This window comes from Ranitomeya variabilis, chromosome 4 (assembly GCF_051348905.1).
Source record: "Ranitomeya variabilis isolate aRanVar5 chromosome 4, aRanVar5.hap1, whole genome shotgun sequence".
In the NCBI taxonomy this organism is placed as follows: domain Eukaryota; kingdom Metazoa; phylum Chordata; class Amphibia; order Anura; family Dendrobatidae; genus Ranitomeya; species Ranitomeya variabilis.
In genome coordinates this window covers 735,238,700-735,382,878 of record NC_135235.1, presented here as the reverse complement: position 1 = coordinate 735,382,878, position 144,179 = coordinate 735,238,700, and the positions used below count along the sequence as shown (strand labels likewise).

Here is a 144,179-nt window from a genome sequence, read left to right as displayed (position 1 = left end):
GATCCATACTGAATAGCTGGACTAAGAGAAAAACATAGAATGTGCTGAACAATCAAGTCCACAACAAGTGGACTGCAAAAGGACAAGCAAGGACTTATCTTTGCTGAACTGGTCAGAGTGCCAGGGAAATCCAAAAGAGCTGTGACTCCAAGCAGGAACAATTGACAACTGGCATTGACTGAGGGATAAGGCCAGACTAAAATAGCCGAGCCAGAAAGACGATCAGTGGAAGCAGCTGCTGATACTAAATCCAAGAAGCAGCCATACCACTCAAAACCACCGGAGGGAGCCCAAGAGCAGAACTCACAAAAGTGCCACTTACAACCACCGGAGGGAGCCCAAGAGCGGAATTCACAACAGGACCCCAGGGCCCTCACGGCTTTTAGGACCCGGCTTGTCCGGATGGCGACGATGAAGAAACCTGACCAGCCGATCCGCATGAATGTCCGAGGCTGGTACCCAGGACCTCTCCTCAGGCCCATAACCATGCCAGTGTACCAAGTATTGTAAAGTGCGGCGCACCACACGAGAGTCAACCACCCTGGGGACTTAAAATTCTAGGTTACCATCCACCAAGACTGGAGGTGGCATAGGCGCCGCGTCCACAGAACCCACCACCTTCTTCAGAAGAGACCTGTGGAACACATTGTGTATCTTATACACCGTAGGGAGCTCCAGTCGGTACGCTACTGGGTTAATGACGGCGGTGACCCTAAATGGACCAATAAACCGTGGACCCAATTTAAGAGATGGTATCTTGAGTCTTAGGTTTTTTGTGGATAACCACACCCAGTCATCCACATTCAGGTCCGGACCTGGCACACGCTGTTGTGTATCCGCTTTTTGGGCTCCCCTGGTGGTTGCTGGTGGTACTGGTGACTTGTTTGCCTTTGCTGCTTCTGTTCACCTGCTTCCATCAGTGTTTGGGAGTTTCCTATTTAGCCTTGCTCTCCAGTCATTTCCTTGCCGGTCATCATTGTAACCAGAGCCTTCGGTCGCATGTTCCTGCTACTAGTCTGCTGATCAGCTAAGTGGACTTTGTCCTTTTGTTTTGTATCTTTTGTCCAGTTTGCAGTTTTTGTAATTCTCTGTAGCTGGAAGCTCTTGCGGGCTGAAATTGCCACTCCTGTGTCATGAGTTGACACAGGAGTCTTAAAGTAATTTCAGGATGGTTTTTGAAAGGGTTTTCAGTTGACCGTGAAGTCCTCTTTTGTATCCTTCTGCTATCTAGTAAGTGGACCTCTCTTTGCTAAATCTACTTTCATACTGTGTATGTTTTTTCCTCTTGATTCACCGTTATTACATGTGGGGGGCTGCTATCATCTTTTGGGGTATTTCCCTAGAGGTAAGCCAGGTCTGTTTCTTCCTCTACCAGGCGTAGTTAGTCCTCCGGCTGGCGCGTGGCATTTAGGAAGCCGTAGGTATGCTCCCTGGCTACTGTTAGTTGTGTGGTAGATTTAGCTCACGGTCAACTCGAGTTTCCATCACCCGAGAGCTCGTTCGTTATTTATATGTTTCTTACGTTCCCTTGCCATTGGGAACCATGACAGTATGACCGGCCATTGTTAAACTTATTGGCAGAAGAAAGGAGAGAAAAAAAGAAGTCTGTAAATTTTTTTTTTTTTCCCCTATGCTTGCTCCATAGTTGGATCAGTTGTATTTCAGCTCTAATTACAGCCTTTGCCTTTCTCTCCTTATAATCCTTGAATGGCTCTGAGCTCACCTGTTTAAAGATGGATCCTCAGAGTTTGGCTGCAGGTTTAAATAATCTTGCTACGAAGGTTCAAAATTTACAAGATTTTGTTATACATGCTCCTATTTCTGAACCTAAAATCCCTACACCAGAGGTGTTTTCCGGAGATAGATCTCGGTTTTTGAATTTCAAATATAATTGTAAATTATTCCTTTCTCTCAGACCTCACTCCTCAGGAGATCCTGTCCAGCAGGTTAAGATTGTAATCTCTTTGCTGCGAGGTGACCCTCAAAATTGGGCATTTTCATTGGCACCAGGGGATCCTGCGTTGCTCAATGTGGATGCGTTTTTCCTGGCTTTAGGGTTGCTTTATGAGGAACCTAATTTGGAGATTCAAGCTGAAAAAGCTTTGATAGCCCTATCTCAAGGGCAAGATGAAGCTGAGATATACTGCCAAAAATTTCGTAAATGGTCTGTGCTTACTCAGTGGAATGAGTGCGCCTTAGCGGCAAATTTCAGAGAGGGTCTTTCTGATGCCGTTAAAGATGTTATGGTCGGTTTCCCTGCGCCTACAGGTCTGAATGAGTCCATGACAATGGCAATTCAGATTGATCGGCGTTTGCGGGAGCGCAAACCCATGCACCATTTGGCGGTATCTTCTGAAGAGACGCCAGAGAAAATGCAATGTGACAGAGTTATGTCCAGAAGCGAGCGGCAGAATTATAGGCGTAAAAATGGGTTATGCTTCTATTGTGGTGATTCTGCTCATGTTATATCGGCATGCTCTAAACGTACTAGGAAGGTTGACAAGTCCATTTCAATTGGCACTTTACAGTCCAAATTTATTTTGTCTGTAACCTTGATTTGTTCATTATCAGTTATTACCGTGGATGCCTATGTGGACTCTGGCGCCGCTCTGAGTCTTATGGACTGGTCCTTTGCCAGGCGCTGTGGGTTTGATTTAGAGCCTCTGGAAGTCCCTATACCTCTGAAGGGTATTGATTCTACACCTTTGGCTTGTAATAAACCACAGTTCTGGACGCAAGTGACTATGCGTATGACTCCAGACCATCAGGAGGTGATTCGCTTCCTTGTGTTGTACAATTTACATGATGTTTTGGTGCTTGGATTACCATGGTTACAGTCTCATAACCCAGTCCTTGACTGGAAAGCTATGTCTGTTAAGCTGGGGATGTCGGGGGGCTCATGGGGACACTCCTATGGTGTCCATTTCATCATCTATTCCATCTGAGATTCCGGCATTTTTGTCTGATTATCGTGATATTTTTGAAGAGCCTAAGATTGGTTCACTCCCTCCTCACAGGGATTGTGATTGCGCCATAGATCTGATTCCTGGCAGTAAATTTCCAAAGGGTCGTTTGTTTAACCTATCTGTACCTGAACATGCTGCTATGCGCGAGTATATTAAGGAGTCCCTGGAAAAGGGACATATTCGTCCTTCTTCATCACCTTTAGGAGCCGGTTTTTTCTTTGTCTCTAAAAAGGATGGCTCTCTGAGGCCTTGTATTGATTATCGACTCCTGAATAAAATTACAGTCAAATATCATTATCCGTTGCCTTTGCTGACTGATTTGTTTGCTCGCATAAGGGGGGCTAAGTGGTTCTCTAAGATTGATCTTCGTGGGGCGTATAATTTGGTGCGAATTAAGCAGGGGGATGAGTGGAAAACCGCATTTAATACGCCTGAGGGCCATTTTGAGTATTTGGTAATGCCTTTCGGCCTTTCTAATGCACCTTCGGTCTTTCAGTCCTTAATGCATGATATTTTCCGTGAATATTTGGATAAATTTATGATTGTGTACTTGGATGATATTTTGATTTTTTCTGATGACTGGGAGTCTCATGTTCAGCAGGTCAGGAGGGTTTTTCAGGTTTTGCGGGAGAATTCTTTGTGTGTAAAGGGTTCAAAATGTGTTTTTGGGGTTCAAAAAATTTCCTTTTTGGGGTACATTTTTTTCCCTTCTTCTATTGAGATGGACCCTGTCAAGGTTCGGGCTATTTACGACTGGATGCAGCCTACTTCTCTGAAGAGTCTCCAGAAATTCTTGGGCTTTGCTAATTTTTATCGTCAATTTATAGCTGGTTTTTCTGGCGTTGCTAAACCTCTGACGGATTTGACTAAAAAGGGTGCTGATGTTGCCAATTGGTCCCCTGCTGCCGTGGAGGCCTTTCGGGAGCTTAAGCGCCGCTTTTTGTCTGCCCCTGTGTTGCGCCAGCCTGATGTTTCTCTTCCCTTTCAGGTTGAGGTCGATGCTTCCGAGATCGGAGCGGGGGCGGTTTTGTCGCAGAAAAGTTCCGACTGCTCAGTGATGAGACCTTGTGCGTTCTTTTCGCGAAAATTTTCGGCCGCCGAGCGAAACTATGATGTTGGTAATCGGGAGCTTTTGGCCATGAAGTGGGCATTTGAGGAGTGGCGTCATTGGCTTGAGGGTGCCAGACATCAGGTGGTAGTTTTGACTGATCACAAGAATTTAATTTATTTGGAGTCTGCCAGGCGCCTGAATCCTAGACAGGCACGTTGGTCGTTGTTCTTTTCCCGGTTTAATTTTGTGGTCTCGTACTTACCGGGTTCTAGGAATGTGAAGGCAGATGCTCTTTCTAGGAGTTTTGAGCCTGACTCTCCTGGGAATTCTGAACCTGCTGGTGTCCTTAAGGATGGAGTGGTTTTGTCTGCTGTCTCTCCAGATTTGCGACGTGCTTTGCAAGAATTTCAGGCGGATAGACCTGATCGTTGTCCGTCTGGTAGACTGTTTGTTCCTGACGAGTGGACCACTAGAGTCATCTCGGAAGTTCATTCTTCTACTCTGGCAGGTCATCCGGGAATTTTTGGCACCAGAGATTTGGTGGCTAGATCCTTCTGGTGGCCTACCCTGTCTCGAGATGTGCGTGTTTTTGTGCAGTCTTGCGATGTGTGTGCTCGGGCCAAGCCTTGTTGTTCTAGGGCTAGTGGGTTGTTGTTGCCCTTGCCTATTCCGAAGAGGCCTTGGACGCACATCTCTATGGACTTTATCTCGGACCTCCCTGTTTCTCAGAAGATGTCTGTCATCTGGGTGGTGTGTGACCGTTTTTCTAAAATGGTTCATTTGGTGCCATTGCCTAAGTTGCCTTCCTCATCTGAGTTGGTCCCTCTGTTTTTTCAAAATGTGGTTCGCTTGCATGGTATTCCGGAAAACATCGTTTCTGACGGGTACCCAGTTCGTGTCTAGATTTTGGCGGGCAGTCTGTGCCAGGTTGGGCATTGATTTGTCTTTTTCATCTGCATTCCATCCTCAGACCAATGGCCAGACGGAACGAACTAATCAAACTTTGGAGACTTATTTGAGGTGTTTTGTGTCTGCGGATCAGGATGATTGGGTTGCCTTTCTGCCGTTGGCGGAGTTTGCTCTTAATAATCGGGCTAGTTCTGCCACTTTGGTTTCTCCTTTCTTTTGCAATTCAGGGTTTCATCCGCGTTTTTCATCTGGTCAGGTTGAATCTTCGGATTGTCCTGGAGTGGATGCGGTAGTGGATCGGTTGCATCAGATTTGGGGACAAGTGGTGGATAATTTGGAATTGTCCCAGGAGAGGACTCAGAAGTTTTCTAACCGCCGTCGTCGTGTTGGCCCCCACCTTCGTGTTGGGGACTTGGTGTGGTTGTCTTCCCGTTTTGTCCCTATAAGGGTTTCTTCTCCTAAATTTAAGCCTCGGTTCATCGGTCCTTATAGGATTTTGGAGATTCTTAACCTTGTTTCCTTTCGTTTGGACCTCCCGGCATCTTTCGCTATCCATAATGTGTTCCATCGGTCGTTGTTGCGGAGATATGAGGTACCGGTGGTTCCTTCTACTGAACCTCCTGCTCCTGTGCTGGTGGAGGGTGAATTGGAGTACGTCGTAGAGAAGATCTTGGACTCCCGTATTTCCAGACTGAGACTTCAATATCTGGTTAAATGGAAAGGCTATGGTCAGGAAGATAATTCTTGGGTAACTGCCTCTGATGTTCATGCCTCGGATTTGGTTCGTGCCTTTCATAGGGCTCATCCAGATCGCCCTGGCGGTTCTTGTGAGGGTTCGGTGCCCCCTCCTTAAGGGGAGGGTACTGTTGTGTATCCGCTTTTTGGGCTCCCCTGGTGGTTGCTGGTGGTACTGGTGACTTGTTTGCCTTTGCTGCTTCTGTTCACCTGCTTCCATCAGTGTTTGGGAGTTTCCTATTTAGCCTTGCTCTCCAGTCATTTCCTTGCCGGTCATCATTGTAACCAGAGCCTTCGGTCGCATGTTCCTGCTACTAGTCTGCTGATCAGCTAAGTGGACTTTGTCCTTTTGTTTTGTATCTTTTGTCCAGTTTGCAGTTTTTGTAATTCTCTGTAGCTGGAAGCTCTTGCGGGCTGAAATTGCCACTCCTGTGTCATGAGTTGACACAGGAGTCTTAAAGTAATTTCAGGATGGTTTTTGAAAGGGTTTTCAGTTGACCGTGAAGTCCTCTTTTGTATCCTTCTGCTATCTAGTAAGTGGACCTCTCTTTGCTAAATCTACTTTCATACTGTGTATGTTTTTTCCTCTTGATTCACCGTTATTACATGTGGGGGGCTGCTATCATCTTTTGGGGTATTTCCCTAGAGGTAAGCCAGGTCTGTTTCTTCCTCTACCAGGCGTAGTTAGTCCTCCGGCTGGCGCGTGGCATTTAGGAAGCCGTAGGTATGCTCCCTGGCTACTGTTAGTTGTGTGGTAGATTTAGCTCACGGTCAACTCGAGTTTCCATCACCCGAGAGCTCGTTCGTTATTTATATGTTTCTTACGTTCCCTTGCCATTGGGAACCATGACAGTATGACCGGCCATTGTTAAACTTATTGGCAGAAGAAAGGAGAGAAAAAAAGAAGTCTGTAAATTTTTTTTTTTTTCCCCTATGCTTGCTCCATAGTTGGATCAGTTGTATTTCAGCTCTAATTACAGCCTTTGCCTTTCTCTCCTTATAATCCTTGAATGGCTCTGAGCTCACCTGTTTAAAGATGGATCCTCAGAGTTTGGCTGCAGGTTTAAATAATCTTGCTACGAAGGTTCAAAATTTACAAGATTTTGTTATACATGCTCCTATTTCTGAACCTAAAATCCCTACACCAGAGGTGTTTTCCGGAGATAGATCTCGGTTTTTGAATTTCAAATATAATTGTAAATTATTCCTTTCTCTCAGACCTCACTCCTCAGGAGATCCTGTCCAGCAGGTTAAGATTGTAATCTCTTTGCTGCGAGGTGACCCTCAAAATTGGGCATTTTCATTGGCACCAGGGGATCCTGCGTTGCTCAATGTGGATGCGTTTTTCCTGGCTTTAGGGTTGCTTTATGAGGAACCTAATTTGGAGATTCAAGCTGAAAAAGCTTTGATAGCCCTATCTCAAGGGCAAGATGAAGCTGAGATATACTGCCAAAAATTTCGTAAATGGTCTGTGCTTACTCAGTGGAATGAGTGCGCCTTAGCGGCAAATTTCAGAGAGGGTCTTTCTGATGCCGTTAAAGATGTTATGGTCGGTTTCCCTGCGCCTACAGGTCTGAATGAGTCCATGACAATGGCAATTCAGATTGATCGGCGTTTGCGGGAGCGCAAACCCATGCACCATTTGGCGGTATCTTCTGAAGAGACGCCAGAGAAAATGCAATGTGACAGAGTTATGTCCAGAAGCGAGCGGCAGAATTATAGGCGTAAAAATGGGTTATGCTTCTATTGTGGTGATTCTGCTCATGTTATATCGGCATGCTCTAAACGTACTAGGAAGGTTGACAAGTCCATTTCAATTGGCACTTTACAGTCCAAATTTATTTTGTCTGTAACCTTGATTTGTTCATTATCAGTTATTACCGTGGATGCCTATGTGGACTCTGGCGCCGCTCTGAGTCTTATGGACTGGTCCTTTGCCAGGCGCTGTGGGTTTGATTTAGAGCCTCTGGAAGTCCCTATACCTCTGAAGGGTATTGATTCTACACCTTTGGCTTGTAATAAACCACAGTTCTGGACGCAAGTGACTATGCGTATGACTCCAGACCATCAGGAGGTGATTCGCTTCCTTGTGTTGTACAATTTACATGATGTTTTGGTGCTTGGATTACCATGGTTACAGTCTCATAACCCAGTCCTTGACTGGAAAGCTATGTCTGTGTTAAGCTGGGGATGTCGGGGGGCTCATGGGGACACTCCTATGGTGTCCATTTCATCATCTATTCCATCTGAGATTCCGGCATTTTTGTCTGATTATCGTGATATTTTTGAAGAGCCTAAGATTGGTTCACTCCCTCCTCACAGGGATTGTGATTGCGCCATAGATCTGATTCCTGGCAGTAAATTTCCAAAGGGTCGTTTGTTTAACCTATCTGTACCTGAACATGCTGCTATGCGCGAGTATATTAAGGAGTCCCTGGAAAAGGGACATATTCGTCCTTCTTCATCACCTTTAGGAGCCGGTTTTTTCTTTGTCTCTAAAAAGGATGGCTCTCTGAGGCCTTGTATTGATTATCGACTCCTGAATAAAATTACAGTCAAATATCATTATCCGTTGCCTTTGCTGACTGATTTGTTTGCTCGCATAAGGGGGGCTAAGTGGTTCTCTAAGATTGATCTTCGTGGGGCGTATAATTTGGTGCGAATTAAGCAGGGGGATGAGTGGAAAACCGCATTTAATACGCCTGAGGGCCATTTTGAGTATTTGGTAATGCCTTTCGGCCTTTCTAATGCACCTTCGGTCTTTCAGTCCTTAATGCATGATATTTTCCGTGAATATTTGGATAAATTTATGATTGTGTACTTGGATGATATTTTGATTTTTTCTGATGACTGGGAGTCTCATGTTCAGCAGGTCAGGAGGGTTTTTCAGGTTTTGCGGGAGAATTCTTTGTGTGTAAAGGGTTCAAAATGTGTTTTTGGGGTTCAAAAAATTTCCTTTTTGGGGTACATTTTTTTCCCTTCTTCTATTGAGATGGACCCTGTCAAGGTTCGGGCTATTTACGACTGGATGCAGCCTACTTCTCTGAAGAGTCTCCAGAAATTCTTGGGCTTTGCTAATTTTTATCGTCAATTTATAGCTGGTTTTTCTGGCGTTGCTAAACCTCTGACGGATTTGACTAAAAAGGGTGCTGATGTTGCCAATTGGTCCCCTGCTGCCGTGGAGGCCTTTCGGGAGCTTAAGCGCCGCTTTTTGTCTGCCCCTGTGTTGCGCCAGCCTGATGTTTCTCTTCCCTTTCAGGTTGAGGTCGATGCTTCCGAGATCGGAGCGGGGGCGGTTTTGTCGCAGAAAAGTTCCGACTGCTCAGTGATGAGACCTTGTGCGTTCTTTTCGCGAAAATTTTCGGCCGCCGAGCGAAACTATGATGTTGGTAATCGGGAGCTTTTGGCCATGAAGTGGGCATTTGAGGAGTGGCGTCATTGGCTTGAGGGTGCCAGACATCAGGTGGTAGTTTTGACTGATCACAAGAATTTAATTTATTTGGAGTCTGCCAGGCGCCTGAATCCTAGACAGGCACGTTGGTCGTTGTTCTTTTCCCGGTTTAATTTTGTGGTCTCGTACTTACCGGGTTCTAGGAATGTGAAGGCAGATGCTCTTTCTAGGAGTTTTGAGCCTGACTCTCCTGGGAATTCTGAACCTGCTGGTGTCCTTAAGGATGGAGTGGTTTTGTCTGCTGTCTCTCCAGATTTGCGACGTGCTTTGCAAGAATTTCAGGCGGATAGACCTGATCGTTGTCCGTCTGGTAGACTGTTTGTTCCTGACGAGTGGACCACTAGAGTCATCTCGGAAGTTCATTCTTCTACTCTGGCAGGTCATCCGGGAATTTTTGGCACCAGAGATTTGGTGGCTAGATCCTTCTGGTGGCCTACCCTGTCTCGAGATGTGCGTGTTTTTGTGCAGTCTTGCGATGTGTGTGCTCGGGCCAAGCCTTGTTGTTCTAGGGCTAGTGGGTTGTTGTTGCCCTTGCCTATTCCGAAGAGGCCTTGGACGCACATCTCTATGGACTTTATCTCGGACCTCCCTGTTTCTCAGAAGATGTCTGTCATCTGGGTGGTGTGTGACCGTTTTTCTAAAATGGTTCATTTGGTGCCATTGCCTAAGTTGCCTTCCTCATCTGAGTTGGTCCCTCTGTTTTTTCAAAATGTGGTTCGCTTGCATGGTATTCCGGAAAACATCGTTTCTGACGGGTACCCAGTTCGTGTCTAGATTTTGGCGGGCAGTCTGTGCCAGGTTGGGCATTGATTTGTCTTTTTCATCTGCATTCCATCCTCAGACCAATGGCCAGACGGAACGAACTAATCAAACTTTGGAGACTTATTTGAGGTGTTTTGTGTCTGCGGATCAGGATGATTGGGTTGCCTTTCTGCCGTTGGCGGAGTTTGCTCTTAATAATCGGGCTAGTTCTGCCACTTTGGTTTCTCCTTTCTTTTGCAATTCAGGGTTTCATCCGCGTTTTTCATCTGGTCAGGTTGAATCTTCGGATTGTCCTGGAGTGGATGCGGTAGTGGATCGGTTGCATCAGATTTGGGGACAAGTGGTGGATAATTTGGAATTGTCCCAGGAGAGGACTCAGAAGTTTTCTAACCGCCGTCGTCGTGTTGGCCCCCACCTTCGTGTTGGGGACTTGGTGTGGTTGTCTTCCCGTTTTGTCCCTATAAGGGTTTCTTCTCCTAAATTTAAGCCTCGGTTCATCGGTCCTTATAGGATTTTGGAGATTCTTAACCTTGTTTCCTTTCGTTTGGACCTCCCGGCATCTTTCGCTATCCATAATGTGTTCCATCGGTCGTTGTTGCGGAGATATGAGGTACCGGTGGTTCCTTCTACTGAACCTCCTGCTCCTGTGCTGGTGGAGGGTGAATTGGAGTACGTCGTAGAGAAGATCTTGGACTCCCGTATTTCCAGACTGAGACTTCAATATCTGGTTAAATGGAAAGGCTATGGTCAGGAAGATAATTCTTGGGTAACTGCCTCTGATGTTCATGCCTCGGATTTGGTTCGTGCCTTTCATAGGGCTCATCCAGATCGCCCTGGCGGTTCTTGTGAGGGTTCGGTGCCCCCTCCTTAAGGGGAGGGTACTGTTGTGTATCCGCTTTTTGGGCTCCCCTGGTGGTTGCTGGTGGTACTGGTGACTTGTTTGCCTTTGCTGCTTCTGTTCACCTGCTTCCATCAGTGTTTGGGAGTTTCCTATTTAGCCTTGCTCTCCAGTCATTTCCTTGCCGGTCATCATTGTAACCAGAGCCTTCGGTCGCATGTTCCTGCTACTAGTCTGCTGATCAGCTAAGTGGACTTTGTCCTTTTGTTTTGTATCTTTTGTCCAGTTTGCAGTTTTTGTAATTCTCTGTAGCTGGAAGCTCTTGCGGGCTGAAATTGCCACTCCTGTGTCATGAGTTGACACAGGAGTCTTAAAGTAATTTCAGGATGGTTTTTGAAAGGGTTTTCAGTTGACCGTGAAGTCCTCTTTTGTATCCTTCTGCTATCTAGTAAGTGGACCTCTCTTTGCTAAATCTACTTTCATACTGTGTATGTTTTTTCCTCTTGATTCACCGTTATTACATGTGGGGGGCTGCTATCATCTTTTGGGGTATTTCCCTAGAGGTAAGCCAGGTCTGTTTCTTCCTCTACCAGGCGTAGTTAGTCCTCCGGCTGGCGCGTGGCATTTAGGAAGCCGTAGGTATGCTCCCTGGCTACTGTTAGTTGTGTGGTAGATTTAGCTCACGGTCAACTCGAGTTTCCATCACCCGAGAGCTCGTTTGTTATTTATATGTTTCTTACGTTCCCTTGCCATTGGGAACCATGACAACACGCCTACTGTCAGCCACACGTTTGTACCTAGCACCCACACTCAACAGGCGCTGTTTCACTCTCCTCCAGACTGATGACAATTGTGTTCCTAACTGGTCTTCCTCTGGAACGCCGGAAGAGCCCCTCTGACTCAAAGTACAAAACTGAGGATGTAGCCCATAAACACAAAAAAACGGAGACTCCCCAGATGACTCCTGGCGGTGATTATTGATGGCAAACTCAGCCAAAGGAAGGAATGTAGACCACTCCTCCTGGTTATCAGAGACAAAGCAGCGTAAGTACTGCTCCAAATTTTGGTTCATACGCTCGGTCTGACCATTTGACTGGGGATGAAACGCAGACGAATGAGACAACTTGATCCCCAGCCGTGAGCAAAATGCTTTCCAAAATTTTGCTACAAACTGAGTACCCCTATCTGACACGATGTCAGATGGAACTCCATGAAGCCTGACCACCTCCTGCACAAACACCTGAGCAAGAGTCTTAGCGTTATGTAATGAAGGCAAAGACACAAAGTGCGACATTTTTGAAAACCGATCCACAATCACCAAAATGACCGTGTTCCCAGCTGAGGGAGGCAAATCAGTGATGAAATCCATGGAGATTTCCGTCCATGGCTTACTAGGTACCTCCAGAGGGAGTAGTGTGCCAACAGGACGGGAGCGGGGCGTCTTCGCCCTAGCTCACATGGTGCAAGCTGACACATATGAGACCACGTCCTGTCGGATTTTGGGCCACCAAAACCGACGTGACACCAACTCCAAAGTACCTCTAACCCCTGGGTGGCCAGCCAAGACAGTATCATGATGCTCCGCCAACATCTTTAGGCGGAGATGAAGCGGTACAAAAGATTTGTTGATGGGAAGCTCAGATGGTACCTCCTCCTGAGCCTCAGCAATCTCAGCCTCAACCTCGGTAGTGAGAGCTGAAACCACAACACCCTTTTGGAGAATGGGTACTGGGTCTTCCCGAGGTTCTCCCCCCGGAAAACACCTGGACAGAGCATCCGCCTTAGTGTTTTTAGACCCTGGTCTGTAAGTGACAACAAAGTTGAACCGCGTGAAAAACAATGCCCAGCGAGCCTGCCTGGGAGACAGACGCTTGGCAGACTCCAAATATAGCAGATTCTTATGATCGGTAATAACAGTGACCTGATGTACCGACCCTTCCAAGAAGTGTCGCCATTCCTCAAAGGCCAACTTAATAGCCAACAACTCCCTGTTGCTGATATCGTAGTTACGTTCGGCGGACGACAGTTTTTTGGAGAAATAGGCACACGGAAGCAAACCACTCAAAGATGAGCCTTGAGATAGTACTGCCCCCACACCAACCTCAGACGCATCGACTTCCAAGACAAAGGGTTTAGATATGTCTGGCTGCACCAGAATGGGGGCTGAAACAAAACTGTTCTTGAGAAATTCAAATGCGCGCACAGCAGCCTCAGGCCAAACAGAGAAATTGGTACCCTTTTTAGTCATGTCAGCGGTTTAGCAATGATGGAAAAATCCTTGATAAATTTCCTGTAGTAGTTAGAAAACCCAAGGAACCGCTGAAGTGCTTTCAGGTTATCAGGACGTTCCCAATGCAGCACCGCTTGCACCTTAGCGGCGTCCATTTTAAAACCAGAAGCAGACACAATATAACCCAAGAACAGCAACTCTTGAACAAAAAATACACATTTCTCAAGTTTAGCATACAGCTTATTCTCTCTGAGAAGCTGTAACACCTGCCTGACATGATCTAAATGAGCATCACGGTGGCAAGAATATATGAGAATGTCATCTAGGTACACGATAGCGAATTTCCCCAAAACATGCGAGAACACATCATTGATGAAATTTTAGAACACTGCAGGTGCGTTAGTCAACCCAAAAGGCATCACCAAATTTTCAAAATGACCCTCAGGGGTATTAAAAGCCATCTTCCACTCATCACCTTGACGGACTCTTATGAGGTTGTACGCCCCCCTGAGGTCAAGATGGTAAACCACTTAGCACCTGCCACCTGGTTGAACAAGTCAGGTATCAGTGTCATAGGGTATGGATCATGAACCGTAATCTGGTTCAACTCCCTGAAATCCAAACACGGGCGTAATCTGCCATCTTTCTTCTTCACGAAGAAGAACCCTGCTGCCACCGGCGAGGATGACGACTTGATGTGCCCTTTGCTCAAACTTTCAGAAATGTAATCCTTGAGCGCTTGTCTCTCTGGACCAGAGATGTTGAACATCCTACCTTTAGGCAACTTGGCCCCTGGTTTAAACCTGATAGAACAGTCATAGGGGCGGTGTGGTGGCAACTCTGAACAACCCTTCTCAGAGAACACATCCGCATAATCCTGAAGTGACTCAGGAACACTTGAAGTCACAGCGGACACACATGTGGCCAGGCAATTCTCCTGACAGAAATCACTCCACTGGATTATGTCTTTTTCCAGTCAATAACCGGGTTGTGTGTAGACAACCATGGAAAACCCCGAACCAATTGTGCCGGAAGACTCTTGAGCACCTTATATGTGACCTGCTCGAAATGAAGAACCCCAATGTGGAGTTTAACCTCAGCCACGAACTCAGTAATCTCCCCCTGTGGGAGAGGAGCAGAATTGATGGTGACCATGCAGATAGGATGAGGCAGTTTTTCAATCCTAAAACCAGCAGTGCGCGCAAACTCCTCATCAATGAAATTTGTGGCAGAACCACTATCCACAAAAACAGTGATTGGTATCTCTCTGCCAGCGACAACAACTTTGGCAGGGAGCATGCGCTGAGAAACCATCATGGAGGATATACATAAGCTCAGATTGGACTCCTCCACACCCTCTGAGCTTAGAAGTTTTCCGCCGTTGCTTTTTTCTTTAACAGCAGAGGACAGATATTAATAAAATGACCAGTTTTACCGCAGAAAAAACAGGCTCCCTGCTTCCTGAGTACAGGGGTACGATTCTTAACGTGACACCACTGCGATTTGCATAGATTCCTTGTGCTCACCTGCAGCAACCTCACGTGAACCTAAACCTTCACCCACAGGTGGTGTCTCATGATTCCCCTGATGCAAACGGCGATCAATGCGGACAACAAGACTCATAGCGGAATCTAGTGAAGCAGGAGTCTCGTACATCAGGAGGGCTTTTTTAACCCTATTAGAAACTCCATGAATAAAGTGACTCCGCAATGCTGGCTCATCCCACTGAGTGTCAACTGCCCAGCGGCGAAATTCAGACCAGTAATCCTCTGCAACACGCTCCCCTTGGCAAATAGTGCGTAACTTAGATTCTGCTAGAGCCATTCTGTCTGGATCGTCGTAAATGTGTCCTAGAGCAGAAAAGAAACTCTCCACTGAGTTAAATGCAGCAGAATCAGACGGCAACGAAAATGCCCATGCTTGGGGATCCCCGCTTAACAATGACAACACAAGGCCCACACGCCGAACCTCACCACCAGAGGAGATCGGGCGCATACGGAAATACAGTTACATAGTTACATAGTTACATAATTACATAGTTATTAAGGTTGAAGGAAGACTGTAAGTCCATCTAGTTCAACCCATAGCCTAACCTAACATGCCCTAACATGTTGATCCAGGGGAAGGCAAAAAAACCCCATGTGGCAAAGAGTAACTCCACCATGGGGAAAAAAATTCCTTCCCGACTCCACATACGGCAATCAGACTAGTTCCCTGGATCAACGCCTTATCAAGGAATCTAGTGTATATACCCTGTAACATTATACTTTTCCAGAAAGGTATCCAGTCCCCTCTTAAATTTAATTAATGAATCACTCATTACAACATCATACGGCAGAGAGTTCCATAGTCTCACTGCTCTTACAGTAAAGAATCCGCGTCTGTTATTATGCTTAAACCTTCTTTCCTCCAGACGTAGAGGATGCCCCCTTGTCCCTGTCTCAGGTCTATGATTAAAAAGATCATCAGAAAGGTCTTTGTACTGTCCCCTCATATATTTATACATTAACATAAGATCACCCCTTAGTCTTCGTTTTTCCAAACTAAATAGCCCCAAGTGTAATAACCTATCTTGGTATTGCAGACCCCTCAGTCCTCTAATAACCTTGGTCGCTCTTCTCTGCACCCGCTCCAGTTCAGCTATGTCTTTCTTATACACCGGAGACCAGAACTGTGCACAGTATTCTAAGTGTGGTCGAACTAGTGACTTGTATAGAGGTAAAATTATGTTCTCCTCATGAGCATCTATGCCTCTTTTAATACATCCCATTATTTTATTTGCCTTTGTAGCAGCTGCCTGACACTGGCCACTGAATATGAGTTTGTCATCCACCCATACACCCAGGTCTTTTTCATTGACGGTTTTGCCCAGAGTTTTAGAATTAAGCACATAGTTATACATCTTATTACTTCTACCCAAGTGCATGACCTTACATTTATCCCCATTAAAGCTCATTTGCCATTTATCAGCCCAAGCTTCTAGTTTACATAAATCATCCTGTAATATAAAACTGTCCTCCCCTGTATTGATTACCCTGCAGAGTTTAGTGTCATCTGCAAATATTGAAATTCTACTCTGAATGCCCCCTACAAGGTCATTAATAAATATGTTAAAAAGAAGAGGGCCCAATACTGACCCCTGTGGTACCCCACTGCTAACCGTGACCCAGTCCGAGTGTGCTCCATTAATAACCACCCTTTGTTTCCTATCCCTGAGCCAGCTCTCAACCCACTTACACATATTTTCCCCTATCCCCATTACTCTCATTTTATGTAATAACCTTTTGTGTGGCACCGTATCAAAAGCTTTGGAAAAGTCCATATATACTACGTCCACTGGGTTCCCTTGGTCCAGTCCGAAACTTACCTCTTCATAGAAGCTGATCAAATTAGTCTGACATGAACGGTCCCTAGTAAACCCGTGCTGATACTGGGTCATGAGGTTATTCCTCTTCAGATACTCCAGCATAGCATCCCTTAGAATGCCCTCCAGGATTTTACCCACAGTAGAGGTTAAACTTACTGGCCTATAATTACCGAGTTCAGTTTTTGCCCCTTTTTTGAATATTGGCACCACATTTGCTATACGCCAGTCCTGTGGTACAGACCCTGTTATTATGGAGTCTTTAAAGATTAAAAATAATGGTCTATCAATGACTGTACTTAGTTCCTGCAGTACTCGGGGGTGTATCCCATCCGGGCCCGGAGATTTGTCAATTTTAGTTATTTTTAGACGCCGCTGTACTTCCTGCTGGGTTAAGCAGGTGACATTTAATGGGGAATTTTTATCACTAGTCATTTTGTCTGCCATGGGATTTTCTTTTGTAAATACTGATGAAAAAAAGTCATTTAGCATATTGGCTTTTTCCTCATCCTCATCCACCATTTCACCCAGACTATTTTTAAGGGGGCCAACACTGTCATTTTTTAGTTTCTTACTATTTATATAGTTAAAGAATATTTTGGGATTATTTTTACTCTCTCTGGCAATGAGTCTCTCTGTCTCAGTCTTTGCTGTCTTGATTTGCTTTTTACAGAATGTATTTAATTTTCTGTATTTATTTAATGCCTCCTCACTACCTACTTCCTTTAATTCTCTAAATGCTTTCTTTTTGTCCCTTATTGCGCCCCTTACAGCTCTATTTAGCCATATTGGTTTCCTCCTATTTCTAGTATGTTTATTCCCATACGGTATATACTGTGCACAGGTCCTATCCAGGATGCTAATAAATGTCTCCCATTTTCTTTGTGTATTTTTGTGTCTCAGGATATCGTCCCAGTTAATTGCACCAAGATCCTCTCTCATCCGTTGGAAATTTGCCCTCCTGAAGTTTAGTGTCCTTGTCACCCCCCTACTACCCATCTTATTAAAGTTTACATGAAAACTTATTATTTTGTGATCACTATTCCCCAAGTGACCCCCAACCCTTATATTTGATATGCGGTCTGGCCTGTTGGTTAATATTAGGTCTAGCAGTGCCCCCCTCCTTGTTGGGTCCTGAACCAGTTGTGAAAGGTAATTGTCTCTCATAGTTGTCAAAAACCGATTACCTTTGCTGGAACTGCAGGTTTCTGTTCCCCAATCTATTTCAGGGTAGTTGAAGTCCCCCATAATAATGACTTCTCCTTGAGTCGCAGCTTCATCTATTTGCTTTACGAGGATATTCTCCATTGCTTCCATTAGTTTTGGAGATTTATAACAAACCCCTATCAGTAATTTATTATTTTTTCCCCCTCCCCTTATCTCCACCCACAGAGACTCTACATTTTCATTAGATTCACCCATATTATCAAGCAGGATGGGTTTTAAGGTCGATTTTACATACAGACACACCCCACCCCCTCGCTTATCTGTACGGTCATTTCTGAAAAGGCTATAGCCCTGCAAGTTAACAGCCCAGTCATGGCTCTCATCCAGCCACGTCTCAGATATCCCCACCATGTCATAATTATGCTCCAACAACATTAGTTCTAATTCATCCATTTTGTTGGCGAGGCTTCTGGCATTAGTATACATGCACTTGATGTTACTCTCTGTACCTCTATTCTTTCTTAAATTACTAACTGTTCTAACCCCACCCCCCATGCCACCGCCACCCCCAACTTCCTTATTTGTGCCCAGGTCTCTATCTGCACTATCTTCCCCTCCTATAAAATGAATACCCTCCCCCCCAATCCCTAGTTTAAACACTCCTCCAACCTTCTAACCATTTTCTCCCCCAGCACAGCTGCACCTTCCCCATTGAGGTGCAGCCCGTCCCTAGCGTAGAGCCTGTAGCCAACTGAGAAGTCGGCCCAGTTCTGCAGGAACCCAAACCCCTCCTTCCTACACCAATTCTTGAGCCACTTATTAACCTCCCTAATCTCCCGTTGCCTCTCTGGCGTGGCACGTGGTACATGCAGTATTTCGGAAAATACCACGTTGGAGGTCCTTGCTTTCAGCTTGCAGCCTAATTCCCTGAAATCATCTTTAAGGACCTTCCACCTACCTCTAACTTTGTCATTTGTGCCAATGTGCACCATGACCGCTGGGTCCTCACCAGCCCCTCCCAGTAATCTGTCCACCCGATCAGCGATGTGTCGGACTCGAGCGCCAGGTAGGCAGCACACTGTCCGACGATCCCTGTCTTTGTGACAGATTGCCCTATCTGTTCCCCTAATAATTGAGTCCCCCACTACCAGCACCTGTCTGGCCTGCCCTGCTCTCCTATTTCCCTCCTTACTGGAGCAGTCACTCCTCCGGCTTTCAGAGGACATGCCTGGCTGCAGCAGTGCTACCCCTGTACTGGCACCCCCCTCATCCGCCAACTTAGCAAACTTATTGGGGTGTGCCAGATCAGGACTAGCCTCCCTGGCACTCTTCCCTCTACCCCGCCTTCTATCTGTCACCCAGCTAACTGCCACAGTGTCCTGCAGCTCCATCCTACCATCCCCCTCCTCATCTATCCCATTGAGCGTCTGCTCTGTGAGCAGAAGACTCCTCTCCATATTGTCTATGGATCTCAGTGTTGCCAGCTGCACATTTAGATCCAGTATCTGGGTTTCCAAATGCACAATGTGCTCACATCTCGCACAGCAGTATGCACCCTCGACCGGCTGGTCAAGGACTGCATACATGTGGCAAGATGTACACTGGATGGCATTAACAGTTGGCAAGCTTCACGAAAAGAAACAAATTTACTGCGTTCCCCAGCAAATCTTTCAGGTATAGGAAACTTGGGCTCATTAACTCCTCCTGTCGCTCCAGCTTGTATATTAGATACTGCTAGTCCCTGTTGCTGCACTGCTCCCCTCAACTCAGTGACCTGTAGGGACAGCGAGTCCAACTGGCGGGTTATGGAAGTCATGGGATCCATGACAAAACACAAAAAAAAACCTTTTTTTTTTTTTTTTTTGTTGGGCCGATTATAATGTCACGGGAGACAAGGAGGGCGAGAGCTAATAATCCTGGCCCCTGCAATTTCCCTCAGACTAGGGAAACCCTGACTGACCCTCTACCTGAAGTTTACACTGAAGGTGTGCATGTCCAGGCCTCCACCCTCACCCTGTCTCCTGATTCAGCCCTAGACTGAACACCTCCGCCCACCACCCTGTGAATGCAATAAACCAATACCCACAGTTATAACAGACGAGGATAAAGGAAAATATACACCACGCCGCAGTCAATCAGGAATACACTATAAATGTGCAGGGCAAAATAAATACAAATATAGGAAGGAGTAAATAAGACAAAGGAAAATACACCACCAGCAACGATTCTCCAACAACCAGCTCTCCACTGCAGACCGAGATAACAACGGATAAGACAGAAGCTATAATCGGCGACGCCCAAAGATCAGGAGAACTATTTAAAGGAAATGGGCATGGCCCAGCTTCCAATCCGAGGATCAGATAAATTAACCCCGGAACAGCTAGATAAAAACTAGCCGACGCCAATGAGCAAATAGTGGTCAAAAGCGGAATTACCGCTGTCTGCCGGACGACCTGGTCTGAACAGTGTCCGACATGACACCAGGATGGATGAACACAGAACTTAAACACATGCTAAAAAGGAAGAAAGAAATGTTTATCAAATGGAAAGTGGGAAGCATATCTAAAGAAGAATATAATGCTGTTTGCAGAACCTGCAGGTCACGAATCAGATTATCTAAAGCTGACAATGAATTAAGGCTTGCAAGAGATGTCAAAAGCAATAAAAAAGGATTTTGGAGATATGTCAAAAGTAAAAGAAAAGTCAAAGCTGCTATAGGATTTTTACAGGATGGAAATGATAAAATGGTAAGAAAGGATGAGGAGAAGGCCAAACTTTTAAATTCCTATTTTTCATCTGTTTTCTCTCAGAAAGGAAATGTAACATCAACTAATTTTCACTGTCCTAATAAGGGAATAGAAGAATCCAGGATATCTATAAACAGAACGATAGTTAGGAAACACTTAGCTAACATAAATGAATTCAAGTCTCCAGGTCCAGATGAATTACACCCCAGAGTACTGAAGGAGATAACAATTTTATTGAGAACCATTAAAAGAGTACAGAAAAACACAAATCAATATCAGAGTAAAAGACGATGCAATGGACAAACGAAAGGCAACACTAGTGCCACGTACGTATATATCAAGCTGAGGAGCAAAAAGGTTGGTGTATACTAATACCACAAAGATATAAGAATATATGATAAATACACAGGGTGAATAATAGTATTTAAATATAAGTGGTGACATACACCCAACCAAACATACAATAGCAAATAGAAAAATTGCTCACTGATGATAAGCAGGTGCAGGGGAATAACAAGTGTGCACATGAATCAGAATATGGATAAAGTGCCTAATGCAAGAAACAGTACGGAGATAAAGTCCTATATATTCATATTATTCTCAGCACCTAAGTGCACATATATCCAATACCAATAGAAAAGTTACTCACTGATAATAAGCAAGTGCAAGGGGATAAACAGGTGCAAGGGGATAACAGAGTGCACATGGGTCAGAGTATGGATAAAGTGCCTAATGCAAGATACAGTACGATGATAAAGTTCTATGTATGCGTATTACTCTCAGCACATGTGTGCACACATACCAGAAAAAAATCCCTTAGGCGTCCATAAGTGAAACCATACCATACTCACTAAATAATGATGGTGTATACACACTCGGAATCCCACCCTGCGGCCGTACGTGGAAGGAGGAGCCCCGACGCGCGTTTCGCAAATGCTGCTTCCTCGGGGAGCGCCCCCCGAGGAAGCAGCATTTGCAAAACGCGCGTCGGGGCTCCTCCTTCCACGTACGGCCGCAGGGTGGGATTCCGAGTGTGTATACACCATCATTATTTAGTGAGTATGGTATGGTTTCACTTATGGACGCCTAAGGGATTTTTTCCTGGTATGTGTGCACACATGTGCTGAGAGTAATGCGCATACATAGAACTTTATCATCGTACTGTATCTTGCATTAGGCACTTTATCCATACTCTGACCCATGTGCACTCTGTTATCCCCTTGCACCTGTTTATCCCCTTGCACTTGCTTATTATCAGTGAGTAACTTTTCTATTGGTATTGGATATATGTGCACTTAGGTGCTGAGAATAATATGAATATATAGGACTTTATCTCCGTACTGTTTCTTGCATTAGGCACTTTATCCATATTCTGATTCATGTGCACACTTGTTATTCCCCTGCACCTGCTTATCATCAGTGAGCAATTTTTCTATTTGCTATTGTATGTTTGGTTGGGTGTATGTCACCACTTATATTTAAATACTATTATTCACCCTGTGTATTTATCATATATTCTTATATCTTTGTGGTATTAGTATACACCAACCTTTTTTCTCCTCAGCTTGATATATACGTACGTGGCACTAGTGTTGCCTTTCGTTTGTCCATTGCATCGTCTTTTACTCTGATATTGATTTGTGTTTTTCTGTACTCTTTTAATGGTTCTCAATAAAATTGTTATTTTTTAGCTTTGGTGTCCATTTTTTTTTTTTGTTTATATGATATCTGAGATGGCGGAGCATTTACATTTAGTGCCCTCTTTATAGGTTTACTGAAGGAGATAGCAGAAGAAATTTTTGAACCACTCTCCATAATCTTTGAAAATTCTTGGAGAACAGAAGTCCCACAAGACTGGAGAAGAGCAAATGTTGTTCCTATCTTCAAAAAGGGGAAGAAGGTGGACCCAGGGAACTATAGGCCAGTGAGTCTGACTGATATACCAGGAAAGATATTTGAACAACATGTATGTAAGTATCTGGATAAGAATGAAGTGATTAAACAGTCAGCATGGTTTGTAACTAACAAGTCATGTCAGACTAACTTAATTTTCTTCTAAGAGTCACTGACTGGGTGGATATCTTGACTTCAGCAAAGCATTTGACAAAGTATCTAACACAATCCTTATTGAAAAAATGACTAAGTATGGAATGGACAAGGCAACTGTTAGGTGGATTTATAACTGGCATCGTGATCGGACACCAAAGAGTGGTCGTAAATGGCTGCACATCCAGTTGGAAGAATGTCTCAAGTGGGGTATCACAGGGCTCTGTCCTGGGCCCTGTATTGTTCAACATCTTTATCAATGATTTAGATGAAGGAATTTAGGGTAAACTGATTAAATTTGCCGATGACACAAAGCTAGGAGGGATAGCTAATACTAGAAAAGAGAGAGTGAGGATTTTAAAAGATATAAATAAACTGGAGCAGTGGGCAGCAACTGGAGCAGTGGGCAGCAACTAAGAGAATGGTTTTTAACAAGGAAAAATGCAAAGTACTACATCTGGGCAATAAAAATGAAAAAAAAGCATATACAGAATGGGAGGAATAGGGCTAAGCAACAGCACATGTGAAAAAGACTTTGGTATACTAATTGATCACAGACTGAACATGAGTCAACAGTGTGATGTAGCAGCAAAAAAAGGCAAATTCAATTCTGGGATGTATTAACAGAAGCATACAGTCTAGATCACCCGAAGTCATTATTGCCCTCTACTCCTCTTTGGTCAGACCTCACCTGGAATACTGTGTCTAGTTTTGGGCACCACATTTTAAAAAAGACATCAACAAACTGGAGCAAGTTCAGAGAAGAGTGACCAGAATGGTGACCAGTCTGCAAACCATGTCCTATGAGTAGTGTTGAGCATTCCGATACCGCAAGTATCGGGTATCGGCCGATATTTGCTGTATCGGAATTCCGATACCGAGTTCCGATATTTTTGTGATATCGGGAATCGGAAGTTCCTATAAGTTCCCAGGCGTGTGCGGTGCATATGGTTCCCAGGTTCTGGAGGAGAGGAGACACTCCTTCAGGCCCTGGGATCCATATTTATGTAAAAAATAAAGAATAAAAATAAAAAATATGGATATACTCACCTCTCAGACTGACCTGGCTCTCACCGGTGTAAGAGGCGGCCTCCGTTCCTAAGAATGCAGCGAGTGAAGGACCTGCGATGACGTCGCGGCTTGTGATTGGTCGCCTGAGCGGTCACGCGACCAATCACAAGCCGCGATGTCATCGCAGGTCTTTCACTCGCTGCATTTTTAGGAACGGAGGCTGCCGCTTGCATCGGTGAGAGCTAGGTCAGTCTGAGAGGTGAGTATATCCATATTTTTTATTTTTATTCTTTATTTTTTACATGAATATGGATCCCAGGGCCTGAAGGAGAGTTTCCTCTCCTTCAGACCCTGGGAACCATCCAGGATACCTTCCGATATTTGTGTCCCATTGACTTGTATTGGTATCGGGTATCGGCAAGATCCTATATTTTGCCGGTATCGGCCGATCCAATCCGATACCGATACTTTCAAATATCGGAAGGTATCGCTCATCACTACCTATGAGGAACGTTTACAGGATTTGGCATTGTTTAGCTTGCAAAAAAGAAGACTGAGAGGAGACTTAATAGCTGTCTACAAATATCTCAAGGCCTATCACATTGTAGAAGGATTGTCACGATTCCCACCGTGTTGCCACCAATATGTCACAGATCGGGGGTGACCTTTGGCCAGCACACGGCTATCACATGTGCAGGGGGGCTTATCTTAGTTATCCCTCCACGGCTACAATGTGATGAAAATACAAACAAGGCTATTGACCTATTAATTTACCACAGGGGCTTATTTTAGTTATCCCACTGCTGCTATAATATCACGAACTGCAGGGATTTATGTATATCCCGCTTTCCAGTTCCGCTTCTGAACTTGCAGCTCTCCGGTGCCCCCTTACCCTCAGGTCACTCAGGAAACTACACCTGGGCTAATTAGACGCCGGACGGGCCGTTTCACTGTGGACTGGCTAGCAGGCACACTGCAGCAAGGGAATTATAAATGCTCAGGCCGCAGCCAGACAATAGCTTATAAAAACCTGTTCCTTCGCTGCCAGCGGTACCCACCTAGCCCAGAACACAATTCGCTGCCACCAGCTCAGATTTCTCACAGAGAGGGGTTCAGAGCCAACCCAATTTAGTAGCGTAATTAACTTCGGAGGACTTAGGGTTTTAGAGCAAGGAAAACAAAGCTAGTAGATTTTTTTTATATTTTACTCAATAAAAGACTAGGCAGTGTTTAAAATAGGTATAGAAAGAATTTACAATATGAGACAATTTAAAGTATGTACAGCAATTATAATAAAAAACATGGATTTAAAAAAGAAAACACATTTGCTTAGATCATTTCAGCTAACTATGCTGGTAGTTGGAGCCAAATATCCCAGTGCATCAAGGGGTCTTTCTGTAGTGAAATCCCATTCAAGAAAAAGGCTGGGGTGAGTGCAGTAACTTATACCTGCAGGCTTGTGACAGGCTGGTTTGCCTGTTCCCTCCCCTAGCTGCCAGGGTGAACATTTTGGTACAAAAACTTATAAAACTCCTAGATGTGGTTGCAAACCTAGCAGAATCACGGCACACACATCCCTCATCTTATTTCGAAATTAGCTTTCTATTGAATCCAAACGTGATCTAACTATCCCACAAGGTTCAGGAGAAATCCAATTCTCTGTTTCTCTTGGGGCCAGACTCACGCAAGAGGTCCGTTGTGAAGCTCTATTAAATCACATTTCGAATATGTATCCAGAATATTCCTGTCATACACTGGCGGCGGCGTAAGGCTCATTGAATATCTCTCCAATACACGGCAACCACATGGAGTTAGACAAAGAAATTCCTATGGGAGGGGGGAAGGAGCAGATAGGAGTTTCAAGGTCTCATGCTCCTTGTGGACAGAGCCAGCTCTGGATTAATTGACAATCAGAAGGAGGGGGAAAGAGCATGGAAGAGTTTCAAGGCTCCCCGCTGGGTTTCAGTTACACAGCCATTGTTCCTAGGCAAAGCAAAGGCAGTGGGAAAAGGAAGGGGGGGTTGGAACCCACAGCGTGTGTGCTAACTGGGGAAGATGAAAAATCATATGCCATGTTATACATTAACATGACAAGGATCATTTTTATTTTTATTTGCACAAGGAAAGACTAGATGCAATGGGATGAAACTGAATGGGAGGAGACACAGATTAGATATTAGAAAAAACTTTTTGACAGTTAAGGTGATCAATGAATGGAACAGGTTGCCACAAGAGGTGGTGAGTTCTCCTGCAATGGAAGTCTTCAAACAGAGGCTGGACAGACATCTGTCTGGGATGATTTAGTGAATCCTGCATTGAGCAGGGGGTTGGACCAGATGACCCAGGAGGTCCCTTCCAACTCTACCATTCTATGATTCTAGTTTTGTGCCATGTCTGTGATCTGCTCTTTTCTACAAAATTAAGCAACTGAATGAACATCCTCCAAGACCGGTGATTCCATAATTTTTGCCAGGAGTTTTATACACTGCTCAAAAAAATAAAGGGAACATTAAAATCCTACATCCTAGATATCACTGAATGAAATATTCCAGTTGTAAATCTGTATTTATTATATAGTGGAATGCGTTGAGAACAGTAAAATCTAAAAATTATTATTGTAAATCACAACTAATAGGCCATGGAGGTCTGGAGTTGAAATGATGCTCAAAATCAAAGTGGAAATGCCTCAAGACAAGGGAATGATGCTCAGTAGTGTGTGTGGCCTCCACGTGCATGTATGACCTCCCTACAATGCCTAGGCATGCTCCTAATGAGGCAGTGGATGGTCTCCTGAGGGTCTCCTCCCAGACCTGGACCAAAGCATCTGCCAACTCCTGGACAATCTGTGGTGCAACGTGACGTTGGTGGATGGAGTGAGACATGATGTCCCAGATGTGCTCAATCGGATTCAGGTCTGGGAAATGAATGGGCCAGTCTATAGCTTCAATGCATTCATCTTGTAGGAACTGCTGACACTCCATCCACATGAGGTCTGGCATTGTCCTGCATTAGGAGGAACCCAGGGCCAACCGCATCAGCATATGGTCTCACAATGGGTCTGAGGATCTCATCTCGGTACCTAATGGCAGTCCGGCTACCTCTGGCGAGCACATGGAGGGCTGTGTGGCCCTCCAAAGAAATGCTACCCCACACCATTACTGACCCACTGCCAAACCGGTCATGCTGAAGGATGTTGCAGACAGCAGATCGCTCTCCACAGCATCTCCAAACTTTGTCCCATCTGTCACATGTGCTCAGTGTGAACCTGCTTCCATCTGTGAAGAGCACAGGGCACCAGTGGCGAATTTGCCAATCCTGGTGTTCTGTGGCAAATGCCAAGAGTCCTGCACAGTGTTGGGCTGTAAGCACAACCCCCATCTGTGGATGTGGGGCACTTAGCCCATCCTCATGATATTGGTTTCTATTTGTGCAGACACATGCACATTTGTGGCCTGGTGGAGGTCATTTTGCAGGGCTCTGGCAGTGCTCCTCCTGTTCCTCCTTGCACAAAAGCTGAGGTAGCGTCCTGCTGCTGGCTTGTTGCCCTCCTATGTCCCCCTCTATGTCTCCTGGTGTACTGGCCTGTCTCCTGGTAGCGCCTCCAGCCTCTGTACACTACGCTTACAGACACAGCAAACCTTGCCACAGCGCATTGATGTGCCATCCTGGATGAGCTGCTCTACCTGAGCCACTTGTGTGGGTTGTAGAGTCTGTCTCATGCTACCATGAGTGTGAAAGCACAACCAACATTCAAAAGTGACTAAAACATCAGCCAGAAAGCATTGGTACTGAGATGTGGTCTGTGGTCCCTACCTACAGATCCACTCTTTTGAGTGTCTTGATAATTGCCAATAATTTCCATCTGTTGTCTATTCCATTTGCACAACAGCATGTGAAATTGATAGTTAATCAGTGTTGCTTCCTAAGTGGACAGTTTGATTTCACATAAGTTTGATTCACTTGGAGCTTTAATCTCTTGTTTAAGTGTTCCCCTTATTTTTTGAGCAGTGTGTATATATACTGTATATAATGCAATTGTAGATGCAAAAATTAACAGCGAGGGTCGCATCATGACTCTGAAGATATGGTGGGGGAGTAGGACACAAAAGAAAAAGAACCGTATACCGTTATTTGGGTGGGAAGGGGTGCATGGGAATAGATCAGTAAATAATGAATATTAGAATTGGATTTGATGGGGAAATCAGGGACCACCTTGATATATTCTTATATCTCATGCACATATGAGTAATGTCTGTCTAGTAGAATATGCCCGGACATGCCTAGATTTGCTAAGTCATTAACTATTGATTATCAATTAGAATTGCTGACTAGGGTGAGGTTAATCAGATGAACTTTAGGACTGTACGTGTCTGTCTGCAGGTTACCTCTTATGTAAGAAATACCTGATGAATTAATGATGGTCTCATATGTAATAAACTGCTGATTCGCGCATGAACATAATGTATACGCCTACTCAAAAGTGTATATAACTGACTGTACGGAACCAGTAAAATATGGCATCTGAAACAGATTACGTCTGTCTCTGTCCATCATTGCTCTGGAGCATCCTCATATCTGGCAGCCATCCAATATCCCTAAGGGTCTGACTTGCAGATCACCCTAACATTCTGGCATCCCTTGGGTGGGGGGCCAAAACGGAAGATCACCAATATCTGAAGCCCGGCAAGCCATAGACCTGAGACCAAGGACACACAGACAACCCGCGGGAAGGTAAGAACCATTAGTTTCTTACAAACTCTCTCTGTCTCCATCTGTCTCATAATCTGCAGCCGAGCTCTAGGTATGTTATAGACAGGTCTTTCTAAAAGGCCGCCCATATTGTTTGGCAAAGAACCAAAGAATTGTCCCTGTGGGTGGAGATAAGAGGAGGGGGGAAAAATAATAAATTACTGATAGGGGTTTGTTATAAATCTCCAAAACTAATGGAAGCAATGGAGAATATCCTCATAAAGCAAATAGATGAAGCTGCGACTCAAGGAGAAGTCATTATTATGGGGGACTTCAACTACCCTGAAATAGATTGGGGAACAGAAACCTGCAGTTCCAGCAAAGGTAATCGGTTTTTGACAACTATGAGAGACAATTACCTTTCACAACTGGTTCAGGACCCAACAAGAAGGGGGGCACTGCTAGACCTAATATTAACAAACAGGCCAGACCGCATATCAAATATAAGGGTTGGGGGTCACTTGGGGAATAGTGATCACAAAATAATAAGTTTTCATGTAACCTTTAATAAGATGGGTAGTAGGGGGGTGACAAGGACACTAAACTTCAGGAGGGCAAATTTCCAACGGATGAGAGAGGATCTTGGTGCAATTAACTGGGACGATATCCTGAGACACAAAAATACACAAAGAAAATGGGAGACGTTTATTAGCATCCTGGATAGGACCTGTGCACAGTATATACCGTATGGGAATAAACATACTAGAAATAGGAGGAAACCAATATGGCTAAATAGAGCTGTAAGGGGCGCAATAAGGGACAAAAAGAAAGCATTTAGAGAATTAAAGGAAGTAGGTAGTGAGGAGGCATTAAATAAATACAGAAAATTAAATAAATTCTGTAAAAAGCAAATCAAGGCAGCAAAGATTGAGACAGAGAGACTCATTGCCAGAGAGAGTAAAAATAATCCCAAAATATTCTTTAACTATATAAATAGTAAGAAACTAAAAAATGACAGTGTTGGTCCCCTTAAAAATAGTCTGGGGGAAATGGTGGATGAGGATGAGGATGAGGAAAAAGCCAATATGTTAAATGACTTTTTTTCATCAGTATTTGCAAAAGAAAATCCCATGGCAGACAAAATGACTAGTGATAAAATTTCCCCATCAAATGTCACCTGCTTAACCCAGCAGGAAGTACAGTGGCGTCTAAAAATAACTAAAATTGACAAATCTCCGGGCCCGGATGGGATACACCCCCGAGTACTGCAGGAACTAAGTACAGTCATTGATAGACCATTATTTTTAATCTTTAAAGACTCCATAATAACAGGGTCTGTACCACAGGACTGACGTATAGCAAATGTGGTGCCAATATTCAAAAAAGGGGCAAAAACTGAACTCGGTAATTATAGGCCAGTAAGCTTAACCTCTACTGTGGGTAAAATCCTGGAGGGCATTCTAAGGGATACTATACTGGAGTATCTGAAGAGGAATAACCTCATGACCCAGTATCAGCACGGGTTTTGATCAGCTTCTATGAAGAGGTAAGTTCCGGACTGGACCAAGGGAACCCAGTGGACATAGTGTATATGGACTTTTCCAAAGCTTTTGATACAGTGCCACACAAAAGGTTGTTACATAAAATGAGAGTAATGGGGATAGGGGAAAGTATGTGTAAGTGGGTTGAGAGCTGGCTCAGGGATAGGAAACAAAGGGTGGTTATTAATGGAGCACACTCGGACTGGGTTGCGGTTAGCAGTGGGGTACCACAGGGGTCAGTATTGGGCCCTCTTCTTTTTAACATATTTATTAATGACCTTGTAGGGGGCATTCAGAGTAGAATTTCAATATTTGCAGATGACACTAAACTCTGCAGGGTAATCAATACAGGGGAGGACAATTTTATATTACAGGATGATTTATGTAAACTAGAAGCTTGGGCTGATAAATGGCAAATGAGCTTTAATGGGGATAAATGTAAGGTCATGCACTTGGGTAGAAGTAATAAGATGTATAACTATGTGCTTAATTCTAAAACTCTGGGCAAAACCGTCAATGAAAAAGACCTGGGTGTATGGGTGGATGACAAACTCATATTCAGTGGCCAGTGTAAGGCAGCTGCTACAAAGGCAAATAAAATAATGGGATGTATTAAAAGAGGCATAGATGCTCATGAGGAGAACATAATTTTACCTCTATACAAGTCACTAGTTCGACCACACTTAGAATACTGTGTACAGTTCTGGTCTCCGGTGTATAAGAAAGACATAGCTGAACTGGAGCGGGTGCAGAGAAGAGCGACCAAGGTTATTAGAGGACTGGAGGGTCTGCAATACCAAGATAGGTTATTACACTTGGGGCTATTTAGTTTGGAAAAACGAAGACTAAGGGGTGATCTTATTTTAATGTATAAATACATGAGGGGACAGTACAAAGACCTTTCTGATGATCTTTTTAATCATAGACCTGAGACAGGGACAAGGGGGCATCCTCTACGTCTGGAGGAAAGAAGGTTTAAGCATAATAACAGATGCGGATTCTTTACTGTAAGAGCAGTGAGACTATGGAACTCTCTGCCGTATGATGTTGTAATGAGTGATTCATTAATTAAATTTAAGAGGGGACTGGATACCTTTCTGGAAAAGTATAATGTTACAGGGTATATATATTAGATTCCTTGATAAGGCGTTGATCCAGGGAACTAGTCTGATTGCCGTATGTGGAGTCGGGAAGGAATTTTTTTCCCCAATGTGGAGTTACTCTTTTCCACATGGGTTTTTTTTGCCTTCCTCTGGATCAACATGTTAGGGCATGTTAGGTTAGGCTATGGGTTGAACTAGATGGACTTACAGTCTTCCTTCAACCTTAATAACTATGTAACTATGTAATATCCTAAGTGATACTTGAAAGGCATATTGGATTGATCAATTTTATGTTCTGCTATCCCTGTTATATGTCCTGTTATATGTTTAGCATATGACTGAAGAGTGAGTGAGTGTGTGATTCACACTTAAGGAGACGTCCTCCTGGGGAGTGATAGAGATACGGTGTAAAAAGCCGATCGAATCGGGATAGGGCCTCTGCAGTTCTCTCCGGTGACCCTCCGGGGCACCCTGAGTCAGAGGTCACTGTTACGTCTGTCTGTCTGTCTTGTGTACGTATAAAACTGCCCCCATATGGTGCTAATAGATCGGGAGAGAATTTTTATCACTAATCTGCCTGCTGTTAGTTATGTTCTCTGGTTAATGTATAGGGTTTCTGTGTATGCAATATTAAGTCTGAAGGAGATGCCCTTGAATAGACCAGGAGGCCTAAATGGGATTAGTGAATGATGCTGCGGCGGTCACAAGGGCCAAATCACTAATCATTATCCCCACAGTCTGTACACCTATTTCCTGAGTATTTAGCATAGGTTACTAAAGCAAGCAGAAAGGGGACTTACGGGATAGCACACCAGCACTATGACGTAAGTGTGGGTTACTAAGTTGCTACGAGTTAGAGGCCGTGAGAAGTGGGCACAATAGAGGCTACCCATTAGGAGAACAGTGAGTTGTTAGCCAGAATAACCAGAAAACACAGAGGAGAATACAGATAACAGAGAGCACTAGAGAATGCAGATGTGATATTAGACAGCAAGGAGGGGCAGGTAATAGTACACAGATAAGGACAGACAGTGAGAGTCAGGTAGCTGCAAAAGGAATTAGTATTATCTGAGTGAATAAATGTGTATGAGAGAAGGTGATTGATATATGAGACTCCTTGCTCGGACTTTGCATGCCATGTGTATGATATGAGGATTTAAGAATAAAAAATCCTGCTTGTATAAGGGAGTCCAATTAGGTGTGATCCTTGGTCAACTGGCACCAGGATAAAACAGAGGAACGCTAATGAGTAAAACACACGTGTATGAATGAGAGCTGAAACCAAATATTTGTTACCTTTTTTTTAACTGATATTTGGGGAAGCTGTAATTGAACCAACTGTGCTAAATGCTCTGCAGGTTTTGTGTGGGTTCTGCATGTTTTAGGAAGAGAACAGACGAGAATCGTGTTCTTTATGGCACATGTTACTACACAAAGTATATTAGAGAACCACGCGGCCGCATATAAAGTACACCAAACGAAGAAATCCTCAGTGGGCATTCATTTATCTGAATACCCATGTTCTTGTTAGTGACTCATATCTGCACTGTCCCATAGCAGAACTGAGAGAAGACGCCACATATATACGTCAGAGTCCAGACGGTCAGGTCCTTCATGCCAAGCGTATATGTATTAGAAACAGAGCTCCTAACTAAATACGTATATAGGTTATGATGTTTTAGTTATATGGACTACAGCACTAAATATTGTGAACACCCATTGAAATACATTAATCTATACTGTACTGAAGGGTTTGCTTTTGCTCTTCTGGGACTTTTTGTATTTGCATGGTGTATAGGAATTAGGATTACTTGGAATATTATAAAAAGCCGACCCCAGCACATATTTTGTAAATGTCGTGCCCCGACTGTAAAGTGGGACTGATGCTGGCAATATCACCAGAAGGGTGGTGGATTGTGAAAGCTGTACATCTTGGCTATAGCCAAGAGAACACTGGGTTTGGACCCCTATCAGAAAGATTTCCTGAGTTAAAAGCGTTCCGACTTAACGTTCACGTAACCATTCTGTGGACCCCTTGAATCTTGTTGAGTCAGATAGAGGACAATAATCTCTGGTATCCCAGTGACATACCATTCAGGTGCCCCCTGAACAACGGGAAACCAGAAGATTATATCCAGATTGCAAAACACTTTGCTCTCCTGTGTGGGTTTAGAATGTAGAACTGTTTGTTTCTGTCACATAAACAGAGCAATAGAGGGTAATGTCATGTTGATTTAGAATGTATAAAGTATGTTGATAAGTGAAATCAAACGTATGGTTGTAAAAGAAATGTTCACTGTAAACTGGTGAAAGATATGGTTGAAAGAAACTGAGAGTGCTATTGAAAGCAAGAACTCCGAGAGTAATAAAATGTATCTAAGACAAGACAGCCCAGTAATGTACGAAAACTTGGCACTCTGCCAACTGTCAAAAATTTGCACATAAGTTCTATGCACCAAGTACACGCGACGTTACCCTATAAACAAAATTTCTGGTTTTGCTTGGTTAATAAGTTGTTCGAGTTTTAAAATCTGGCTACGTGCCAGAAAAAACTTTTTTTTTCCTTTTCTTGGTTTTTGAATCCAGCTACTCTCCTACACTGAGGTAGTGGATGATTTAAAAGGGGGGAGGAGTACTGGTAAACCACTGTTTTTGCAAATTGTATAGCCCTTATGGCTCAAGAAACTGCAGATTTCTCACATGTCTCTCGTGTACCTCTCATTAATCCAGATGTTGAGCTTTTTGTAGATGGTGGAAGGAGCATCAGAAAGGACAGACGGCTCTACGCTGGGTATACAGTGGTCACACAACATGAGGTAATAAAAGCAGAACCACTCCCTTCTCACATGTCCACGAAAGAGGTGGACTTGATGGCACTCATTGAGGTGCTTAGAGAGGCTAAAGGGAAACGATACAACATTAATGTAACGTCAGGATATCTTTTGGGAGTGACCCACGACTTTGACTCCATAGGGAGGGCAAGAGGTTTTCTTACAGCAGCAGGCATTCCTGTCAAACACTGGCACCTCATTAAACAGGTGATGGATGCACTACTTCGCCCGAAAGAGGTTGCCATAGTCGAGGTAAGGACACACAGAAAGCTATCTACCAACGAGTCACAAGGCACGAGCAAGGAGGACCAAGCAGCCAAGGGAGCTGCAAGAATGCCTAGGCGACACAAGACCCCTGGGGCACCTCTACGGACCATGGTAAGCGCGGAGTATAACCAGCAGACCCTAAGTATCTTGCAGGCTCTGACTCGGGGATACACCGGGAAGGAGTCAAAGGTCTGGTCGAGAGTGGTACCTGGGACCATGCAGGTTTGTGGAGGGTGGGACAGCGGATGTGTCTGCCAAGATCTTTGTGCTCTGTGACGACCCAAGTGGCTCACAATCCAATGCACCACTCCAAGGATATATGTGCCATGGTAGATGAGAGGGTCACTCCTGGTTACACAATAATCCCTTTTGGATTTTACTCAGGTATGTTCCCCATTGCACAACACAGGTAGTATAGGCAATGCACCATAGACACCTGCCCAAGCCTCTCTACCCATGTCAATGACTGCAAACTGACTTCATACAACTACCTCCAGGGAGGAATGTATGTGCTCGTGTGTGTTGATCTCTTCCCAGGGTGACCGGAAGCCTTCCAGATGCCAAAAAGCTGCGACAGCGGGGAGGTAACACAAAATGTTATACAACTGAGGTCACACAGGAAAAATGTCCCCTTTCAGGCAACCTCATAGCTGTGTACAGAACCCTGGGAGAGACTGTTGCTTTTGCATGAATGAGTTTTTTGATTCTGTTCCAGGAGGTTGGGTAGTAATCCAAAGACACGCAAGGAGACCACTGGAGCTGGAATCTCACGGTCCTCTCACTACAGCTACACCTGTACCACTTGAAGGAGACCCTGCTTGGAATCATGCAAGCCAGTGTATGGTCCGGGAGTGGAAGAATGTTAATCCTGCTCCTGATAATGTTGACAGCCTCACCTCAAGAAGGACAGATACCTATGCTAACTATACAGTAGATGTCTCAGAGACACCAACACTGTGGTTTGATGTGTCTAAGAAATCTGTTAACTTTAGATTTGATTTTTGTAGAATAGTGAAATGTCAATGGAATCTTAAATTTGGGAGAAAGAGCAGTAACCCCAATTATAAATTTTTAACGACAATTGAAGGGGCTGTGGTATATATCTGTGTAACCAGGCCAGGGAATGAGAATTGTGCCTCATGGTCTGATGCAGCTTGAAATACGGTAAACCCATGGGGATATGAGCCAGAGTAAGCTAAGACCCGCCTTAGTTCATCAGGAAAGCCTCTTCCCCAGAGGATGTACATTAAAACAATGGGAGGCAGATGGGACCGTAAGATAGAGGATCTTTACTATGGATCATCCTGCAACCCTCTCCTTGTAACTATCAATGAACCCTCTCCTGGAGACTAGGGTCTTTATGTACTGGGACTACATTCTCTGGGTAAAAGGGCTCAGTTGGGACAATTTTGGCTAAGGGCTTTCCCCCAAGTGGGAATGAGGAAGAGAAGCCCCAAGAAATATCAGAAGGAAGGCCAAAATTCAACAGGTTTGGGGAAGTGAGCTATGAGGAGAAGGTAGCCATAGAAACAGGCTATACTGAAAGAAATGAGTGGCTCATGTGGATGAGATATACTGCAGGGCAGCATAATAAGTCCAATTGTATTGCATGTGCTACTGCCAGACCCCATTTAGGGACAATTCCTCTCAGATTCTCAGAACAAGACCAAACAGACTTGCAATGCATTTTAGCCTTATATGATGCCGCATATGACCCCTCTGATAATGCTCTGTGTTATGCTCTCTCAGCTATGTACCCACATGTAAAATCTGATCAGGTACCCCCTAGAGTTTTTGCATATCCAGGAAACTACACTTGTTTTCAAAGGCAGGGGACGGGAACAGGTAAATCAGTAGGAAACCTAACTTTAGAGTTCTGTGACACTGCCATCCCCATAGACAAAGATACGGGGGGCTTCAAAGCTAAGTGGTTTCAGGGACAGACTGCAGCAAGAGGTGATATATGGTGATTATGTGGAGATATGCAACTTAGAGCCAGATTGCCAGCAGATTGGGTTGACATCTGTGCCCTAACACAGATACTCATGCCATTTCAGATAATTTATTCAGAAGAGATACAAAGGGGTAAACTGAATGCTGATACTCTACGTAGAAATAAGAGGTCGTCACCTGCTGGATCCTTTGATCCAAGGATTTACATAGATACATAGCTCCCAACCGTCCCTCATTCTGCGGGACTGTCCTGATTTTCAGGCTTTGCCCCGCAGTCCCGCACGGGACTCTGCTTCTCCCGCAGACAGCAAAAGAAGCAGCCGACACACCCAGGAGGCCTGTGTGATGTGGAGCTGCAGGTACATGATGCCATTATCTGAGTATCCGGTCATGTGACCTCACTCGCCTGTGTACAGCCCAGCAGATAATGCGCACGTCAGGGGCAGCACGTCACTGCTCTTACATCCTATGTCTTCCCCCGCCCATACACAGCCATGGGGCGGGGCTCACACTGACTCCGCCCATGTATGGGGGGTCACATGGTCGTGACATCATGTAAGGTCCTGCAGCTCCCTATCCCCTACAATGCATGGTTACTGCTGAATGCCTTGCATGAGGACACACCCCTTCCCCTGCTGTCTGTTTATCTTCCAGTGTGCGCGGTACAGCTCAGAGGGAGAGAGAGGGGACATTTTTGAGGTACGTGTCACGGAGGGAGGTGTGTGTGTGTAGGTGCTGAAATCTTTGCCTGCATTGTAAGCAGAGCTGCTGGGAGTGTGACACATCTACAGTCGGGAGCCCCACCTGTACACTGGCATCTAACACCAGGGCTCTTACCCGCCGGACACAGCCTGGGTGTCAATGTAACCAGCAGTGGCACTAATGCCTGGCTTATCCTGCGTGGAATGAGTGGGGCTGAGCATGGTGGGATGGACACTGATGGCCTCCTCTGTTACTGGCCTCTGCTGCTGTGATTGCAGATCGACGTATCAGGTATGGAGAAGTCTGTGCAGTTTATGGAGCATCATGTGTGGCCATTATACAGTATGGAGCATCATGTGCGGTCATTATACAGTATGGAGCATCATGTGTGGTCATTATACAGTATGGAGCATCATGTGCGGTCATTATACAGTATGGAGCATCATGTGTAACCATTATACAGTATGGAGCATCATGTGTGGCCATTATACAATATGGAGCATCATGTGCAGTCATTATACAGTATGGAGCATCGTGTGTTCATTGTACAGTATGGAGCATCATGTGCAGTCAATATACAGTATGGAGCATCATGTGCAATCATTATACAGTATTGGGCATCATGTGTGGTCTTTATACAGTATGGAGCATCATGTGCCATCATTATACAGTATTGGGCATCATGTGCGGTCTTTATACAGTATGGAGCATCATGTGCGGCCATTATACAGCATGGAGCACTTTGTGGCCATTATACAGTATGGAGCATCATGTGCGGCCATTATACAGCATGGAGCACTTTGTGGCCATTATACAGTATGGAGCATCATGTGTGGCCATTATACAGTACGGAGCACTGTGTGGCCATATTTTTTTGTTTATAATTATTCTTTATGAAACAGTGTGATCAGCAGTGCTAAATGGGTGTGGTTAGGACGTGGATATGGGTGTGACTAGTTATGAATGGGTGTGGTCAGAGGCGTGGCCTAAAATTTGCCACAGCGCATTGCGCACCGCAAACTTTGTCCCTCTTTCCCATCTTAACCCCTTCCCGACCCATGACGCCTATGCGGCGTCATGGAATGATCGCATCCCTGCAGATCGGGTGAAAGGGTTAATTCCTATTTTACCCGATCTGCAGGGAGAGGGGGAGTTGTACTTCAGCCTAGGGGGGGTGGCTTTGCCCCCACGTGGCTACGATCGCTCTGATTGGCTGTTGAAAGTGCAACAGCCAATCAGAGCAATTTGCAATATTTCACCTATGAAAATGGTGAAATATTGCAATCCAGCCATGGCCGATGCTGCAATAGCATCTGCCATGGCTGGAAATCATGTACTGGCCCCCCCCACCGCCCCCGATCTCCTCCCCAGTCCTCCGTTCTGTCAGGTACCCCCCTCCATCCCCCTGTTCGCTCCCCCGTGCTCCTGTCCGCTCCCCCGTGCTCCTGTCCGCTCCCCCCGTCCTCCGATCCCCCCCCCGTGCTCCGATCCACCCCCCCACCACCCCCTTATACTTACCGATCCTCCCGAAGTCGGTCCGTCTTCTCCCTGGGCGCCGTCATCTTCCAAGATGGCGGGCGCATGCTCAGTACGCCCGCCGAATCTGCAGGCTGGCAGATTCATTACAGGTACATTTTGATCGCTGTGGTAGGTTCTACCACAGCGATCAAAATAAAAAAATAATAAATAAACCCCCCCCTTTATCACCCCCATAGGTAGGGACAATAATAAAATAAAGAAAATATTTTTTTTTCTTTTTCCACTAGGGTTAGGGTTAGAACTAGGGGTAGGGTTAGGGGTAGGGTTAGGGTTACGGGTAGGGTTGGGGTTAGGGGTAGGGTTATGGCATGTGCACACAGAGCGGATCGGGCGCGGATCCGCAGCGGATCGGCAGCGGATCGGCAGCGGATCCGCAGCGGATCGGCAGCGGATCGGCAGCGGATCGGCCGCGGATCCGCAGCGGATCGGCCGCGGATCCGCAGCGGATCGGCCGCGGATCCGCAGCGGATGGGCCGCGGATCTGCAGCGGATCGGCAGCGGATCCGCAGCGGATCGGCCGCGGATCTGCAGCGGATCGGCCGCGGATCCGCAGCGGATCGGCCGCGGATCCGCAGCGGATCGGCAGCGGATACGCAGCGGATCGGCCGCGGATCCGCAGCGGATCGGCAGCGGATTGGCCGCGGATCTGCAGCGGATTGGCAGCGGATTGGCCGCGGATCCGCAGCGGATTGGCAGCGGATTGGCCGCGGATCCGCAGCGGATTGGCCGCTGCGAATTCGAAGCAGTTTTCCATCAGGTTTACAGTACCATGTACACCTAAGGAAAACCAAATCTGCTGTGCCCATGGTGCGGAAAATTCCGTGCAGAAACGCTGCATTGTATTTTCCGCAGCATGTCAATTCTTTGTGCGGATTCCGCAGCGTTTTACACCTGTTCCTCAATAGGAATCCGCAGGTGAAATCCGCACAAAAAAAACACTGAAAATCTGCTGTAAATCCGCAGGCAAAACGCAGTGCCTTTTACCTGCAGATTTTTCAAAAATCGTGCGGAAAAATCTCACACGAATCCGCAACGTGGGCACATACCCTTAGGGTTAGGGTTGGAATTAGGGCTAGGGTTGGAAATAGGGTTAAGAATAGGCTTGTGGTTAGGGTTACGGATAGGGTTAGGGGTGTGTTGGGGTTACAGTTGTGGTTAGGGTTGGGATTAGGGTTACGGTTGGGATTAGGGTTAGGATTAGGGTTGGAATTAGGGTTACGGTTGTGTTGCGGTTAGGGTTGTGGTCAGGGCCGGACTGGGACTAAAATTCAGCCCTGGCATTTGAAGTTACACAGGCCCACTTGTCGCATGGTGAATATATATTTGTGTGCTGCCAATCGCAGTATGCTGCCATTGTTCTCTCATGCCGATTCAGCATGAGAAAATAATCGCTGAACTGCTCTGCCCCATAGAATAACACTGGGCCAAGTGCTATACGATAAAATATCACATAGCACTACACCCCAAACAAACTGCACTTTATTCACACTCCGCAGATCCAGTGTTTACAGTTCTGATGTCACATCAATAGTGCTGCAGCCAATCAGGGAGCTCAGCAGCTAATCCTTTGTAGCACTACTGACGTGATGTCAGAGATGCAGACAATAATAGACGCCAGCGCAGCAGAAGTTTGTATTCTTTTACAATAAACTGTAGAGGGGTAAGACTTCAATTGTATATATGTATGTGCAATATAATATATATGCATTATATATATATATATATATATATATATATATATATATATATATATATATATATTTGTTTTTTAAGCTGACTGTGAAGTGTAAATGACAAGTTAACTTAATTCTGGTGTTTCATACGATTACAAAGATATCAAAATAAATTTTATAGTTTTCTTTACATTTTTCATTTCTACAAAAAAGAAATGAAAAAAAAAATCATTGACCACTAACTGTAATTTTTCTGTTTAGAGTTGCTATTGTTATACAGTTGGGTTAAAGGGTTTCTCCAGCTCTGTTTATTTCCACATTGGGAACTGATTGGTGCTGATATCCTGTGTGAAACCATACCCACAAGACACAGCCATGATAGCTGCCATTCATGCATCTGTCCTGTCAGGTATCTGTAGAATGTCTTCAATGCTGCTCACCTCCCAATGCAGAAGTAAGCAGCGCTGAACAAACACTTCAGGGTATGTTCCCATCGTCAGTAAACGCTGTGGGTTGGACGCTGCGTATACCTGCAGTGTCCAACCCACAACGTCCAGATGTTACAGCATAGTGGATGGGATTTCAATAAATCCCATGTCCACTATGTGTGCACCGGCGCCTGCGCCTTCCCTGCGGAGATGGACATGTGGCGCGTCTCTCCAGACCGCAGCATGTTAATTTCTCTTGCCAAGACGTGAGTCTCCACAAGATAAATATCACCCATACCATGTATTGGACGTGGTGATTCCGCACAGTTCAGTGAACAGATGCGGATTCACCTGCGTTCAGAAGCCGGCAGCGTTTTGGACACAGCGGACATGCACTGCGTCCAAAGCGCTGCCTAATACTGAATGTTTACACGTACACTTAAAGTGAACCTGACCGTTGATATCTGCTGTGTGACCCATGGGCAGCATGTGTCCGGCACTGACTGTACGATCTAAGTCAGGTATGTTTGTCTCTGAAATGCTGCGGCATCACAGAGAAAAACATGTCTGACTTCTTCCCTCCGGCTGCCAATGACTGGTGTGTCTCTGTACTCGCACGCAGGAACAAACTTGTCCCTCAGTGGGAGCGGATGGGGAGAAGCCACCAGGGACCCGCCTGTCTGACTAGTCACCCGTGTGGCCTTGGTCCTTGGTGGCTTTTACAGTATGTTTTTCCCTGTAACGCAGCAGCATTTCAGAGTCAGCCATACCTTTCTGGACTCATACAGCCAATGTATTATACATGCGCCCTGTGGAACCAGCAGCATGCATCAGCCATCAGATTCCCTTTAAGATTCCATAGGTGCTATGGCATTGGGAATGCGGTGAAATTAACATCTGTAGATGCTTAGTGGTGCTGACAGGAGCAGCGGGCATGTCACACACCGTTTGCGCTTTCCAACATATCTGTTTTATATCATCCCTCTGCATTTTTGTGCAGGCACAGTTTGTGGCCTTGCGGCCATGAACTGCACCTGCGCAAGTGACCTACACGTCACCGCTATTCCCGAGCATGCGTAGTAACGACACAGTGGGAATAGCGGAGATGTATATGTCACTTGCACAGGCGGCAGCACAGCACAGAGACAGTCTCTTCAGCACAGCATCCTCTCGTGGGATCTCGCTGGGCCCTCGTCCACCATATTTTGCCCTGCTAGTATTTTGGTTTTGTCTCCTGCCCGGAAGCAGAGGAGTCATAGACAGAACTGCAGCTAAAGGAGGGACTGTTACGTACCGGGACCTGTGACATCAGAGGAGCTTGGTTCCGCTGGCGGAGCGCGGGACATTCTGGACTGATTTTGAGGACTTTGCAGTGTGACTGAGGGGGAGAGGTGGCGGTGAGATTGCCGGGTCGGGGCAGCAGAGGCGATGCTTGTACCCCTCCCCCCGCTAGGCCGAGGTGGCTTCACTAGGAGGCTGACGAGAGGTGTCGCAGGCTCCGTATCCGAGCTGGCGGCGGAGAAGGCTATGAGGTGAGTGGGGACTGCAGTGTAGGGTGTTGGGCCCAGGCCAGAGTGACACTGCCGTGCTGCCTTATGAGATTTGGGGACAGCGGCCAGAAGTCCTAACTGGCGATTATTATATTGGATGGTTGACTATTATCCTTATCCTTTTGAGGAGAACTATAACTCCCAGCATGTACAGAAGCTCCTATGGCATGCTGGAAGTTATAGTTCACCACAGGAGTGGTGATTTCCTTTTGAGTTTAGGTACGTTTCTACGGTCAGTAAACGCTGTGTACAGCCGCAGTGTCCAATCTGCAGCGTCCAGATGTTACACCATAGTGGAGGGGATTTTATGAAATCCCGTCTCCACTATGTGTACAAAGACGCCTCCAGCTTCCCTGTGTAAACGGACATGCGGGGCTTCTTTCCAGACCGCAGCATGTCTATTTATCTTGTGGAGACGCTCAGTCTCTGCAAGATAAATAGCACAGTCCAATGTATAGGATGCGGTGATTCCGCACGGTTCTATGAACACATGCGGAATCACCGCACGTACAGAAGCTGGCAGCGCTTAAGATGGAGCTGCGTCCAAAGCGCTGCTAATACCGACTGTGGAAACATAGCCTTAGGGTATGTGCACACGATGCGGAATCTGCTGTGGATTTTTCCGCTGTGGAATTGGAAAATCCGCAGTGCTAAACCGCTGTGGTTTTCACTGCTGATTTTCCTGCGGTTTCTTCTGCGGATTCCTCTGCGGGTTTTCAACAGCACTTTCCTATTGGTGCATGTTGAAAACCGCTGCGGAATCTGCAGAAAGAAGTGACATGCTCCTTCTTTTTTTCCGCAGCGATTCCGCACGGCTTTTTCCACAGCATGGGCACTGCGGTTTTGGTTTTCCATACGGTAACATTGTACTGTACACCGCATGGAAAACTGCTGCGGATCCGCAGCATCCAATCCGCTGCGGATCCGCAGCAAAAACCGCAGCGTGTGCACGAAGCCGTAGTGGTGTGGGAGCAGAGTGGACACAGCTTTTTTTTCTTCTTAATTCTATTAATGCTTGCCTTTCAAACAGCTTCTTTTCTCCTTGGTAAAACTCCGGGGCTTTCTGTGCTTCTGCTCAGGACACTCGTTTATCAGGCAGCAGCTCCTAAATCTTTTCTGTCCCAGGTCCCTGCCACCGCGCTGGACAGGAGGAAGTGGGCGGTCTGATGTCCTGATAGCAAACAGCAGTAAGTGCAAGTGGCAGAGTCCGAGCAGCAGAGAAGAGCAGAGCGCGCACCCCCACCCCCACCCGTCTCAGTTACCTCACTGCACACCACAGCTGGGGATCAGGACATCAGAGGGCAGCCGCCAACTTCATCCTGCGTGGCGGCAGTGATTTTAATAGAGCAGCTCGATCGCTTCTCACTGCAGGAGCTGACAGTATGAAGGGGGACAAAAGATCGAGCGGCCCACTACAGGGACCGGCCGTTCTGGCATTTGCCAGAACTGCCCGATGGCCAGTCCGGCCCTGGTTGTGGTTAGGGGTGTGTTGGGGTTAGGGTTGTGATTAGGGTTATGGCTACAGTTGGGATTAGGATTAGGGGTGTGTTGGGGTTAGTGTTGAAGTTAGAATTGAGGGGTTTCCACTGTTTAGGCACATCAGGGGTCTCCAAACGCAACATGGCGCCACCATTGATTCCAGCCAATCTTGCGTTCAAAAAGTCAAATGGTGCTCCCGCCCTTCCAAGCCCCGACGTGCGCCCAAACAGTGGTTTACCCCCACATTTGGGGTACCAGCGTACTCAGGACAAACTGGGCAACAACTGTTGGGGTCCAATTTCTCCTGTTACCCTTGCAAAAATAAAAAATTACTTGCTAAAACATAATTTTTGAGGAAAGAACAATTATTTTTTATTTTCACGGCTCTGCGTTATAAACTTCTGTGAAGCACTTGGGGGTTGAAAGTGCTCACCACACATCTAGATAAGTTCCTTCGGGGGTCTAGTTTCCAAAATGGGGTCACTTGTGGGGTGTTTCTACTGTTTAGGCACATCAGGGGCTCTGCAAATGCAATGTGACGCCCGCAGACCATTCCATCAAAGTCTGCATTTCAAATGTCACTACTTCCCTTCCGAGCCCTGACGTGTGCCCAAACAGTGGTTTACCCCCACATATGGGGTATCAGCATACTCACAACAAACTGGGCAACAAATATTGGGGTCCAAATTCTCCTGTTACCCTTGTGAAAATAAAAAATTGCTTGCTAAAACATCTTTTTTGAGGAAAGAAAAATGATTTTTTATTTTCACGGCTCTGCGTTGTAAACTTCTGTGAAGCACTTGGGGGTTCAAAGTGCTCACTACACATCTAGATAAGTTCCCTTGGGGGTCTAGTTTCCAAAATGGAGTCAATTGTGGGGAGTTCCTACTGTTTAGGCACATCAGGGGCTCTGCAAACGCAACCTGATGCCCGCAGAGCATTCCATCAAAGTCTGCATTTCAAAACGTCACTACTTCCCTTCCGAACCCCGACGTGTGCCAAAACAGTGGTTTACCCCCACATATGGGGTATCATCGTACTCAGGAGAAACTGGAAAACAACTTTTGGGGTCCAATTTCTCCTATTACCCTTGGGAAAATAAAAAATTGTGGGCTAAAAAATCATTTTTGAGAAAAGAAAAATTATTTTTTATTTTCATGGCTCTGCGTTATAAACTTCTGTGAAGCACTTGGGGGTTCAAAGTGCTCACCACACATCTAGATTAGTTCCTTGGGAGGTCTAGTTTCCAAAATGGGGTCACTTGTGCGGGAGCTCCAATGTTTAGGCACACAGGGGCTCTCCAAACGCGACATGGTGTCCGCTAATGATTGGAGCTAATTTTCCATTCAAAAAGCCAAATGGCGTGCCTTCCCTTCCGAGCCCTGCTGTGCGCCCAAACAGTGGTTTACCCCCACATATGGGGTATCATCGTACTCAGGACAAACTGGACAACAACATTTGGGGTCCAATTTCTCCTATTACCCTTGGGAAAATAAAAAATTCTGGGCTAAAAATCATTTTTGAGGAAAGAAAAATTATTTTTTATTTTCACGGCTCTGCGTTATAAACTTCTGTGAAGCACCTGGGGGTTATAAGTGCTCACTATGCATCTAGATAAGTTCCTTGGGGGGTCTAGTTTCCAAAATGGGGTCACTTGTAGGGGAGCTCCAATGTTTAGGCACACAGGGGCTCTCCAAACGCGACATGGTGTCCGCTAACGATTGGAGCTAATTTTCCATTCAAAAAGTCAAATGGCACGCCTCCCCTTCCGAGCCTTGCCGTGCACCCAAACAGTGGTTTACCCCCACATATGAGGTATCGGCATACTCAGGAGAAATTGCCCAACAAATTTTAGGATCCATTTTATCCTGTTGCCCATGTGAAAATGAAAGAATTGAGGCTAAAAGAAATTTTGTGTGAAAAAAAAGTACTTTTTCATTTTTGCGGATCAATTTGTGAAGCACCTGGGGGTTTAAAGTGCTCACTATGCCTCTAGATGAGTTCCTTGGGGGGTCTAGTTTCCAAAATGGGGTCACTTGTGGAGGAGCTCCAATGTTTAGGCACACAGGGGCTTTCCAAACGCGACATGGTGTCCGCTAACGATGGAGATAATTTTTCATTCAAAAAGTCAAATGGCGCTCCTTCCCTTCCGAGCCTTACCATGTGCCCAAACAGTGGTTTACCCCCACATGTAAGGTATCAGTGTACTCAGGAGAAATTGCCCAACAAAATTTAGGATCCATTTTATCCTGTTGCCCATGTGAAAATGAAAAAATTGAGGCTAAAATAATTTTTTTGTGAAAAAAAAGTACTTTTTCATTTTTACGGATCAATTTGTGAAGCAGCTGGGGGTTTAAAGTGCTCACTATGCTTCTAGATAAGTTCCTTGGGGGGTCTAGTTTCCAAAATGGGGTCACTTGTGGGGGAGCTCCAATGTTTAGGCACACGGGGGCTCTCCAAACGCGACATGGTGTCCGCTAAAGATTGGAGCCAATTTTTCATTGAAAAAGTCAAATGGCGCTCCTTCCCTTCCGAGCCCTGCCGTGCGCCCAAACAGTGGTTTACCCCCACATATGAGGTATCAGCGTACTCAGGACAAATTGGACAACAACGTCCGTGGTCCAGTTTCTCCTTTTACCCTTGGGAAAATAAAAAAATTTTCGCTAAAATATCATTTTTGTGACTAAAAAGTTAAATGTTCATTTTTTACTTCCATGTTGCTTCTGCTGCTGTGAAACACCTGAAGGGTTAATAAACTTCTTGAATGTGGTTTTGAGCACCTTGAGGGGTGCAGTTTTTAGAATGGTGTCACTTTTGGGTATTTTCAGCCATATAGAACCCTCAAACTGACTTCAAATGTGAGGTGGTCCCTAAAAAAAATGGTTTTGTAAATTTTGTTGTAAAAATGAGAAATCACTGGTCAAATTTTAACCCTTATAACTTCCTAGCAAAAAAAAAATTTGTTTCCAAAATTGTGCTGATGTAAAGTAGACATGTGGGAAATGTTATTTATTAACTATTTTGTGTCACATAACTCTCTGGTTTAACAGAATAAAAATTCAAAATGTGAAAATTGCGAAATTTTCAAAATTTTTGCCAAATTTCCGTTTTTTTCACAAATAAACTCAGAAATTATCGACCTAAATTTACCACTAACATGAAGCCCAATATGTCACGAAAAAACAATCTCAGAATCGCTAGGATCCGTTGAAGCGTTCCTGAGTTATTACCTCATAAAGGGACACTGGTCAGAATTGCAAAAAACGGCAAGGTCATGAAGGGGTTAAAAAGTTGGGAGGTATGTAGATAGCATAAGCGTTCCTAAAGGGGTACTAGATGAATATAAAGCTAGGAACCAGATCGCAGCAGGGTTTGAATCAGTTTTCTTTTGGTGGGTTACACTTAACAAGAATGTGGATTGGATAAATTATATATATTATAATCAACAAAGGTTTATAAATTATACAAGAGATGCAATAAAAGGATTAGCAGAACAATTAGGCCCTACTTCCTTGATAACGTGGCAAAATAGAATGGCCTTAGATATGCTGCTAGCAGAAAAAGGAGGTGTTTGTAAAATGAATTACTTCTGTACTTTCATCCCAAACAACACAGCACCAGGTGGGAGCATCACCAAGGCACTGGAGGGTCTTGCATCACTGTCTGAGGAGCTGGCAGAGAATTCTCGTATCGACAACCCCTTCACAGAGTGGCTCAAGTCATAGTTCGGAAAATGGAGTCACCTGGTGTCCAGTCTCCTCATCTCTCTCGCCGTCTTGGCTGCAATAATTGTGGTCGGCGGATGCTGCTGCATACCTTGCATTAGAGGACTCCTCCAGAGACTGATTGATGCATCCATTACTAAGACTATGTGATGTTCATCCTTCGTTTCCTAAGCTGACCATGACTTCAGGGTTAGAAGAGAATTAGTAGTTATGGGTCCGGAGGTGGCTGATGAGTCCAATCCGGGCCCTGAAGGTTCGCCCACATACTTGACATAAGGAAGCAGATGTGTTCAGTACACCAGATTCTACTTGTGCCTTGCGTACAGCACGCTTTCTTTTTGCGTCAAAGATTTTCCTATCTTCAGCTGAATGTGCTCCTGAGGTTGACTTCCAGGTTTTTGAGAGACACTTTAAGGCAGTCTTTATAGCGCTTCTTCTGCCCCCCAACTGTTCGCTTTCCTTGGCACAGTTCTCCATACAGCAGTTGTTTCGGTAGTCGGCTGTCAGGCATTCTGACCACATGTCCAGCCCACCTGGCTTGGACTTTCAGCAGGAGAGTGTAAATGTTGCAGAGCCCAGTTTGTTCCAGAATTGCCGTGTCCAGGACATTGTCTTGCCACCTGATCTGCAGGAGTCTGCGGAGGCAACTCATGCGGAAATGATTAAGCTGTTTAGCATGCCGGCTGTACACTGTCCAAGTCTCGCTAGCATAGATAAGTGTGGTGAGGACCACCGCACAGTAGACCTTCAGCTTGGTGGTAAGGCTGAGTCCCCTTTGTTCCCAAATGTTCTGACACAGTCTCCCGAAGGTGGCACTGGCTTTGGCGATTGTTATGAACCTCAGCTGGTTACTTCATGGGAAAGTGTGCTGCCTAAGTAGGTGAAGTTATCGACTGCTTTGAGGTTTTGCTCCTTCACCGTGATACGTGGCTCCTTGTACAGTTTTCCTGGAACTGGTTGATACATGACTTCCATTTTTCTAATGTTGATCTCGAGACCAAAACTGTCGCAAGCTTGCGAAAAACAGTCCATTTCATGCTGCATCTGCTGTTCCGTGCTAGCGTTAAGTGCACAGTCTTCAGCAAATAATAATTCACGGATAACAGTCTCATGCACTTTCGTAACCGCCTTCAGGCGTTTTGGGTTGAATAGCTTGCCATCAGTCCTGTACCTAACCTGGATTCCATCTTCACAGTTGTTAAAGGCATCACTTAACATTGCAGAGAACAGGGTTGGAGCAAGCATACAGCCTTGTTTTACGCCACCTCCGGCGGCGGGCCAAACCAGGTGAGGGTAGCTTTTGGGTTTCTTTGAGACCTGCAGTGATTTTCAAGGGTTTGCATACCCTTGCATGTGAAGACTGGATATGGCAGACTGTGCGGAAGAAACCAAGATTCAACGGACAGACAAGCGATTTCCAGCACAGCGTTGTGGAGTGCTGAGAGGGCACAGCGAGGCACATATAGGACACTGCTGGCCATCCACTGCACCCTGACCTATCTCCAGTTGTCTCGCCTAGTTCTTGCCACTGGGGCTCGATAGGTACAGGCGAGAGGGTGAGGTTGACGACTGCACAACACTTCCTCACTTTAATCTAAGTCAAGTGCAAGTCATGACTTCAACCACTGCGTATCAAAAGTCCTGTGGCGATAGGAGAGTGGCAATGCAGCAGGTGTGAAGTCACTGGAAGCTGTAGTCACGAACCTGCATGCAGGTGGCCCAGGCCATATGGTCGCTCTCCACTGGACCGAAGCAGCAGTGGAGTTTGGCAGCCTCCTGGGTGTCTGAGCAGTCCTGTTCAGGGTCACTCTGCTCACCTTAATCGAGGACGGGGCTAGAAAAGGTGCCTCAAACATAGTCTGCTTCATTTCACCTGGTCAGCCTACCGCAGCTGGCGGGTTTCCCATGCAGCGGTCGACACACAATAAAGAAAAAGAAAATGATGGTACTCAACCTTGGCACATGGAATGTGAGAACTCTGCTGGATAATACCAAGGCAGACAGACCAGAGAGAAGAACGGCATTGGTTGCTCGGGAGCTAGCTCGTTACAAGGTTGATATAGCAGCTCTCAGCGAAACACGCCTGTCAGACAAGGGTCAATTGACAGAGCATAGTGGTGGATATACATTCTTCTGGAGTAGTCGAGACAGCACTGAAAAACGAGAAGCAGGCGTGAGATTTGCTATCAAAACTCATCTTGCTCGTAAACTTACCAGGCTTCCGAAAGGCATCAATGATTACATCATTGCCAGGAAAAGGGATGAGATGGACTTTAGAGTGACAAGGGCCATGTGCAGTGCAGACTGCTGGACTGACCATCGCCTCATTGTGTCTAAGTGCAGGCTCCGCATCCTGCCTGCGAGGAGACCCCAAGGGCAGAAAACGACAAAGAGGCTAAATATCTATAAGCTGCAAAATAAAAGAATTGCAAGGGAATTTGCCAATGACCTTGATTGCAGACTGTTAAATATAATACGGGCAGAGGAGATTGGCGTTAAGGAACAGTGGACAATTCTGAGAGATGCTGTTTATAATACTGCTCTGGAGCATCTCGGATCAGCAGCCAGAAATAATCAAGACTGGTTCGATGAAAACGACGAGGAAATAAAGACACTCCTAGAAGAGAAACATCAGCGGTGTATCAAAATGACCCCACGTCATTAGCTAAGAAAGGTGCCTTTACCAACATAAAAAGAAAGGTACAAATCAAGCTACGCGAGATGCAGGATATCTGGTTTAGCAAGAAGGCCGACGAAATTCAGGGCTATGCAGATACCCATGACCAGAAACGCTTCTACGGTGCTCTCAAAGCTGTATATGGACCCCAGTCATCAAGCTCTTCATCTCTGCTTAACGCAGATGGAACTAAGCTGCTGACAGAAAAGAAACAAATTCTGGAACGGTGGGCTGAGCACTTTAATAATATTCTTAATCGCAGTGCCAATATCAATGATGAGGCTATTGCTCGCCTGCCCCAGGTAGAAATCAACAAGGAGCTTGATGTTCTTCCAAGTGAAGATGAAGTCAGGAAAGCAGTAAAACAACTTTCTTGTGGAAAAGCACCAGGAAATGATGCTATACCTGCTGAGGTATATAAAGCTGGCGGCTCTGTTCTGATGCAAACGGTGACCAAACTATTCCAATATATGTGGGCAAAGGAACAGGTTCCACAACAGATGAAAGATGCCAGCATAATTCACATATACAAGAGGAAAGGTAATCGCCAATCTTGTGACAACCATCGAGGCATCTCCTTTCTGTCCATTGCAGGCAAGATATTGGCTCGTCTCTTGCTCAACCGCCTTTTACATCACCTTGAGCAAGGACTATTACCCGAAAGCCAGTGTGGTTTCCATGCTAAACGTGGAACAGTAGATATGGTCTTTTCAGCACGTCAACTTCAGGAAAAGTGCCAGGAGCAACACCGTGACCTTTATGTAACTTTTGTTGATTTGACCAAGGCTTTTAACACAGTCAGTAGAGACGGCCTATGGAAGATCATGGCAAAATTCGGCTGCCCGAGCAAGTTCATCTCAGTTATCCGGCAGTTCCATGATGGCATGATGGTGAAGTTTCTGAACCTAAGACTATGGATATGCAAATGAAATCCCTCAAAGATGACTATGAACAAATGCTATGATTGAGAATAGGATATGATCTCCCCATCCTATGGGGGATTCGGCAGAAGAATTGACAAGAAAGTCCGACACTGGTGCTAGGCCTTTGAGAGCACCTGTAAGTTAGGGGTAGAGTCATATCTAATCTCAAAAGGGGGGACTGATGGGGAAATCAGGGACCACCTTGATATATTCTTATATCTCATGCACATATGAATAATGTCAGTCTAGTAGAATATGCCCAGACATGCCTAGATTTGCTAAGTCATTAACTATTGATTATCAATTAGAATTGCTGACTAGGGTGAGGTTAATCAGATGAACTTTAGGACTGTACGTGTCTGTCCGCAGGTTACCTCTTATGTAAGAAATACCTGATGAATTAATGATGAATTAATGATGGTCTCATATGTAATAAATAGCTGATTTGCGCATGAACATAATGTATACGCCTACTCAAAAGTGTATATACCTGACTGTACGGAACCAGTAAAATATGGCAGCTGAAACAAATTACGTCTGTCTCTGTCCATCATTGCTCTGGAGCATCCTCATATCTGGCAGCCATCCAATATCCCTAAGGGTCTGACTTGCAGACCGCCCTAACATATTTATGTTCCGCTGCTGTCATTTGGTGAGGCTGAGAAGTCTGAGCCAATCCAGGCCTTCTTCATTTTGATAAGAGTCAGCTTGTAAGCATTTTCAGTTGACAGGCAGCAACTTATCAGTTAATATGCCCCTGGCAACACTAAAAACCCACTCTGACAAAATACTAGAGGCAGGGTAGGCCAACTCCTCTAAGACATAGCGGGAAACAGTTCATGCCACTTGTCCTGCTTGGATACCCAATAGTTGTACTGCACAGTTGAATCACTGAGGGAGATGAAATGGTCAGCTAGGTACTCTTTCACCATCTTCAAAAAACTTTTCCTTCCTTGTTAGAGTACCCCGCGCTTCAGGGCCTGGGCACTGTGAGGGTCTAATGAAACAGTTCCAGACCTTTGATGATCTTCACCTGTCTCTGTTGGCCTTGGTGTCTGTCTCCCTCATTTCTACTCCTTTTCCATGGAACTATGACCTTTGCCGTCAGTGTTGTCAGATGGGAATTTTTTACTAATTGTTCAACTAGGGGCTTCTGGTATTGCATGATTTTACTAGCCGATCTCCGCTGCAGGAAGGAAAGATGGAAAGTTCTCCTCGAAGCATGGATCAAGAAGGGTGCAACAACCAGTAATCAGTGTTAGCCAAAATGCGTATAACTTGAGGGTCATGGGAAAGGCAGTGGGACGTAAAGTCAGCCATGTGTGACAGACTCCCAACAGGCAAGACTTCCCTATCCACACCATGGGGACGAAAATCCATCTTCTCTTCCTTTTCCCTTTCCTCCTTTTCCCTCTCCTCCTTCTCCTCCTCTTCAGCCCATCCACGCTGAACAGATGAGATGAAGCTGAAGTGGCTTGTACCCTCTGTAGCACAGGCAACCATCTCCTGTTCCACTTCAGCCTCCTTCTCCTTAGTATCACTCAGTCTGCACTGAGATGAGATGAGGCTGGACTGAGTAGTATCATCCTATTTAATTTATTATTCTATCTCCACATGGTCAGCGTGCAAAGCTTCCTCTTTAATTGTGAGCAGCGAGCGTTTCAGTAGAAAATGAAGAGGGATGGTTAGTGCTCATACTCATTTACGAGAAAACCTGACAAGGGCAATCTGATAAAAAAAAATCATATTGCATTCTTGCTAATTTTAGTCTATGAGTCTCTGCTCATCTGCAATTTTTTTTCTCCGTATATCGGATGAGACTCGCCAATGCAAATGAACGGGTGGAGAAAAAAATCTCACAGTACTCAGACCATTTTGAGTGCTGTCCGATTTTTACGTACCCATCTTGAAAACCTAATATTTTCCCCACTGTATATTTGCTGTGATGAAACAAGTATTTGATACACTACCAATATTGCAAGTTTTTGACCTACATACAATTGAGAGGGCTGTAATTTTTATCGTAGGTACAGTTCAACTGTGAGAGACAGAATCTGGCAGATCATCTCCAAATTTTTCAGGTTTTGAGGCTATCGCTGGGAACCATTGAATTTCATCTCCCTCCAAAGATTTTCTATTAGGTTCTGTTCTGGAGACTGGCTAAGTCATTACAAGACCTTGAAATGCTTCTTACGAAGCCACTGCTTAGGTGCCCTAGCTGTGTGTTTTGGGTCATTGTCATGCTTGAAGACCCAGCCATGACCCATCTTCAATGCTCTTACTGAGGGAAGGAGGTTGTTTTCCAAAATCTCGCAATACATGACCTCGTCCATCCTCTCTACAATAGGGTATAATCATCCTGTCCTCTTTGCAGAAAAGCACCCCCAAAAGTATGATGTTTCCCCCTCCATGGTGCAAGGTTGGGATAGTGTTCTTAAAGTTGTCCTCATCCTTCTTCTTCCTCCAAACCCAGTGAATGAAGTTGATACCAAAAAGTTCTATTCTGGTCTCATCTGACCATATGACCTCCTATGCCTCCTCTGGATCATCAAGACTGTCATTGGTTAACTTCAAAGGGTCCTGGACATGTGCTGGCGTGAGCAGGAGGACCTTGCGTGCCCTGCAGGATTTTATTCCATGACGGCGTAATGTGTTACTAACGGTACAGTTTGAGACTGTGGTCCCAGCTCTCTTCAGGTCATTTACCAGGTCGTCCCATGCAGTTCTGGGATGATTACTGATCTTTCTCAGATTCTCAGAATCATCCTTACTGGTGATAAGCAGCAATAAAATGCTCGTGTACTCGTTACTTGAGTTGAGTGAATTATAATACTGGCTCATCAGGAGGCTCGATATAGTGATGTTGACCCATGATATATGATGTACATATGTCCTCTGTCAGAGGATGCTTTTCAATAGGCCGCTTGGCCAGACCACTCCTCAAATAGTCCCTCACTTCCTGTTAAATAAACACAAAGATACAATAATATTGCACATTCTTCGCACTGCAAGATCGCTAATGACTGGATATGCGCAGGTCCATCTCTCGAATGTGATCCACGCTGGGACTCATAGATAGAAGCATACTGCAGGGTGCGCCAAGCCCCAGAACACATGCTCGGAAATTACATGCATTTAACCCCTTCACCCCCAAGGGTGGTTTGCACGTTAATGACCGGGCCAATTTTTACAATTCTGACCACTGTCCCTTTATGAGGCTATAACTCTGGAACGCTTTGACGGATCTTGGCGATTCTGACATTGTTTTCTCGTGACATATTGTACTTCATGTTAGTGGTAAAATTTATTCGATATAACTTGCGTTTATTTGTGAAAAAAAATGGAAATTTGGCGAAAATTATGAAAATTTTGCAATTTTCCAACTTTGAATTTTTATGCCCTTAAATCACAGACATATGTCACGCAAAATACTTAATAAGTAACATTTCCCACATGTCTACTTTACATCAGTACAATTTTGGAACCAAAATTTTTTTTTGTGACGGAGTTATAAGGGTTAAAAGTTGACCAGCAATTTCTCATTTTTACAACACCATTTTTTTTTAGGGACCACATCTCATTTGAAGTCATTTTGAGGGGTCTATATGATAGAAAATACTCAAGTGTGACACCATTCTAAAAACTGCACCCCTCAAGGTGCTCAAAACCACATTCAAGAAGTTTATTAACCCTTCAGGTGTTTCACAGGAATTTTTGGAATGTTTAAATAAAAATGAACATTTAACTTTTTTTCACACAAAATTTATTTCAGCTCCAATTTGTTTTATTTTACCAAGGGTAACAGGAGAAAATGGACCCCCAAAGTTGTTGTATAATTTGTCCTGAGTACGCTGATACCCCATATGTGGGGGTAAACCATTGTTTGGGCGCATGGCAGAGCTTGGAAGGGAAGGAGCGCCATTTGACTTTTCAATGCAAAATTGACTGGAATTGAGATGGGACGCCATGTTGCGTTTGGAGAGCCCCTGATGTGCCTAAACATTGAAACTCCCTACAAGTGACACCATTTTGGAAAGTAGACCCCCTAAGGAACTTATCTAGATGTGTGGTGAGCACTTTGACCCACCAAGTGCTTCACAGAAGTTTATAATGCAGAGCCGTAAAAATAAAAAATCATATTTTTTCACAAAAATGATCTTTTCGCCCCCAATTTTTTATTTTCCCAAGGGTAAGAGAAGAAATTGGACCCCAAAAAATGTTGTGCAATTTGTCCTGAGTACGCTGATACCCCATATGTGGGTGTAAACCATTGTTTGGGCGCATGGCAGAGCTTGGAAGGGAAGGAGCGCCATTTGACTTTTCAATGCAAAATTGACTGGAATTGAGATGGGACGCCATGTTGCGTTTGGAGAGCCCCTGATGTGCCTAAACATTGAAACTCCCTACAAGTGACACCATTTTGGAAAGTAGACCCCCTAAGGAACTTATCTAGATGTGTGGTGAGCACTTTGACCCACCAAGTGCTTCACAGAAGTTTATAATGCAGAGCCGTAAAAATAAAAAATCATATTTTTTCACAAAAATGATCTTTTCGCCCCCAATTTTTTATTTTCCCAAGGGTAAGAGAAGAAATTGGACCGCAAAAAATGTTGTGCAATTTGTCCTGAGTACGCTGATACCCCATATGTGGGTGTAAACCATTGTTTGGGCGCATGGCAGAGCTTGGAAGGGAAGGAGCGCCATTTGACTTTTCAATGCAAAATTGACTGGAATTGAGATGGGACGCCATGTTGCGTTTGGAGAGCCCCTGATGTGCCTAAACATTGAAACTCCCTACAAGTGACACCATTTTGGAAAGTAGACCCCCTAAGGAACTTATCTAGATGTGTTTTGAGAGCTTTGAACCCCCAAGTGTTTCACTACAGATTATAACGCAGAGCCGTGAAAATATATATTTTTTTTTTTCTCAAAAATGATTTTTTAGCCCCCAGCTTTGTATTTTTACAAGGGTAACAGAATAAATTGGACCCCAAAATTTGTTTTCCAATTTGTCCTGAGTACGCTGATACCCCATATGTGGGGGGGAACCACTGTTTGGGCGCATGACAGAGCTCGGAAGGGAAGGAGCGCCATTTGGAATGCAGACTTAAATGGATTGGTCAGCAGCCGTCACGTTGCATTTGCAGAGCCCCTGATGTACCCAAACAGTACAAACCCCCCACAAGTGACCCCATATTGGAAACTAGACCTCCCAAGGAACTTATCTAGATGTGTTTTGAGAACTTTGAACCCCCAAGTGTTTCACTAAAGTTTATAGCGCAAATCCGTGAAAATAAAAATTCTTTTTTTTTTTCACAAAAATGATTTTTTAGCCCCCAGTTTTGTATTTTCACAAGGGTAACAGGATAAATTGGACCCCAAAAGTTGTTGTCCAATTTGTCCTGAGTACGCTGATACCCCAAATGTGGGGGGGAACCACTGTTTGGGTGCATGACAGAGCTCGGAAGGGAAGGAGCACCATTTGGAATGCAGCCTTAAATGGATTGGTCTGCAGGCGTCACGTTGCATTTGCAGAGCCCCTGATGTACCCAAACAGTACAAACCCCCCACAAGTGACCCCATATTGGAAACTAGACCTCCCAAGGAACTTATCTAGATGTGTTGTGAGAACTTTGAACCCCCAAGTGTTTCACTACAGTTTATAACGCAGAGCCGTGAAAATAAAACATCTTTTTTTTCCCACAAAAATGATTTTTAGCCCCCCAAATTTTTATTTTCCTAAGGATAACAAGAGAGCTTGGACCCCAGAAGTTGTTGTTCAATTTGTCCCGAGTACGCTGATAACACATATGTTGGGGTAAACCCCTTTTTGGGCGCACGGGAGAGCTCGGAAGGGAAGGAGCACTGTTTTACTTTTTCAACGCAGAATTGGCTGGAATTGAGATTGGACGCCATGTCGCGCTTGGAGAGCCCCTGATGTGCCTGGACAGTGGAAACTCCCCAATTCTACCTGAAACCCTAACCCAAACACACCCCTAACCCTAATCCCAACGGTAACCCTAACCACACCCCTAGCCCTGACACACCCATAATTCTAATCCCAACCCTAATCCAAACGTAAATGTAATCCAAACCCTAACCCTAACTTTAGCCCCAACCTTAACTTTAGCCCCAACCCTAACTTTAGCCCCAACCCTAACTTTACCCCCAACCCTAGCCCTAACCCTAACCCTACCCCTACCCCTAACCCTAAACGTGACTGAAATACGTGGCACTGAAATACGTGGCACTGAAATACGTGGCACTGAAATACGTAGCACTGAAATACGTGGCACTGAAATACGTGGCACTTAAATTCGTGGCACTTAAATTCGTGGCACTGAAATACGTGGCACTGAAATACGTGGCACTGAAATACGTGGCACTTAAATACGTGGCACTTAAATACGTGGCACTGAAATATGTGATACGTGGCACTTAAATACGTGGCACTGAAACACGTGGCACTGAAACACGTGGCACTGAAATACGTGATACGTGGCACTGAAATACGTGGCACTGAAATACGTGGCACTGAAATATGTGATACGTGGCACTTAAATACGTGGCACTGAAATACGTGGCACTGAAATACGTGGCACTGAAATACGTGGCACTGAAATACGTGGCACTGAAATACGTGGCACTTAAATTCGTGGCACTGAAATACGTGGCACTGAAATACGTGGCACTTAAATACGTGGCACTTAAATACGTGGCACTGAAATATGTGATACGTGGCACTTAAATACGTGGCACTGAAACACGTGGCACTGAAACACGTGGCACTGAAATACGTGATACGTGGCACTGAAATACGTGGCACTGAAATACGTGGCACTGAAATACGTGGCACTGAAATATGTGATACGTGGCACTTAAATACGTGGCACTGAAATACGTGGCACTGAAATACGTGGCACTGAAATACGTGGCACTGAAATACGTGGCACTGAAATATGTGATACGTGGCACTTAAATACGTGGCACTGAAACACGTGGCACTGAAATACGTGATACGTGGCACTGAAATACGTGGCACTGAAATACGTGGCACTGAAATACGTGGCACTGAAATACGTGGCACTGAAACACGTGCAACTGAAATACGTGGTACTAAAATATGTGGCACTGAAATACGTGATACGTGGCACTGAAATACGTGGCACTGAAACACGTGGCACTGAAATATGTGATACGTTGCCCTGAAATACGTGGCACTGAAATACGTGGCACTGAAATACGTGGCACTGAAATACGTGGCACTGAAATACGTGGCACTGAAATACGTGGCACTGAAATACGTGGCACTGAAATACGTGGCACTATGACTGTCAGAAAATGTTCATTAAACGGTTAGGGGTGAGGTTAGGGGTAGAGTTAGGGTTAGGGTTTGGATCCCTTTATCACAATGATGGTGGTGGGTGGCTTTTCAGTGTGTTTTCTGTTTTTTTTTCGATAAAAATGCATGCGTTTTTAACGCAAACAAACGCATGTGCTTAAAAACGCAAGAAAATACTGCAGGTTGTATTTCTGAAAATTAACGCATGCAGAAAAAAACCGCATGCGTTTGAAAACGCGACCAAACGTGTACAAAAAAACCGCATGCGTTTTCAATGTTAAATATAGGGAAAAAACGCATGCGTTTTTTTGTGCAAAAAACGCTGCAGACAAAAACGCAAGTGTGAAACCAGCGACGCTTTTTATAGCAAAAAAGTTTTTGCGTCTCCACATTTTGAGAGCTATAATTTTTCCACATTTTGCTCCACAGAGTCATGTGAGGTCTTGTTTTTTGCGGGACGAGTTGACGTTTTTATTGGTAACATTTTCGGACACGTGACCGTTTTTGATCGCTTTTTATTCCGATTTTTGTGAGGCAGAATGACCAAAAACCAGCAATTCCTGAATTTCTTTTGGGAGAGGCGTTTATACCGTTCCGCGTTTGGTAAAATTGATAAAGCAGTTTTATTCTTCGGGTCAGTACGATTACAGCGATATCTCATTTATATCATTTTTTTATGTTTTGGCGCTTTTATACGATAAAAACTATTTTATAGAAAAAATAATTATTTTGGTATCGCTTTATTCTCAGGACTATAACTTTTTTATTTTTTTGCTGATGATGCTGTGTGGCGGCTTGTTTTTTGCAGGACAAGATGACGTTTTCAGTGGTACCATGGTTATTTATATATGTCTTTTTGATCGCGTGTTATTCCACTTTTTGTTCGGCGGTATGGTAATAAAGCGTTGTTTTTTGCCTCGTTTTTTTTTTTTTTTTCTTACGGTGTTTACTGAAGGGGTTAACTAGTGGGGCAGTTTTATAGGTTGGGTCGTTACGGACGCGGCGATACTAAACATGTGTACTTTTATTGTTTTTTTTTTTATTTAGATAAAGAAATGTATTTATGGGAATAATATTTTTTTTTTTTTTTCATTATTTTGGAATATTTTTTTTAATTTTTTTTTACACATTTGGAAATTTTTTTTTTTACTTTTTTACTTTGCCCCAGGGGGGGACAATACAGATCGGTGATCTGTCAGTTTGCATAGCACTCTGACAGATCACCGATCTGCGAGAGGTGCAGGCTGCTTCACAGTGCCTGCTCTGAGCAGGCGTCTGTGAAGCCACCTCCCTCCCTGCAGGACCCGGATCCGCGGCCATCTTGGATCCGGGTCTGGAGCAGGCAGGGAGGGAGGTAAGACCCTCGCAGCAACGCGATCACATCGCGTTGCTGCGGGGGGCTCAGGGAAGCCCGCAGGGAGCCCCCTCCCTGCGCGATGCTTCCCTGCACCGCCGGCACATCGCGATCATGTTTGATCGCGGTGTGCCGGGGGTTAATGTGCCGGGAGCGGTCCGTGACCGCTCCTGGCACATAGTGCCGGATGTCAGCTGCGATATGCAGCCGACACCCGGCCGCGATCGGCCGCGCTCCCCCCGTGAGCGCGGCCGATCGGCTATGACGTACTATCCCGTCGGCGGTCATGGGGGCCCACCCCACCTCAACGGGATAGTACGTCGGATGTCAGGAAGGGGTTAACAGTGCGCCTGGACTTGCAGTGATGCGTGTCACACTCCAGTGCTCGAACACATGAACCGGAAGATCACTTGCTGTAAAATATTAATAACAATAATAATAAAATATTATTATTGATTACTTATCGTATATACAGAGTTCAATTCAGAAGCTCTAGGTAGTGTGTGAGTGAGTTATTCTGGGGATCTTACAAAATATATTTAGGTAATATGGAATGAGGTAATGTACAGAACCAATATGTATACTCTGCAAGCTACTAGGTTCTGCTAATATGGTACGAGCTATGAACATAGCGGTAGATCACCTTATGTGGTTAGGAGGTAGAAAAATAGTAACCAATGTAAGTCTATGGGTCAAAATAGTATATAAGGAAGACCCAGCTCCACTATGGGCCAGATCTCTCATTTCTTGAGACTCTCCACATGGATGACCACATCATACCACAAGACCATATGTAAGATCAATGCTTGCTTTCTCCTTTATAATCTAATACTTAATTTTGTGTGCTATGAACTTATGAATTTACTTTTTCTTCATTTTTGTAACCACTTTTTGAATGGACATTAAACGAGATTTGTTTTATCCACACAATTCAATATTGCTTTCCTTTTCTATCACTGTATTATTACTTGAAAAAGTAAGGAAGAGTTATTTTTCCTAACATTATGGCGAGCCTCAGCCAGATCTGATTTTTGTACTTTTTTGTGTGGAATCCGACCCCTTGTACACGGGGAATGGGAGCTTTGCTAAACACCTGTTGTTCAAGGCGCAGGAATTCCACTATATCACGTTACAAGAGTCAGACAGAGCCTACAGATAAGTGAGGATTCATGCTGCATGTCATATCCAGACGGAGGTCTGAGGAATCAGTGAAAAGACACACAGGACCATCCATTCACGGTTGGATCAATCCAGGAGAGGAAAAGATATTCCATAAGGTGAGAAAATGGATTTTATACATGATTAGATGGTGGCCCGATTCTAACGCATTGGGTATTCTAGAATATGCATGTCCACGTAGTATATTGCACAGCCATGTAGTATATTGCACAGCCACGTAGTAAATTGCACAACCCACATAGTATACTGCCCAGCCACGTAGTATATTGCCCAGCCACGTTGTATATTGCACAGCCATGTAGTATATTGCCCAGCCACGAGTATACAGCACAGCCCACGTAGTATATTGCCCCGCCACATAGTATACAGCACAGCCCACGTAGTATATTGCCCAGCCACGTAGTATATTGCACAGCCATGTAGTATATTGCACAGCCCATGTAGTATATTGCCGAGTGACGTAGTATATTGCCCAGTCACGTAGTATATTGCTCAGCGACGTAGTATATTGCCCAGCCACATAGTATATTGCCCAGCCACGTAGTATATTGCCCAGCCACGTAGTATATTGCCCAGCTACGTAGTATATTGCCTAGCCACATAGTATATTGCCCAGACACGTAGTATATTGCACAGCCCACGTAGTATATTGCCTAGTGATGTAATGTATTGGCCAGTGACGTAGTATATTGCCCAACCACGTAGTATATTGCACAGGCCACGTAGTATATTGCCCAGCCATGTAGTATATTGCCCAGCCACGTAGTATATTGCCCAACCACGTAGTATACAGCACAGCCCATGTAGTATATTGCCCAGCCACGTAGTATATTGCCCAGTCACGTAGTATATTGCCCAGCCATGTAGTATATTGCCCAGCCACGTAGTATATTGCCCAGCCACGTAGTATATTGCCCAGCCACGTACATAGTATATTGCCCAGCCATGTAGTATATTGCCCAGGAATGGAGTATACAGCACAGAGCCACATAGTATACAGAGTTAAACTAAAAAATAACCATATACTCACCCTCCGAAGGCCCGTTGAAGTGCTGGCTGTAATATGCATTAATTAAATCTTGTACCTTGTCTCTTTAAGAAAGATGAGATGTAGAGAATTGTGGGTAGTTACAGAGAGGAGGGGGAGAAGTTACTTTCACTTTGTCATGCATGCAGAGACAAGCTTATGCAACGTGCTAAAGAGAAATAAAGATAATGAAGATTTACTAGTGTGGATTACTTACAAAGTGTGGACACTACAACTGGCGACGAGGATGGGATGAAAATCTTCTGCTGCAGTGAGTACTAATCCCTATTTTACTGATCCACACGGCTGCACCACTGAAAAACTTCATCATGGCTGAATACTTACACAGTTTCCCACAGTTTGATATGACTGATGTCACTAATCTCTCCCATAACTGGAGAAAATGGTTGAGCAGATTTGAGAACTTTCTAGAAGCCATAGATATAAAAGAGGAGAAAAGAAAGAAAGCATTACTTTTACATTGTGCAGGCACAGGAGTCTATGATATCTACTGCACATTACCTGCATCTGAGACAGATACATACAGCGATTGCAGCAAAGCTCTCACTGATTACTTCAATCCCAAACAAAACATCAGATATGAGAGATACAAATTCAGAATTGCTAAGCAGCTTCCCGAAGAATCCATAGACACCTATGTCACACGACTGAGGGAGCTAGCACATGGATGTGCATTCACAGATATAGATGATGAAATCCTAACTCAGGTAATCGTCACCTGCTCATCTAACAAAATAAGGCGCAAAGCTCTGCAGCAAGATCTCTCTTTACATGAATTACTCAAAATAGCCCGTGCTACGGAAATAGCAGATCATCAGGCTACTACAATGGAGAATGGGGAAAAGTCACAAGTACATAATCTCGTGCATAAAAATACACAAGACAAGCAAACCCCGAAACAAAAAAAATGCTATAGATGTGGACAGGAGTTCCCTCACCGCCTGGACAGATGTCCAGCTATAGGACAGACATGCACTAAGTGTGGAAAAGGGAACCATTTGGCAGCTGTCTGCAGATCAGCACAATACAAGCCTTCTCTGCCTATGACACGGCCTGCAGATGTAAAAATGGTAAATCAGGATACAGAAGAAGCATCTGGAGCAGAAAACTACGTGTTCACCACCTCTGCCACTGGCTCTGTACAGTCCCCCTGTATCACACTCCCAATCTGCGACACCAATATCACGTTTACAATAGATACGGGAGCGTCAGTGGACATCATAGACAGCACTACCTATGAGCAATTGAAGACAAAGCCAGTTTTGCAGCAAGTACATACTAAAATCTTCCCATATGGATCTAAAATACCTCTAACTACCAGAGGGCAGTTTGATGTTGAACTGAGCTATAAAGACAATAAGCAGAAAACTACCTTTCATGCGTTACAAGGATCAGGAGGCTGTCTTCTCAGCTATCACACTGCCTTGAAGCTAGGTCTCATCCAAATTATCCATACCATAACTGATCCTGCGGACATGGATATACAAACCATGGTGAATAATTTTCCCTCCCTATTTAGTGGCTTGGGGAAACTAAAAGACTCTCAAGTACATCTTCATGTGGACGATAGTGTTCGCCCAGTGGCCCAGTCACATAGGCGCATTCCATTTCACCTGAGAAGGAAAGTAGAAAAAGAACTCCAATTCCTCATGGACGAGGACGTTATCGAAACCGTTACTGGGCCCACTCCCTGGGTCTCACCACTGGTGGTAGTTCCTAAACCAAAGGCTCCTGACCAGGTGAGATTGTGTGTTGACATGCGCCTACCCAACACTGCCATTCAGAGAGAAAGACACATCTCACCTACAATTGATGACATCATTCATGTGTTAAATGGAGCGACCGTCTTTTCAAAACTCGATCTCAATAAGGGCTATCACCAGTTAGAGCTGAGTCCAGAATCCAGATATTTGACAACATTTTCCACACATGTGGGCCTCAGAAGATATAAAAGATTGACTTTTGGGGTCTGCTCTGCAGCGGAAATTTTTCAGGATGCAATAAGGGGCGTTATTCAGAACATTCCAAATGCCTTTAATTACAGTGATGACATACTGGTGTTTGGCAAAACTCAAGCTGAACACAATCGTGCTCTATATGCCGTCTTTGAATGCCTCCTCTCTGCTGGACTCACCTTAAACAAGGAAAAATGTGAATTTGATAAAAATTCATTAGAGTTTTACGGTCATATTTTTTCGGCAAAAGGGGTACAACCTGATCCCAAGAAAGTGGAATCCATTAAATCAGCCTCAATTCCACAAGATGCCAGTGAAGTACGCTCGTTTCTTGGAATGGCCAGTTATTGTGCTAGATACATTCCAAACTTCTCAACAATTAACAGTCCATTAAGGGAACTTACAAAACAGAGTTGTGTTTTTCAATGGTCTCCAGACTGTCAAAATGCATTTGAAACAATTAAAACTGAACTTTGCTCAACAACCACCATGGCCTATTTTGATCCAGCTCTCCAAACTGAGCTAATTGTGGACGCCAGTCCCGTGGGGCTGGGTGCCATCTTAGCACAATATAAAGATAACAATCAAAATCCTCAGATTATTTCTTATGCAAGTAAAAGCTTAACAAGCACGGAACGGAAATATTCACAACCTGAAAAAGAAAGCTTGGCAGTTGTCTGGGGATGCGAACATTTTCACTTATTTCTGTATGGAGCTCCCTTCACTGTTGTCACAGATCATCAAGCACTCCTTACGATCTTTGGAAATCCCAGAGCTAAAATGCCTGCACGCATAGAACGGTGGGGTCTACGTCTACAGGACTACAACTACAAAATTGTCCACAAGCCTGGAAAATTCAGCAATCCCGCTGACTATCTGTCAAGACATCCGATGACTGATAATCTACCTGAGCATTCCGCCATTGAAGAATACATATGCTTCATTACAGCCCATGCAGTACCAAAAGCTCTTTCCATTGATCACTTTGTGAACGCCACAACAAGTGACAAGACACTACGTGCTTTAATACAAATCATCCGAAATCGAAGGTGGCATGAAATTCAAAGAGAAAAATTTCCCGATCCTGAGATTGATCTGACAGAATTAAAACTATTCTCAAGTGTACGGTATGAACTATCTGTCACTGAGGAATGCCTCATCCTTCGAGGTACCAAATTGGTTGTACCTAAGACTCTGCGCAGCTTAGTAATACAGATAGCGCATGAAGGTCATCTGGGAATTGTTGGCACAAAGAAATTACTCAGAGAAAAAGTGTGGTTCCCAAACATGGATCAATTAGTGGAAGAGAAGGTTAAACACTGTTCCACCTGCCAAGTTATCACTCCATCATCACAGCTGGAGCCTTTACAAATGTCACCTCTACCCACTGCTGTCTGGGAGGAGGTGGCAGTCGATATATATGGACCGTTACCAAATGGCCAATACATTCTAGTAACAATTGACAAATATTCCAGATACCCTGTCATTTCTTTTATCTCTTCAACATCTGCTACTAGTGTGATACCAGAACTGGATAACATATTTTCAGCATATGGCATTCCAAGAGTGGTCAAAACGGACAATGGACCTCCATTCAATGGACACGTGTTCACACAATTTGCTGAATACTTGGGGTTCAGTCACAGAAAAATCACACCGTGCTGGCCGCAAGCAAATGGAATAGTCGAACGCTTCATGCGCACCATGGGGAAACGAATCAAGGCAGCTAGCCTGGAGCACACCCCACTAAAACAGTCATTGTACAAATTCATGCGCAATTACCGCAATACGCCACATTCTACTACCAATGCTGCTCCAGCGCATCTAATGTTTGGCAGAACTCTGCATATACGAATCCCTGACATAGTCAGTCGTCCTGTACCAAGTGACTCCTCTGTGCGCTTAGCAGACTCTTCCAACAAACAAACCATGAAACACTATGCAGACAGAAGGCGAAGGGCACAGCCAAATGCTATCAAAAGAGGTGACGTCGTTGTGGTGCGTCAGAGACCAACCAACAAGACTTCAGCTACATATTGTCCCGCAAAATATAACGTTATTGACAAGAAAGGCAGCATGGTCACGGCTGAGAGGGATGGACACTCCATAACTCGAAACTCTTCACATTTCAAAATTATTCCTCAAAATAATGACAATGGACATTCTCTGGGGGAAGATTCGGTACTCAACAGTGGAGAGAATCACCAGGAGGCAACAAGTTCTTCATTAATGGACACCATCACTGAGCCCAGACGTTATCCATCAAGAGAGAGAAGGGCTCCATCCAGACTTATTGAAGAAGCGTGACTTTTTTTTCTTTAACAGGGCAAAATGGACATACGTTTTCTTGGACATTTTTCTTGTTGCATCATTAGTTCATGTTATTTTATTTTAGTTTTATTCGTTTTAAAAAAAAAAAAAAAGGGGGATGTTGTAATATGCATTAATTAATGCTTGTACCTTGTCTCTTTAAGAAAGATGAGATGTAGAGAATTGTGGGTAGTTACAGAGAGGAGGGGGAGAAGTTACTTTCACTTTGTCATGCATGCAGAGACAAGCTTATGCAACGTGCTAAAGAGAAATAAAGATAATGAAGATTTACTAGTGTGGATTACTTACAAAGTGTGGACACTACACTGGCCTTGTGCGTGGTGCAGGCGTCAGATTCCAGTCCCAGGGTGTGATGACGTCGCGGTCACATGACTGTGACGTCATGGCAGGTCTTTCTCGCGCAGGACCTGTGATGATGTCGCGGTCACATGACCGTGACGACCGCAGGCGGCAGCTTTCGGTCCCAGGATGGTATGCCAGAAGGACCTTCCATGACGTCACGGTCATGTGACAGCGATGTCATGGAAGGTCCTTCTCGCAGGGCCTGTGATCACGTCGCGGTCTCATGACCGTGACGTCATGGAAGGTCCTTCTGGCAGACCATCCTTGGGCCTGGATCATTCCGCTTACATGGACCGGCCGTACACCTTCGTACACATAGTTCCGCTCCGTACACCTCGTACACACATGACTCCGCTCCGCACACCTCGTACACATGTGGCTCTGCTACATCTACACTGTAAACCCCTCCTGACCCCGGCCACACATAAACTTCCCCTCATCCAGCACCATGAGAACCAGTACAGACTCAAACTAAAATAGGCTTTATTGGCAGGAACAAAATACATTTAGTGTTGCCAAAGCAAGGAAAATAGATGTAACAGGGGAGGGAATTGGGGATTATGGGAATGGGGTGTTGGGGGCACAATTTGGGAAATAATAGTCCATGTGGGGGTTTTAAGTGCAGAGTCCCCTTATCCAGGTGGAGAATAGAAGCCTTCCTTTGCGCTGTAGTAGTGTAGTCCCTTACTGCTAAGCTTCACATAGGGTCCTCACAGATGTTATCTCTCTCTCTCTGTCCCCCGGATAGGATAGGACAAAACCCGTATGACTGGTGACTTGAGCCTGTTTATAGGATCTCTTAGATGACCCGGCTCGGTGGGGTGTCACCGTGCCTCCTGGGTGTGGGTGCGGACAGTTAACGTGCAGTTAGCTGTCCTGCCGGTCTCTGATGCAAGGCGTGGAGGTCCTCACAACCTCAGTGTTCCAACTACCGGTGTTTCTGTACCTCAGAAGGAGGCAGCCTGCTCGGGGCTGGTCCCCTTCTGGTATCTCCTCCTGTACTTCCTCTCCTGCATGCTCACTGCAATCAGTTCTGCCTTCAAAATGTCTCTTTCTGGGAGCTGCAGCTCTGCGGCATGCACAGCACCGTGGACCCTCTGCCTTCCTCAGACTGATGTCTGGAGCTCACTCTGGAGCTCTGTCAGGAACTAACTAACTTTCCCTCCAAAACTACCTTATATATGGGGAGTCACCTAGTAAATAGGATCAAAAGCTCCCCCTGGAGGCCTGGAGTATGAATGTGTTGCATGTTTGTGGTACCTGGTTACAGTTAAACCTTCTTGCCTCCAAACGTAATACCACTCTCCCCGTGAGGAAAGTGACATTACTGTGATGACCAGGACCCTGGGGCACCACACTGGCAGCTGGGGTTCGTGGCTTGCTCTGGGCTTTGGCTCAGTAGGGCTTTATGATGGTAGGAGCTGGGGTTGCTGCTCTGTATGTGCACCTGGTGTGATAGCGCCCTCTAGTTTATAGTTAGCCATAAGGGGAACTCTGCCCGACAGGCTCTGTTTGAGATGCTGCGATGTAGTTGGAGGAGATATTTGCAGAACTCCAGGTGGAAGACTTCGGTTGGGCTGGAATCCCACTTTATGTGGCCTGGGTAAGTCGCTGGGCCTCAAGCCTCACCCCGACGCAGCAGTATAGGAGTGATGATGCTATCGAATATCTTAAGCCAAACTCTCTGTTAGGGCTGGCGGAACGCACCTGTAGCGCCCCCACTGCCGCAGGGCCGAGGGGTACCCGGTACCAGGCCTCCGTGTCTCTGCTCTGGGGTTGTCACGGTGGCTAGACCCGGTCCGTGACCCTGCTGAGAGGCGTACAGTAATAGATGTGGATAGATGATGGTGGTGGTGACGCTGTAGTGGTGCGGTGCAGTAAATAACGAGGACACCAGGTTGCAGTCTCTTTACCTCTTTACTGAAGATCTCTGGGTCCTCAGTCCGGAATCCGGATAACCAGGCTGCGCAAGTCCGGCCGGTCCAATGGCACCTCCAGAGTTCTCTTAACAGGTGGAAATCGGTGCCTTCCTGCTAGCGCTATGTGTTGTGGTCCTTCCCTGCTGTGCTTACGGAAAGTCCCCACAACTGTTGTGTCCATTTCTTAAGTTCCCTCACAACTCGATTAGATGATGTTCTGCTAATCCTCCGTCCCTCCCTGATGTTACGGTTAGGACGGCACCCGTATGACGGGTAGGCTCGGAGCTCTTCCGGGACCCTAGAGTCGCCCCTCTCCACAAGTTGCCCCCCAAGACTGCATAGGTGATTTAGGTGAGACAGCCCGCCTTAGACTGACTGTCCTGCCATTGGTTCAGAGTATTGCTTGAAGCTGAATATTGTAATACTCCCTCGGCGTTCCGGCCGCCGGTTGTGCGCCTCAGTAGGATGTTGCCTCGGTCTTACAGCACGACTCCTACTGGTATTCTCCTTGTTGCTTTGATCTCGTTTCTCACTCAGCACAATCTATCTCGCTTCCAATCCCTCCTTGGGTACCGCCGCTATACTGTGCAGGCACGGTCCCGTTACGTTCGCTCAAGTTGCCAAGCCTCTGTCAGGATCCCACCCCTGACAGGGACCCTACCAAATCTTCTCCCACAACACCCTCTGCCACAAGGTGTTGCCTGGTTCCAACCCAGTCAGCTTTCTTATCTAACTTCCTGCCTGACCCCCAGTTTACCCACAATGGTGGGGAGTGGCCTAATGAATAGAACCCTTAGCTCCCCCTGGAGGCCCGGCTGTGAAATGTATTGGTGTCTGTGATACCTGGTCAGATGAACTCCTTCAGTGCCATCAGACGTACCATAGCTCCCCTTAGTGGCGGAGCCACAGTACTGCAACGACCAGGACTCTGGGGCGCTGCACACCTGTCACGGCGTCCTTCTCCGGTACCACACAATCAACAGAGCAAGAGAAGTTTGAACAAGACCTTTATTTAGGCAAAAATACGAAAGGTCCATATACGATCCACCACACAAAGGATAAGATAGTCCTGAACATGAATGCAGTTCAGTAACAGGATAAAAGTCCAACAATCCAGCAGACAGAGGATAGCATAGTCCATATACTCTTCCTTCTCTCTGACATGCTGTCTTCACATCATGGTTCCACACAGGATCTGATCTGTGTCTCACTTCACTGATATTTACAAGTCCCTCTCCTCATTCACAGGTTAAGGGGGTGGGTCACAGGGGCTCATTGTTTCAACAAGCTAGTTCAATATGTCATTAGCATATTGGCAAACAACATTATTCACTGACCCTGTGGAGAGATAACAGTACAGGACTGTGGGGGCTGATATCAGATGGCAAATAACAGCAATTCATCAATTGGCAAATAACTCCTATTACAAGAGAACATCATGAATAAGTAAAATAGAAATATACACAAAAATGATACCCACATAGCATATCACACCATCACAGCTCCGAATAATTATAAAGATAGTAATAAGGTGCTTTCGCAGCCCGGGGTCCACCGTGCAGAGATGGAATCTACTGCTAGGTAATGATGGCACTATATGGCGGTACAACGCCAGAACAAACGCGGGTTCCCACACCCGGTATGAACTGACGCAAACTCTGTTGCTTCATAGAGACGGAGAGAAACAAAGGAAACGTTTGTCCCTGTTAGCAGTCACAGGATGCAGCAGATGGACGCTAGTGGGATCCCTGAAATTCACCCCCACTGGTGATTGATCTCGCTCTGAGCCTGAGGCTTTTGAGCCTGCGCCTGAGGACGCCCTGAGTCAGATGCTAAGATCAAGAAAGAATTCCCACCCTACACTGACCAGTAGTGTTAATGTAGCTGAGAAGCCATTATTAGGCGCTGACTGCTTGCTCCACTCACCCTAATACCCAGACAACAACCAAAGGGATGGGGATCATTTAGGAACATTCACCAGTATCAATATCTCAGTACACACATACATAGTCAAGTCTATACTAGCGCATGGCCTCACTTGGGCCTCACCACGCTCGAAAGCTGCAATGAGCTGAGAAGCCCGAATGTTTCCTCGGGACCATAACCCTTCCTGTCCACCAGATAGTACTTTTAGCCTCATAACCACCTTGCACCCAACGATAGCATTCACCTCATAATCGTCTGTGGATGAACCCGATGTCCCAGCAGGTGACTCAGAAAACCGGGACATGTTGACGGGCTTTAGGAGGGACACATGAAAGGTATTGGTGATACCAAGGCATGAAGGAAGGGCCAGGTGATAAACTACAGGGTTGACCTGTTCCAGGACCTTGAAGGGACCTGTGTAATGAGGTGCAAACTTAGTGGACTCAACTCGCAGCCTGATGTTATGGGCGGATAGCCACACTAAGTCACCAGGAGCAAAAGTCGGAGTGGGGTGCCGGTGTGCATCGGCGGAAACCCTCATTCTCTCCTTGGTGGCCCGGATGGCATCCTGTGTGCGGTCCCAAATGTCACGTGCCTCCACCGCCCAGTCTGCCACCCTAAAATCAGTGAATCAGGGCATGGGCACAGGGACACGCGGATGCTGGCCGTAGTTAAGGAGGAATGGGGTTTGTCCAGTAGAGTCAGCTACGGTGTTGTTCAGTGCAAACTCCGCCAATGGTAGCAAGGATGCCCAGTCATCCTGCCTGGCCGAAACAAAATGTTGCAGTTATGTGACCAGGGTCTGGCTGGCCCATTCTACCAACCCATTCGTCTCGGGATGGTAAGCTGAAGAGAGATTCAGCTCAATGCTGAGTAGACGACAGAGCTCTCTCCAGAACTGAGATGCAAACTGGAGACCCCGGTCACTGCCAATTTTGTCAGGCGTATCGTGTAGGCGAAAAACATGCTTAATGAAATACACCGCCATGACCAATGCAGAAGGTAGCCGAGGAAGAGGCACCAAGTGCACCATTTTGGAAAAACCGTCTGTGACTACCCAGATAACTGTGCAGCTACGAGACTTGGGTAAGCCCACCACAAAGTCCATCCCGACCATTTCCCAGGGCCTGTCCCCCACTGGCAGGGAATAAAGTAGCCCAGCAGGCCGTTGCTGAGGAGACTGATTCTTGGCGCAGGAGACACAGGCCCGAATATAGTCTCCGACGTCACGGGCCATATGCGGCCACCAGTACGTCCTCGCCTGGAGCTCAGATGCCCTCTTGGTCCCAAAATGTCCAGCCACCCTGGATGAGTGAGCCCAAGAGAGAACATCCAGTCGCAAATTAGGTGGATCAAAAGTCTTGCCTGGAGGCACAGACTCTAAGGAGACCTGGGCCACAGTTCTCAGGCTCTCTGAGGGGACAATTAGCCGAGGCTCTTCCTCCTCCACTGATGACACTACGGAATGGGAGAGAGCATCGGCACGGATGTTCTTCTCCCCGGAAAGATAATGGAGGGTGAAGTGGAAGCGGGAAAAGAACAAGGACCATCTAGCCTGGCGAGATTTTAGCAACTCCCTGTCCCCGATGGAATAATTCCTCTCTAAGGTCTTAGAGAAAAAGAAGCAAGCATGCTTCCAACCTTGAGCATCCTTTTGAAATAGGACTGCTCCAGCACCGACGGATGAGGCATCCACCTCCATTATAAAAGCAATACCACCTAAATCAATGGCACTTCCAAACTTAAATAGTATCCAACTAGAACAAGAAGTCTAAGCCATGAAGTAAAATCAAAAAATTTAATTAATACAAATACATAAAATCCATACAAGTAAAAAGGAGCACATGTCCAATATTACTGTCTGACAGCGCCAAATCCCTTGTATAATTATCCAGTATAACCTATCAACAGCCTACAATGCATGTAATGCTGTAGCCATAGAGTCTATGCAGGTACAAAACAGATATCTGGTGGGTTCCCCTAAGATATTCAAAGGTCTGGTTCGGTACATATATACAATAGTATATTGAGGGCCATCACAGCTCCAAAATGCATAGACCAAAAGTCCTATATATATAAATGACGTATTCCCTCAAATGGGACACACAGACATATGACAACTATAGCAAATATAAAGGTAGTAGATAGGTAAATGGTATATGACGTTATCCAGGCAGTCTTGGTCCCCCAAGGATAAGGTCAGAACAAAGTACTGCAGTGCGCAGGCGCCGGGCCTCTCTGACCTTTCCCGCTGTAACAGGCCAGATTAACCCCCCCCCCGCCCAGAATATACCCGGGGTTAAAGTGGCCTAGGCCAGATTATACCCTGGGTATATTCTGGCCTAGCCCAAACTATACCCCGGGTTATAAATTGGACTAGTCCAGTTTATACCCCTCTGGGCCAGAATATACCCCGGGGTGCAAATTGGGCTAGTCCAGATTATACCCCTCCAGGTCGGAATATACCCCAGCTGCTGTAGATCAGATTTTTTAGCCTTTTGAGAACCATTGAGTGATATAATCAATAACAGAGCCGCAGGCAGCAAACGGGGCCCCAGGCAGTGCACAGGGCCCCAGGCAGCACAGGGGCCCCAGGAAGCGCACAGGCGCCCCAGGAAGAGTACAGAGCCCCCGGCAGCACACAGGGGCTCCAGGGAGCGCATAAGGCCCCAGGCAGTGCACAGAGCCCCAGGCAGCGCACAGGGCCCCAGGCAGCCCACAGGGGCCCCAGGCCACCCACAGGGCCCCAGACAGCCCACAGGGCTCCAGGCAGTACACCGGGGCCTCAGGTAGCCCACAGGGGCCTCAGGCAGCCCACAGGGGCCCCAGGCAGTGCACAGGGCCTCAGGCAGCACACGAGGTCCCAAGCAGCACACGAGGCCCCAGTCAGCACATGGAGCTCCAGGCAGCACATGGGGCCCAAGTCAGAGCACAGGGCTCCATACAGCGCACAGGGCCCCAGGCAGTGCACAGGACCCCAGGCAGCCCACAAGGGCCCCAGGCAGCCCGCAGTGCCCCAGGTAGCGCACAGGGGCCCCAGGTAGCACACAGAGCCCCAGGCAGAACACAGGGCCCCAGGCAGTGCTCAGGGCCCCAGGCAGGGCACAGGGCGCCAGGCAGCGAAGCGCTCGGGGTCCCAGGCAGCGCACAGGACCCCAGGCAGCCCACAGGGACCCCAGGCAGCCCATAGGACCCCAGGCAGCACATAGGACCCCAGGCAGCCCACAGGGGGGTCCCAAATAGCGCACAGGGGGGCAGAGACAGTGAGCAAGGGGGTAAGAGATAGCGCGCAAGGGGGGGAAATAGACAGAGTGCATGTCCCCTGTGGGCTGTCTGGGACCCCCTATGCGCTATCTGGGACCCACTGTATGCTGTCTGGGACCCCCTTTGCGATGTCTGGGGCCCTGCTCTTGAGTATATCACTCAATCCTGTAAGGCTAGTTTCACATTTGCGTACAGCCATGCGCATACGTACGCTCTCAGTGAAGCCTTGACCACTGCTGCGCCCTGCCGGTTAAGCTCCGCCCACGTTCTTTTGACAGTGCTGCAACCCGCGGCAAAGGCAACAAGTTGGATTTTCTTGCATTCACCGAATCGTCAAAACAACGCATGCGGGCGCAAATGCAAACATCCGCAGGGCCTGCGTACCCAATGACAAAGATAGGGTGCGCAGGCCGCATGCAGCTGCATGCGTACCTGGGCGGAGCTTAACTGGAGGGCGCGGCAGTGGGTGGGGCTTCATTAAGAGCGTACACAGCCGTGCGCAAATGTGAAACTAGCCTAAGATGTCTAGGGCCCCTGTGCGATGTCTGGGGCCCCTGTGCGATGTCTGGGGCCCCGTTCTTGAGTACATCACTCAATGGTTCTCATAAGCGTGAAAAATCTGATCTACAGCAGCAGGGGTATATTGTGGCCCGGAGGAGTATAATCTGGCCTAGGTATAATATACCCATGGTCTATATTCCTGTAGGGCAGAATATTAGGGTTTTTTTTGCTGCTGTAGTGCTACAGTATATATAGATGCACATACACAAACCATATACCATTTCATGCGGCTTTTGTCAGATTTTCATGCAGTCTGCAGCAGATTTCCCTCTTCCACGTGACACGGAGAAATCTGCTGTGCTTCTGCACAAAAAAATCCACATCGTTGGGATGCGGATTTTGATGCAGATTGACTGCTGATTTTTTCCCTGTTGAAAATCAACAGCAAATCTAACGGGTGGACTCGACTTCTAGCATGTGTTGGAGGCATCACATTGAACGGACAGTAGATGGTGCAGTTCCATCAGTGCATAGTTAATGTTACGTGTTGTAACTTGTTATGTATGTTTCTCCCTGCTCTCTATGATATGCACCTTACGTTCTCCAGTGTGAGTTCCTATTCTATCCTGATAAGGTATATAAAGTGAACTTGGAACGCCTCCAACAACAAAAAAAGGTTTCCAATTTTGACAACAATGGAAGACCAACTATATGATTAGCTTTTGAGATTCTACACTGCAACAGAACAAAAGTACCCCCCAGTGGATCTACGATCTACCTCCAGAGAAACGTTGAAATGCCAAGTCCCAGTTTAGACAAACATCTAAGCCATATCGAGCAGAGAAAGGGATAATTTACTATGGAAAAAAGGAGGTTCTCACTAAAGGCCGACTGCCAAATATCCTGAAGGCCTTTCACGACAACCCAACTTCTGGTGGCCATTTTGGCAGAGATAAAACATTTGCCAAAATTTCTGACCATTATTACTGGAAGGGAATGAAGAATGATGTTTACCAACATGTCAAAGCCTGTCAAAAATGTTTTGTCACATGTCCCAAAATCAGCAAAGAAGCTCCACCACTCAACAGTATACCAGTGCCTGGAAAAGTATGGAGCTTAGTTAGGATTGATATGATTGGTCCTCTTCAGGAAACATCAATCGGGAACAAATATATAGTTGCTGTCACTGATCATTACTCGAAGTGGACTGAAGCAACAGCTGTTCCAGACAAGAGTGCCATGTCAGTAGCAAAATGTTTGTACACCATTATTTGCCGCTTAGGCTGTATGGACACTCTGATTAGCGACCAGGGAAGAGAGTTTGTGAACTCGATCATCGACAACCTGATGGATCATTTAAAAAACAGATCACCGCATTTCATCTGCCTACCACCCACAAACAAATGGCCAGAGGGAACGTGACAATCGAACACTCAAAGAATCTCTTTGCAAGCTTGTCAATGACCAAGGAACCAACTGGGACCGGTTCATCCCTGGTGTTTTGTTTGCCTATCACACATCTGTGCATGCCTCAACCAAGTGCACTCCATTTGAGGTCATGTATGGACGAAAGGCTAAGCTTCCTATTGACCTCAATCCCTCAGCAAATGACACTGTGGATGTCATGTCTCTTTCAGATGATGCCAACCCTGATGTGCTAAATACACTCACAACCATTCATAACAGGATCCTCTCAACTGTAAGTACTAACATCCATTCTGCTCAGGAACATCAAAAGTGTGCCTTTGATCGCCGACACAAGAGCAACAAAGAAATCACTGCTGGCACCATTGTTTATATCAAGAATCAATGTCGTATTCATCGCATGGGTTCAAAGATGGCACCACGCTGGGTTGGACCCTACTTAGTTGTGGAATCCTTAACCAAGGGACGAGTAAAACTTAAGAAGAATAAGACTGGCAAGATACTAAGCAACACCTACCATGCCAGCAACCTTAAGATTTACCAGGATGAAGAGACTTCTCTACCACCCCAGTCCCCTGATGACTGTTCCAGTGACTCTGCCACACAGAAACACCAGCAAACCAAGACTTTCAACCCACTACCATGTTCAGGAAGGAAGTATCTTACCACCACTCTTGACCTTACATTTAATAGGGTTGTGTACTTTGGAGGCACAAGAGATCTTGGACAACCACGGCTTACATATAAAACCAAAGGTGATGGGAACTGCTATTTTCGGGCCATCAGCTATTTCCTGACAGGAACAGAGGACAACTACTCCCTTTTCAGAGCTAAAGTCGTCCACCACATGAAAACTGACTTGTCCAATAAACTACAGGGCTACTGTAATCAAGATGTGAATGAATATGTGAGCACCTCTGGCATCTCTCGTGATGGAGTCTGGGCAACTGATGCTGAAATCATGGCCACAGCAAATCTGTTGAGTTGTGACATCGTCATCCACACCAAAGTTGGTGACCCCATGGATTGGTTGACCTATCCCGCAAGCTTCAATCTGCAGTCAACAGAACATGCACTTTATCTTGAAAACAATCATGATCAATTTAATGTTGTTATCAGTGATTACCTTTGAACATTTATATGGTAGTGTCCTGTCACCAGCCATGTGTACGATTATCAGCCGAAAGCCTCTCTGGAACCAATAATCGCCCCATGTAAAAGTACCTTTATAAGTTGAAGTTTCAGAATGTTATAACTTTTATTATATCCTGAACAGTTTTTTTATGAACAGTCAAGGTTTTCAGGTTGAAGTAAAAAAAAAGTCTGTGTGTTTAGAGTTTTAAACACTAAAATGTTGAAAAATTATGTTATTCTTGAGTATATCACTCAATGGTGCTCATAAACGTGAAAAATCTGATCTTTAATATGCTTTAATCTTTAATATACTCAAGAACGGGGCCACAGACATCACTCAGGGGGTCTCAAACAGCGCACAGGGGCAGAGACAGCGCACAGGGGTGCTGCGCGCTGTCTCTTCTCCCCTTGCACACTCACTTCCCCCTCCCTTGTGCACTGTCTCTGCCTCCCTGTGCGCTGCCTGTTGCCCCATGTGCTGCCTGGGGCCTCGTGTGCCACCAGGGACCCATGTGTGCTGCTTGGGGCCCTGTGCGCTGCCTGGGGCCCCTATGCTCTGCCTGGGGCCTCGTGTGCTGCCAGGGACGCCTGTGTGCTGCCTGGGGTCCTGTGCGCTGCCTGGAGCCCCATGTGCTGCCTGGGGCCCCGTGTGCTGCCTGGGGCCCTGTGCGCTGCCTGGGGCCCCTGTGTGCTGCCTGGGACCTCGTGTGCTGCATGGGGTCCTGTGCGCTGCCTGGGGCCCCTGTGCACTGCTGGGGCCCCGTGCACTGCCTGTGGCCCCTGTGCGCTGCCTGGGGCCCCTGTGTGCTTCCTGGGGCCCCTGTGTGCTGCCTGGGGCTTCTGGGTGCTGCCTGGGTTCCCGTTATTAAGAATGTCACCCAATGGTTCTCAAAAGCCTGAAAAATCTGATCTACAGTAGCTGGGGTATATTATGACCTGGAGGGGTATAAACCGGACTAGTCCAATTTATACCCCGGGTATATTCTGGGTGGGGGGTTAATCTGGCCTGTTACATCGGCGCCTGCGTACTGCAGTACTTTGCTCTGACCTCAACAGAGAAGACAAAGTACAGCGGAGCCGGAGCGTGAAGACAAGAAGAGGACGTCATCGTAAGAAGATGGGAGACACCGGACCCGAACCACAGCGGGACCGCCCCTGGGTGAGTAATAGTCTGCACTCCGCATATCATACACTGAGGCCCCTGATCATGTGACCCCTGACTCCTCCCCTCCTGTGACCTCATCACAGGTCCTGTGCGCACAGAACAGCCGTATATGTGGAGTGCGGCTCTGCGGGTGGAGGTCGGTGCTGGAGGCTCCATTATTCTCTATGTGGAATGCGGCTCTGCGGGTGGAGGTCGGTGCTGGAGGCTCCATTATTCTCTATGTGGAGTGCGGCTCTGCGGGTGGAGGTCGGTGCTGGAGGCTCCATTATTCTCTATGTGGAGTGCGGCTCTGTGGGTGGAGGTCGGTGCTGGAGGCTCCATTATTCTCTATGTGGAGTGCGGCTCTGTGGGTGGAGGTCGGTGCTGGAGGCTCCATTATTCTCTATGTGGAGTGCGGCTCTGCGGGTGGAGGTCGGTGCTGGAGGCTCCATTATTCTCTATGTGCAGTGCGGCTCTGCGGGTGGAGGTCGGTGCTGGAGGCTCCATTATTCTCTATGTGGAGTGCGGCTCTGCGGGTGGAGGTCGGTGCTGGAGGCTCCATTATTCTCTATGTGGAGTGTGGCTCTGCGGGTGGAGGTCGGTGCTGGAGGCTCCATTATTCTCTATGTGGAGTGCGGCTCTGCGGGTGGAGGTCGGTGCTGGAGGCTCCATTATTCTCTATGTGGAGTGAGGCTCTGCGGATGGAGGTCGGTGCTGGAGGCTCCATTATTCTCTATGTGGAGTGCGGCTCTGCGGGTGGAGGTCGGTGCTGGAGGCTCCATTATTCTCTATGTGGAGTGCGGCTCTGCGGATGGAGGTCGGTGCTGGAGGCTCCATTATTCTCTATGTGGAGTGCGGCTCTGCGGGTGGAGGTCGGTGCTGGAGGCCCCATTATTCTCTATGTGGAGTGCGGCTCTGCGGGTGGAGGTCGGTGCTGGAGGCTCCATTATTCTCTATGTGAAGTGCGGCTCTGCGGGTGGAGGTCGGTGCTGGAGGCTCCATTATTCTCTATGTGGAGTGCGGCTCTGCGGGTGGAGGTCGGTGCTGGAGGCTCCATTATTCTCTATGTGGAGTGCGGCTCTGCGGGTGGAGGTCGGTGCTGGAGGCTCCATTATTCTCTGTGAAGTGCGGCTCTGCGGGTGGAGGTCGGTGCTGGAGGCTCCATTATTCTCTATGTGGAGTGCGGCTCTGCGGGTGGAGGTCGGTGCTGGAGGCTCCATTATTCTCTATGTGAAGTGCGGCTCTGCGGGTGGAGGTCGGTGCTGGAGGCTCCATTATTCTCTATGTGGAGTGCGGCTCTGCGGGTGGAGGTCGGTGCTGGAGGCTCCATTATTCTCTATGTGGAGTGCGGCTCTGCGGGTGGAGGTCGGTGCTGGAGGCTCCATTATTCTCTATGTGGAGTGCGGCTCTGCGGGTGGAGGTCGGTGCTGGAGGCTCCATTATTCTCTATGTGAAGTGCGGCTCTGCGGGTGGAGGTCGGTGCTGGAGGCTCCATTATTCTCTATGTGGAGTGCGGCTCTGCGGGTGGAGGTCGGTGCTGGAGGCTCCATTATTCTCTATGTGGAGTGCGGCTCTGCGGGTGGAGGTCGGTGCTGGAGGCTCCATTATTCTCTATGTGAAGTGCGGCTCTGCGGGTGGAGGTCGGTGCTGGAGGCTCCATTATTCTCTATGTGGAGTGCGGCTCTGCGGGTGGAGGTCGGTGCTGGAGGCTCCATTATTCTATATGTGGAGTGCGGCTCTGCGGGTGGAGGTCGGTGCTGGAGGCTCCATTATTCTCTATGTGGAGTGCTGCTCTGCGGGTGGAGGTCGGTGCTGGAGGCTCCATTATTCTCTATGTGGAGTGCGGCTCTGCGGGTGGAGGTCGGTGCTGGAGGCTCCATTATTCTCTATGTGGAGTGCGGCTCTGCGGGTGGAGGTCGGTGCTGGAGATTCCCCATTACTGAGCGTGGGGGACATTAACCCCTTCAGCACTGAGACTCTTTTGAGGTTTTTGTTGCCACTTTATAAGAATCATAACGGTTTTGTTCTATTTCCTGTAATTAATACATACGTCCCAACTATGGAGGACAGGAAGTGAGGTAGCGGATTGTTCCCATAGTACAGGGCCCCTTTCTTGGCCCCCACACAGTGTAATGCCCCCAATATGCCCCTTATGCAGTATATATGATGCCCCCACACAGTATAATGCCCCCATTATGCCCCTGTAAGCAGGTGACCATATACAACACACCGACAAACACAAGGCGGAAGTAACCAATATAATTATTTATTTCCTGATAATGGGAATTGTGGTCACTATGGCAACAGTGAATAATGCAGAACAGGGTGATTACGAGGTGAAATATCCAATATCAGATACACAATGAATTCTCCGCCTCACTCTCACTAATAGCAGCCTCTAACCACATGTTACTTTAGCTACTGACAAGGGGGATTTTCCTGACACATATGGTCGACAACACTCTACTCTGCGAACACCGGCCATAGCGGGGTCTCCGCCTCTTCCCTTTAGGCCATAAGTCCTCCTAATAAAGTCTATCAAGGCTCGCTGGGCCGCCTTCACTTCTACCAGCTTTCACATTGTCTCTTGTACACCCTGAACCAACACCTGTACTGACATCAGTGCTGAAAGCAATGGCCGGCTCACTCGCGCCTCCTGCTCTTTAATGCAGGCGTATACTACTGAGCAGACTCTCCTCACAGATCATTGGCACATCTGTCTCTTGTACCAGAAGTAACAAGAGCTGGGACTCTGCTCTTGCCTGGCGTAATCTGGACTCTGATTCTTGGCTGGCATAGTCTGGACTGCAGGTCTTCACCAGCGCAGGTCTGGTTCTCGGGCCTTTGCTGGCATAGTCTGGAATCTGGGACTCATCTGGTGCTGCCTGGGTACTGCCACCACAACCAGCTGCCTTGGGCACTTTACCATGACCTGGTACCTCAGATTCTTCCCCGCACTCCTTTTTTTTGCTTAGCGCCAAACATGTTCTGGCTTTGGGGCTATGGCCTTTATAATAACAGGAAACTGTGTCATCAAGGTCACCTGACCTGGTGTACCCTCTACACTGTTTCTTCCTGAAACTCTTTCTCTTCCCATTGATTCCGTAGGGTCCTGTCTGGATGGCAGATGGCAGTCTTTTTGTGCCGAGCAGCCCTGAGGATTTGTTCTTCTTATGACACATGTTTTTACACCCCTTATGCAGTATATATGATTCCCCTCACACCGTATAAAGTTTCCACAGTACTGGCATGTCTCACACAAAAGATATTTCCACAGTTTCACCATACCTCCAAACATAGTATAATCTCACAGTCCCACCATTCTCTCCACACAGTATGTTTCCATAGTACCATCATCCCACCACACACAGTGTAATGTTCCCACAGTACCACCATCCTCCTACATAGTGTAATGTTCCCACAGTACCACCATCCTCCTACATAGTGTAATGTTCCCACAGTACCACCATCCTCCTACATAGTGTAATGTTCCCACAGTACCACCATCCTCCTACATAGTATAATGTTCCCACAGTACCACCATCCTCCTACATAGTATAATGTTCCCACAGTACCACCATCCTCCTACATAGTATAATGTTCCCACAGTACCGCCATCCTCCTACATAGTGTAATGTTCCCACAGTACCACCATCCTCCTACATAGTGTAATGTTCCCACAGTACCACCATCCTCCTACATAGTATAATGTTCCCACAGTACCACCATCCTCCTACATAGTATAATGTTCCCACAGTACCACCATCCTCCTACATAGTGTAATGTTCCCACAGTACCACCATCCTCCTACATAGTGTAATGTTCCCACAGTACCACCATCCTCCTACATAGTATAATGTTCCCACAGTACCACCATCCTCCTACATAGTATAATGTTCCCACAGTACCACCAACCTCCTACATAGTATAATGTTCCCACAGTACCACCATCCTCCTACATAGTATAATGTTCCCACAGTACCACCATCCTCCTACATAGTATAATGTTCCCACAGTACCACCGTCCTCCTACATAGTATAATGTTTTCACAAAAGCAGGTTCCTACACACACAGTATAATGTTCCCACGTTACCGCCATCCCCCTTACATAGTATAATTTTCCAACAATAGCAGCTTGCCATTCACACAGGATAATGTTTCCACGGGACTGGCATCCCCCTCACACACAGTATAATATTCCCACAAAACTGCCTTCCCCCATTTTCTAATGTTCCCACAGTACTGCCCTCTACATGCACAATATGGTACCATCCACCCCACCGACAACCTCAGCTACACAGTGTTCCAAATTATTATGCAAATTGGATTTAAGTGTCATAAAGATTTAATTGTTTTGTTTTTCAAATAAACTCGTGGATGGTATTGTGTCTCAGGGCTCAATGGATCACTGGAATCAATCTTAAACACGTGATAATTAGTTTTCCAGGTGATTCTAATTAAATCCCAGCTCCCCGAGAAAGCCATTGCGAAACGTGCGTCGGGGCGCATGGCTACAGATGTACATCTATATGGGTGAGACTACTTACAATATATATGGCCCCTTAGTGTTTTAGGTGGTGAGTTTTCTATGATAGGTCACTGATCGAAGAACAGTGAGAAATCTCTATGTTACTATTGTTTACTTACCTCTAGGACACTTAGGATTTGGCCATCCTTATATCTCTGGAGTATATGCACTGGCACTTTGGTTTGGATTGATATTTTGATTGGGGATATTGCTGATGATTATGTATTACTTTAGCCCATGAGTATGTCTTGTCTGTAGCATTTATACATCTTGGCATCTGTGGCCATATTCGAATAGCTCTGTTTATACATATTTATAACTTAATGACTTCTGTTTTTACTAAATTTTTGCAATAAAAGAATACAATTTTATTCTAATCAAGAAAACTTTCTCTGACGCCCATGACGGCACCACGGAGAGAGGGGATCCGCCCACCAAGGACAGGAAACCTACAGATAAAAAGGCGGTACCTCTCTCCTGCATCAGTTGGTTTCCTGTCCTTGATGGGAGACCTACAGATTCACCTCCGTGGTGTCGTCAAGAGAGATTCTTCGTGGTCAATGCCGGGGCCAATCAGCTCGATTCAGGCAGCGGGGGCCCCCCTGCCTCGGCTGGTGTGGTGACCCGAAGCGCCACCGCTGGGGCTGGCAGGCCTTTAGGGTGCGCGAAGAGAGGTGGCTGGACCATGGCCACCTCTCTAGGTAAGACTCACCGGCAGCAGCATGATCCAAGGGGAGTCCCTCTGTGGATAAGGAGCCTACATCCTGCTCCTCCGGTGTAAGACTGCGGGCTGTAGCTCCCGGGGGTTCCGGGAAGCCAGCAACAGGGTACGGTGATGCGCGGCGCCATCTTGGATTCCGCTGCGCACGCGCGAGATTCCCCGGGATTATGACAGAGGGGTCTCTGCGCACGCGCGGCTGGCTGTGGCACCGCTCGTGCCGGGATTCCCGTCGGCGCGCGGGCAGAAGGGCCGCGCAGGCGCGCGGAATACAGCGCTGTGCTGCCGCGCTGGCGGTGGCACGCTACACGCGGCGATCGGCGCAGGCGCGAGATTCTGCGGATCTCGGCGGAACTGCGCATGCGCGGGGAGAAAAGGAAGAATAAAAAAAAAAAAAATGGCGCCTTCCACTACTACTTAATGAGCACACACATGGGGGCAAGCGCTTCCTATGGAATCCGACCAGCGTTCACCAGCAATGAGCGACGTCGAGCAGGCATCTCCCCTGTCCAGGGCTTCTCCACCGGCGCCGCCACAGCAGCAGCAGCAGAGGCAGCGTCCCCAGAAAGGGCACCAGGATACCGGTAAAGGACGTTCTGGATCACTGCGCAGCAAGGACTCCAGCACAGCATCCGGCCCTAAGGATAGACCGACATTGGATCACTCCCAACCGGTATTTATGGGTCCATAAGGTGGTAAGTGATCTACGTGAATGTTAGTGATAGTGAGGGCCTATTTTTTGTGCTTTCTTACTATAGGGGAAGAAATGCACAGGCAAGTCTAAGCATAAGATTTGTGCTCTGTGTAGGGAAGATCTTCCATCTTCGTGGGAAAAGAGGCTTTGCAGTGTATGTATCCAACAGACAGTGTCAGAGGGCCTCCCCGGGTTCGCAGCGGACCTTAAAAACCTGATCAAAGTTCAGGTAGAAGAGACCTTCAAGTCCCTTAAAGGAGGGAAAAAGCGGAGGAAGACCAAGCACAGATCCCCGTCTCCTGAGTCCGGTGATTCAGAGGAGGATATGGATTCAGACTCCTCCACCTCTTCTTCCTCCTCGGCATCATCATCATCATCCTCGACCTCCTCTGGGAGGCGTAGTTGCTTTCCCTTAGAGGAAACAGACAGTCTGGTTAAGGCTGTCAGAAGCACTATGGGGTTGGCAGACTCTCACCCCAAAAAATCTGTCCAGGACATAATGTTTGGGGGGCTCGACCAAAAAAAGAGAAGGGCCTTCCCCCTTAATGAAAAAATCCAGGCTTTAATTAAGAAAGAATGGAAAAAACCCGTAAGAAAGACACTACTCACACCAAAAAGGACATACCCATTCGATGATCAATCTTGCTCCTTTTGGGATAAAGCACCTAAGCTAGATGTGGCCATCGCTAAGGCATCCAAGAAATATGCCCTCCCATTCGAAGACATGGGGGTCTTGAAAGACCCTATGGACAAAAAGGCAGATGCCTTCCTCCGAGGCTCATGGGAGGCAGCTGGTGGAGGCCTTAAACCAGCAGTCGCGGCAGCATGTACATCCCGCTCCCTGATGATATGGTTAGACCAGTTAGAAAGCCAACTCAAAAACAAATCATCTCGTGACTCTATTCTAAATACCTTACCAGTTATGCGTGGAGCGGCTGCCTTCTTAGCGGATGCTTCAGCCGACTCAATCAAATTGTCAGCAAGGGCGGCGGTTTTTTCTAATGCCGCTAGACGAGCCCTTTGGCTTAAATGTTGGCCGGGAGATCTCCAAACAAAGTCTAGATTATGCACCATCCCCTGTGAAGGGGAATTCCTATTCGGGCCCACTCTAGATGATATCTTGGAGAAAGCTGGGGATAAAAAGAAATCCTTTCCCGCCCTGAGTTTCCCTTCATACAGGAGGCCCTTTCGGAGCAAGAGGTTCTTCCGAAGGAAACCGGGGAAAAATCAAGATAAATGGGAAGATAAGCGAAACAAGACCAAGGGGTTCATATTCAATAGGAACCCCAACGACAACAAAAAGCCTGCCCAATGAAAGCTTGCCCCAGGTGGGGGGAAGGTTGTCCCTCTTCCTCTCGGCCTGGGAGAAAATTACCAGCAGTCCTTGGGTGTTGAGTATAATAAAGTCAGGACTGAAGCTGAGGTTCCAAAAAACCCCTCGCCCCTTCTTTATGACAACATCGCTAAGGTCTTCGGAGGAAGAACAGCTAGCGTTGGAAAGAGAAGTCATGGGACTAGTAAACAAAGGGGTTCTTACGGAAGTTCCCCTTCAAGAAAGAGGACAAGGATTTTACTCTCCTCTGTTCTTGAGAAAGAAACCGGACGGTTCTTTCAGGACAATTATAAATCTGAGAAATCTGAACAAATTTCTGGAGATTCAGTCCTTCAAAATGGAAACAATAAAAACCTCAATAAAAATGTTGTTCCCATCGTGTTTCATGGTAGTCCTGGATCTAAAGGACGCCTATTATCACGTCCCCATCCACAAAGATCACCAAAAATACCTCAGGATAGGCATCTACATTGGGGGGGTGTTATGCCACTTTCAGTTTCTAGCCCTTCCCTTCGGGCTGGCTATAGCACCACGAATCTTTACAAAATTAGTGGCAGAGGTAATGGCTCACCTGAGGGAGCAAGATACCCTGATAGTGCCATACCTCGACGATTTTTTGATAATCGGTTCCTCTCCGCAACATTGCGAGGAACCGCTAAAGACAATCAGACATTCACTAGAAAATCTGGGCTGGTTAGTGAACTTAAAAAAATCCAGGTTATCACCATGTCAAATCCAGGAGTACCTGGGTCTTACGCTGGACTCTTTAAAACAAGAATGCCGTCTCCCAGAGGGGAAAATTCGGAACATCATAAATCTAGTATCCAAAAGGCGAGACACCCCCTACATAACTCTCCGTCAAGCTATGTCCCTCCTGGGGTCCATGACGGCCTGCATCCCGGCAGTCCAATGGGCTCAGCTACACTCAAGGGAGCTTCAATGGCAAATCTTGTCAGAAGAAGTCTCTCTAAAAGGAAATTTAGAAGGTCGGCTCAACTTGTCTCCAAGCACAATTCAGTGTCTGAATTGGTGGACATCGCTAGACAATCTTTCTCAAGGAATCCCATGGGTAACCCCAGTCTCACAGATAGTGACAACGGATGCGAGTCCCAGCGGGTGGGGTGCACACCTGAACGACCTGTTAGCCCAGGGAGCCTGGCCACCTCATCTGATGAGGGTGTCCTCCAATATGAAGGAACTGCTAGCGGTCAAGTATGCACTATTAGAGTTCCTGGGTCCCCTTCGGTCTCACCATGTCAGAGTAATGTCGGACAACAAGGTGGTGATAGCGTACCTAAATCACCAGGGAGGTACCCACTCTCGGAGTCTGATGGAGATAACCAAATCGATCTTCCACATAGCCGAAACCAACCTCCAATCACTATCAGGCCTTCATATAAAAGGGGTGGACAACTTCAGGGCAGATTATCTAAGTCGCTCTCGCTTGAAACAGGGAGAATGGGAACTGTATCGGTCAGTGTTCTCTCAGATCTCAGGAAAATGGGGCAAACCGAATATAGACCTTTTCGCAAACCATCTAAACAAAAAAGTGAACTCCTTTTGCTCAATAACACCTTGGGGGAACCCGGTATCTCTGGATGCGTTCCTGATCCCCTGGAACCAGCCACTAGCGTATGCCTTTCCCCCTGTTGCTCTGATTCCAGCAGTGCTGAGGAAGATTCGGGAGGACGGGGCCCACATAATCTTAATAGCCCCGTTCTGGCCGAAGAGGCCTTGGTTTTCCTGGATGATGAGAATGTCCATCTCCGATCCATGGGTACTGCCGGATCTCCCGAACCTCCTCTCCCAAGGCCCAGTTCATCATCCACGGGTGGAGAATTTGCACTTGACAGCTTGGCATTTGAAAGGGAGTTACTAGAAAACAGGGGGTTTTCTCCGGGGCTGGTATCTACACTGCTCAAAAGTAGGAAGCCTGTTACAACCAAGCAGTACGGGAAAGTATGGAAAAAATTTCTTTCATCTTCTGGTGTCAAAATGGGGGAGGGTGTCCCCCTTAAAGCCATACTTGAGTTTCTGCAGAAAGGGTTAGAACTGGGTCTGGCCACAAATACCCTAAAAGTACATGTAGCGGCTCTAGGAGCCTTATTCAACTATGATTTAGCAGGGAATCGGTGGGTTGCCAGATTCATCAGAGCAGGGGGTAGATCAAGACCTCTACCTGTGAAGGTTACCCCTAAGTGGGATCTAAATTTAGTGCTTAAAGCATTATCTAAACCTCCCTTTGAACCCTTAGCGGAAGCTCCTATCAAAATCTTATCCCTTAAAACTTCCTTGCTCGTGGCGCTCACTTCCGCACGTAGAGTCAGTGATATCCAGGCCCTATCCGCTAACCCCCCTTTAACACAAATCCTTGATGATGGGGTCATCCTAAAAATTGACCCAGCATATCTTCCAAAGGTGGCATCCCGTTTCCATAGGACGCAAGAAATATCTCTGCCCTCCTTCTGTCCTAATCCCAAAAACAAAGAGGAAGAAGCATTACATACATTAGATGTGAGGAGATGCCTGATGCATTACATAGAAGCCACTAGGGAGAGTAGGGAGGATACCTCTCTCTTTGTGTGTTTCCAGGGTCCCCGGAAGGGGAAGAAAGCATCTAAGGGCACCCTGGCAAGATGGATTACAGAAGCCATCAGCCTGTCATACTCAGCGAGTGGCGTACCCGTTCCGGGAAATATCAAGGCACACTCAACAAGAGCAGTGGCAACCTCTTGGGCGGAGAAGGCCGGAGCTTCTATCGAGCAGATATGTAAAGCTGCTACCTGGTCTTCACCGTCCACTTTCTATAGGCACTATAGATTGGACCTTTCCTCTTCTTCGGACCTTACTTTTGGTAAAAGGGTTCTAGAAGCGGTGGTCCCTCCCTAATGTACAAATCTCTGCAATTCTCTCCGTGGTGCCGTCATGGGCGTCAGAGAAAATAGTAGTTACTCACCAATAACGTTGTTTCTCTGAGCCCATGACGGCACCCATACATTCCCTCCCTTTCACTTCTTGGGTGTGCACAGAAATATAGTGCCTTATGTTAAAGGGAACCCGTCACCTGAATTTGGCGGGACAGGTTTGCGGTCATATGGGTGGGGTTTTTGGGTGTTTGATTCACCCTTTCCTTACCCGCTGGCTGCATGCTGGCCGCAATATTGGATTGAAGTTCATTCTCTGTCCTCCATAGTACACACCTGCGTAAGGCAATCTTGCCTTGAGCAGGCATGTACTACGGAGGACACAGCATGAACTTCAATCCAATATTGCAGCCAGCATGCAGCCAGCGGGTAAGGAAAGGGTGAATCAAACACCCAAAAACCCCGCCCATATGACCGCAAACCTGTCCCGCCAAATTCAGGTGACGGGTTCCCTTTAATAGTGTAAATAATCACGCGGTATCTCAACTAAGTAATGTTAAAATAATAATAATAATAAAGTCTCCGTTCATAGTCTCCCATCGTTCTCTAGTAAACAACTGATGCAGGAGAGAGGTACCGCCTTTTTATCTGTAGGTTTCCTGTCCTTGGTGGGCGGATCCCCTCTCTCCGTGGTGCCGTCATGGGCTCAGAGAAACACCGTTATCGGTGAGTAACTACTATTTTTTCTTTGATTTTTTTTGGTGGTGTTTTTGCTCCATGTTTTGGTGGTTGAATGTTTGGGTTCTCCTCAGGGTTGTACCCATTTGTATACGGGTTGCTTTAATCCCGAATTATTATTATTATGGTATCTGTATTTGAGATTCTGTTGTTTGACCATTATTAGGCATGTAAGTATCGTAGTATCTAGGCCGCCCCATACTGTCGAGTACTCGGGGGCGGAGGCCATTCAGCCGAACTCTGTCCCACCTTCTGAGATGCCATGTTTGCTTTTGACAAGAGCAAGTGATTAAACTGCCAGGGTTCTTGTTGCAGCCTCACCTGTTCTGTCCCTGCGGTGTACATCTATGTTCTGGGGCCCAAAAGAGTTAATTTAAAAAAAAAAAAATGTTTAACATGTTAAAAAATAATAGAATATGTCTTCTGCTTTTTTATGTTTTCTTTTCTTCTTCCAAGAATTGTTGGTGTCTATTTTCTTTTTTAAACATTTTAATATTTGCTTTTTTTTGTGTTGTCTTTCTTGTAATGTAGGAAAGCCTAAGGCCAGAAATAAACCCCATAAAACACTGTATATGGAGACTTTGGTGTCAAGTACCATTTCTTGGACAATAAGACGCACTTTTTTCCTCCAAAATTTTAGAGAAAGGGGTGCGTCTTATAGTCCAGATATACCTTTATAGTGGCTATGGGCTGGGGGGAAGTGGCAGAGACGGAGGAGCAGGTTACAGGAGGCAGGAGCCAGCAGCTGCAGCTAACACGTCTGCCCGCTGTTAAAGATCATGAATATTCACTGCTCCCCGCGCCCATAGTCCCTCTCACTGGGCCTGTGGAGCAGTGAATATTCATCCTCTTTAATAGCGGGCACACATGATCGCCCAACCACTATTAAAGAAAATGATTATTCACTGCTTACCACGCCCAGGAATATGGGCGTGGGGGGCATTGAATATTCTGGCAGCTGACCTCGGCGTGTGGAGGCTACTTACACGTTGTGCGCTGCTTACACTCTGAAATCAGCTGATGGCATCAAACATGGTGCTGAGCAGAGGGAAGGTGAGTAAAATCATTTATTTTTTTTATGTGAGCAGCGTGATGGGGCCATGTTTACCAGGATTGGGTGGCATCTATACCATGATAATGATGGAGCCATATTTACCAAAATGAGGATATTGGCCATGTATATCAGGTTGGGGATAGGGGCCATGTATACTAGGATGGGGATGGAGCCATGTAAACCAGGATGAGGGTGGGGGCCATATATATCAGGATAAGGGGCCATGTATACTCAAAGGAGGGGACGTATACCTGGATTGGTGGCCATCTATAACTGAATGAGGACACACATACCATGATGGATATTATATATACCTGAATGGAGACACTTATATCAGGATTGGAACATATACAGCTCTGGCAAAAATTAAGAGACCACTGCACAGTTTTCTAAAAATCACCATCTCTACGTGTCTGATAGCCATTCCATTCCAGGGTCAGTTCAATTCCAACCAAAGTACACCTCATTCTCCTTAATGTGCTTCTGATTAGATGATCACCTGAACCAAATCTTATTTAACAAGGGAAAGTATAAAAAACACTGTTGTGTGCAATAGGACAAGCTGGATGACCAAACAAGTGCTAGGAATAGCCCTAAATTAATTTGAATGAAAAAATAATTTCTCACCATGTCAAAGGAGTTGAAAAGAAAAATCTTGAGTGAGGAAAAGATGGGCTCAATTCTGGCTTTACTAGTATAAGGACTGTAGTCCATTACAACAAGGTCAAGCAGCAGACATTGGGGACAACAAAGCTACAGACCGGCAGAGGGCAAAAGCGACTCTCCACTGACCGGGATGACCATCATCTTATTCAAATGTCAGTCAGCAATCCCAGGATGACATCAAGTGCCCTACAAAAGGAATGGCAAATGGCAGCTGGGGTGAAGTGCACGGCAAGAACAGTTCATAACAGACTCCTAGAGGCAGGCCTCAAGTCATGTAAAGCTAGAAAAAAGCCTTTCATCAATGAGAAACAAAGGAGAGCCAGGCTGAAGTTTGCCAAAAACCCTAAGGATTGGACCATAGAGGACTGGAGTAAGGTAATCTTCTCTGATGCGTCTCATTTTCAGCTTTGCCCAACACCTGGTCGTCTAATGGTTAGACAGAGACCTGGAGAGGCGTACAAGCCACAGCGTCTTGCACCCACTGTGACATTTGGTGGAGAATCAGTGATGATCTGGGGTTGCTTCAGCAAGGCTGGAATTGGGCAGGTTAATGTTTGCGAAGGAAGTATGAATCAAGCCGCATACAAGGTTATCCTTGAAAACCACTTGCTTCCTTCTGCTCAGGCAATGCTCCCTTACTCTGTGGGCTGGTTTTTCCAGCAGGACAATGCCCCATGCCACACAGCTAGGTCAATCAATGTGTGAATGAAGGAGCACCACATCAAGACCCTGTCATGGCCAGCCCAATCTCCAGACCTGAGCCCCATTGAAAACCTCTGGAATGTAATCAAGAGGAAGATGGATAGTCGCAAGCCATCAAACAAAGAAGAACTGCTTACATTTTTGTTCCAGGAGTGGTATAAGGTCACCCAAATACAGTGGGAAAGACTGGTGGAAAGCATGCCAAGACGCATGAAAACTGTGACTAAAAATCATGGTTATTCCACAAAATATTCATTTCCGAACTCTTCCTGAGTTAAAACATGAGTATTGTTGTTTCTACATGATTAAGAACTTGTTTTCTCTAGTAACCCCCCATGACGGCACACCTGGAGGATGTTACTCCTTTTCCTAATAGGGACAGGAAATGACCAAGAGGTTAAATAACCCCTCCCTCATCCTCCCCTCAGTGTTTTTTCCTGTCCCTACTAGGGATGAAGAGGTCATCCCAGGTGTACTGTGGCGGCAGCGGTCACCGGGGGGAAGAGATCTTAACGCCGGGCAGCTGGGGAGAAGACTTACTTCTCTTCCCCGTGCGCTGCTCCTGTCTTCTCTGGACTCGGGACATCCGCCACCAGTCCACACCTGCAGGGCAAGGTCTGGGCGGCATTCTTCGGCTGGAGACCTCTCGGAGCTCTCCAGCCCCTCTCCTCCTCCAGCGGTATGCGCGCGATGAGGACTTCTGGTCTGAAGCTGACGGCAGGATGTGACGTCAGACGCCGTCCGGCTTCAGTGTTCAGGAAGGTCCTTTTGCGTTCCACGCTGGAACGCATGATAGAACGGCGTGGATGATGTTGGCGACCTCCCCCCACATACATCCGGACACTGGAGGAGGAGGTCCTCTCAACAGGAGGACAGGTGCTGTGGTCGTCGCCTATTTTGGAGCCCCGGACAAGAAGACATCTCAGGTAGGACCACTGTGTGGTGAAAAGCATGGAGATGTCCGCTGCCTCGCACTCTGCTCTTGCAGATCCCAGCACCATCCCGGCCCCAGTATGTAGTCTGGCCCGGGGTGTCCACTCCCTGATGCGGGTTGCAAACTTATGATTCCTTCTCCCCTTTATTTCAGGGGGACAAGAAACCCGCATCAGGAGGCAAATCCAAAGCTATGCGCAAATGCGCAGTTTGTGTAAAGAAATTGTCCTCTTCATACAAGAAGACATTGTGCAAAGAATGCACAGAGAAAATTATTAGGGAAGAGCAGCCATCTCTCATGGAAGAGATTAAAGGCTTAATCCAGCACGAGATCAAAAGCTCTCTGGCCACCTTTTCCCAACCCACACCCTCCCCTAGTGCTCCTCTGGAGGCTAAGAAAAGAAGGCTTAATCCAGAGGATGAAGGACATGAGAATTCTCAGGGGGAGATGTCGGATGAACCTCCAGAAGAGGGTGAAATATCATTAGATTCAGAGGCTTCCCAACAGGAGAGATATTACTTCTCCTCGAGTGACATAGTCTTCCTCACTGCTGTGAGGAGCTCTTCTATGGAGATTGAAGAAGAAAAAACGGCTCAGTCAGTACAGGAAGAGATGTTCGGGGGTCTCCGTTCTAAGAAAAAACAAGTATTTCCTATTCACAAAAATATCCATGACTTAGTCCTAGAAGAATGGGAATCCCAAGAAAAGAAGCTGACCACCCCAGCAGAAATTAAGGATCGGTTTCCGGTAGATGACGACACTGCTTCATGCTGGTCGGAGATTCCAAAGGTGGACGTCCAGATCGCTAGGGTAGCTAAAAAAAACACGCTACCATTTGAAGATGCCTCCCAGTTGAAAGATCCTCTGGAATGTAAAATGGACGGGCTTCTAAGGAAATCATGGGAAACTTCAGCGTCCTTACTGAGCATCAATTCTGTATCTACCTGTGTGGCTAGGTCAATGCACCGCTGGCTGGGACAACTAGAAGAGCATCTGTCCTCAGGCACTCCCAGAGAGGATATTCTAGCCTCCCTACCTATCTTTCAGAAAGTGACAGGATTTCTATCAGATGCCTCGGCAGAATCGGTGAGGGTGGCAGCAAGATCATCAGGGTTGTCAAATTCTGTAAGACGAGCACTCTGGCTAAGATCTTGGTCTGGGGACATCACTTCGCAGATGAGGCTGTGTTCTATTCCTTTTAAAGGAAAATATATGTTTGGGCCTGCCCTGGATGATCTACTGGAGAAGGCCTCAGACAAAAAGAAGACATTGCCAGAGCCTAGAAACCCTAGAAAGAGACCCTTTCGCTCTCAGCAAGAGCATACTCCTCAATACAGAGGTAAGGGTAAGTCGGGGCGTTGGAGATATCCAAAAGAGGGAAAAGACAGGAATTTTTTTTCTTCCCCAACTCCAAAATCAAAGAATACAATTTTATGCCACCACGGTGGGGGGTCATATCTCAAACTTCCTCCCATACTGGCAAACAATCTGCTCAGACCAATGGACCTTAAGATCAGTCAGAGACGGGATAAAAATAGAGTTTAACGTCTTTTGAGGATACAAAGACAACCTCCTTATCCACACCAAAGCTACAATCCACATTGATAGTGGGAGTACAAGATCTGCTAGTCAACAATGTGATCTCCACAGTCCCGGAGAACGAGCGGAACAGAGGACATTATTCAAACTTATTCCTAATAAAGAAACCGAATGGGTCCCATCGCGTGATAATCAACCTAAAACCCCTAAATCGATATGTCGCCTACAGAAGGTTCAAGATGGAATCAGTAAGATCTACAGTACCCCTCATAGGACAGGATTTCGTTACGGCAACTATAGATTTACAGGATGCATATTACCACATCCTAATCCATCCAACTTATCGAAGATTCCTAAGATTTGCAGTCACCAGGGGAGAAAACATAGACCATTTTCAGTTCAATGTCCTCCCATTCGGGCTATCCTCAGCCCCAAGAATATTCACGAAGATCATGTCCGAAGTAATGGCCTACATCAGAGGTCAACAAATATGCATAATTCCATACCTCGACGACCTTTTGATAGTGGCTCCCACGGTTCCCATTCTACAAGAGCATCTTCAGAGGACAGTCCAAATCTTGTTGTCCCTAGGCTGGATAGTAAACCACAAAAAATCGGATATGGTTCCATCAACATCAAAGATCTTTTTAGGAGTTCTACTAGACTCTCACTGCCAAACATCTTTCTTACCAGAACAAAAACGGACCTTACTTACAGCAAAAATAAGAATGTTGCGGGACAAGAAGGTAGTATCTTTAAGATGGGCCATGTCGGTTCTCGGGACCATGACATCATGTATCCAGATGGTGGCATGGGCACAAGCCCACACCAGAATACTCCAGACCCATATCCTGACAAACTGGGATGGATCCCCAGATTCTCTAGACAAAAAGATCCACATATCACCACACATAAAATCCTCATTGACATGGTGGCTACAAAAGGAGAACTTAATCAGAGGAGTTCCCTGGTCGCAGGATCCAGCGATCACTATAACAGTAGATGCCAGCGAAAGAGGTTGGGGAGCTACGGTGGCCGAACATATATTTCAAGGAGACTGGCCAAACGAGATAAGACAACGATCCTCGAACTACAGAGAACTAAAAGCGGTAGAGGAAGTTCTCAAAGCAGCAGTAACTCTTGTTCAAAATTCCCATATCAAGATATATTCGGACAACATGACAACAGTTGCCCACCTTCGCCATCAGGGAAGTACAAGACACGAGGATCTAAAAGCAATATCAGCCAGAATATTTTCCTGGGCCGAAGAACACGTTCTCTCACTTTCTGCCCTATAAAAGGGGAAATAAATATACAGACCGACTTCCTGAGCAGAAAAAGGATCCATCCCGGAGAATGGAGTTTATACCCGGAAGTTTTTCAGATACTGGCCAGAAGGTGGGGACAGCCAGAAGTGGACCTGTTCACAAACAGTCAGAACACAAAGGTGGACCAATTTTTCTCGCTAGATCCAACCAATCCGGGGCTAGGTGTGGACGCTTTGGCCCAACCATGGACATTTTCACTGGCTTATGCTTTTCCTCCGTTATCGATTCTACCAAAAGTCGTACAAAAGATAAGGAGAGAAAGGGTCAGGGTAATCCTAGTGGCTCCATTTTGGCCCAAAAGAAGCTGGTTTGGGACCCTCATCAGCCTAAAAGTAGATGGACCGATGGCACTACCAGCGGTCAAGAACCTTCTCTATCAAGGGCCAATACTTCATCCAGATCCTGAGAGATTCTCAATTCTGAGGACCAGAGGGCTATCAAAGAACGTCATTAGAACACTACAGAAAAGCCGAAAAACGATAACCAATTCCATCTATCAAAAAATATGGAAGACCTTTATCACATGGAGTGCTCCTGAACGGCCTAACCCAGACCGGCCGAACCTAGCCAGAATCTTGGATTTTTTGCAGGATGTGCTATAAAAGGGTCTCAGACCCAGCACCCTCAAGGTACAGGTTGCGGCCCTGAGCTCGTATTTTGACCAGCCTTTAGCCGACCACAGATAGATAAGATTTATGACGGCAGCATCCCGCATATCTCCAAGATCCATAAATATAGTCCCATCCTGGGACCTCAATATAGTCCTGAAGGGACTTACACTTCCACCTTTTGAACCCATGTCATCAATAGGAATGGATAGACTCACCTGGAAAACCACCTTCCTGATAGCAATAACTACAGCCAGAGTAGGTGAACTACAGGCCCTGTCAATCAATGAGCCCTACATGAAGATTCTACAAGACAGACTTATCCTGCGATTGGATCCATCCTTTCTCCCAAAGGTCGTCTCTGACTTCCACAAGTCGCAGGAGATAATTCTCCCCTCCTTTTATCAAGAACCAAAGAATGAGGAAGAAGAACAGTTCCATACTTTGGATGTTCGGAGAATGGTACTCTATTATCTTCAAGTTTCAGACAAAATTAGAAAGGATCAGAATTTGTTTATTCATCTTCACGGCCAGAATAAAGGGAAGACTTCCAAATCTACAATTGCCAACTGGATCAAGAGAGCAATCTTGGAGGCTTACCAGATCCAAGGCCTTCCACCACCAGAAAAATTCACAGCTCATTCTACCAGAGCAACAGCTGTCTCCTGGGCCAAGAAAGCCAGTGCTTCCATCGAGCAAATATGCAGAGCTGCTACATGGTCCTCGGTCCATACATTTTCCAAACATTACAGGCTAGACCTGATGTCAAAGGAAGACTTGGCCTTTGGAGAAAAAGTCCTTAGAGCTACAGTCCCTCCCTACATATTACTCTTGGGTACTGCTCCAGGTGTGCTGTCGTGGGGGGTTACTAGCGAAAATAGAATTATTCTTACTGTTAATTCGGTTTCTAGTAACCCACCACGACAGCAGGAGTAATCCCTCCCTTTGCTTAATATACGTTCTGAAAAGAATAAATATAATTTAAAGCATTACTTCTCCTGTGGTCCTTTTATAATAACACTGAGGGGAGGATGAGGGAGGGGTTATTTAACCTCTTTGTCATTTCCTGTCCCTATTAGGAAAGGAGTAACATCTTCCAGGTGTGCTGTCGTGGTGGGTTACTAGAAACCGAATTAACGGTAAGAATAATTCTATTTTCTTTGCATTATTTGAGGTCTGAAAGCACTGTTCCTTTTTTCTTATTTTGTCAATTTCTCATTTGCTGAAAATAAATACATTTTTAGCTTTAAATTTTGGAGACATGTTGTCAGTACTTTATAAAATAAAACAACAATGTACATTTTAATAAAAAAATATACCTACAAAGAGAAAAATCAGAGAAACTGAAAATTTTGCAGTGGTCTCTTAATTTTTGCAAGAGCTGTATATATCAAATTTAAAACCTAGGTGCGTCTTATGGTCCGGTGTGTCTTATAGTCCAAAAAATATGGTAATTTCTGACCATGGTGTTTTTGAGCACAAAAAAGCTTTTATAAAAGCCTCAAACTTATGTGTGTGAATCAGACATGAGATCTGACGTGATAGAAGATTACAATGCGGGGATGACTGGAAACATTCATATAGACGGCTAGTGGTGATGGAGTCAGTGATGTTTCTAGAGCCGTAGTAGAAGATGAAGATGTCGTCCTCATCATTAAGTAGTTATTTCTTCTGTCACGTGTAATGAATATCTCCTGCAGTGTTGCTAATGCCGATTCCAGTGTCGGTAAATGAGACGAGAATTAGCGTTATGGAAGATGAGTCTATGAGAAAAGTATTCAGCTGCCGACTCCGAGGAACAAACTATTTGTCTGTGGCCTAAACTTTATAGGTTCTATTAGTAGATGTCAGAGAAAAAAACAATGTTGTAAAATAATAAAAATATACCATATTTTTTTGGGACTATAAGACGCACCCCAAATTTTCAGAAGGAAAATAGGGAAAAAAAAATGTGTCAAATGGTGGTCCGTCATACAGTTCGAATTCAGCTTGCTGTGGGAAATCAGTAGCGCTGGTGGAGCGTGGTTACAGGGGGTGTTCGGTGGTCTGGCAATGATGACTCCTATCGCAGACTGGTGTGGCAAGTTCTGTGGTTCTCGTGGTGCGGTGGCTCCTCCAACATTTTCTGAAAGCCCGGAGCACCCGCACATCCATTGCTGTGAAGCATTGGCCTCTGGGAAATCCCATCCCAGGCTGGTACGGCAGGTTCATCGGTGCTCAGGGTTGTGGGGGCTACGCTGTCATTTTGTGAAAGCCCTCGAGCCCCACACACCCCCACTGGTGCGATGCGGTGGCCTCCAGTAAAATGGCCTCTGGGAAAATGCCACAGCAAATTGAGATCTCGGCACCAAGATCTCATCTCCCGAGATCTCAATGTGTGCATATGCCGACCTGGCAGCCATTTTCCCAGAGGCCATTTTACCAGGGGACACCACATGACAGCAGTGTGGATGTGCGGTGCTCCGGGCTTTCCAAAAATGTTGGCGGAGACCCGCACCACTGCACACTGCCGAATACTGCCGCGCCAGTCTAGGAAGGGAGTGTGATCACCCTGCAGTATGGGACCGCCGTAGAATCACCCGACTCCTGCTGCCGTCACACTCAGCGTTGGGAAATACAATCCGTATTTTACATGCGTAATACGCAGAAATGTTGCCAAAATAGTGATCCGTATGTCATCCGTAGGCATGGTGTGGCAGCGTATTTTGCGCATGTCATCCTCAGTATGTAATCCTTATGGCATCCGTACAGCGAGATTTTCTCACCGGCTTGCAAAACGGACATACAATGGATCCATGGGCTCAAATATTCGTGAAAACTTTTATATATGTATATATATACATATATATAATGTATATTTCATACAGCGCTAGATAGCAGAAAAGCCGGTAATTCAATTGCCGGCTTTTGCTATCTCTTTCCCAAACTCGACATGATATGATACATGGTTTACATACAGTAAACCATTTCATATCCCTTATTTTTTTTCCATAGTCCTCACTAATAATGTTCCAAGTGTCTGTGTGCACATTTTGGGGGGCCTAGCTGTGAAAATAAAGGGTTAAATCGCGGAAAAAACTGGCGTGGGCTTCCTGCGCAATTTTCTCCGCCAGTGGGAAAACCAGTGACTGAGGGAAGATATTAATAGCCTAGAGAGGGACCATGGATATTGGGGGGGGGGGGCCCCCCTGGCTAAAAACATCTGCCCCCAGCCACCCCAGAAAAGGCACATTTGTAAGATGTGCCTATTGTGGCACTTAGCCTCTCTCTTCCCACTCCTGTGTAGCAGTGGGATATGGGGTAATAAAAGGTTAATGTCACCTTGCTATTGTAAGGTGACATTAAGCCAGGTTAATAATGGAGAGATGTTAATAAGACACCTATCCATTATTAATCCAATAGTAGTAAATGGTTAATAAAACACACACATTAGGAAAAAAGTATTTTGATGAAATAAAGACACAGGGTGTTGTAATAGTTTTATACTCTCAATCCAATTGAAGACCCTTGTCACCTGAAACAAAGTTAAAATAAAAAATCAACAATATCCCATACCTTCCGTAGTTCAGTCTTGTCCCACGCTGTAAATCCATCTGAAGGGGTTAAATAATTTTACAAGCAAGAGCCTGCTAATGCAGCCACCCCTGCCTGTAAAAACTGGGGAATGAATGGAAAGCAGGGGAACGTAGCTACCTAGACTTGCGGTGCTGCGCCCTCTGCTGGTATAACCTCAGATGAACTCGAGCGTGGGAATTTTTGTGAATATCCCTGCTTTCCATTCATTCCCCAGTTTTTACAGGCAGGGGCGGCTGCATTAGCAGGCTCCTGCTTGTAAATTTATTTAACCCCTTCAGATGGATTTACAGCATGGGACAAGACTGAACGACGGAAGGTATGGGATATTGTTGATTTTTTATTTTAACTTTGTTTCAGGTGACAAGGGTCTTCAATTGGATTGATAATATAATAAGCTATTACAACACCCTGTGTCTTGTATTTTAATGAAATATTTTTTCTTTTGTGTGTGTGTGTCCTGTGACGCCATGAAAGTCGGTGCCAATCCGACCTGTGACGCCTATGTGGCGTCATGGAGGGATCGCGTCCCTGCAGATCGAGTGAAAGGGTTAACTCCAATTTCACCCGATCTGCAGGGACAGGGGGATTGGTTCTTCAGCCCAGGGAAGGTGGCTTCACCCCCCCATGGCTACGATCGCTCTGATTGGCTGTTTCACTTTCAACAGCCAATCAGAGCGATTTGTAATATTTCACCTATGAAAATGGTGAAATATTACAATCCAGCAATGGCCGATGCTGCAATATCATCGGCCATGGCTGGAAAACCTAATCTGCTCCGCCACCGATCGCCTCCCCAGTCCTCCTTTCTGCCCCGTACTGTGGTCCGCTCCCCTCCGTCCTCCTGTCCGCTGCCCCCGTGCTTCGATCCACCCCCCGTGCTCCAATAAAAGCTATCACAGTGATCAAAATAAAAAAAAATAGTAAATGAACCCCCCCTTTATCACCCCCATAGGTAGGGACAATAATAAAAAAAAAAAAAAAGGAAAATATATATATTGTTTTTTCTTCCCCCACTAGGGTTAGGGCTAGGGTTAGGGTTAGAACCTAGAGTTAGGGTTAGTTTAGGCTATATGCACACATGGTGCGGATTTGGCTGCGGATCCCCAGCGGATTGGCCGCTGCAGATTTGTAGCAGTTTTCCATCATGTAAACCTATTGAAAACCAAATCCGCTGTGCCCATGGTGCGGAAAATACCGCGTGGAAACGCTGTGTTGTATTTTCCGCAGCATGTCAATTCTTTGTGCGGATTCCGTTTTACACCTGCTCCCCAATAGGAATCCGCTGGTGAAATCCGCACAAAAAACACTTGAAATCCGTGGTAAATGCGCAGGTAAAACGCAGTGCCTTTTACCTGCGGATTTTTCAAAAATGGTGCGGAAAAATCTCACACGAATCCGCAATGTGGGCACATAGCCTTAGGGTTAGGGTTGGAATTAGCGTTAGGATTGGAATTAGGGCTAGGGTTGGAAATAGGCTTGTGGTTAGGGTTAGGGTTGGGATTAGGGTTAGGGGTGTGTTGGGTTAGAATTGTGGTTAGGGGTGTGTTGGGGTTAGGGTTATATCTAGAGTTGGGACATTTATTTGATCTATTCTAACCTGTCAGTGTGATTTTACTGTACACCGCACTGAATTATTGGCTTTTCTATAGAACACCGCTGCGTATTTCTTGCAAGTCACACTGATGGTCCATGTGTAATCCGTATTTTTCTCGCCCCCATTGATTTTCATTGGCGGATTTTTTGCGCAATATGCTGACAAATGCAGCATGCTGCGATGTTCTATGCCCGAAAAATACGGCAGAGAAATTTACGGCAGATAGAGCTGCCCCATAGAGAATCATTGGTCCATGTGCAATGCGTAGTTTTTGCGCCTCTCATACATCCGTAAAACTCGCTAGTGTGATCCCGGCCTAATTGTAGGTATATTCCGACTAGAAGACGCACCCCCATTTTCCACCAAAAATATTTTTGGGGAAAAAGTGCATCTCGTAGTCTGAAAAATACGGTAATTGCTGCTTCCGTCCCCGCCAGACTCTGTATTTTCTGGTCTGTCCCAACGAACATGTGAATCCTACAGCAAATTAATTGCCGAAGCAGTGAGTAACATAGCCAGTGATTGGTGGCATGGAGGAGATGTCTTACTCAGTAATTGAGCTGATGTTCCAGTCCATACAAGACTAGAGAATACAACATCTACACGTTCTATCTCCTGATATGTTTCCCTTGTTATCTCCACTAATTTTATTATTACACAGAATTCTTTGTAATGATTCATCGTCTCATCGTCTTCCTATTCAGGTCCCTACAATATCCGATCCTTTCAGTAGACATCTTCTATATTTAAGAGAATTTTTCTTAACTACCCATCAAGAATGGATATGAAGAGGGACAAGATGGCGGAGAGGATATTACACCTCACCCTAGAGATCCTCTTCCGTTTAATTGGAGAGGTGAGAGATTTTTATGGCGTCACATTACTTCATTCTTATTTATTGCAATAAAACTGTTGGACAGAACTCAAGAAGTCAGGAATCTGGAAATGTCTGTAGTGACATTTATTAATGTGTCTCTCCATAACCAGGATTACACAGTAGTGAAGAAGATCTCTAGTGAGCGCTGTCAGGACCCTGTGTCTGAGGGATGGGGAAGACCCCTGAGCCCAATCACAAAGCCTCCACCTCACCCACTGATACATGAGGACATCAATGAACAAAAGATCCTAGAACTCACCTACAAGATGATTGAGCTACTGACTGGAGAGGTGACACTGCTGGGAATGGTGGGACATTATACAGTAAAACTATGAAGGGATCTGGGGATGACGGTATCATTGTATGTGTCAGGTTCCTATAAGGTGTCAGGATGTCGCTGTCTATTTCTCCATGGAGGAGTGGGAGTATTTAGAAGGACACAAAGATGTGTACAAGGACGTCATGATGGAGGTTCCCCAGCCCCTCACATCACCGGGTAATAGGATTAAATACACACAGCCTATAATTATCTGTATTATCTGTATGTAAGGAATTAATTCAGTCCCTGTATGTGTTTCCTCCAGATCTATCCAGTAAGAGGACAACACCAGAGACATGTCCCCGTCCTCTTCTTCTACAGGACTGTAAACAAGAAGATCCCGATGCTCCTCAGGATCATCAGGTAGATGGAGAGAAGGTGTCATGAGATCTCCCCTATGATGTGTAGACGGTGGTGAAGGTCTTGTGCTCAGTCTTGTTTTTGTAAAGAAGAAAACTAAATAGTGTAAAATAATAAATCTCCTCATATGTTTCCCTTATTATCTCCAGTAATTGAATTGTTACAGAGGATTTTATGATGTTACATCGGCTCATCTTCTTCTCATTCAGGTCTCTACAATATCGGATCCTCTCAGTGAAGATCTTCTATATAAGAGAATTTTCCTGATTTGCCCACCAAAGATGGATATGGACAGAGACAAGATGGCGGAGAGGATATTACACCTCACCCTAGAGATCCTCTTCCGTATTACTGGAGAGGTGAGAGATTTTGATGGTGTCACATTACATAATTTTTATTTATGGCAATAAAACTGTTGGACAGAACTCAAGAGGTGAGGAATCTGGAAATGTCTGTAGTGACATTTATTAATGTGTCTCTCCATAACCAGGATTACACAGTAGTGAAAAAAATTTCTAGTGAGCGCTGTCATGACCCTGTGTCTGAGGGATGGGAAAGACCCCTTAGTCCAATCACAAGGCCTCCACCTCACCCCCTGATACATGAGGACATCAATGACCAAAAGATCCTAAAACTCACCTACAAGATGATTGAGCTGCTGACTGGAGAGGTGACACTGCTGGGAATGGTGGGACATTATACAGTAACACTATGAAGAGATCGGGGGGATGACTGTATAATTGTATGTGTCAGGTTCCTGTAAGGTGTCAGGATGTCGCTGTCTATTTCTCCATGGAGGAGTGGGAGTATTTAGAAGGACACAAAGATCTGTACAAGGACGTCATGATGGAGTTTCCCCAGCCCCTCACATCACCAGGTAATAGACAGGACTAAATACACACAGCCTATAATTATCTGTATGTAAAGAATGAATTCAGTCCCTGTATGTGTTTCCTCCAGATCTATCCAGTAAGAGGACAACACCAGATAGATGTCCCCGTCCTCTTCTTCCACAGGACTGTAAACAAGAAGATTCCAATGTCTCTCAGAATCATCAGGTAGATGGAGAGAAGGTGTCATGAGATCTCCCCTATGATGTGTAGACGGTGGTTAAGGTCTTGCGCTCAGTCTTGTTTTATTCACCAGTATTACATGTTTCATACTGGTGTGGTGAGAATGGTGGAGATGGCAGGATTAGAGCTTATCATAGATGAGACTTTCTCCATCTGTGACTTTTACATTATTTATTTCAGGGGGAAGATCTGACCCATATTAATACTACAGAGACATATGTGAGGGGTGATGAGCGGTGTAAAGAAGAGACTCCTACATATGAATACCCAAGTGAGTAGTAACCATTAAATACAGAGAAGTCACAGATTGTTCTCAGTCACCGGCTGTGGCTGCTTTATCAATGGTGTGGTTCGGACGTGGCACAATCGTGTGATCCCCATTTTGCCGGTAGGGCATAACATTCTCCTCCATCCGAAAATATTTAAATGGCTTTGTAAAATTGTGAAAACCCTTCTGTATAGCGCTTACAACCGAAGAATGTGCTGACAAGATATTATGATGGGCCTGTAAGAGAAAGCGGAGGGTAATGATGCTGGTGGCTTCCTAGATCCCTGATATCTTATGAATCTATCTTCTCCCCCTTCTGTGCTGCTGAATGTGCTCATATGGTCCCTACAAGACCAGGTCCAGTCTTTCTGGCCAAACTTCACTTTTATTATCAACAGCATTAAATGTGCAGTGAGGCCAAGTGTGAATTTCTGTACAATAACAGCAGAGTTTCCCTTTATCCTGACTTTTCAATTTGTATTAAAAATAAACTAATTTCAAGGAGGATTGTGATAAAAAAAACATTACACCTGTGCCACGATATATCTCTAAGCTGTGCGTGGCTGATGGCTGTAATACACATTTATTCACGCCTGCAGGAGATGTGTTGGCTCGAACCCTGGTTTCATAGATTCACCCCACGTCATAAATTCCATTATGTTTTCCATCCTAAAACCTAATTCCTAAGGAATTCAGATTACTGCACAATCTCTCCTGAAATGGGGGCACGAATACTTTCTCTACTCTTCTGGTCAGGACTCATAGTATCTCCAATGGTCCACCATAAATGAATGCAACTCCAGTTTAGTGTTGGAGTTCTCCCCTCGTACATACTTTTTTTGGGGAGATGTAACATAGAACAAAAAATGTTTGGTTTTTTTACATGTTCATTCTGGTTGATACTTTGATTGTGGTAGGATCAGCCTGCCTCAGTTAGGGGAGTTTGTAAGTTTGGAACTCCCTGGTATTTTTTTTTTTTTTTTAAGTCTCCATTACCTCTTCCAAATGTGTGAGATCTTATTTGAAGATGCCCCAGCTCTGCAGTATTATAAAAAGTTATTTTTAAATGTCTAATATTTTTTCTTGAAACTCATCTGATAGAAAATATTGGCCCTTACGATAGTTTAGGTTGCCAAGAGCCACCGAGCCCCATACTCTAATCACTCCAGAGAGTTGATACCACTACTCATATTTTACTGATGAAGACTGTTGCGTTTGAACATTTTGATAGATGTGTTATTGTCCATAGTCAGTTTTTGACTACAGTAGTTACTGCCCAAAATACTCCCATTTTTCACATCTGACATGTCGCTTTTTGTGGTGATAACTTTGGAATTCTTCACAAAGGATAAAAGGAAACAAATGGACCTCACAAATTTTTTTCATACGTCTCTTGAATCCAACAAAACCCTGTATACGGTTGTCCACTGTCTGGGCACATGGCAGGGTTAAGAAGGGAAGGATCGCCATTTAGCTATTTGAATGCATATCTTATTGGAATCCAGACACAATGTATTGGTTACCTGGCAGTTCAAAATATGGCTACCACAATCAGGCTTGGCACTATCTACTCAGCTTTGCAGATCCCAAGGATTGCCTTGCTCAACATTCTTTACATGGATCTGTTCTTACACAGAGATCCCTAGGCTTGGGCCATGGTGTTACCTGCTGTTCTGTGAAGTGAGTTGAGATGACGAATAGTCAAGTAGTTGAGTCAGATCCACGAGGGCAGAGAAAATGCAAAATCATAAGAAGCAAGATTAGTCACTAAGGGTTCACGGCAGCTGAGCACAGAAAAGACTGAACCAGAGGAGAACAAGGCTGTATCTTCCTGCAATTTGCTTTGAGCTTTAGTAGGGTGGGGTGCTTTCCAATTGGTGAATGCAGGAAGCAGATTACTCCAGATGGACAGCACACACACCCATAATGCCTGACTGGATGGCACTACAGTTCACAGCAACCCTAATCTAAGTGGCTGAGCAGAGCCTGCACCATCCAGAGCTTCTGGTTCCGATATCTCCTCCATCTCCAGTGTTGCCTGCAGAATGAATGAGGCCATGCCTGGTGACAGAAGTAGGGGTGGCAGGTGTGGATCCCAGGCGAGATGGTACACACCATTTTCACAAAGCCTTAATTTACATAGTTACATAGTTATTAAGGTTGAAGGAAGACTTTAAGTCCATCTAGTTCAACCCATAGCCTAACCTAACATGTCCTAACATGTTGATCCAGAGGAAGGCAAAAAAAAACCATGTGGCAAAGAGTAACTCCACCATGGGGAAAAAAATTCCTTCCCAACTCCACACACGGCAATCAGACTAGTTCCCTGGATCAACGCCCTATCAAAGAATCTAGTGTATATACCCTGTAACATTATACTTTTCCAGAAAGGTATCCAGTCCCCTCTTAAATTTAAGTAATGAATCACTCATTACAACATCATACGGCAGAGAGTTCCATAGTCTCACTGCTCTTACAGTAAAGAATCCGTGTCTGTTATTATGCTTAAACCTTCTTTCCTCTAGACGTAGAGGATGCCCCCTTGTCCCTGTCTCAGGTCTATGATTAAAAAGATCATCAAAAAGGTCTTTGTACTGTCCCCTCATATATTTATACATTAAAATAAGATCACCCCTTAGTCTTCGTTTTTCCAAACTAAATAGCCCCAAGTTTAATAACCTATCTTGGTATTGCAGACCCCCCAGTCCTCTAATAACCTTGGTTGCTCTTCTCTGCACCCGCTCTAGTTCAGCTATGTCTTTCTTATACACCGGAGACCAGAACTGTGCACAGTATTCTAAGTGTGGTCGAACTAGTGACTTGTATAGAGGTAAAATTATGTTCTCCTCATGAGCATCTATGCCTCTTTTAATGCATCCCATTATTTTATTTGCCTTTCTAGCAGCTGCCTGACACTGGCCACTGAATATGAGTTTGTCATCCACCCATACACCCAGGTCTTTTTCATTGACAGTTTTGCCCAGAGTTTTAGAATTAAGCACATAGTTATACATCTTATTACTTCTACCCAAGTGCATGACCTTACATTTATCCCCATTAAAGCTCATTTGTCATTTATCAGCCCAAGCTTCTAGTTTACACAAATCATCCTGTAATATAAAATTGTCCTCCCCTGTATTGATTACCCTGCAGAGTTTAGTGTCATCTGCAAATATTGAAATTCTACTCTGAATGCCCCCTACAAGGTCATTAATAAATATGTTAAAAAGAAGAGGGCCCAATACTGACCCCTGTGGTACCCCACTGCTAACCGCGACCCAGTCCGAGTGTGCTCCATTAATAACCACCCTTTGTTTCCTATCCCTGAGCCAGCTCTCAATCAACTTACACATATATTCCCCTATCCCCATTATTCTCATTTTATGTAACAACCTTTTGTGTGGCACCGTATCAAAAGCTTTGGAAAAGTCCATATATACTACGTCCACTGGGTTCCCTTGGTCCAGTCCGGAACTTACCTCTTCATAGAAGCTGATCAAATTAGTCTGACATGAACGGTCCCTAGTAAACCCGTGCTGATACTGGGTCATGAGGTTATTCCTCTTCAGATACTCCAGTATAGCATCCCTTAGAATGCCCTCCAGGATTTTACCCACAGTAGAGGTTAAGCTTACTGGCCTATAATTACCGAGTTCAGTTTTTGCCCCTTTTTTGAATATTGTCACCACATTTGCTATACGCCAGTCCTGTGGTACAGACCCTGTTATTATGCAGTCTTTAAAGATTAAAAATAATGGTTTATCAATGACTGTACTTAGTTCCTGCAGTACTCGGGGGTGTATCCCATCAGGGCCCGGAGATTTGTCAATTTTAGTGATTTTTAGACGCCGCCGTACTTCCTGCTGGGTTAAGCAGGTGACATTTAATGGGGAATTTTGTCTGCCATGGGATTTTCTTTTGTAAATACTGATGAAAAAAAGTCATTTAGCATATTGGCTTTTTCCTCATCCTTTTCCATTTGACAAAATGCAGAAAACCAGAGCAGTTTATGAGGTTTTAAAGTGACTCCATTTTGGAAATGTCGCCCTAAGGGCAGTGGGGTACTCGGTACCAGGTCCGGTCTCATGGGGGAATGTCACGGTGGCTGCGACCTGGTCCGTGGCCCTGGGCCTCAATGCTAAAGGGGAACGGTCTTTTAAGGGAAAAGTATTTAAAGTCTGTCGTGACGCCACCTGTGGAGTTCGGTCAATAGTGGGTCCGACGCTGCATTAAAGGAGTCCTCTGGGGGATGTTGGGGCAGCACTGATGTTACACTTCCCACAGGTGAAGCAGGGTCCTAAGACGTAAGGTGTGAATGGTATGTGCCAGTGAATAAAGAGAGGACACAAGTTGTAAGTCATTACCTGGTTTACTGCAGTTGGCTGGCCACAGTCCAGGGCACCAGGCATGGGTGGTGGTATGGCCTGGCCAGCTCGGAGGCAATGGAGGGTCCCCTTTTCCGTGAGGTCCGTGAGCCTTTCCTCTAGCGCCTCTTGAAGATGAATTCCCTGCTGCCTGAAGTTTCCTACAGTGTACTCCTGTTTCCCACAGTCCTGGGATAGGTACCTGCACAACGGGCAGCTCGAACCGTTTTACAGGGACTCAATCACGCCCCGGGCTCCTTAGGTGCTGCTGCGTTTCCGGCGAGGTGTGGGCCAATTACATACAGTTCCTGGCCCTCCAGTTCTGCTCTGTGTCCTAGAGTTCCAGAAAAGCCTCGGGCTCCCGGTACCTGATTCCAGCGCTTCGGCTTTGAGGGTGCCTGGTCATAGTTCCCCTCTGAGCCCTGTTCCTCTCCTTTGCTACTTTCCTCTCCAGGTACTCCACATCCAACCCTCCAGGTTCTTTCTCCTTTCCCAGAGGCTGCTGCTCCCTCGTGGCTGTCAGATCTCTCTCCTGTTCTGCGGCTCTCCTAAACGTCCTTCCACTTCAGTGTTCCTCTCCAACTAACCTAACTCCTCCTCCAGGTCAGGATACTTTTAGGTGGGGGGACGCTCCCCTGAATCTGGGTCTTGAGCCCCCCCTCCTGGCCTGGATTCAGAATGTGTTGCATGTGGGTGTTTTATCTGGTGACGAGAACTCCCTTGCCTCTGATCATGACATTACCTTCCCCGAAGGAAGAAAAGCAACATCACTGTATCAAGCGGTTTCCTGGAGTGCTACGTTAACCTTCAGCGAATTTATCTATAGTAGTGACTATGTTGACTCCACAGCCATTTTCCAAAAATTAGCATGCAGTGGATGTTGGAGAGTGTAAACTTCGAATATACCATTTTATTACTCCCCACATAGTGCCCAGATTGCGCTCCAAGAGACACACATAAATTAAGTGGGTTCTTCTCACTATAATAACTACATGGGATCTAATTTTGATTTGGGCACACTGAAAGGCTCAGAAGCGATGTGAAGATTTGACTTTGTGAAAGTGGATATAGATGGATTGGTTTATAAAAGTCATATTGGTATTTGAACACTTCCATTGAAGAAGAACTCACCACCTCTCGTGGCAGCCTGTTCCACTCATTGATCACCCTCACTGTCAAAAGGTGCTTCTCTGTCTCCCATGACAGCACTACGGAGAGAGGGGATCCGCCCTACAGGGACAGGAAACCTACAGATAAAAAGGGCGGTACCTCTCCCTCGCATCAGTTGGTTTCCTATCCCTGATGGGGAACCTCTTTTCGGTGGTACCTGCAAGAAGACGCCGTATTCAAAGGACCGGGACCGGACAGTCGGGTTCCGGCAGCGAGGAGGCTCCTGCCGCGGCTCGTCCGGTGCCCGAAGCCGCCATCGCTGGAACCGAGGGGTTTTTCAGGTTGTGAGGGGGGAGAATCGCCGCCACTCTCAGGAGAGGAAGGGGCGCTGAGACACCCGGAGCTCCTGTGCTGACAAGCGCATGCTCCGGGTGTACAAAGATGGCCGCACTCCGGAAACGCGGCAGGACTTCCGGGTCATCTCCGCGCGCATGCGCAGTAGCTTTTTCTCCCCGGGGGACGTGACGTAGGAGCCGGAAATACACTGAATGCCGCAGATGGCGCCAGATTCAAATAGGGAGATGGTGCACACATGGTTGTTGCACACATGGTTGTTGCACTAACTCCCTGGAAACATGGAGGACAGTGACGTGCAGCAAGAACCGGAGCAGCAGCCGAGGCAGCAGCACCAGCACCATAGGAAGCAGACTGACCCTAAGGGTACCAGGAGAAGTGGGTCCAGCAGTCATTCCACGCAGCGCAGCAGATCTGCTGCAGTGACCAACTCTCCTCCTCAAGAGTTTCCCCTACCAGACCCGGGCCCTCCTCCAGAACCGGTACCTACGTCCACGTCTGAATGGTGAGTGACGTCCGAGAAAGTTCATATTTTATAATGGGGTTCCTTCTTTTCCCTTAATAGGGAAAGAAGAGTTTTGGAGAAAAAGAAAAAAATAAATCCTGCCCCACCTGTAACAAAGCTTTGCCGGTAGCCTGGAACAAAAAGCTTTGTAAATCATGTATTCAACGGTTATTATGTGAAGAGACCCCCGAGTTCGCATCTGAGCTAAAAGCGATAATCAGATCTGAGGTTCAGAATGCCCTTACATCTTTCAAAAAAGTGAAAGATAAGAAAAAAGACGGTATATTCCCACTCTAACCAGTCTTCATCTGAGGACAAGGATTGTAACAAATAGAATTCCTCCTTATCTTCCTCCGACGAAGATTTGGGCCATCACTGCTTCCCACTGGAGGAGGTAGATACTCTAGTAAAAGCAGTTAGAGCTACTATGGGGGTAGAGGATCCCCGACCCGATAAAATGGCTCAAGATATAATGTTCGGTGGTCTGGGGCAGAAAAAGCGGAGAACATATCCCCTAAATTCTAACGTCCAAACACTGATTAAAAAAGAGTGGGAGAAACCTGATAGGAGAAATTCCTCAGTACCCTCGCTTAAAAGGAAGTATCCTTTCGAAGACGAGGCGTCTACTTCCTGGGACAAGGCACCTAAATTGGATGTCGCGGTAGCCAAGGCCTCGAAAAAAAATCGCGCTCCCATTTGAGGATATGGGTACCCTTAAAGACCCTTTAGACAAAAAAGCGATACTTTTCTTAAGGGAGCATGGTACTCGGCTGGGGGTAGCTTGAGACCTGCGGTTGCTGCGACATGCACCTCCAGATCTTTAATGGTGTGGATTGACCAATTTGAAAAACAGATTAAAGACGGGTCACCCTGGAATAAGATGCTGGATTCAATCCCTGTAATTAGAGCAGCAGCGGCGTTCCTAGCGGATTCCTCAGCGGACTCCGTGCGCCTAACATCCAAGGCCGCTGCCCTCTCCAACTCAGCCAGAAGAACTTTATGGCTTAAAAGTTGGCCGGGGGATCTCCAGACGAAACTAAAATTATGTTCTATTCCATGTGAGGGGAATTTCTTGTTTGGGGAGACCTTGAATGATATCCTTCAGAAAGCTGGGGATAAAAAGAAAGGTTTCCCAAACCTGGGACCAGCTCCATTCAGACAGTCCTTTCGGAACCGGAGATTTTTTTGCCGAAGACCCCCCCCCCCCAGAGAGCAGAGTAAATGGGAAGAAGAAGAGATAGGGGTTACCTTTGTGGCACCACCTCCCGTGACAAAAAACCTCTAAATGACATTTTCCCTACGGTGGGGGGAAGACTCACTTCATTCCTTCCCGCCTGGAAGAAAATATCCAACAATACCTGGATGTTAAATCTAATTCACTCTGGTCAAAATATAGATTTTCTTTCTTTACGCCCCAAAAAAATTATGTAACAAGAACAAGGTCTTCAGCAGCAGAGCAAGCCGCACTAGAAAAGGAAATTATTCCCCTATTACAGAAATCTGTAATTCAGGACATCTCCCCTCAAGAAATAGGGAAGGGATTTTACTCCCCACTATTTCTAGTGCCAAAACCCGACGGCTCTTTTCGAACGATAATAAATCTAAAAAATCTGAACAAATACGTAAAAAATTCAAAATTCAAAATGGAAACAATAAAATCTACCATAAAAATTATTTTCCCGATCTGCTACGTGGTCGTGATAGACCTAACCGACGCATATTACCATGTGCCCATCCACAAACAATCCCAAAAATTTCTCAGAATGGCAGTCTCCATAGAGGGACAAGTAAGAAATTTCCAATACAGAGCCCTCCCGTTTGGGATCTCAATTGCTCCGCGAGTATTCACAAAAATAGTAGCAGAAATGATGGCCCACATAAGGGAACAAAATATATTAATAGTCCCTTACTTGGACGATTTCCTTATTGCAAGCGACTCGGCTCAAAGTTGCAGGGAACAGCGGGACCGAGTGATAACTATTCTGACGGACTTGGGTTAGCTCATAAATATAAAAAAATCAAAGTTGGAACCCTGTCAAATTCAGGCGTTTCTGGGACTAACATTAGACTCCCAGGTCCAAGAATGCTGACTCCCAGTCTCCAAAAAGGACAATATATTGACTATGATAGCACGAACTCTACACAACCCATCCATGACTCTAAGGAGGGCGATGTCGCTAATGGGCTCTCTCTCTTCATGTCTGCCAGCAGTACCTTTCGCACAATTCCACACGAGAGAGTTTCAATGGCATATACTGGAATGGCAGTCAATACTAAAAAACAATTTAGAAGGTCGCATCATTCTAAATTCCTCAGTTATTCATTCCCTTCTCTGGTGGGGAAAGAACCAAAACCTTTCAAAGGGAATCCCTTGGGTACCAAAAATATCTCGGGTAATAACTGATGCGAGTCCCAGGGGGTGGGGGGCTCACAAGGAAAACAGTGGCTCAGGAAAACTGGTCAGTTCAGGAACTATCAGCATCCTCGAACCAAAAAGAACTTTGGGCGGTGCATCGAGCTCTTCTATTTTTTCTAACTTACATTCGAGGACATCATGTCCGAATCTTTTCGGACAACAAAGTGACAGTAGCGTATATATATCACCAGGGAGGAACAAGGTCTCGATCACGGAGTTCCTCCACCAAAATTATCAGTCTTGCAGAGGAAAATCTACTATCGCTTTCTGCACTACATATTCAGGGGTCAAACAACGAAAAAGCAGATTACTTGAGTCGAACTCAGTTAAAACAAGGCGAGTGGTCCCTAAACCAATCTATCTACAACCAGATTACAGAAATGTGAGGAACCCCAACAATAGATTTATTCGCCAATTACAAAAACAAAACAGTAAACCTGTTTTGCTCACTAAACCCGGGAGGGAATCCCCAGGCTCTGGATGCCTTTCTGATTCCATGGACCCACAAACTAACATATGCTTTTCCTCCGATTATTCTGATCCCGGCAGTCATTTGGAAAGTCAGAGAGGACAAAACTAAAATTATCCTTATAGCCCCATTCTGGCCAAAAAGGACATGGTTTTCCTGGCTAAGGATGCTATCTGTCTCAGACCCATGGATTCTCCCGAATATACCAGACCTTCTACAGCAAGGACCGATCTTCCACCCACAGGAGTCGAACTTACATTTAACAGCCTGGATTTTGAACGGAGACTATTAAAAGAAAGGGGGTTTTCGGACAACTTAGTAGCTACGTTGTTAAATTGTAGAAAACTTATTACTACTAAAACATATGGGAAAACGTGGGGAAAACGTGGAGAAAATTCTTATCTATCTCCAAAGTGAAAGGCCTTCAATTGATAAAATACTTGAATTTCTACAAAAAGGTTTGGACCAGGGGTTGGCGGTCAGTACTCTAAAAGTACAGATAGCAGCTGTGGGAGCACTCTATAATCAAAATATTGCAGCCAATCCATGGGTAGTAAGATTTATTAAAGCGTTAACAAGATTAAAACCTTTAGTTACTCAAAAAATACCCTCGTGGGACCTAACCTTAGTCCTCTCTGCACTAACGGGTCCTCCATTTGAACCCATAGACACAATTTCCATAAAAACACTATCACTTAAGACTATTCTTCTGGTAGCTTTAACATCTGCGCGCAGAATAAGTGACATTCAAGCCCTGTCCTCTAACCCTCCTTTTACAAAAATATTAGATGACAGAGTCACTCTTAGACCCGACCCGGCCTATTTGCCAAAAGTGGCATCAAAATTTCATAGGTCACAAGAAGTATCTCTGCCATCCTTTTGCCCAAACCCTAAAAATGAGAGAGGGCGAAATCCATAATTTAGATGTCAGAAGATGTCTAGTCCAATATTTAGATTCTACCAGGAAGTAGAGGAAAGAAGGCTTGCTTTGTCTATTTTCAGGGTCCCAGTAAAGGATTCCGGGCATCCAAAGGTACCTTGGCAAGGTGGATAAAGGAGGCAATAGCCTTGGCATATTCATCCACGGGGAATGCGATCCCAGATGGTATAAAAGCGCATTCCACAAGAGCAGTAGCTACCTCATGGGCTGAGAGGTCAGAGGTATCAATTGAGCAAATCTGCAAAGCGGCCACCTGGTCCTCGCCATCAACCTTTTTTAGACAGTATAGATTTAATCTAGCCTCTGTGTCTGACTTGACCTTTGGGCGAAGGGTTCTCGAGGCTGTGGTCCCTCCCTAAGCTTAATCTCTGTAATTCTCTCCGTAGTGCTGTCATGGGAGACCGAGAAAGTCATAGTTACTCACCGATAATGGTTTTTCTCGGAGCCCATGACAGCACCCACTTATTCCCTCCCATCACGAGTGCGGTGAGCACTTTTCTTACATATAACTTATATAATATAATATAATATAGGCACGGTGTTCCTCTAATAAGCAATGTTATAATATGTTTTCTCTGTTGTAACTAACCTGGAAGTCCTCCGATGCTCTGTAAACCAACTGATGCGAGGGAGAGGTACCGCCCTTTTTATCTGTAGGTTTCCTGTCCCTGAAGGGCAGATCCCCTCTCTCCATAGTGCTGTCATGGACTCCGAGAAACACCGTTATCGGTGAGTAACTATGACTTTTTTTCTAATATCCAATCTGTGTCTCCTCCACTTCAGTTTCATCCCATTGTTCCCTCATCCCTATCCTTGTATGCGTGGTTCTTCATCCCTATCCTTGTATGCACGGCCCCATCCCTATCCTTGTATGCACGGCCCCATCCCTATCCTTGTATGCACGGCCCCATCCCTATCCTTGTATGCATGGCTCCTCATCCCTATCCTTGAATGCACAGCCCCATCCCTATCCTAGTATGTATGGCTCCATCCTTATCCTTGTATGCATGGCTCCATCCTTATCCTTGTATGCATGGCTCCATCCTTATCCTTGTATGCATGGCTCCATCCCTATCCTTGTATGCATGGCTCCATCCCTATCCTTGTATGCATGGCTCCATCCCTATCCTTGTATGCATGGCTCCATCCCTATCCTTGTATGCATGGCTCCATCCCTATCCTTGTATGCATGGCTCCATCCCTATCCTTGTATGCATGGCTCCATCCCTATCCTTGTATGCATGGCTCCATCCCTATCCTTGTATGCATGGCTCCATCCCTATCCTTGTATGCATGGCTCCTCATCCCTATCCTTGTATGCATGGCTCCTCATCCCTATCCTTGTATGCACGGCTCCATCCCTATCCTTGTATGCACGGCTCCATCCCTATCCTTGTATGCACGGCCCCATCCCTATCCTTGTATACTTTGTACTCAAGTATATACATCAACTTACCATTTTTACAGACAGTTTTAGGAGAAATGTTCAAAAATATAAAGTTCAAGGATATTTTATTGAAAAATAATTGGTTTTATTCTTCACAGATGACTGTACCAGGAGATCAGAAGGACAGCTGACATCTTCAATTTTAAAATCAGATGATTTTGAGATCTCACAGGATACAATTGAAGTGAATGCCATTACTCCAGATATACTATCATCCCTTCACAGCAAAGATCTGTCACCTGATTCAGTACCGACTACTAAGGAAAATCAAAGACCCAAAAGAGGCATTAAAAAACAAACTGCTCCTAAAGCAAGGAAGTCCTTTTCATGTTCAGAATGTGGGAAATGTTTTAACTGGAAGCATCATCTTGATCGACACCAAAGAATCCACACAGGAGAAAAGCCTTTTTCCTGTTCAGAATGTGGGAAATGCTTTATCCAGAAAGTGCATCTTGATAGCCACCAGAGAAACCACACAGGGGAGAAGCCTTTTTTATGTTTAGAATGTGAGAGATGTTTTGTAGAGAAAAAACATCTTATCGAACATCAGAGACGCCACACAGCGGAGAAGCCTTTTTTCTGTTCAGAATGTGGAAAATGTTTTGTGACTAAATCAGATCTTGTTAGACACCAGAAACTCCACGCAGGGGCGAAGCCTTTTTCCTGTTCAGAGTGTGGGAAATGTTTTAACTGGAAATCACATTTGGTTATGCACCAGAGAATTCACACAGGGCAGAAGCCTTTTTCCTGTTCAGAGTGTGGGAAATGTTTTATCCGGAAATCTGATCTTGATAATCACCAGAGAACCCACACAGGGGAGAAGCCTTTTTTCTGTTCAGAATGTGGAAAATGTTTTGTGACGGAATCAGATCTTGTTAGACACCAGAGACTCCACACAGGGGAGAAGCCTTTTTCCTGTTCAGAATGTGGAAAATATTTTAACCAGAAATCACATTTGGTTAGGCACCAGAGAATTCACACAGGGCAGAAGCCTTTTTCCTGTTCAGAATGTGGAAAATGTTTTGTGACGGAATCAGATCTTGTTAGACACCAGAGACTCCACACAGGGGAGAAGCCTTTTTCCTGTTCAGAATGTGGAAAATATTTTAACCAGAAATCACATTTGGTTAAGCACCAGAGAACCCACACAGGGGAGAAGCCTTTTTTCTGTTCAGTATGTGGAAAATGTTTTGTGACTAAATCAGATCTTGTTAGACACCAGAGACTCCACACAGGGGAGAAGCCTTTTTCCTGTTCAGAATGTGGAAAATATTTTAACCAGAAATCACATTTGGTTATCCACCAGAGAACCCACACAGGGGAGAAGCCAATCCAGCACGGGAGGTGACTATATAAATATTTTAATTTTAACCCCTTATCGTCCAATGAAGGATAGTCCTCCCACATGACCGTGGGTCGCCAATGGGTTGGCATGAGACTCCTGTGGTTGTCATAGTCATATAGCTATGAGCATCGCCCAGCGGTCGGCGCTCATGGCAAGTGAGCATATCTGCTACATAGAACAGGGCTGCAGAAGCAATCAGACAAGTGCAGCTTCTAGTCTCCCATGGGGACTATTGAAGCAAGTAGATAGTAAAAAAAAAATATTTTTAAAAATAAAATAAAAAAATATAAAAGTTCAAATCACCCCCTCTTGCTCCATTCAAAAAAATAAATAAATTAAAAAAAACAAATATATACACACCGCATTCAGAATCGCCTGCTCTATCAATATATAAAAATAATTTATCCACTCAGTAAACGGTGTAGCGAGAAAAAAATTGAGACGCCAGAATTTGTTTTTTTGGTCACTGCAACATTGCAAAAAAATGCATTAACGGGCAATCAAAAGATCATATTTACACCAAAATGGTAACAATTAAAGTCAGTCAGTCAGACCAGTGCGCAAAAAAAAAGCACTCATCCAGCCCCAGGTCCTGAAAAATGGAGATGCTATGGGTTTCGGAAAATGGCAACTTTTTTTTTTACAAACTTTGGAATTTTTTTCACCACTTAAATAAAATTTTTTAGTGTCTGTGAGCTTGTACTGACCTGGAGAATCATACACTATGTTCCAAATTATTATGCAAATTACATTTTTCTCTGATTTTCCTAAATGGTTGGTGCAAATGACAGTCGGTCTAATAAAAGTAATCACCCGTTAGAGTATACATCGAATTTTATTGAATAAACCTCCCAATGATAACAGTATAATCTCCAAAATTAATAAAAACTTAAAATGCACTGGTCCAAATTATTGTCCAAATTATTAGGCACAGTAGACTTTCTAAACATTTGATATGTTTTAAAGAACTGAAAATGCTCATTTGTGGAATTTGCAGCATTAGGAGGTCACATTCACTGAACAAAAAGCTATTTAACTCCAAAACATCCTAACAGGCCAAGTTACATGTTACCATAGGAACCCTTCTTTGATATCACCTTCACAATTCCTGCATCCATTGAGTTTCTGCTTGTATTTCTTTGCATGAAGTCGGAATAGCCTCCCATAGCTGCTGTTTTGATGTGAACTACCTCCCACCCTCATAGATCTTTTGATTGATGATACTCCAAAGGTTCTCTATAGGGTTGTGGTCAGGGGAAGATGGTGGCCACACCATGAGTTTATCTCCTTTTATGCCCATAGCAGCCAATGATTCAGAGGTATTCTTTGCAGCATGAGATGGTGCATTGTCATGCATGAAGATGATTTTGCTCCTGAAGGCACATTTCTGCTTTTTATACCATGGAGGAAAGTTGTAAGTCAGAAACTCTATATACTTTGCAGAGGTCATTTTCACACCTTCAGGAACCTTAAAGGGCCCTACCGGCTGTTTCTCCATGATTCCGGCCCAAAACATGACTCTTCCACCTCCTTGCTGTTGTTGCAGCCTTGTTGGGAAATGGTGGCCATCCACCAATCATCCACTACTCCATCCATTTGGACCATCCAGGGTTGCTTAACACTTATCAGTAAACAAGAATGTTTGGAAATTAGTCTTCATGTATGTGTGGGCCCAATGCAACCATTTCTGCTTGTGAACACTGTTTAAGGGAGGCCGAAAAGTAGGTTTATGCACCACAGCAAGCCTTTGAAGGATCCTACACCTTGAGGTTTGAGGGACTCTAGAGGCAACGGTAGCTTCAAATAACTGTTTGCTGCTTTGTAATGGCTTTTTAGCAGCTGCTCTCTTAATCCGATGAACTTGCCTGGCAGAAATCTTCCTCATTATGCCTTTATCAGCACAAACACATCTGTGCTCAGATACAGCCACAAATCTCTTAACAGTACGATCATCACGCTTAAGTTTTCGGGAAATTTCTAATGTTTTCATCCCTTCACCAAGGCATTGCACTATTTGATGCTTTTCAGCAGCAGAGAGATCCTTTTTCTTTCCCATCTTACTTGAAAACTGTGACCTGCTTAATAATGTGGAACATAATTTTTAAGTAGTTTTCCTTTAATTAGAATCACTTGGAAAACTAATTATCCCATGTGTTTCAGATTGATTTCAGTGATCCATTGAGCCCTGAGACACAATACCATCCACGAGTTTATTTGAAAAACAAAACAATTAAATTTTAATCACACTTAAATCCAATTTGCATAATAATTTGGAACACAGTGTGATGTCAGGTTAGTTTTAGCATTTAGTGAACATGGTAAAAAAAAACTGTTGTGGAATTGCACTTTTCTTGCAATTTCACCGCATTTGGATTGTTTTCCCTTTTTCCCTTACATGGTATGGTAAAATAAATGGTGTCTTTCAAAAGTAAAACTTGTCCTGCAAAAAACAAGCCCTCACATGGCCATATTGACGGAAAAATAAAAAAGCTATGGCTGTGTGAAGGGGGGCAAAAAATGGAAACTAAAAAACGGAAATAACCCTGGTTCTTAAGGGGTTAAATAGACCAATCATGAGGAATAATAATAATTATATTTATATAGAGCCAACATATTCCGCAGCGCTTTACAGGTTATAGAGGGGACTTGTACAGACAATAGACATTACAGCATAACAAATCACAGTTTGAAATAGATACCAGAAGGAGTGAGGGCCCTGCTCGCGAGCTTACAATCTATGAGGAAAATGGGGAGACACGAGAGGTGGATGGTAACAATTGCTTTAGTTATTTGGACCAGCCATAGTGTAAGGCTCGGGTGTTCATGTAACGCTGCATGAACCAGAAGAAGAAAGGGTTGTCCAAGTAGTTGACAACCCTTTTAAACATCAAAAATCCCACACAGATAGCAGTCATTATTAGCGATGAGCGAGCACTAAAATACTTGAGTGCTCGATATTTGAGTCAACAGGTCGCATGCTCAGCAGACTTTTCCAGGAAGACGGAGGGGGCAGGAAAATTGCTGAAATGGATGAAAACTGCCTTAAATTGGAATGAGAACCGCATCGAGAAGATGGCTGGATGCATCTCTGACTCTCAGGTCGCTTTTGGTATCAATGTTGTCAGAGTATTACGCCACTTTTAAGGAGTGACAACAAAACATCCAAAACCGAAAATAAAATGTACAGGGGGATTGGCCCCTACACGCGTCCGTCATTAACGGACAGGTGACGTCACCGTTCAGTCACGCCCCCCGCTCACCACGCTATTCCTACAATGGCTCCATCAGCTGAGGCTAACTGCTGTGAACACCAGCATTTTCACGGGGTGTTGCAGCTTTGGGAGGACGCTTCCGCATCTGATACAAGTGGACATTGGGCAGGAAACTACCACGCAAGTCCAACCATTCTTTACAGGACCACACGTGCACCTGTAAGAGCCTCTCAGCGCAGCAATCTTTTACTGTTCATTTATTTATCGGTTTTAAGGCAGTTTTACACACCACACCTGTCGGATTGCCTGCTGCTTTGGCTTCAGGCACATTGTGACTAGCGCCATTGTGATTTGCTGGTTCAGCATTTGCATTACGAAAATAAAATGTGTTTTACAAGTAAAAACATTCGTTCTTGTATATAAGGCAATTTAAAAAAGAGAACAAATAAACTTCCTTCACCCCTTAGTTTGTGTTTACATGTAGCCTCTTTGTTTTTTTTCACCATTGAAAGCAATGAGAAAATGGAAAAATGCAACATTCATTGTAAATGTAATTTTAATATTTTAATACCTTATCTGGACATGTGGTGTGTGACAGAGTGAGACACATCCTGTTTAATTTATGAAGGGACTATGAAAATCACAAATCCTATGCTGACAATGCAAGAACTTCCAAACATTTGAAGGAAGAGGGATTCTGATACACCCTGTATTAGACATAAAGGAGGGTCTCCTAAACATTCTTTTAAAATTGTTAGGCAGTGGGACTCCTAGACTCATAAAGTCTATGCACTAAGTGCATGGTCTAGCAAAAATGTAAATGAGGGTGTGATGACACAGCATTTTAATTTAATTAACCAGATCTCTATTTTCAGTAAGCCAGGAGGAATAGACTTATCTATATGATGACTTTTTAATTTATGCATTTGTTCTTCAGTTGGCCAAAAAACATACACTGTTGTCATGAGTCTTAAACTTTGATTTTTCATCATTTTAAATGGCTAGTGTTTGCCTCTTACATCAGCTCCTACAAATTATTGTCTGCTTTCTTTGCAAGACACTGATGCAGGGTAATTGAACAATGGATGTTTGCTTTATTTATTGAATGACCATTGTGTGGGTCTTGTGGCTTTTTGACTTATAAAACAAAGGAATAAGAACTATGCAAATAGATTAAATTGTTAAACTATATGAGTTAACCTCATCACGTCTTCCTCTTGACCTCTGGATGCTGGCTTGAAAGACAACAATTATGAGCTATATAAGTGGGATATGCCTCTAACAATATGCATCCAGACAGCCAAGAGATCCAAAGGACCAGAGACTCTTTACATTACCACAGCCAGGAACACTTTACAGGATAGCTGCCAGATCGAGGCTCTATCACGAGTGACACAGATCTGACATTCTACAGGATACCAGCCAGGCCCCAGCTGAAAGAACATACATCTGCTTCATTGACCATCACTGAACCCATGAATACATTTGGGGTAGTCAGGATTTGGACCCACCGGTCACTGGAGGCCCATGGATACATTTGTGAAAGCCAGGAGTGAGACTCACCGGTCACCTGGCTCCATGGAGATGTTCGGAGAAGCCAGGTTGTGACCTTCCCGGCACCTGGCCTTGTACCTCAATGGACTGTCAGCTTCCTAAGCTTGTCGTTACCTCCTCTCTGTCCCAGGGAGAGGTCGAGGTAGTTGGCCCTGGAAGCTCTGAAGTCACAGCTGCTCTTATCCCAGCGAGTCAATGGGTGAGATTGTAATTTGCACCATCTTGGGTATTTTGCTGGTACTGTTCTATGTGTTATTTAGAAGTATAAAATGAAAATAGTGGCACAAGTGTTAAGGTTTTATCTGCAGCGAATAAGACAATTACTGTAGAACTAAAGTATTAGGAATATTTGCGCTGATACTCCTTGGTAAAATTGAAAATTGACTGGCGAACAGTGTGAGCTAGCTTTGGGCCTTGTACCTGTTCACACCAGTCAGTACAAAGAGGACCCATAAGATAGTATAACTTATAGAATGATCTGTGGGCAGTGTGGATAAAAGGGGGAAGGGAACAGGATTAAAATGCTGTAGACCTTGTGCCTATTCACATTAGTTTAATTGTAAAAGTTAGTTGTGCATATAAGTACTGTTAGATAAAAGGGCTGTATTCATTAACCCATATTTCCACAAGAAAGTTATGCAATTATACACAAAGCACAATGTAAATATATGGATCAGAGCAATAAAAGTATCGTACAAAATCTGGAAATATTGACATGAACTCCTAATTACATGCAAAATTCGAAAAACTACTGTCTACAAAATACAAAAAAGCATTTATTAAATAAATAACACCGATAAAGTAAAATCCGACCAGAGGATTCAAGTTCTTAAGGCTAATAAGCCGTATAAGGGTATGTGTCCACGTTCAGGATTGCATCAGGATTTGGTCAGGATTTTTCATCAGTATTTGTAAGCCAAAACCAGGAGTGGGTGATAAATGCAAAAGTGGTGCATATGTTTCTGTTATACTTTTCCTCTAATTGTTCCACTCCTGGTTTTGGCTTACAAATACTGATGAAAAATCCTGACCAAATCCTGATGGAATCCTGAACGTGGACACATACCCTAATGAAGTATATGTATGTCTTAAAAAAAACTAGTCAGATCAATTAGCCCAAGATTGATCCTCACCCATATTGGTCACAGTGTGGAAGAGGGGCTGGCAGTCTAATTCCACACTGCGACCATTATGGGTGAGGATCAATCTTGGGCTCATTTATCTGACTAGCATTTTTTTAAAGTAAACACTGAAAGGATGATACTAGGTCGGAAATGGTATAAAAAATATATAACTTTATTAAGAACATCAAACACAGGTGAACAGAGTGACAAAAAGAGCCGTGTCTAAAACACGATGGCTACCGAAACAACCACCCACAAACCAGCAATAAAGTTTAGCAAAATACAATAATCATTTACCTGTCAAAGTATGGTCGCTAGATCCTGGGACTGTGTGGGCCCTGCAGCGTGTGCAGTCATACTTGTACAGGCACAACTTCATCGTAGAGATAGACCACAACCCCCTCAGCTGGTTGTACACCGTCTCCGGGATGAATGGGAGGTTGCTGCATTGGAGCCTGGTTCTCCAGCACTACCACTTCTCCATTTGCCACAATAGGGGCCGAGACCATGGCAATGCTGATGCTATCTCAGCAAGAAGATATTGCAGTAGTGTGCTCAGGTGAACACAGGAATGTGATGCCTCCTAGCGCCCTGTAAAGCAGGGAGGTGTGAGGGACAAAGTAAATGTCTCTCCACTCCTGAAATGTGCCCCCACCCTTGGCATTCATGCCCCAGGATTATTGTTTACCTTTAAGAAATATTTAGAATTGAGTCCCCAGTGGTTGATACCTTTTAGTGGCTAACTGAAAAGTTGGTAACAAATTGCAAGCTTTCGAGACTACTCAGGCCTCTTCATCAGGCATAGACTAATACAAAATCTGAAGAATCACATATTTATATCATATATCATCACATATATTTATACACAACACGGCAGAAAGATAATGCAATGGATAAGACAAGTGACGTGAAGCAGAGCTATCATTGAGGTGGATAAACAGTTGTGTCCATAAATATTGGAACAGTTCAAAGATAAGGAGTGTGAATGTTTTATTGTCCTGACTGGGGTCTGGTTCTGTGTTGTGATGCCCCCACAAGGTCTAAGCAAATTCCTTAATTGATATAGAAAGACCTAAATCAATGCGACAGATTCATTCCTATACTGAGAGTGTCAAAGGTTGTCATTAGCTTATACTCCCAGACCCTTCTGTGTCTCTGAGATTTGAAATTACCCTTTAATGCAAGCAATCTCTTGTCCATGGTGCTGTGATCAGGGGGACAAAAATGTTTTGCCACAGGTAGATCTATACTTTTTTTTTCTCTTACTGTGTGGCGATGAGAGTTCATCCTTGTTCTCAGTTTCTGCCGTCTCCCCTACATACAGACCCCCAGTTGGACATTAAGTACAAATTATTCCTGATGTGAATTGGGGATCTTTATCTTTTTCATGGTCATTATAAATGGACAGGTTTTACATTTTTTCTGCTTGCAAGGAAAGGTTCCTGCAGCTGCTGGAGAGGACAGGGAGCTTCCGACAATGATGCTTCTTAAATTTGGGGTCTGCCTAAAACACAGTAGTGGGGGACCTGGAAAAATGAATTGTAAGTGGGCATCTTTTTGTAGTAAAGGTTGTAATTTCCGTGCAGCTACCCTTAGCACCTCCGGATTTGGATTGTAGGTGACTACTAGAGGCACCTGGTTATTTTCTTCTTTATCTTTGTAATGTAGGAGATGATTCCTTGATATTCTAGTTGCTCTTGTAATTTTGGCTTTGAATTGTTCGTGGATCGTAGCCCTTATTCATAAAGGTCTTTCTGAGGCGATCAAGGTGTTTATACCTATCCATGGGGTTGGAACATATACCATTGTATCTGATGGCTTGGCTGTAGACAATAGTTTTTTATGTGTTTTACATGGAAACTGCCCCATTTAGGGTATGTTGGATGGTCAATTGGCTTCTGATGCATGGATGTTTCTATTTCATTGTGCTGCAGCTTAATGATGGTGTCCAAAAAGTTAATTTCAGTGCTGGTGCAGTTGAGTGTTAAGTGGATGGTGGGATGAAATTGATTAAACTGTTCATAGAACTTCTTTAACTGTGGCTCAAACTCCGTCCAGATGATTAAAATATCATCAATGTAGTGGTAGTCGGTCAGTAGGTATCAACCACTGAGGACTCTCAATTCTAAATATTTTTCTATCTACTGGCAATCATAGTACCAAGATCTTTCCTGTTTACCTTTAATTAACTCAAGCTCTTTAACCCCTTCACCCCCGGAGCTTTTTTCGTTTTCGTTTTTCGCTCCCCTCCTTCCCAGAGCCATAACTTTTTTATTTTTCCGTCAATATGGCCATGTGAGGGCTTATTTTTTGCGGGACGAGATGTACTTTTGAACTATACCATTGGTTTTACCATGCCGTGTAACAGAAAACGGGAAAAAAATTCCAAGTGTGATGAAATTGCAAAAAAAGTGCAATCTCACACTTGTTTTTTTGATTGGCTATTTTGCTAGGTTCACCAAATGCTAAAACTGACCTGCCATTATGATTCTCCAGGTCATTACGAGTACATAGACACCTAACATGTCTAGGTTATTTTTTATCTAAGTGGTGAAAAAAAAATCCAAAGTTTGCTTAAAAAAAAAAATTTAAAAAAAAATTGCGCGATTTTCCGATACCCGTAGCGTCTCCAATTTTCATGATCTGGGGTCAGGTGAGGGCTTATTTTTTGCGTGCCGAGCTGGCGTTTTTAATGATACCATTTTGGTGTAGATACGTTCTTTTGATCGCCCGTTATTACATTTTAATGCAATGTCGCGGCGACCAAAAAACGTAATTTTGGCGTTTTGATTTTTTTTCTCGCTACGCCATTTAGCGGTCAGGTTAATCCTTTGTTTTTATTGATAGATCGGGCGATTCTGAACGCGGCGATACCAAATATGTGTAGGTTTGATTTTTTTTTTTTATTATTTTATTTTGATTGGGGCGAAAGGGGGGTGATTTGAACTTTTATATTTTTTTTATTTTTTTAATATTTTTAAACACTTTTTTTTCTTAATTTTGGCATGCTTCAATAGCCTCCATAGGAGGCTAGAAGCATGCACAACTCGATCGGCTCTGCTACATCGAGGTGAAATACAGATGTACAGACGTACTATTCCGTCAGCTGGCAGAAAGGGGTTAAAGGTACCGTCACACTAAACGATTTACCAACGATCACGACCAGCGATACGACCTGGCCGTGATCGTTGGTAAGTCGTTGTGAGGTCACTGGGGAGCTGTCACACAGACAGCTCTCCAGCGACCAATGATGCCGAAGTCCCCGGGTAACAAGGGTAACCATTGGGTTACTAAGCACAGGGCTGCGCTTAGTAACCCGATGTTTACCCTGGTTACCATTGTAAAACATTGCTGGCATCGTTGTTTTTGCTGTCAAACACAACGATACACGCCGATCTGACGACCAAATAAAGTTCTGAACTTTCAGCAACGACCAGCGATATCACAGCAGGATCCAGATCGCTGCTGCGTGTCAAACACAATGATATCGCTATCCAGGACGCTGCAACTTCACGGATCGTTGTCGTTCTCGCTGCAAAGTCGCTTAGTGTGAAGGTACCTTTAAGCTCTTGACACAATGGTGTGAAATCTTCTACAGCTGCAAGCCAGCTGGCCCCTTTGTGTGACTAAGGACATGGCAGAACAAGTCACAGCAAGCTCTGAGGTATTGAATCTGGAAAATGACTTATAATAGCAGAATGAAATATCTCTGAGACTACCCGAGCACATACTCCGAATCATCGTTCCTTTCCCCACACGCTCATATTATTTAGCCACCTGTAGCACTCTGGATTATGGAGTTATAAAGCATAGCTAACAGGAATTACATACAGTAGACAGATTTGGTCTCTATGTGCAGATAAAATCAAGCAGAATCCAGTGGCGGTACAACCAACCCAATCAGAGCTTCCGACGCAAAGTTATGGGCCAGCCACAGTTCTGGACAGAAAATCATGTTCGCAGAGATGGGAGGAGAGAGGCTGCACAGATGTGTGAGGTAGCAGCCTAGGCGATATAAGGCAGCCCCTCATTTTGGACTTAGTTTTTCTGATGGCCGGAAGATACATTAGCTGACGTAGCCTGGAAAGCCTGTTACTAAGATTTGAACCTGTGATCCATCAGCGCCTTCCTGTGGTCACATGCTACATAACACGGTAATTGCAACCTATCTATACCCTATTTTTGTACTACACTCCTCACTGTATATATTTGCTCTTGTGTGTATATATAACTGTATTTTCTAGTGCGCCTCCTTGGCGATTAGATATAAAATTAATCTTGGGCTGCTCTTTTATTGTGATCCATGAATTCCCACATCCGCACGCTCAGTTGGTTATATTATACGCTACCCCAGGGTTGGTTCCTGACCCGATATAAGCCTGCTGTCGGAGGGGGCTTATTTGTAATGAGGAACTGGGGGCAGAATACCATACTGTTTTAGTGAGGAACTCTGGCAGTGATGGCCGGGAGGTTTAGCTATATATTCCCAGTCTGGACTGGTGATATATTTTCCCCCTCACTGGGAGCGCCTCACTAACTCGTATCTATAATGGAAGCCTTTCCAGGGACTATTTGCCTTCGGTGCAGCTCCCTGACTGACCTGAGGCAGGTGGTGGTGCCAGAGAGGCGATCCCTGCTTGGTCCTTCTCTCCCCTTCCCCGAGGTGAGGAAAGTCGACCTGCCCCTTCCCCTGTGAGATCCCTCACAAAGACACTTAGAGGATGACGTCGGGATCATTTTTTGATAATTTTATAAAGATTGTGATGAAGCCCTCTCCCATGACTACCTCCTTGGGCCACGTTACATTTTGCTGCGTTGTGAATATCTGTCTACAGATGACCACAAACAGCCTACATTTGTCCAAGAATTCCTGGAAACCAGCTGTCATGACTGTGGAAGAGATTTATGTGACCAGAAGGAATGCTCATTTCCATTAGATGATACTGACATGAGACAATGAGAAATAGAACAAGATGGGAAAAAGCAAGAACTTAACTTGAATGAAAGAAAGAATTTTCAAAACAGTGGGACTCCTAGACTGCTGAAGCCTATGAACTATTTACAAGGGCTGCCAAAAAATAGAGGGAGGGACTGCAATATACCCTGGAAAAGATGTAGGGTAGGGCCTTAGACAGTTTTAAAGAGTGCTCTCCCGCAGCAAGCACAGTGTATCCTGGCCTGCAGGCACGGCCTACAGCCATTTCCCCGTCCCTTACCTCACTCCTTGCACATTTTAAAGTCGTTAGATAATAAATACCTGCAAACTTTACAGTATTATTTGATAAAATAAAATATGTAGTCTTGAAAAGTACTTTTGTTTTAAGCTTGCCTCAGCAGTAGACCTATGAAAGGAGTGGAAGCCCATAAACCCTACCTATATGCCTCTAATACTATACTATCCCTCCTAGAGCAACCCTCCCTATAATCAGTGCAGGTAACAGCAGTATTAACATGGAAAAGAATAGATGTAGCCCGAAAAAAGGACTTTTGGTTTTAACTTAACAGCAGCAAGGACTGTAAGGCAATAAACCCTGCCTATATGCCTCTAATGCTAAACTATCCCTGATCCAGCAGCTAGCCCTACAATAATATAGCCTCCTCATAAAGCCGCCTAAACACTAAGTGCAAGAGCTGCCAAAAATTGGAAGGACTAGTAAAATAACTTGTAGAAACAAGGAGAGCAGATAGTGTTTTATCTCACAAATTATAGAAGATTTACCTGTAAAATTAACTGCTCACCTGATGTAGAATATTCACAAGCATAAATTGTTGGCTGCCGCAGGTCCACTGGTCGGCATGCGACCGTAGCTAAATCGCAGAATAGGAAGATTTGTGGGTTATGATCCGCGCTGGCAGCTAATCCAAAACGACCAATTGTATGGTTGAAAAGTGGTTTATTCTATGCATTTCAGAGTATTTGTTGTATTTCCTGAAGAAGGAGTCATGTGTACTCCAAAACACGTAAAATAAACCACCTTTCAACTATACAATTGGTCTGGTTTTGGATTAGCTGGCAGCGTGGAACATAACCCACAAATCCTCCTATTCAGCAAAAATTAGAAGGAGGGACTGCAACACACCCTGGAAGACATGAAGAGGAGGGTCTGAGAAAACATTTTGCCCCATTAATAATACACTGAATGCAAATGGTGAAAAAAAGGGGATATATATATAGGACCTTTATAAACCATTAGGAAGCCTTTGCAGATGTTTTTCGTTAATTATTCTAATTTACTGAGTTAAAGACTTTTGGGTTTTCATTGGCTGTAAGCAATAATCATCAACATTAACAGAAATAAACACTTGAAATAGACCACTCTGTCTGTAATGACTCTATATAATGAGTTTCACTTTTTGCATTGAAGAACTGAAATAAATTAACTTTTTGACTATATTCTTATTTAGTGTGCGTGTGTGTGTGTGTGTGTGTGTGTATATATATATATATATATATATATATACCACAGATCTCAAATTTGGACTCATCAGACCAAAGCACAGATTTCCACTGGTCTAATGTCCATTCCTTGTGTTGTTTAGCCCAAACAAGTCTCTTCTGCTTGTTGCCTGTCCCTAGCAGTGGTTTCCTAGCAGCTATTTTACCATGAAGACCTGCTGCACAAAGTCTCCTCTTAACAGTTGTTGTAGAGATGTGTCTGCTGCTAGAACTCTGTGTGACATTGACTTGGTCTGTAATCTGAGCTGCTGTTAACCTGTGATTTCTGAGGCTGGTGACTCAAATAAAGTTATCCTCAGAAGCAGAGGTGACTCTTGGTCTTCTTTCCTGGGGTGGTCCCCTCATGTGATCCAGTTTCTTTGAAGCGCGTGATGGTTTTTGCAACTGCACTTGGGGACACTTTCAAAGTTTGCCCGATTTCTCGGACTGACTAACCTTCATTTCTTTAAGTAATGAAGGCCACTCATTTTACTTTCCTTAGAATTTGTATTATGGCAAGAAAAAAGCAGCTGACAAGGCAAGAAATCTCACTTATTAAACCTGACAGGGCACAGCTGTGAAGTGAAAACCATTCCCCGTGACTACCTCTTGAAGCTCATCAAGAGAATGCCAAGAGTGTGCAAAGCAGTCATCAAAGCAAAAGGTGGCTACTTTGAAGAACCTAGAATATGACATATTTTCAGTTATTGTTAAGTATATAATTCCACGTGTTATTTCATAGTTTTGATGCCTTCAGTGTGAATGTACAATTTTCATAGTCATGAAAATACAGAAAAATCTTTAAATGAGAGGGTGTGTCCAAACTTTTGGTCTGTACTGTATATATTATATATATATATATATATATATATATATATATATATATATATATACATACACTGCTCAAAAAAATAAAGGGAACACTTAAATCCCACATTCTAGATATCACCGAATGAAATATTCCAGTTGTAAATCTTTATTCATTACATAGTGGTATGTGTTGAGAGCAATAAAACCTAAAAATGATCAACGTAAATCACAATTAATATCCCACGGAGATCTGGAATTGGAATGATGCTGAAAATCAAAGTGGAAAGTGAAGTTACAGGCTAATCCAACTTCAATGGAAATGCCTCAAGACAAGGAAATGATTCTCAGTAGTGTGTGTGGCCTCTGTGTGCTTGTATGATCTCCCTACAACGACTGGGCATGCTCCTGATGAGGTGGCAGATGATCTCCTCAGGGATCTCCTCCCAGACCAGGACTAAAGCATCCGCCAACTCCTGGACAGTCTGTGGTGCAACGTGACGTTGGTGAATGGTACGAGACATGATGTCCCAGATGTGTTCAATCGGATTCAGTCTGGGGAACGGGCGGGACAATCCATAGCTTTAATGCCTTCATCTTACAGGAACTGCTGACACTCCAGCCACATGAGGTCTGGCATTGACCTGCATTAGGAGGAACCCAGGACCAACCGCACCAGCATATCGTTTCACATGGGGTCTGAGGATCTCATCTCGGTACCTAATGGCAGTCAGTCTACCTCTGGTGAGCACAAGGAGGGCTATGCGGCCCTCCAAAGAAATGCCACCCCACACCATTACTGACCTACTGCCAAACCGGTCATGCTGAAGGATGTTACAGGCAGCAGATCGCTCTCCACGATGTCTTCAGACTCTGTCACGTCTGTCACATGTGCTCAGTGTGAACCTGCTTTCATCTGTGAAGAGCACAGGGCGCCAGTGGCGAATTTGCCACTTGTGCAATCCCCATCTGTGGACATCTGGCACTCAGAGCATCCTCATGGAGTCGGTTTCTAACCGTTTGTACTTACACATGCACATTTGTGGCCTGGTGCAGGTTATTTTGCAGGGCTCTGGCAGTGCTCCTCCTGTTCCTCCTTGCACAAGGGCTGAGGTAGTGGTCTTGCTGCTGGGTTGTTGCTCTCCTGCAGCCCCCTCCATGTCTCCTGGTGTACATCTTGCCACATGTATGCAATCCTTGAGCAGCAGGTCAAGGGTACATACTGCTGTGTGAGATGTGAGCACGTTGTGCATTTGGAAGCCCAGATACTGGATCTAAATGTGCAGCTGGCAACACTGAGATCCATAGACAATATGGAAAGGAGTATTCTGCTCACTGAGCAGACGCTCAATGGGATAGATGAGGGGGGGGTGGTAGGATGGAGCTGCAGGACAGTGAGGCAGCAAGCTTGGTGAGAGTTAGTAAGCGGGGTAGAGGGAAGAGTGCCAGGGAGGCTAGTCCTGATCTGGCACACCCCAATAAGTTTGCTAAGTTGGCAGATGAGGGGGGTGCCAGTACAGGGGTAGCACTGCTGCAGCCAGGCATGTCCTCTGAAAGCCGGAGGAGTGACTGCTACAGTAAGGAGGGAAATAGGAGAGCAGTACAGGCCAGACAGGTGCTGGTAGTGGGGGACTCAATTATTAGGGGAACAGATAGGGCAATCTGTCACAAAGACAGGGATCGTCGGACGGTGTGCTGCCTACCTGGCGCTCGAGTCCGACTCATCGCTGATCGGGTTGACAGATTACTGGGAGGGGCTGGTGAGGACCCAGCGGTCATGGTGCACATTGGCACAAATGACAAAGTTAGAGGTAGGTGGAAGGTCCTAAAAGATGATTTCAGGGAATTAGGCTGCAAGCTTAAAGCAAGGACCTCCAACGTGGTATTTTCCGAAATACTGCCTGTACCACGTGCCACGGCAGAGAGGCAACGGGAGATTAGGGAGGGTAATATGTGGCTCAAGAATTGGTGTAGGAAGGAGGGGTTTGGGTTCCTGCAGAACTGGGCTGACTTCTCAGTGGGCTACAGGCTCTATGCTAGGGATGGCCTGCACCTCATTGGGGAAGGTGCAGCTGTGCTGGGGGAGAAAATGGTTAGAAGGTTGGAGGAGTGTTTAAACTAGGGATTGGGGGGGAGGGTATTCAATTTATAGGAGGGGAAGATAGGGCAGATAGAGACCTGGGAAGCTTCCTGACTGTCGCGCGGATATGATGTGATGTAGTTATGCTATCACTAATTTGGCGATCATTGATAATATGGCGGTACATGGTTTAACATTATGTATGTTTTGATTTTCTTTCTGGACTAGTGGTGTCATTGATCCTTGTGCATCTTGGTCGCCTAGGTGACGCTCCTGGTTGACTGGACGCAGTAATGTGGATGGACGGATGGGCGTGCACAGCCGATGGTTGGTCCGCCTCACGGTCACGTGGTGCGGATACTTCCGGTTGGCGGTGCGCTTATGTGTCCCGTCCACCGCTGCATTGTGGTCCAGGTGGTGAGCCGTACCTCTGGTGATGACGTCGGGTTATGACATCTTGAGCTCTGGGGTATGTTACGGATCGCGTGGTAGGTTGAATTGTATGCTCGTTATATATGAGAGGTATAGATTGGTGGTATGAAGAGTTCTGGCGCCGTTTGAAGATGGAATTCTATTGGCTCCGCTCTGTGTACAATCCCCACATGGCTTTGTAAGGATTGGTGGAGGTTTCTATGACGACCCCGATGCTGGAGACCGATTGCCCAGGATACCAACAGTAGATTATGTCAAATATTAGACGATAAGGGAAATGTGTGGGTGATTTATGGGGGAGATGTGGGCGGTTGGTGAAGTGTATTTTAAACATGTTAGATGTCTGTTTTTTTGTACTGTATTGTATTTTTTATTGGGTGGTGGGTGGCTGAATGGTGATTGGTGCCCTGTGTGGCACACACACTATTTAAGGCTGGTCATGTGCACTCTATGTTATGCTTGACAAAGGCCCTTTGGGCCGAAACGTTGCTGCTATATGGCTGAATAAACTTCTATTTTTAAACTACACACCTGGATGGAGCTCTGTCCTTTTATCGCTTGAATCTTCTATGGTCCTGGATGGTTCCCTGGACTTGGACGGGCGCCCCAGTTAGTGAGTGCTGTCAGCCTTCTGTTTGTTTCATAGATAGAAGCATACTGCAGGGCGCGCCAAGCCCCAGAACACATGCTCGGAAATTACATGCATTTAACAGTGCGCCTGGACTTGAAGTGACACGTGTCACACTCCAGCGCTCAAACACATGAACCGGAAGATCACTTGCTGTAAAATATTAATAACAATAATAATAAAATATTATTATTGATTACTTAACGTATATAGAGTTCAATTCAGAAGCTCTAGGTAGTGTGTGAGTGAGTTATTCTGGGGATCTTGGCTTACCATACATCTGTTCTCTGTATGTCAAAGCTAGAGGACACTTGTCAAAGTTGAAGCTATAAGTGGTTGACTATAGTTACTTGTAACTAACACAAACGCAAACAAAATATATTTAGGTAATATGGAATGAGGTAATGTACAGAACCATTAGGCATATTCTGCAAGCTACTAGGTTCTGCTAATATGGTACGAGCTATGAACATAGCGGTAGATCACCTTATGTGGTTAGGAGGTAGAAAAATAGTAACCAATGTAAGTCTATGGGTCAAAATAGTATATAAGGAAGACCCAGCTCCAGTATGGGTCAGATCTCTCATTTCTTGAGACTCTCCACATGGATGACCACATCATACCACAAGACCATATGTAAGATCAATGCTTGCTTTCTCCTTCATAATCTAATACTTAATTTTGTGTGCTATGAACTTATGAATTTACTTTTTCTTCAATTTTGTAACCACTTTTTGAATGGACATTAAACGAGATTTGTTTTATCCACACAATTCAATATTGCTTTCCTTTTCTATCCTCACTGTATTATTACTTGAAAAAGTAAGGAAGAGTTATTTTTCCTAACATTATGGCGAGCCTCAGCCAGATCTGATTTTTGTACTTTTTTGTGTGGAGACCAACCCCTTGTACACGAGGGAAGGGGAGATTTGCTAAACACTAGGCTTGAGCGACTTTAATTTTTTTAAGATCGAGTCGGGTTTTGTGAAACCCGACTTTGTCCAGAGTCGAGTCGAGTGCAGTCGGCCGATTATCGCTAAAAGTCGGGGATCGACCGAAACACGAAACCCAATGCAAGTCAATGGGGAAGCATAGTCGGCAGTGAGTGGAGGCCAGGAAAACACCTACAGTGCCCATTTTAATGCCGAAAACATCCATTCTTGTTTCTGAAGCTTGTCAATCTTAATTAACTTTATAATAATAGTTGTTCATTGGAACTTGGGGGTCATTTGGCAAAAGTTGTGGGGGGTAGGGCTGGTTCAAGGTTTTAGTGTGCCCAGGAATCGTGGACTACGTCACGGCGGTGGAGCAGGGAGAGGTAAGTATTTCAACGTTGCAAGTGCTGTGATCCTGATCAAGCAGGGGGGGCCCACTCGATCGCATTGGCACTGGCACAGGGCCCCTCAAAGTACAGCGATGTGTTTGCATGGCGGGGGCGCCTCCCACCAGCAGCGACACTTTTGCATACTCTGAGGGGCCCTATGCCAGTGAGGTTGCTAACGAGTATGCCCCCCCACCTGATGAAGGAACCTGCACTTTCATCTGCACCTTCCTCTTTGTCCCTGTGTAAGGTGGTATAACATGTGGGAAGGGGAACCTTACTTTCAGCAGGGTCAGATTCTGGCTGTGTAGAGTGCAAGGGGAATGTAGTGGTCTAGGTCAATGTACCAGCAGACTCATCTAGCAGTGGCTGGGCAATGGGCAGGATGAGGAGAAAACAGATATAGGGCCAAAGAATAAAGTAGGCTAAATGCAGTTCAAAATTGGTAGCAGGACTAAACAGGCGGCATTGCTTTGTTCAGTGGAGTAGCAAACCCAGGAGCAGCAGACACTGTTTTAAGGGCCCAAACACACTAATAGGCCAAATGCAGTTTAATATCTGATACTTTAGGCCAAAAGCCTAAAGACTGAAGCTCAGCTTTATACAGTGGAGGACAACACCAGGGAGGGGCAGACACCGTTAGTAGGCCCTAACCACCAAGTTTTTAAAAAACAGCACTTAATGAGAGCCAGAAGGTTGAAGCTCAGCTTTATTCAGTTGAGGACAAACACCAGGGAGGGGCAGACACCGTTAGTAGGCTGTAACCACCAAGTTTTTTAAAAAACAGCACTTAATGAGAGCCAGAAGGTTGAAGCTCAGCTTTATACAGTGTAGGTCAACACCAGGGAGGGGCAGACACCGTTAGTAGGCCGTAACCAAAGTTGAAGGCCAAATGCAGTTTAATTTCTGATACTATAGGCCGAAAGCCAGAAGGTGGAAGCTCAGCTTTATTTAGTTGAGGGCAAACACCAGGGAGGGGCAGACACCGTTAGTAGGCCCTAACCACCAAGTTTTTAAAAAACAGCACTTAATGAGAGCCAGAAGGTTGAAGCTCAGCTTTATACAGTGGAGGTCAACACCAGGGAGCGGCAGACACCGTTAGTAGGCCGTAACCAAAGTTGAAGGCCAAATGCAGTTTAATTTCTGATACTATAGGCCGAAAGCCAGAAGGTGGAAGCTCAGCTTTATACAGTGGAGGTCAACAGCAGGGAGGGGCAGACACCGTTATTAGGCCCTAACCACCAAGTTTTTAAAAAACAGCACTTAATGAGAGCCAGAAGGTTGAAGCTCAGCTTTATTCCGTTGAGGACAAACACCAGGGAGCGTCAGACACCGTTAGTAGGCCCTAACCACCAAGTTTTTAAAAAACAGCACTTAATGAGAGCCAGAAGGTTGAAGCTCAGCTTTATTCAGTTGAGGACAAACACCAGGGAGCGGCAGACACCGTTAGTAGGCCCTAACCACCAAGTTTTTAAAAAACAGCACTTAATGAGAGCCAGAAGGTTGAAGCTCAGCTTTATTCAGTTGAGGTCAACACCAGGGAGCAGCAAACAGAGGTATTAGGCCCCAACCAGCACTTAAAAAAAAAAAAAAAAAATTAGAGCCAGAAGGTGGAAGCTCAGCTTTATACAGTGGAGAACAACACCAGGGAGCGGCAGACACCGTTAGTAGGCCGTAACCAAAGTTGAAGGCCAAATGCAGTTTAATTTCTGATACTATAGGCCGAAAGCCAGAAGGTGGAAGCTCAGCTTTATACAGTGGAGGTCAACAGCAGGGAGGGGCAGACACCGTTAGTAGGGCCTAACCACCAATTTTTAAAAAAACAGCACTTAATGAGAGCCAGAAGGTTGAAGCTCAGCTTTATTCAGTTGAGGACAAACACCAGGGAGGAGCAGACACCGTTAGTAGGCTGTAACCAAAGTTGAAGGCCAAATGCAGTTTAATTTCTGATACTATAGGCCGACTTAGTAGGCTGTCCCCTGTGGACCATGCATCCACCACATTAACCCATTGCGCCGTAATGGACACGTAATCTTCCGTGGCCATGCCTACAGGTCCATGCGTCTGTTGTCAGGTGCACCTTTGTACTCACAGATTGCCAGAGAGCATGGACAATGCGGTCTTTTACATGCTGGTGGAGGGTTGGGATGGATTTTCTCGCAAAAGAAGTGTCGACTGGTTAGCTTGTAGCGTGGTACAGCGTAGTCCATCATGGCCTTATTAATAGTAAATAAAATATATAACTAGGCTCTATGAACTTTTAAATAGGTTCCAGGGGTACACGGGCAGCATTGGTGTGGTCAGTGGAGGAGTATTGCAAGTAGGGACCGCAGACAGGCTAATAAAGGCCTAAAATAACAAACAATAGGCTCATGGCAGTTTTAATTCGGTTACATGGATACACACAGGCAGCATTGTGGTCAGTGGAGGAGTTTTGCAAGTAGGGACCGCAGACAGGCTAACAAAGGCCTAAAATAACAAACAATAGACTCATGGCAGTTTTAAATCGGTTACATGGATACACAGGCAGGCAGCATTGTGGTCAGTGGAGGAGTTGTGCAAGTAGGGACCGCAGACAGGCTAACAAAGGCCTAAAATAACAAACAATAGGCTCATGGCAGTTTTAAATCGGTTACATGGATACACAGGCAGGCAGCATTGTGGTCAGTGGAGGAGTTTTGCAAGTAGGGACCGCAGACAGGCTAACAAAGGCCTAAAATAACAAACAATAGGCTCATGGCAGTTTTAAATCGGTTACATGGATACACAGGCAAGCAGCATTGTGGTCAGTGGAGGAGTTTTGCAAGTAGGGACCGCAGACAGGCTAACAAAGGCCTAAAATAACAAACAATAGGCTCATGGCAGTTTTAAATCGGTTACATGGATACACAGGCAGGCAGCATTGTGGTCAGTGGAGGAGTTTTGCAAGTAGGGACCGCAGACAGGCTAACAAAGGCCTAAAATAACAAACAATAGGCTCATGGCAGTTTTAAATCGGTTACATGGATACACAGGCAGGCAGCATTGTGGTCAGTTGAGGAGTTTTGCAAGTAGGGACCGCAGACAGGCTATCAAAGGCCTAAAATAACAAACAATAGGCAGGCATGGCAGTTTTAAATCGGTTACATGGATACACAGGCAGGCACTCCAGGCAGCATTGTGGTCAGTGGAGGAGTATTGCAAGTAGGGGCCGCAGACAGGCTCACAAAGGCCTAACATAACAAACAGTAGGCAGTCATGGCAGTTTTAAATCGGTTACATGGATACACAGGCAGGCAGCATTGTGGTCAGTGGAGGAGTATTGCAAGGAGTGTCTGACACAGTTAGTACTCCAAAAAAATAAATACCGTAGATGTTAATGTCTCGCAAAACAACTATAAATAAAAAAAGGGTGGCATGCTTAGGTACAGGGGTGGGCTCATCTGCAGAGTTTATGACAAAGTAATTTGGCAGTAAATTAGTATTTACTGGTGTCAATATAGGACACTGACCCAGACTACTTTAACTAGCATCATAGATGTCAACAAATTGGTATTGTTTGTCAGTGCCAGGCATTGAATGATGTCAGCGCATAGACTAAACATTGGTGGAGCTGTGCGAGATAATTTTGCACGTGGTAGAGCACAGTTTGAGCTGGGGGGGGGGAACTCTCTTGTGGCCGGCGGTACCGCCCCAGGGCCCCTCATGTTACAACGGTGTTTCTGACGTTGGGTGCGCACCACCACCGCCAGAGACACTACATTGTACTATGAGGGACCCAGTGGCAGTGCCGTCGACCAAAAGCGGGCACACCCACCTCTTCAGACAAACAGCACTGTAACGGGTGCTTGCGCCAAGTGGCGAGACCACGGCCCCGTGGGGGGAGTTTTCCCATTGGGGAGGTGTAAACATGTCGTATGCTGGACAAACAGCTGCTGCAAATTAAGAGATTTGAACACTCAGTAAGGGTATGTGCACACGTCCGGATTTCTTGCAGAAATTTCCTGAAGAAAACCGGAAATTTTCTGCAAGAAATCCGCATTTTTTTTTTTTGCGTTTTTTTTTTCGTTTTTTTCGCTGTTTTTTTAGCATTCTGCAAGCGTAATTAGCTTGCAGAATGCTAAAGTTTTCCAAGCGATCTGTAGCATCGCTTGGAAAACTGACTGACAGGTTGGTCACACTTGTCAAACATAGCGTTTGACAAGTGTGACCAACTTTTTACTATAGATGCTTCTTTTGCAGCATCTATAGTAAAAGATAGAATGTTTAAAAATAATTAAAAAAATAAAAAAAATGCTTATACTCACCCGCAGACAGCTGATCTCCTCACCGGCGTCCGTTCCGTATAGCTGGTGTGTGCGCGCAGGACCTTCCATGTCATCGCGGTCACGTGAGCGGTCACGTGAGCGGTCACTTGACCGGTCTCGACCAATCACAAGACGGCGATGTCATCGGCAGGTCCTTCACCACACACCAGCTACATGAACCAAAGCGACAGCGTGCAGTGGAGAGGCGGGAAGACATCGAAGGTGAGTATAGGACTATTTTTTATTTTAATTCTTTTTTTTTTACCACTTATATGGTGCCCAGTCCGTGGAGGAGAGTCTCCTCTCCTCCACCCTGGGTACCAACCGCACATAATCTGCTTACTTCCGGCATGGTGTGCACAGCCCCGTGCAGGAAGTAAGCAGATCAATGGACTCCCACGTGTGCGGAATTCCCTGCAATTCCGCATTTTAATGAACATGTTGCTTTTTTTTCCGCAATGCGATTTTTTCGCGGAAAAAAAGGCTACATTTGCACAAAAAATGCGGAATACACTGAAAATAATGGGACGCATATGTAAGCGTTTTTTTCGCGTTTTTATCACGTTTTTATAGCGAAAAAACGCGAAAAAAATGCGAAAAATACTGAACGTGTGCACATGGCCTAAGACCAGTCCACAAGCAAGACCTTTTTATAGGAAAGCTAGGTGTCAGCCGGGAAAGGTGGGGCAAAATAATTTGAAATCCAGGAGTGGTTCATTTTAATGAAGGTGAGATCATCCACATTTTGGGTAGCCAGACGAGTCCTTTTTTCGGTTAATATTGAACCAGCAGCACTGAATACTCTTTCTGATAGCACACTAGCTGCTGGGCAAGCAAGCTCCTGCAACGCATATTCTGCCAATTCAGGCCAGGTGTCTAATTTTGATGCCCAGTAATCAAATGGGAATGACGGTTGAGGGAGAACATCGATAAGGGCTGAAAAATAGTTAGTAACCATACTGGACAAATGTTGTCTCCTGTCACTTTGAATAGATGCTGCAGTACCTGTCCTGTCTGCGGTCATTGCGAAATCACTCCACAACCTGGTCAGAAAACCCCTCTGTCCAACGCCACTTCTGATTTGTGCACCTCTAACACCTCTGCCCTGTATCCCCCTGCAGCTTGTGTGAGAACCATCACCGGTGCTGTGTGCTGGGAATGCCTGAATCAAACAGTCTACAAGAGTAGCTTGTTTGGTTGCTAAAATTTGTTCGAGGTTCTCATGTGGCATAATATTTTGCAATTTGCCTTTATAGCGAGGGTCAAGGATGCAGGCCAACCAGTAATCGTCATCGCCCATCATTTTAATAATGCGTGTGTCCCTTTTGAGGATGCGTAAGGCATAATCCGCCATGTGGGCCAAAGTTCCAGTTGTCAAATCTGCGGTTGTGCTGGTTGGAGGGGCAGTTACAGGCAAATCTACGTCACTTGTCTCCCTTAAAAAAACAGAACCCGGCCTTGCAACGCCACTAATTTCTGTTGGCCCAGGAGAAGCTTCCTCATTCAAAAAGTACTCATCCCCATCATCCTCCTCCTCTTCGCCCGCTACAGCGTCCTCTACACGGCCCTGACCAGACAATGGCTGACTGTCATCAAGGCTTTCCTCTTCCTCGGCTGCAGACGCCTGCTCCTTTATGTGCGTCAAACTTTGCATCAGCAGACGCATTAGGGGGATGCTCATGCTTATTATGGCGTTGTCTGCGCTAACCAGCCGTGTGCATTCCTCAAAACACTGAAGGACTTGACACAGGTCTTGTAGCTTCGACCACTGCACACCTGACAACTCCTTGTCTGCCATCCAACTGCCTGCCCGTGTATGTGTATCCTCCCACAAAAACATAACAGCACGCCTCTGTTCGCACAGCCTCTGAAGCATGTGCAGTGTGGAGTTCCACCTTGTTGCAACGTCGATGATTAGGCGATGCTGGGGAAGGTTCAAAAACCGCTGATAGTTCTGCATACGGCTGGAGTGTACGGGCGAACGGCGGATATGCGAGCAAAGTCTGCGCACTTTGAGGAGCAGGTCGGGTAACCCCGGGTAACTTTTCAGGAAGCACTGCACCACCAGGTTTAAGGTATGAGCCAGGCAAGGAATGTGTTTCAGTTGGGAAAGGGCTATGGCAGCCATGAAATTCCTTCCGTTATCACTCACTACCTTGCCTGCCTCAAGATGTACAGTGCCCAGCCATGACTGAGTTTCATTCTGCAAGAACTCTGACAGAACTTCCGCGGTGTGTCTGTTGTCGTCCAAACACTTCATTGCCAATACAGCCTGCTGACGCTTGCCACTAGCTGTCCCATAATGGCACACCTGGTGTGCAACAGTGGCAGCTGCGGATGGAGTGGATGTGCGACTGCGGTCTGTGGACGAGCTCTCGCTTCTGCATGAGGAGGAGGAAGAGGAGGAGGGGGGGGCGAACGCCTACAGCCAACTCTTTCCTTGACCGTGGGCTAGGCAGAACTGTCCCAATATTGCTGTCCCCTGTGGACCCTGCATCCACCACATTCACCCAGTGTGCCGTGATGGACACGTAACGTCCCTGGCCATGCCTACTGGTCCATGCATCTGTTGTCAGGTGCACCTTTGTAGTCACAGACTGCCTGAGTGCATGGACGATGCGGTCTTTAACATGCTGTTGGAGGGCTGGGATGGCTTTTCTAGAAAAGAAGTGCCGACTGGGTAGCTCGTAGCGTGGTACAGCGTAGTCCATCAGCGCTTTGAAAGCTTCGCTTTCAACTAACCGGTAGGGCATCATCTCTAATGAGATTAGTCTAGCAATGTGGGCGTTCAAACCCTGTGTACACGGATGCGAGGATGAGTACTTCCTTTTCCTAACAAGAGTCTCATGTAGGGTGAGCTGGACTGGAGAGCTAGAGATCGTGGAACTAGCGGTGATGCCGGTGGACATGGGTGAGTGAGAGAGGGTTGGAGATGGTATTCTTGCCGGTGCCCTACATGCAGTGTTTCCTACTGCAAACCTGGTGATTCCCTGACTGCTTTGGCCTGGCGAAGAAAGCTGCACAGATACTGCAGGTGGTGCGGGAAATGGTGGGTTTACAGTGAGGGAAGGGATGTAGCGTTGCTGACTAGCTTCATTGGCCGAGGGTGCTGCAACCTTTAGGGACGTTTGGTAGTTAGTCCAGGCTTGCAAATGCATGGTGGATAAATGTCTATGCATGCAACTTGTATTTAGACTTTTAAGATTCTGACCTCTGCTTAAGGTAGTTGAACATTTTTGACAGATGACTTTGCGCTGATCATTTGGATGTTGTTTAAAAAAATGCCAGACTGCACTCTTTCTACTATCGGATACCTTTTCAGGCATTGCAGACTGAGCTTCTTTAACCGGATGGCCACGCTGTCCTCCAACTGGTTTTGGTTTTGCCACGCGTTTTTGGCCAGATACGGGCCCGGTAGATGGAACCTGTTGTGATGTTGATGCCTGCTGCGGCTCCTCCTCCGCTTCAGAACTACTGCCGCCTGCACCCTGTTCCCCCAATGGCTGCCAATCGGGGTCAACAACTGGGTCATCTATGACCTCCTCTTCTATGTCGTGTGCAACTTCGCCTGTGTCACCGTGTAAGCCGGTGGTATAGCGTTCGTGACGGGGCACCATAGTCTCCGCTGGGTTTGATTCTGGCTCAGTACACTGCGAGGGCAATGTTCTGGTCTGAGTCAAAGGAACAGCATAGTAATCTGGCTGTGGCTGTGCATCTGTGCACTCCATGTCCGATTCAACTTCTAATGGGCATAGCCTGTTAACTGTTTCACTGTCTAACCCAGGAACGGTATGTGTAAAGAGCTCCATGGAGTAACCTGTTGTGTCGACTGACGCATCCTTCACTGTTGTTATGGGTGAAGGACACAAGGAAGCGACTTGTTCCTGACCAGGAGCATCCACTGACGATGCACTGCTCTGACATTTGGCACTTTCCAAGGAGGAGGCGAAAGAGCTAGAGGCAGAGTCAGCAATGAAAGCCAATACTTGTTCCTCCTGCTCCGGCTTCAAAAGTGGTTTTCCTACTCCCAGAAAAGGGAGCGTTCGAGGCCTTGTGTAGCCAGACGACGAACCTGTCTCAACAACTCGAGACTTAGGTGCTGTACTGCTTTTACCACGACCACCTGATGCTCCACCACCACTACCATCATTACCAGCTGACAATGACCGGCCACGGCCATGACCTCTTCCACTAGACTTCCTCATTCTTTGCAAAACGTAACCAAAGTAACGCTATTTGTTACTGTAAAACAACTTATAAGGTGAACTCAAACTTCTGTAGGATTTATATATACCTTTATAGGTGCCTGACACTGAAAGGAAATTCAGGCCCAATGTTACACACTAGGTTTTCTGTGCCCCAATAATTTGAGACAGATGGCACACACAGGACCAGCACTCAAGCAGAAATGCCAATCTTAATCTCCCACTAATTATTTTTTTTTTTAAAGGGAGAATGTACCCAAAAAAAAAAAAAGAAATGGCCAAGTATTACACAGTGGTTTTTGGTGCCACACAATGAGAGACAGATGCCACCCACAGCAATGGCACGGAGGCAGACTTGCCAATATTTATCTCCCACTATTTTTTTTGTTTGAAAAGGGAGAATTTAGCAAAAAAAAAAAAAGGGCCAAGTATTACACAGTGGCTTTCGGTGGCACACAATGAGAGACAGATGCCACACACAGGACTGGCACAGAGGCAGAGTTGCCAATATTTATCTCCCACTAATTATTTTTTTTTTGAAAAGGGAGAATGTACCCCCCCCAAAAAAAATGGCCAAGTATTACACAGTGGTTTTTGGTGCCACACAATGAGAGACAGATGCCACCCACAGCAATGGCACGGAGGCAGACTTGCCAATATTTATCTCCCACTAATTTTTTTTTTTTGAAAAGGGAGAATTTAGGGAAAAAAAAAATGGCCAAGTATCACACAGTGGTTTTCGGTGCCACACAATGAGAGACAGATGCCACCCACAGCAATGGCACAGAGGCAGACTTGCCAATATTTATCTCCCACTAATTTTTTTTTTTTGAAAAGGGAGAATTTAGGGGAAAAAAAAAATGGCCAAGTATCACACAGTGGTTTTCGGTGCCACACAATGAGAGACAGATGCCACCCACAGCAATGGCACGGAGGCAGACTTGCCAATATTTATCTCCCACTAATTTTTTTTTTTGAAAAGGGAGAATTTAGCAAAAAAAAAAAAGGGCAAGTATCACACAGTGGTTTTCGGTGGCACACAATGAGAGACAGATGCCACACACAGCAATGGCACGGAGGCAGACTTGCCAATATTTATCTCCCACTAATTTTTTTTTTTTGAAAAGGGAGAATGTACCCAACAAAAAAAAAAAAAATGGGCAAGTATCACACAGTGGTTTTCGGTGGCACACAATGAGAGACAGATGCCACACACAGCAGTGGCACGGAGGCAGACTTGCCAATATTTATCTCCCACTAATTATTATTTTTTTAAAAGGGAGAATGTACCAAAAAAAAATAAAAAATGGGCAAGTATTACACAGTGGTTTTCGGTGCCACACAATGAGAGACAGATGCCACCCACAGCAAGGCACGGAGGCAGACTTGCCAATATTTATCTCCCACTAATTTTTTTTTTTGAAAAGGGAGAATTTAGCAAAAAAAAAAAAATGGGCAAGTGTTATGACCCCAATGGCGAGGGTCTCAGAGGAACGTGGAAGTCTGCAGAATACAAAAATCCAGCTCATAGGGCAGTGGTAACTGGGTTGACCATATATCTACTCCTAACGCCAACACTAGAAGTAGCCGGGGATCATTCCTACGTTGATTCTAGATGACACGCGCCAGCCGGAGAATCTAGCTACCCCTAGTAGAGGAAAACAAAGACCTTTCTTGCCTCCAGAGAAGGGGACCCCAAAGCTGGATAGAAGCCCCCCACAAATAATAACGGTGAGGTAAGAGGAAATGACAAACACAGAAATGAACCAGGTTTAGCACAGAGAGGCCCGCTTACTGATAGCAGAATAAAGAAAGGTAACTTATATGGTCAACAAAAACCCTATCAAAATCCACACTGGAAATTCAAGAACCCCCGAACCGTCTAACGGTCCGGGGGGAGAACACCAGCCCCCTAGAGCTTCCAGCAAAGGTCAGGATATAGATTTGGAACAAGCTGGACAAAAATACAAAACCAAAACAAATAGCAAAAAGCAAAAGGCAGACTTAGCTGATAAAACTGGAACCAGGATCAGTAGACAAGAGCACAGAAGACTAGCTCTGATAACTACGTTGCCAGGCATTGAACTGAAGGTCCAGGGAGCTTATATAGCAACACCCCTAACTAACGACCCAGGTGCGGATAAAAGGA

At 45.4% G+C, this 144,179-nt stretch overlaps 1 protein-coding gene across 2 annotated transcripts; it reads left to right on the top strand.

Moving 5' to 3' along the window:
- The first annotated feature begins 36,223 nt into the window (after nucleotides 1-36,223).
- LOC143767985 (uncharacterized) lies at nucleotides 36,224-121,601 on the top strand. Of its 2 annotated transcripts, none has more exons than XM_077256580.1 (11): nucleotides 36,224-36,360; nucleotides 100,803-100,954; nucleotides 101,086-101,265; nucleotides 101,348-101,471; nucleotides 101,560-101,657; nucleotides 101,864-102,013; nucleotides 102,145-102,324; nucleotides 102,408-102,531; nucleotides 102,615-102,712; nucleotides 102,908-102,998; nucleotides 114,699-121,601. In XM_077256580.1, the coding sequence occupies exons 2-11, from the start codon at nucleotides 100,877-100,879 to the stop codon at nucleotides 115,946-115,948; spliced, it is 2,373 nt and encodes a 790-aa protein (XP_077112695.1). In that variant the 5' UTR covers nucleotides 36,224-36,360; nucleotides 100,803-100,876; the 3' UTR covers nucleotides 115,949-121,601. The 2 variants fall into 2 exon arrangements, with proteins under 2 accessions (XP_077112695.1, XP_077112696.1); XM_077256581.1 differs by lacking the exon at nucleotides 36,224-36,360 and adding an exon at nucleotides 77,322-77,433.
- Nucleotides 121,602-144,179: the final 22,578 nt, after the last annotated feature.

Coding starts and splice junctions, on each gene's coding strand:
- LOC143767985 (XM_077256580.1), top strand. CDS start 100,877: ATGGATATGAAGAGGGACAAGATGGCGGAGAGGATATTACACCTCACC. Junction 102,713..102,907: donor ATGTCTCTCAGAATCATCAG/GTAGATGGAGAG, acceptor TATTTATTTCAG/GGGGAAGATCTGACCCATAT. Junction 102,999..114,698: donor TCCTACATATGAATACCCAA/GTGAGTAGTAAC, acceptor TATTCTTCACAG/ATGACTGTACCAGGAGATCA.